This window comes from Phoxinus phoxinus, assembly GCF_949152265.1.
Source record: "Phoxinus phoxinus genome assembly, chromosome: 13".
NCBI classification, from domain to species: domain Eukaryota; kingdom Metazoa; phylum Chordata; class Actinopteri; order Cypriniformes; family Leuciscidae; genus Phoxinus; species Phoxinus phoxinus.
Window position 1 is genome coordinate 23,057,135 of NC_136888.1, and position 123,079 is coordinate 23,180,213.

A 123,079-nucleotide genomic window follows, 5' to 3' on the forward strand; every position below is an offset into this window, starting at 1 on the left:
ACAAAAACATCCCGAAGTTCCTGTGACTGTGAGTGCATCATTATGCCAGGAGGAAACTCAGGACACTGACTATAATGTCAGGCTGCTCACCAACACTAATGTTGTGTACAATGACAGAAGGTGGAAAGACTTCACCACCTACGAGGTTGTTTCCCAAGACAAGGTCAACACCAACAAGGCCACTGTGTACGTATTAATAATTTAACAAGGTCAAACTTCAAGTTAACATTTGCAAGTCGCTTTGGATAAAAGTGTCTGATGATTAAATGTAAATGTAACCACAATGAAGGAGGACATTAACACAAGCCATGCATCTCAATGCCGCATACCAACACATCAGTGCCAGCATAGTCAAGTCAAGTCAAGTCATCTTTATTTATATAGCGCTTTTTACAATACAGATTGTATCAAAGCAGCTTCACAGTGATAACATGAAAATAATACAAAAAATTATTTCATCATCGTCCACCTTTAAGGCAGATCTATAATATTGTTAAATATTAAATGTCCCCAACTAAGCAAGCCAGAAGGCAAGGCAACAGCGGCAAGGAACCAAAACTCCATCAGGTGACAGAATGGAGAAAAAAACCTTGGGAGAACCCAGGCTCAGTCGGGGGCCAGTTCTCCTCTGGCCAATGAGTGAACAGTGTATGAAGTTAAGAATGAATCAGAGTATTTGTCCAGTTCCGGTTGGTTGAAGTCGGAGTGGAGAGGAGGAGAGACTGGTTGACACTTCAGGTCAGCGGCGTCGTCGTCGTGTCCTGGCGCTGGTCCTTCATCAGATCTGGATACGGCCTGGTTCCGGTGGACAGCAGTAAACCTCGGGATAGACAGAGAGACTAATATTAGCGTAGACGCCATCCTTCTTATGATGTACCAAGTACATCAGGATTACGGGAAGTGTTCCCGGTCCCGGCTGTTCTAAACTATGCAGCCTAATTATATAAGTCTATAATGTGTTATGTGTATGCTAGGCCGAAGAGATGTGTTTTTAGTCTAGATTTGAACTGACAGAGTGTGTCTGCATCCCGGACAATGGTAGGAAGACTGTTCCAAAGTTTTGGTGCTAAGTAGGAAAAGGATCTACCGCCAGCAGTCGATTTTGATATTCTAGGTATTATTAACTGACCGGAATTTTGAGATCGCAGTAGACGTGAAGGACTATAATGCGTTAAGAGCTCGCTCAAGTACTGCGGAGCTAAACCATTTAGTGCTTTGTAAGTGATCAGCAATATTTTAAAATTTATACGATGTTTAATAGGCAGCCAATGCAGTGTTGACAGAACAGGGCTAATATGGTCATACTTCCTGGTTCTAGTATAGCATAGGAGTTAGCGGAGATAGGCAGTATACTTCCCTATAAATGATTGAGCTGATCCTGTACCTCTTACAATCGAGACAGGTCTTAAGTCAGACTCAGACAAGGATATAAAACCTAACAGGAGAAAAGGTTGAAAAGATGCCACTTTAGCATCATTTCCCTTAGGCAGAGACTGTACAAAACTTTTTTCTGCTTACAGGGTCCAAGCAATAAAAACAAACACGCCTGTCATGGGTACGCGTGAAAGATTTGTGACCGGAATTTGAGTGAGCACCACTTTTAATCAAGTGTGAGAAAACTTTCATCACAGAACCTAAAGCAGAAGTGAAACAAGAGTTCGACAATCTAAACGGAAAACATTTTGGTGTCCGTCAGCACAAACTCAGACAAAACTGCTACATCCGCCAGCAAAGTGACTTTTTGGACAACGACCCTTTTTTAAAGTCTTCCAACAAGAGTAATTCCTGAAGTTGCTCAAAAGTTAAATTACATACTTAAAATTACATAACTGCACTTTTTTGTAAGGGAAAGTGTAATTTATTTGATAATTTAATTAATAAAGTCTTGTAAAGTGCAGTGATATTGTGCTAAACATACAGCACCGAAATGAGAAACCCTAAGAACATTTTAACATGATGTATTAACTCAAAATGTGCTCTAACAAATTGTTGAAATGCCTGTTAAAGTGTATAAAATAAAAAGTAGAAGCATGCAATCATGCATTGTCCACCTACTGTAATAAGGTCTCTCTCTCTCTCTCTCTCTCTCTCTCTCTCTTTTATAGTGGCCACATGGGGGCACCAAATTATCAAGAATATTGTCTCTTATTAATTTACCGTACTTCTCTATTGATTCCACAAATATAACAAAAACAATCTTAAAAAACAAAACAAAGCCCATTCTGTACAGTCTTATGACCCCATATGGATGAGACTCACCAAACTAGTTTGGAAATCACCAAACTAACTGTGAACATAAAAATAAAATATTACAACAAAAGTAGCCTAACTATACTATACAGCTTCCTAATGTGAATTACATCCATATTTACAATTCAAGTACAACAAGCAACAGCACAGAAATATTAGCATAGAATGTTTAGCTGTGGCAATGCAAAATCAGACAAGAGCAGGCAAGCTACAACAATTCCTTATATGTTCTCTCACAGTGCTCACACCAGCCAGAGACAGTCAAGAACGATCCCATTATGCAGAGGATAGAGTAAGAAAGGAAAATAATAGAACAGCAACAAATATTCTCAAAATTATACCACGATCCTTTCCTGTTAAAAGACAAAGGTCATAAATTTGAAAAGAGAGAGAGAGAGAGAGAGAGAGAGAGAGAGAGAGAGAGAGAGAGAGAGAGAGAGAGAGAGAGAGAGAGAGATTTTACACAAATAAACATAGGCCTACTTGTTTTTACAGTTGACGTAAGTTTCCTCATGCAATGCTACTTTATTTTTTAATAGATATTAACTTTAACAACATGCACACAAAAGTCCTAGCCCCGATGGAGCCACAAGCTAAATCCTAGGATTAAGGTTAATGATAGTCTCCAAACTACTGTTTGTTATGATAGTGCCTGCAACAGAGATGAGAAACATGCTGCTGGAAGCAAACCAACCATCCATCCATCCGTCGGCGTCCGTCCGTCCGTCTATCTGTCCTACAGTCCTGTCTGTATCTGTCAAAAATACAGACTCATTCTGGAACTAAACCACAACTGATGCGTGTTGTTCGGAGACGGATAGGCCTACGTATAAAATGTATTTTGCTGTGACTTCGTTTGGAACTATTTTTGATCGCGGAAGTAACTGGCAAAGTCAGACTAAAATATCAATTCAAGAAAACTCATTTATGTAGCACTCTATAATAGTGTACAGCTGTCACGGTGGGTGGCTGACACACGATTCAGGAGATAGCCTACTCAAAATATATCTTTAATCCAAGAATCAAAACAATAAACAGGAGATAGGCCTATAACTCGGAGGAAACACAACCACATACACATTGATGTTAAACAACCTGGACAACGAACTGACAGGAACTGAGGGCTTAAGGGCAAACAAAGGAGCTAACGAGATCATTAATAAAGGACAGGTGAAATAGATGAACCAAATGAAACACCCTGACAACAGATTAACTCTCATTTATTTATATAGCACTTTATAATACAGATTGTTTTAAAGCAACTTCACATTAATAAACAGGAAAAAACTGTGTAAATGTTGTAAAACTCATCAAGTATGAAACAAATTCAATTTCAGTAAACAAGCTCTACAAAAAAATAATAGCATCATTATTCAGCTCAAATGAGTTCAATGTTGTTTTAAATTCAGTTCAATAACTTTGTCAGCGTAGCGAAGTTCATCAATTATAAAACAAGTACAATTTAGCTTTGCGCAGCTCTACTCTCCACTCAAGTCAGTAACAGTTCAATGTTGATTCAGTAAGTTTATGTACTCAGAACTAGCTTCTTGTTTATTTAACTGTATCGACTCACAATTATGTTATTGGTAATACAATTATTTCCACAGAGAAACCACTAATAAGTGAATATGTTTAAAATGCACTCTGTCTGGGTAACACACCATCAATTTTATTGCAATTTTTAAAACTTCAATCATTTCTTACAGAGGGCAGGTCCTGCAGATGGAATAAGCGATGGAGCAACTTCACCCAGGTGCTCTTTGGGGAATGTTGGCCTGTAGCCCAAAGGAATCATGCGATATTATGGAGATAGACAGAGCCACATTCCAGAAAAAGCTGAAGCACATTCTGGTGAGCACCTTTTACTGCTCACAAACACCCCTTGCGATGACATGACATAACAACACAGTTTGCTTACGTCTCAGGACTGTGCCGTAAACAATAGTGAGAGAGATATGACGGCGAGGCGTCTTAGTTCTGACTAGATATTGTTTGACTGAGAGTTTCAATACGCCTAGAGGCTCCTTTGAGTGTCCAGGTACATTAAGGATGATTCACAGCTCAGCACTTAAGATAAAACAGCTTCTATTTCACTCAATAAAGTTGCAAGTTGACATTTGAATGTGGGAGAGAGTGAAAAATATGCCAGCACTCAAGACCTCTCTCTTGTGTTGTGACACACTGATATGATACCTGGGCATGTCCCATCATGCCATGCTGTTTTAAAGCATGCATTTCACACGTTTGAGGCTGTTCTTTTAATGATTTAACAACTTAACTTACCCATAACTTACATATTTTAGCATAACTTACCCCTAAAATCAGAGAGAAATGATAGTTGAATAAGAATGGTGCATAGGCCCCTAACCCTTGTTAAGCCTAAACTTGTAAACTGTAAACTTGTCCCTCAAATCTGATTGGTTGATTGGAATGGGTTAAGGTTACAATATGTTCCTGGATCAACATTTTGTTGATCCAGGAACATGTTGTACTTGGTGAAATCACCTTCACCCTAGTGGTATTATGTAAGAACACATTTTCCCACATATTTAGCACACTGTTCAGCAAACAGTGCGAACTTGGGATTTTTTCCCACCTAGTCTCTCCTGCTGTGACATGCAGTGGCCTTATTCAAAAATAATTGAAGAGTGAAGGACTTTGTTTTGATTTAACCAATGACAGCTTGTGTAGGAGTGAGAGAGATCTGAAAGCCACTTGTGCTTTATCCCTTGCCATTCAAACTCATAACTACAGGTGTTCAGATATGCAGATAAATAATGGGTAAATATATTTCTATATTATCATGATAGCTGGATATTTTGCTAGTTATTCATTTCAAACTTAATCCAAAACTTTCTTTCCAAAAATTCCAAAAAGTCATCACTGAATGTTATATAACGGATTTTTAATCAGTTAAAAAAATACAAATGTAACTATTATTTGCAACAGGATCTTCATTTTAACGGGTTTAAATAAAATATTTTTATTATAAGAGACAGGTAAAAGTCAACTAATAAGAGACAGGCAAAAGTCAACTAATTTGCGACCGTTAAATGTAACATTTTTGACAAGCCAAATATGTCAGTCTTTGAGAAACAGGTAATTTTTAAAGCCACAAAATAAACTTCAATCTGTAAAATACGTATAATGAAATAAGTATAATGAAAAATATAGCTGCAAGCAGCAATCACCGGGGCCAAGCACAAGAAGAGGATAAGACATTCCAACATGGCTGGGAGTGTCAGACCAACTGCAGCAAGTAGCAAATAAAGACATTTAAAGATGAATTTCGGCAAAATGGCTTTTGAGTACCTTCAGGGCATGGTGCTGATGGCACATACTGAGTTTCATAATGTTACACCAATGCATTCGTTAAGTATAGCAAAATGGCAGTTTTCACAACAATAATGTCTGTCAAAAAATAACATGCACACGGTAGTATTTACGAGAAGCAGAGGTCTAGCGAGTACATGTTTCCGGAAAAACTCAAACTACTAGATGTTTTGAATGCATCAATGCTCTCCGAGAAGAGGGAGAAAATGAGCGGCTTCAACGCATGTCAGAGACGATAACGTGCATTATACTTAACGCACGTGACGCAAGTATACATTTGTTCTTCACATACTGAAATTGAATCGAATGATCAGGGAACTGAGTGTAATACTTCACACTGCATGCTAGACAATAAACGCCAATCTAAATGAAAGACTTGGCCGTGAAGAACATTGTTCAACGCGTTGGTTTTGACGGACATTTTTTATGCAACTATGCATTCTGATTCTGATATTCCTGATTTGAATATTGTCAATAGTTTTCTTTTCATGGCTGATCTTTTATTTTAGAATTTTGGCAATAGCCTTGTTAAATGAGTGATCTTGAGATGAGTCCCTGTGGTCTTTCAATTTGACTCTTATATGCTGATGTCATGTATATTATAAACTTGACAGGTGATTTTTATAAAATGTATAAATATCTTCTCAGTTGTTTAAACTAAATGATTAAGGCAAAAATCGAAGTTTGATCAAAAGTTGTTTCATTTTTCAATAAAAGATGATACATTTTTACATGATTTGTTACATTTAATTTCCAGATTTTGACTCATGTCCTATGCAAAGTAACCCTCTTAACCTAATGTTTGATGTTTGCAACGTGTAGTATGAGACAGTTAAATGTATATAATCCGGTACAGTGTAAATTTGAAATAGGTACAGTTAAATGATACAAAAATACTGTTATATGGCAAATAGATAAATAGGATAATATAATACAGCATAAGATTCCTAAAACAGGCAAGTCAAAAACATATGGTTAAAATTATCCTTGACTATGGCAGGTGTAACTATTGGTTGGTTACACCTCAGCCACTCTGAGGCCAGTAGGCTGTTTATAGCATTTTATTTCTGCCATGTGCTTATTTAGGATCACTGCCACTGGAGAAAGAGTAATTTTAACTGCCATCCATCCCCAACAGAGCATATATGAAGCTTGGACTGTGATAAAGTGAGTATGGTTCATTGATGGCTCTTATCTTATTTTAATACGTGAAAGCAACAAAACTATTCATTATAGTTTTCAGTCCCTACACATGGACCTCAATACATGACCGCAGTGTTTGTCTTACCATGGTGGGCAGATCTGACTTTTTCATACACTTTTCATCTTGTAATAATAAGAAACGTATGCCTGGTTCACTGAGTTCAATGAGTGCTTAAATAGTAAATTGCAGCACAAGAATAAAACTTGGCCCCCGCACTAATACTTGTTGCTGTCAGAAATAAAAATACTTTCCTTTCTTTTTGGACCAAAAACAGGATTGTGTGCATTTGGAGTGGACATAAATGTTTGTCCTAAATTCTCTTTTGAAAATAACAGTCACGCCTTCTCTCTTCTCAACATCAAAAAAGTGGAGCGGGAGAGTTGGTTTTCTAATGAGAAACCACTATGCATTGCTTTGAAATGACTCTAATGAAGAGTAAAAAGAATGCAATCAAAGTTTGGTGAAACAGCATAGTTGCTAAAAATATATGGGTGCTTGCGGGTTGAGGCTGTACACCAGCAATCAAATGCTGGTTCAGATCCCACTTTGGAAACCCTAGCAAAGTCAGCTTTCTACTGGACTTTTTTTTTTTTTTTGCTATTAGTTTTTTTTTTCTTTTTTTTTTTTTTGCTATAGTAATTTGCTATTACTATTTCTGACCACTATTAAGTGTTTAAAGGGTTATGAAATATGTTTAATTTGGCCCTCTAGTTACTGCACTTTTGCCTTTGGGTAACAGATACATTTCTTTGCTTTGCAAGCACAATACACATAAAAAACAAAAATAGTTTGTTTTTACACAAAACCAATAATAATCAAGATATGACTTTGAATAAAACAATAGGCTACAGTCAAGGGTAAAATATATTATTATTATATTTTTTATAGGCTACTACTTGTGGGGGGTAATGTTAATATAGTTTTTTTTCTGGTATGGTGCAAATATTACAATTACAATTTCAAATGTATTAAATATCATTAAAATGTATATGAAATAGCCTTTAGAAACATTTAGAAGCACGAACTATTTGCATGCTACAAGGAATTGCTTAAAAGGATTTTTTTTTTTTTTTTTTGCTGCAACATTGCCTGACAGTGGAATGGACACTGCAGTGCTCACCTTTGCAGTGACGTCACATATTGCTGTTGTCATGTTGTTTTTTATTTACGTTTTTGAATTATCCATTGTAATTTTGTTGTGGTTGAAAACCACATATAAAAAAATTAGTTTAAACACCTGTATTGATCAGTGCTAAAAAAATAAAATCCAGCTTGTGAACTGGGTTTCCGTTATTCCTCAAGCTTCCTCTAGAGCTCTCGACTGATCCACTCTTCGCTCGGGGAAGGCGGAACCGTATTACCCGGGCAGGGCGTTCTTTCTGCGGTCACAGGCGGCGTAGTCGTTCTAGGGGTGGGTCTTTCTTGGCAAAGGAAAACCCACCTTTTTCATTGTTTGGATGTCGAAGGAATGTGATGGTTTGATCTTGCGGCGCAAGGGAGGGGGTGAGTGAAGGAACTAGCGAGGACCCTGCTGAGAGCTGATCTATTCATCCTCAAAAAGTCAAACGCGACTGAGTAGTTTGCCCTTCCAGAGAGCTACCTCCGAAAAATTCTCACTACTCTTCTCCTGGTGCTCAAGGTAAGAGAAATCCGAAGCGGGGCTATTAAGCTAGTTTAGTGGAAGGGGAGCTGAATGGTCGAAGCTTGCCCCCAGACACAACTCCAAACTGCGGCAACTTTGCCACCCTCCTCCCCCTCCTGTTCGCTGCAGCGGAGGAGCTCGATACCCGGACTGCGGTGATTTTAGTCGAGCTAACGTTACTTTGTGGCTAATGTAGGAAACAGCCTCGTAGCGATGCGGTTGTAAACTTAACCGGGACTTTCCAAACGACGGATGTTTAGTAGTTGAGCGACAACTGAAACGTTAATGGAGTATGTTCTGATTTTAGGAGGCTGAAACAGAGATCCCCTCAGTATGATTGTGATGTTCTACGTCAGCAGCATCGCACTTTGTAGCGAAATAAAGTTTACATTTACAACATTTACGCTCTATTTGCACTTAGTTTGTCGCGGGCGAGCATTGAAATGTCAAATCGATTTAAATTCCTCGCCACGCAACGTTACACCCGACGTATTCTAGAATATTGTTTCCAAACAGGAAAAGTCGCTTTCTCAAGGAACAATACCGCAGAGTTTGAGAACTTGGGTCGGTTAGAGTTTAAATAATTTGATTTTATTCCTACAGTTTCCCTGTGGTTAACCTTGAACGCGTCCCCCCGTACATTTGTAGTGCACAGAATGCAAGCAAGTCCGGAGTGGGACTGTGAGCTCATGGTCGCTTGTCAGATATACCGTCTTAAATTTGAATTTCTGTATCGTAGCGTGTAGCTTTTTTGACGCAGTGTGTGTCTCGACCTGCACTAGCCTACTGTCGGCACGTACACGAATATAAAATGTATTTCAAGCTGTTGCTATTAATGTTGACAGCCGTTATTAGAGATGCGAGGTGCGTTCACACACGATGACAGACCCAATTAAACGCTTTTGATGTCATTAAGCAGAAACTTAACCCTACATGGCTCATATGATATTAGAAGTGGAAAGTCCTGTTTTTGCCTTGGCCTAAATATCTGTGTTTATTTTTGACTCGAGTAGAGGCAAAGACTTTATTATATACCTAAAGGGACTTTGGTAGAGGTCAGGAAGATTGAGGCTAGCTCTTGTGTTTTGGCAGTCTGTGCATATTGGTGTGTTGACTGTGTACATGTCTGAGATTATAGACACATACATTATTAATCTCAGTGATTCGAGGCTTTGAATAGGGCCTACACCAAAAAGGTTTGTTCTGATATGTTGAGAGACTCTTTTTGCAGGTTACATCGTTATGCCAGTAGGTGGCGAGAACTGAGCCCCTGTACATTCTGTAGTACGCAAAAAGTATGCCAGATAATAAGCAAAATGGCTGAATACACCGTATTTATGAAACCGCAGCAAAATCATACTTTAATACTTAAATATGTGGCAATTACTTCACTATCCCATCATGCAATGGGAGTCATTAGATTTTAAATGTAAAAAAAAAACGTTCTAGTTAATTTGATTGTTCACGAAACAAACATTTCCCAGGTTTGTCTCTCTTTTCATACTTCTACACTATTCTATGCCATTTTGTAGTAAATAGTGTGAGTGTATACTCTGAAATTGCAACATTGCAAGAAAACGTGCACTTCAAATACCCAGATATTAAAGGGGCTAGGCCTATAGGTAGAATCATAGACTGTAAAAAAAATAAATATGGGCGATACACCTTCACTCCGCCAATGCCCCAATATGGCGCTGATTCGGGACCTGAGTCTGCGCAGTAGTGAACTGTGAAGTGGAGCCGCGGTATCAAGGCCCCGCCCACATGTAGAAATTAAATTTAAAGCTCCAATTTTCTCCCAAAAATCAGTGGTGCCTCAGTGACTACTTTGCTCAGAGAAGCTGTCAATCATGACATCACACTCTCGGTTTTATAGCATCAAATAACTATAGACTATACTGTAGATCTGACTATGTGAGACTACATACATAGTTTGAATGAATACATTTTTCTTTGCACCTACATTTTTGCATGAACACTTCACACTCTTAACTAGACACTAAAGTACATAGTAAATAATTTGGGACACAACTAATAACTCTTGCAGTGATGGGGAATGTCTTTGTTCAATAGATCCAACCAATGATGTTCATTCAACTACTGTACTATGCACTATAGTTCATCTTTAAAGGCAAGAAAGCAGTCGAGAGAGAGACTAAAGTGAATGAAAAAAATGAGTTCGTTTGTGAAAAAGCGTTTAATTAAAAAACACTGATTTGTTTATGACCAAAACACTGCTAACACACAAGTATGCATTTGTCAGGTAAGCTGCAGTGGTGATGGCGGGGAGGGGGGATGACCGAAAAATTAAACACTAAGCACAGAGAGAACTGCAACCCCCATACAAGCTCCATTACATTAGGCAGGTGGGGCCCATAAAGCAGATAGAGGGAAGATGAGTACAGAGAGGACCTGCCATGACCTGTCCCAGACTCAAATGCAGAGCACTGACGGATTTCCAGTAAGGCCTGAGAAGCAGCGCCTGTCATAGTGACTCCAGAACACTTGTCTATTTGTGTTTAGTATGAACATAAACTAGCTCATTCAACTAAATACCGCTACAGTTACCGGCACTTAACATTTACAAGACTTCTTTTAGCTTTAGACTTAGACTATCTTGAATACCCTGGAATTTTATGGAGTCAAGATCAAATATTTGCACTTTCCTGTGAGTTGCTTTGATCTGCAGTTTGAGATGTGTTCAGTAAATGACTAGAGAAGAGAGACAAATTAGGTGTTGGTTTCTGAATGGAAGTCAAAGGGATTGCCAAGGCGAGAGATTCTGTATTGTCTGGAGTTAAATTTTTTAAAAATGCAGTTGAAAGTAGTTTAATGTTGTTTGAATTTAAGATTGTGCTACCTAGTTTCACTTATGTACAGTTTCTTGAGCAGTGGTCCTCAGGGCTGGGGTTTTTATTATACATTTAATATCCACTGCTTCTAATAGTTTTCTAGAAACGGATGCATTTTTTTCTTTGATGAGAAGAAAGTAGAACTAGAACTGCATTTATTTTAAATAGAATATTTTTGTAATGTAAACATCTTAAAGGCACAATATGTAAGTTTTGCTGCTAGAAGTCATTTATTCAAAAACAAAGGCATAGCTTGATGACGCCATGAATGAGCGTGAAATCATTGGAGTTGTTGTCTTCACCTCCACAGCTGATGGAAAGCAATCCAATGGGATTGAGCAGAAATTGTTCATGGGTGAGCTAATGTATTAAAGTTTTATTAACGTTACTGTGGTATGAAGCAGGGCGGGGCAGATAACTCCTGTAATAACTGTTTTTATTATGCCTGAATGCTGCAGTCGGCTGCTGCCACTCCTTTCGTCTTGTTGTTTACTTTACGATTAAAGTTACGGTTAATGTCCGCCCCCTTCTTCCCTGAACTTAAACTTTGTTACAGTTACGTTTGATCACTTATATTCACATTATTTTATTTCATTCTAATGAAATGGCCACAAGTGCCGAATTAATTATACACGTGACTTTATTTGATGAATTAAAATTGTTGGTTAACACAGCGCTTTTTAACTTGGTCAAAGCAATCATACTACAATATATTTCAGTGTTGAAAGCTATGTTAACATTACTCTCTGTGCGTTAGTTCTGTGGCTGGTATGATACACTTGTTGCACACTGCAGTAAGCTAGATCAATATTACAATATATATTAATAAAAGCTGAGATTGTGTTGACTTGTTGACAAAAGATGACTTGTGTTGCTAAATGGCATGCAATTATTTTTAAATATATGGTATATTGGAGAAAATGCTTTATTACTGTTGCTACAAATAAAGCTCTTCTGATTATGCTGTTTTAGCTGCTTGACAAAATAGTGTTGTCTCTGAGGCATGGCACAAACTAGGGCTGCATGATAAATTGTTTTCGTATTGTTATCATGTGCGCATTTGCGAAAAGTCACATGTGCGATGTGAAGGATCCGAGTTGATCTGTGATTCATATGGACCATGCATCACGGTTCGAAATGCACATGATTTTTGGATTAACTGCAAAGTTTAACCATCATAGAGTGAAAGGTTATCATTTGCATGTGTTTTTAGATCCCTTCAGTTTAAACATTCAAGCAATTTAAAGTCATTAGAGCTCAAGAAGATGCAAAAGAGAACGCCTGTTTTCCGATCTCTTCTTCTATTTGTGCTTAAATAGACACATACACGCAAAATAATGTTAAAATACCTGTCTCAGCGAGTGTCTTTGTAAATAGTCACATATGGCTTACGTGAACCTAAACAACTGAGAAAGAAAACAGATGTATCATCATTATATTGGATCCATGCATTTAGCTCTTAAAGTGACAGCAGCTTAATATACCCGCTGCTGTCTGTTTTAATGTTAATCAAAATACAAAGAGAACATCACTTTTGTATCTTTATTCTTTATCTTTAACAAAGATGAATTGCAGTGTTACACTATGCAGTGTTATTTTACATTTGATTGTTCAATTACCGTACATGAATACTGTTAGACTTGACTGAAAAAACATAAAGCACTGTATATTTGATTTGTATCTTTGTTCTATTGTATTTATCTAATGCTAGGAATTTGTTTATTATTTTCTATGCAGATTCACTCCCCTACAAATTCACGTCAATCATTCTAGAATGATTAATTCTTTCCAAATCCGTGCAACCCTAGTACGAACATATTACTTATGGTAAATCATTAAAACAAAAGATTCAATCAATAAGACTAACCGTGTTGAGCTAGTTTATAACAATGATTAGATTTCTGTCAATAAGGGTGTCTAAACTTTGCTCACCAGCCTAATAAAACGCATAATATATTAAAGCGTGTTTGGTTTCCACAGAAGTTAAACCGGCAATCGAAGATAATGCGGATATAAGACGTCATTGACAGGCAACGCAATGACACGGGCAGTTTTACTGGTTAAAATGGCTGATTTCTCTGGATTTAAACATTATTGGAAACATTTAGCAAAATATTTTGCATAAGTCAGCAAAATATACAACATTGTTAATCCAAAAATACATTTAAAGGACACAATTGTGCCTCTAACTGTCACTTTTGATCAATTGCGTCCTTGCTGAATGCAGGTATTAATTATAAAGAAAAAACTGACCTTACTGAATTACTGACCCTAAAGTTTTGAACTGTAGTGTGTGTCAAATATTACATCAGTATTTTAGTGCAGTTTCATCTGTCACTTTGTAGATGCTATGCAATTTATGCAGATTTGACAGGTTGTGTGAGATGCCCTCATCCTTAAAAAACATAAATAAAAACTACATAAGGTCAAAGAAAATATGATACCACTTTTAACATCTGGAAAAAAAAAACAGCTGAGAGCCACTGGAAATCTGGACTGCGTTCTAGAGACGGATGTATTCTCTTTCTGCCAAATGCCGGCCGACACTCTTGTGTTGTTCTTTGTCTGTTTCTATCATAGCTTATCTCTGTCTATCTCTTGTGTTTCATGACCTGCTATGCTATTTCACTTGTCTCTCACCTTAGAAGGGCAAAGGTTGTTTTATGATGAGCTGTTATTCTTGGTTATACAACAGTACATGTGAACTTTGTCAGCTGAAACAGGATGGGTGTGTGTTCATGAGAGTGAAGGCAGGGGCAGTTCTCGCTCAAGAGAAACTTAGAAGACAGTTTGCCCAATGATCAAACGACGAATACCGGTGTGCTGTAATTCCTGCCCTCCCTCTCCACTTTTCTTTATGAGCAGGTCCTGCTTCTGGTTTTGCCAGTCTACTGATTGCTTTTCCACTTGGAGAAAGCATGCAGTGAAACGCTTGTGATGGTTATCGGTGTCCAATAAGAGTAATTACCAGACTTAGCACCAGACCCAGGGATTATGGAGAGGCTAAATGACTAGTTTGAGGTTTAAATTAAATACTGCGGTTCACTCCTCTTGTTCCATCTCTTTTTCTCTCTTTCTTTCTTGCTCAAGTGTACTTATAGATACTGACACCGTTTTGTCTTCTTCATTCGTCTTCATTCTGTTGCAAAATGTCAGTTCTCAATACAGTTTTAGTTTTACAGGGACATTATTGGACAGTTTGGTACTTTACATGACATCATTGTTCTTCTTTCTCTGTGACAATTAGGCTTTGAGTTGACACTTCTCCTCAAATTTAAAGGAAGTGAAATTTGTTGTTCATTTTACCAGATTTACCAAATGGTATGGTCATTAAATGTCGTCAGTGGATTAGCTTTTGACAGCCTGTAAACAAATTCTTATCCCAGCACTGTCACTGACATTAACAACCAGCTGTTTATCTTGAAAATTGACATTTTTATAGTTGAATAATATACACAATCGTGAAAAAAAATACTTGACTCTTAAATTAATTATCTGTGTTCCTGCGAACTGTGACATATAATGAGGTATTTAGGAAGGATGACCAAATCTGGTGCACAGCTGAGTGTCTCTTTAGTTTTGTGCTGTCAGGGAGTGGGAAAGCTTGCTGACAGACATACAGCTTGAGGAAGAGGTGTTAAAGTGTGAACACAAGAAGATTACAGCAGCTCCTCCCACACACACACAAACACACACTGAACCAGTCCAGCTGTCCCAGTTCGCCCTGAGGACTGATCTTCACACGGTACCAAAGGACTCAAATCGAGAGTGCTTCCTCCATGACTGTTTACACCTGGTTTTATGTGTAAAAAGATATTTTGAAAAACAGTTTTTGTCTATACAAAGAAAGTCAATGGTGCCCAAGTTGTTTTGGACCCCACTGACTTTCAATGTATGAAAAAAACACACAAAAAAACAGACATTTTACAAAATATGTACTTTGTGTTTTAACATGATCTAACTTGGGCCATCTGATCACAAGTGTGCTAAAAAAATATTTGTGCCATTTTTATTTACCATTGTTCAGTTAATTTAAGGCAATATCCAGTCATTTTAAATTGGAATGCAAGTGATTATGAATTTTGTGTGATTTCCCCATACAGATTTCACACTGTGTTCAGGTTGTTCACACAAATTCACTGTGGTGGTGACCACCAGATAGCTGCTTGGTTTGAAAGTTTCTTTTGTGTGAGCTGTGCTTCACACATTACTACACTATTGACATTTTTGTCCGTGAAATTTCGTCAAAACTTCACTAATGTGACAGCACATTCATCTTTCTGTCCATTTGAGTGGTTGGTGTAAACAGAAATCGTATCACCCGAGATGGATCTGAATAATACATCTTAAAGTAAGTAGTGCCTGTAGATTTAAGAAAAGAAAAGATGTTTCAACATGTCTAGTTGATGTTGTCACAGATTTGAAGTTATTATCTGTGTGGCCTGCTGTGTCCCAGATGAACATTTGCCATCTTTCTTTAGTGTCAGAAAGAACTTTTTTTATTTTTTGAATACATTTAGTCTTAAATAGATGTTCATTGGCATGATGCAATTTTGCATATATTTGCAGTCATTAAATTCCATTATTATATAGTTCATTGGCCAGCTTTGTTATAGCCCTAGGCATTGGCTTTTAAAAAACCCATGTCAGTTGACCATTATTTGGATGGAAGAGCTTACAGCAGTTAAGCAACAAAGAGGTGCCTACACAGCAAGAGTTGATATCCCAAGTACTGCACTGTGTCTGGGATTGCCGATGTGCTTGGATTTGCTCAGACCTGCTCCTGTGATGTTTTACATCATAGAAAATATTTGTAAGAAGAGCTCATCAGATTCCCCAGCTCTAAGCACTCAAATTCATCTGTAAATTATGTCGAATGTCTTTTCTCCTCAAAAACGCCCCACCCTTTCTCTCTCTTACCTGCGCACAAACACGCCCGTGTTTACATTTGAGCATATGTACAGTGCAGAATACAGACGTTTTAGTGTGTGTTAACCAGCAGGTGTGTATTTTACCCGATTACAAGTGGTCAGCTGAGACCGATCACTGTTCAACACCTGGTAGTAATGTGCATCTCAAATGAATCAATCAGCAAATGATACCTCATTGACCTTTAACCTTGTTTTTTTTTTCTCCACCTCCCCCCTCCTCTGTGACGCTGTTTAGGAGTGTGGGTGCGAGAGTGGGAGTGTGTTTGAAATATCTCAAAGGTCTCCTGAAATAGCTCAGCTGAACCAGAGTGATGCACACACAGCAGCCCACATGCTCTGTGATGGTCTAATGTTCCCTCAGTATCCGGGACGGCACACCGGACACAGCTGCAGCACTCTGCCGCTGCACAGAAGTGATTATATTTAAGTTCATTAGCTTCTGTGCATGTTTGTGTTGGGTGGAGATGGGGAATTCCATCAGGGATTTGACTAATGGATCTCAAGCACTGTCCTTATTTCCTTCTCTCCTGTCTTATAAAGACTAGTGTGCTACAGAGGGCTAATAGTCCATAATTTTTCCCACCTTTAGTCTAAGAATCAATCTCTACAAGTCACTTGATTTGTGTTGGCTATATAAATGGAAGCAACATTGATGCAGTTTTATATGGACGACGGACGTTAAGGTTCCTTAAAGATATTGTTGTGAAAATCAAGTTTTTAATGTTGTTTAGGTCCTATCTATGTCTATGTGGTGTTTTTAATATGCTTTATGACGAACCATGTGCATATTCATAAGTCAACACCATTGCGGAGTATTTTTTCCTTAAAACTGCAGTGAAGACAATTTTAAAAACGAGGTTTGAATTCGCTGGTGTTTCTTTAGTCACAAACTACCTTGGCTTGTAACCAATCGGTAAACGTACAGGCGGGCTTTAGCATATCATATAAATCATATACATTTAGCAATATAGCAGGTGAAGTATGTATATGATGTATTGCAATGTTATGATAAACTAAATGCCTTTATTTCTTTCATGTTCAAAGCGTTTCTAAGATACTGATTTTTAGAAGGCAGCTGTCTGACTCTGAGGTGGTGAACGGAAACATGGTTTGTGTAAAATAAGCAACACATTATTAGCTGTTTGATAATGTAGACTAGCAAAAGGCTAATCATATTAATTACCGTTATGTGTCCAACGTTGAGAGAGCTACACAAAACTGCACACATTGCCATTCTGATATACCAACTTGTATACGATTCTGATACCCCGACTTGTATACGATTCTGATACCCCGACTTGTATACGATTCTGATACCCCGACTTGTATACGATTCTGATACCCCGACTTGTATACGATTCTGATACCCCGACTTGTATACGATTCTGATACCCCGACTTGTATACCATTTTACACCAAACTGTATACAAGCCTGTATAATTCACTCTTCCACTTCTTCTGAATCAGTTTCTGGTCCAAACATATATGGCTGAATTAAACCAGTATTTCCACTTGCCATTGTGCAGCATTTACTACAGTTGACCGAGTGAATCTGAGTGGAGGCAGGGCTAATTTATAATTTGCACATTCACGGATCCGCATACATACTAAATGAGGCAATGGTGAACTTGCATTCAAGCTATTTTAAGGCATGAATAACTTTTTTCACAGGATAAAACATTTAAATATGTGATTGGTAATAAAAAAAATGTTTTAAAGGGCACCTATTATGACATTTAAAATGTTCCTAATGTTGTTGTGGGAGTCCCCAACAACAGTTTTACATGCATGCAATGACAAAAAACACTTTTGTTGTCGTATAATATGCATTTATTTTTACCTGATTTGCTCACCGACTCCCAAATGATTCGTTCAACGACTCGTTTTTCCAAACCCCTCCTCTGCGCGACGCTAATCTGTGATTGGTCAGATGACCCAGCAGTGTTTACAGAGATAATACTTATTTTTAACACGGAGTACAATGATGCTTTTATCAATTAAATTGTGTTATAATAATGATTATAGTCTACTGCTTTATAATTTGTAGTAAAAAAACGAAAAATAAGATAAAGAATTTAATGTTATGTTAGCGAGCATAGCCCAGAGTTCATATTGTAAAAGCACAATCAGTCTTTGTTTGCGTTAGCCCGATGCATAAACATAACGTTTTTACACACAAAAAAATGCAGTTACGTCTACGAGGTATTACTCTATTCTTTAGACAACTCCGAAAACAACGACAAACACTTCACATATCTCAATACAATTGCCATTGAAGACCTAGTAGCTAAATGGTGCTTACACAACAAACAAAATAATTATTAAGCATGCTACATAAAACATAAAAGCAAAAATTATTAATAACACTTACAGGTTGTGATACGGAGGAGGAAGCTGATGCAAATACATTTGGAACTGAACCTTCCTTCAATATCAGCCGGCTCGCGAATCCAAGTTTGATTGCATTTAAGTTGGTAAAGCAATCGTCTTCAAAATGGCGCGAACAAAGCACAAGGCTCGGACTATACTTCTGTGGTATAGTTGTATATATGAATTGTAGCCACTTAGTCTTCAAATGCTCCTCCTTGGGCAGATGAAAAAAGTTCAGAACACAGCGTCTCGTCGCCATGATGTTTCCCTGCTGGCCTTGGAGCGCAATAAGTGGGCGTATCGTATTCAAATAACTTGACAAGTTGACGTCATCTAGTCAGAGAAAAAGCTTCGGTCTTCTAACGATTCATAAAAATTACTCAGAGTCGACTCTTACTTTTGAAAGACAAAAACTTTATATACGGTGCACTTTCATATTTCAAACTTTGCAGGATGTTTTTGTTCACTTAGATCTATGTTACACACTACATGAAAGGTAAATTTCAAAATTCCATAATAGGTGCCCTTTAAGGGATAAAATTATTGACTATAGGGGGACTTTAAGAGCACACTCTTAATGTCTTATGATCTGTCTTCTTGACAGTGATATTTGTATTTATTTAATGAATAAACAGGATAAGTTAATATTACAAACCGTTTCTGCATTTATTTTGGATTTATTGTCAGTACGGCTTGTTCACATTGGTAGGGTACTTTGTACTGTGTGTGTGGATGACTGTGTTCGTCCACTAATACCGAATACTATTTTGACCCAGAATAAACCCTGTTGTGTCTTACCAAAAGTCATATCCAGTGATGCCGGATTTCCTCTTCTTTTACCGTGAGGCTGTTGGTTTTTAATTCTGTGCTGCACTGCCTATTTATACCCTCCACATGGAAACACAAGCAGAGACTTTTGGGTCCAACACTGACCTGATTTCCAGCAGAGAGGTTCAAGCATGGGCAGGGAAAGAGTCCATGCCCTTCCTCCCTCTGCACAGTTTCTCACTGATGCATGAACTCTAGTTTTAGCTGACGTTTTAGCCACGTTGCTGTCTACACAAAGTACTATAAAGAAGCACATAAAGAAGTTAGTATTATTGAATAAACAGTGAATTAACCAATCTGTCAAAGATCTGACAGACAGATGAAATATTTTTTTGAGCCATTGCCTTCATACTACTTGTTTACTGTAATCTTGAGTGTAATGCAGCAAGAAGAATTTACATCAGATTTTCCTTTATCTTGAACATCATAACCTATGTTAATGCTCTATAGAGGACAGCAACACTCAAATATTGTGTACTTGGGCAGTCCCTGTCCTAAATGCCACCCTAAGCCCTTGCAGTCACAAGGGCTTAGGGTGGCATTTAGGACTGCACTTTGATGTAATGCTAGTTAGTAGCATAGGTTAGTAGTGCTCTTTGGCCATTCTGTGAGTTCACATCAAGTTCACAATTTACGATTTTGTTTGAGCTGGTGTATGTAAGATGGAGTATTGTGATTAAACCAAGATCATGTCACGTGAATGGTGCTTTTTTATCTGTCTTTCTGTTATCTGATATTAAAATAGCTGTTTTCTGTTTTGGTGGCCAGTATTTCGGTATACCCCCTAATTTTTTATTGACCAACTCTTGATAACTTTTTCTTGATCACAGTAGCTGCTCTTTCGGTTACACTTTGCTTTTTCCGCTGCATGTGCCTACCTTCTGAAACAGACCTAAGTGTTTACCACCCTACACACATCCTCACAACAGACACAAGCTTATTTTTGTAATCGACTACATGCAAAGCCTTAATCTGTTTAAAAATGAACGGGCCTAATACATTGCCCAGAGGGATGCCTCATATTATGCTAATAGAAACAGCATTTGTTTGTCATTTGAAGTACTATCTTTGCTTACCATTACAGCAGTCAAAGAACTGTATCAGCTGCTTCCATTTCCTGGTCATGAATCAGCATTATACTGTAAAACCATATATGTAGAGCAACCCCTTTTGAGGAATAACTTAACATATCCTTTGTATTTTCTCTCACTAAATGCAAGTCGTCTCTAGTGTGGTTTATTCGGGGACAGTAGAACTGCACTATCTTTTATTAGAGGCAGGATGGCTGTGACCTGTGAACTCTGCAAATATGTAGAGAAAGTTAAACTGAGGCTGACGCACGTTTGGTCTGCTCTGGTTCAAGGCCTATTATCCCTTATCTCTGATAGAAAACACGTTTCTACTGTGACACTCGATTGTAAACATTTTCCTGAGTTCTGTAATGGTTAACATATGGTTGGGAATTTTTGCCGTTCGAAAGGGTAGTTCAAGCCTTAAGCCTGAAAACTCTGCCCTGCATGTCTCTTCCTGTTCAGAGACGTCATGCCTGGTAAAACTTACTCTGCTTCTGCTTTTACACCTGCAAGGCAATGTAAAAATTAAAAAAGGACAGGTATTTTACTAGGACGACCCACTGAGTTTTGTGGACCTTTTTATGTCAAAAAGATACTCTGAATGAAAATATGTAAATAAAATGTTCTACAAAAAGCTAATTTTAGGCTTAACTAAATAGAAATCAACTCTGAGAATGGCACACATTGTGTGCAGATGTTCAGAATATTGTTTTCCCTATTTTGTAAAACATTTTTTAGAGAAATATAACATATTCAGGACATCTTCCAAGAATGTTCTACAAAAGCTCTTTTAAGGCATAACAAAATATAAATTACCTCTAGGAATCGGACACATTGTGGACAGATGTTCAGAATATTGATTTCACTACTTTGAAGAATATTTATTAGAGAAAAGGACAAAATGTTAACATTAGGAATAATGTGTGACTGGATAGAACGAGACTTCCTTATTTCACAGTCAAAATAGATTATTTTTTCCATCTGGATTGGTTTATTTATGATTAATTGAGTACCAAGTTCCACTACGTCTCTTGGATGTTTGCTGTTGAAAAATAAACTGCCTAAAGAAGATTGTCAGACATAAAGTGGACAAGATGGAACCTAAAACATGGGAATTCAAAACATTTTAAAAGGTTCAAGAGCAGGGATCTTTAATCTTGTGTCAAATTACTTTTGTGAGTCCGAATCCTCTGGACCGGCTCATATATTTATGTCTGAGGCCTCAAGGGGTTTATCAGGTTTGTCCAAGTCTGTAAAAGCCGTTCTCTCTCTTTTCTATAGTCATCAAAGCCAAGAGATGTCAGCTCAAACCAGGCAGTGCAATGATTTCTCTCCCCTTCTCTCGTTCTCTCTGTTCTTGAGGTATTTTTGGAACTTAATGAAAAGAGAAATCTGAACTGCTTGGCCTTAAAAGGGATGTTTCGGTCAGCTGAGTGGAAAGTTGTGTTATTAATTCGTTTGACGTCTCTCTCACACTGTGTTTTGTTAAAGGGGCTGGAGAACACAGGAATGCTCTGGGTTGGATGGTTAAGTTGGGCTGGACTTGATCTTTGGGGAGGGAGAGTGGAAAAGGGGCATAGTTAGCATTTTTTAGAAACCATTCCAGCTCACTTCAAGGTCCACTTTTTGCACACTGGGACATGCTATGGATGAGGCTTGTGTAACACTCAGAATTCTGTTCTGTACTGATGACTTGAAAGTAACCTAAAAGAGCATATTTACTAGAGAAAAACAGCATGAGTTTTGCCCATTAAACAAGTCTTTCTGTCTCAGCAGAAACTTTGGGTTTTAACAGTTCATCATGTGGATACTGATCTCTTTCTTGTGTCTTTGCCTTGTATGATCCCATAGATTGTTCTAGAAATTATACTCGCTTCATGAAGAAATGCTGTATTTTGACTGTATGGATGACTGCGTTACAGTCCATTTCCATGCTTATTAAAGAATTGATGAAGAATTTTTTTTTGTTGAGATTGGAGCATATTGGTGGTTTTCCATGATTATTATCTATAATTGTGATGAATTATAGAATGTGAGCTGCAGAAATTAGTCTTTGTTTGAGGTTGACTTTGTGTTGCCTTGTTACAGGTTGATTTGTGAGGGTCTGTTTTGTACTTTAATGACATTTAAGAAAAAAAAGGAAAAAAAAAACACACACCATGACATTTATCATTTTAATTTATGACAAAAATCATAATAAGGTCAAATATTTTTTTTAAGAGATTGACCTCATATATATATATATATATATATTGAAACGCAGCAAAGCAGTTCTATTTCATTCAAATTAAAAACAACAGAGGAGTTTTCAAGACATGCATGTTTAAATGTTTATTAATGTATTTTTGAATAAATAATTAGAAAAAAATACTATCATGTCACTGCCACTAATTTATTGTTGGTAGTTTAGTGAAGGTTTTGCTGTGTAGTTTAGATGCGGTGTTCTCCTAAACTCCATTGCTGCCTCTCAATTCGCATACTAGCTATCTGTCCTAAATAGTATTCGAAATTAGAATTAGTGTGTCCCAAATCGTATTACGTTGAAATGAGTATTCCAAAGATACACGGATGGTCTTCTTTTTCCGGTTAGAATCCGAAGTGCAGTGCACACTCTACCGGCTAATATTGCCGTCAACCAATTGCGCGTTGGACAAGGATTCAATTAGAACTACAAACACAAATTAAATGTGTTAAAAAAACACAAACATGGCGAATGTGCGAGTCCGACGGTTAAGTAGAGAGGTTTATATCAGAGGTGTAAAGTCCAGGGGTCAGAAAGTAAAAGTTTGATCTCCTGGCTGAAAAACTGCTAGCAAATTAGCTAAAAAAAAATAGCTGAAATAAAAATACTGAGGAGGACTTTTAATTTCTGAACCTGGACTTTACACCTCTGGTTTATATATATGGGTTTGAATGATTCATAATCAGGATCTAAACTGACGAAAATATATTTATTCAATGTTATCTACATTATATTTAATCTGCAACAGCATTGTAAACTTCAGTAAAGATACGTTTAGTCATTAACTTTTAAATGCATCATTATGCAAACACACGAGGAGAGTCCTCCGCATGAAAGACCCATGACTGGCAGATCAACGTGTTACTACATTTCTCTCAGAAACGGTCGGAAATTAAATTGAATGTGGAGGATTTTAACTGACAAGATTATTGACAGGGCAGTTGATACGGTGACAGGACGCACATGACTAAGCAAAAGAGCTGTCTGTTAAAGACGCGATTACAACAAAGTAGTGTGTCTCAAAGCTTGCCTACTATTCTGTACACACTCAAAAGTATGTATTTTTCCTTCACAAAAACACACTTTTAGTAGTATTTTAAGTAGGCGAATTGGGCCAGCACATGTGCCACTGTAACAAGACTGTTCTTATCTCACTGAAAGAGAAGCACCTCTGCTGCTGAATGAAACGCTACAAAAACAAAACAATCACTGATGTCATTGTTACCCTGACAACACACACAGGATAAGACCAAGCTTTTGAACCCTTGGTGATGCCTGGTGACCTGCATTTCCATTGGAATGGCTGCCGCGCATATTCTGACCATCCCACTTCTTGTCGATTAGAGACGAGGTAATTGGATTTAGAGCTGTCAGTCTGTCTGAGTACTAAAGGCCTGAATAGATCGATTTTACTTCGTTCTTCTTTTTTTATCTTTACTGACGGTTTTTAGATAATTTTTTTTAAAAACATTTTATTTTATTTATATCCCACACCCTATTTTCCAAACAAGATATTAATATTGTCATATAGAAGGAAAGATAGGGAATTGGGAGTAATTAAAACTAAATGCAATACATTTCAGAATGTATTTAATAATACATAATACAAATAAAGTAAATGATGCATAATACAAAATATGAGTAAAAATGAGTTTATAAACATGAGTTACACTACTGTTCAAAAGTTTGGAGTCAGTAAGATTTTTATGTTTTTGAAAGAAGTCTCTTATTCTCAAGGCTGCATTTATTTGATCAAAAATAGAGTAAAAAAAATGTAAAATTGTGAAATATTATTACAATACAAAATAACTATTTTCTTTTATAATATAGTGTCACATGATCCTTCAGAAATAATTCTAAAGTCTTATTCGTATGGGACTAGTTTCCATGGAGGAATGCAAAATATCATTATCCTAACGCTTCTCCTCATGTGTTTTTTGACTTGCTTGATCTACCATTTGCCCACCAATCTTTCGCATGCTTTGTTTTCATTTCAATATGGATGAAATCAGACAACAACAAAACAATTATACAAAAATAATAAATGGATCCAAAACGTGGAAACTGCAAAGGCTGCCAATTTTAATAGGGTCAGGTAAGATACTTCTAGATTTCTCTACTCACTTTTTAAACAGCCACTTCTAAACTCATGTGAAGTTTATTTAAATGGGATTTTTATGATAAATTAAAGTTCTATCTGTAAATAATTAATTAAAATATGGTATAGGTGATGCACGAAAGCACAGCAGTTGTAACATTCACATCTATAAAACTCACTCCCACCTCCTCTGTAATAAACAGATTTTAGTCCTAACCAAATCGGTACATGAAATCACAGACGTTAGAATTGTAACTCAACTGTTGTTTGGAAAAGTCCCGTCTGAATAGGGCTTTATATGCTGATTTGTGAAAAACTTTCTATACCTTGTCACTTTGTCTATTTATATGAATAGATAGTTATAGTAATTGTAAGTAGCAATGATAATGTTTTTACTGACGCTTGATCAATTTAATGTGTAGAATTCATTTAGTAAAAAAAAAAGAAACGTTTGAACGGTAGTGCATTTCTTGATGTTCAGCTTTACAAAGGTCTGTCTCTCTGCAGCAAAGAAAAATGGGGGACAAAACTATGGATAGATAAAAATCTAATGGGTAGAAAGAGGTTAAAGAGCGTCTGAATGTATGTGAGAGAGGGAGAAAGAGGGGCGGTGCAGGCACCTGTATCAACATCCTGAAGCTGACTTTCATAAATCCTGTGCTATGGTTGGTGGGATTGATTGGGTGGGGGGATATCAGTGCAGACACTGAATCAGGAAGCAGAATGTTAGCTGAACACATGGGGAAATTCAATTCCAGACGCTCTCCTTGCCTCTGAACAAGAAACGGGTTCTAGTAGCCACATTTCTGACCAAGAGACATAATGAGAAAGAAAGAGTGAACATGAATGTAAAGAGGAAAAAGAAAGCAACGGGGGATTAAAAGGGAGAGAATCGGAGCTGAAAGTTGGCTGGCGATTTACTCTGCGGTTGGATTTCAGCGCTGCTGTCAGTCCTTGTTATGTCATCATCCGTCATCAACTCTCAGTCCAAGAGCGGGACAATAACTCCACGTCTGTTTCTCACGTCCGACTTTCCATCTGTCAATGGTTGCTCTTTGATTAAAAACCTCATTAGACGCACAATGTTCAGTCAATTTGTTTTGATTCGCCTGATTGAGTGTCAGCAGGGCTTTTGTGAAGTATTTCAGCATTTGTTTGCATGTACAGAGAAACATGTTCATGCTGATTTAAGAGCTTATTAACTTTTTGATTCATTGTAAGCAGAGCTGGAGGCAACCGTGATTGTGTTTGCCATTAAAGTAAGAGTTTGTTGTGACTCTCACTGTCTCACACTCCATTTTTGCCAACCCAGAAAAAAAAAGGTCCTAGGCTAGAGAAATTGGCTTTGTTCTGGCCCCGTAGACATGCTCAAACCAGAAACGGTGAATGGTGAAAAGTGGAATGGGAGGTGTGCTCTCACCATAGACGAGAAGAACCTTCATCAGTGTAATCCTTCTGAAGTCATGAAACCCTTTCAAATCTTCCAAGTAGAGTTGCCACCATTTAAGTCTATATCTGGGCTTAATTATGGATTTAAACGTGATTTATAAAACCAAATACATTTTATAATAAAAAATGAATGGAATGGTTCCGGTCCGAAACATTCAGAACATAAATCAGATAACATGATCATCGTGTTTTACGTAAAATTGTTGTTTATGCAAGCAAAAGATGGAAATAAAACATTCTGAAATGTATTTATTTTATTTCAGATTTTCTCTTATTGTTAGGAAATGCAGTACTGTCACTGTGCAACAGTCTTCGGCATGTTAGTATTTTCACCCCCAATATTTTTTAAGCCAGTACCTAGGACAAAAGCTGTTTTAAACGCAAAGTTAGAAGTTAATTGATAAATAAAATCTATTTATGACATTATTTTTGAAAGCATCTTCACTTTACAGCAGTTCCTAAAACTTTTCACAGTACTGTAGTTTTGCAGGTAGGTTTCTTCAAGCGTCTTAAAGACGTTGGCACAGTTTTTTCATGTAATCACAGATGGACTCGATGATGATGAGATCAGATCTCTGGTGTGGATCATACCGGCTGTTGTCAGCCTCCTTGTGAATGCAAAAATCTCACTGGATTATTACACTTAATGGCAAAAGGAATGTTTGGAAATGTTAACTGATATTTCCTACTGATACACTACAGCAAAATATTTTGTGTGTGTGTAAATACTACCATGCCTACGACATTTGCACAGTACTGTGCGTTTTCATTTTATAAAGTATAGATATTTTATTTTTATATTTTATTAAATAAAATATAATAACATTTGATAACACACTGATGCGTATGTGTGCTTTAAACTCTCTCTCTCTCTCTCTTTCTCTCTTTCTCTCTCTCTCTCTCTCTCTCTCTCTCTCTCTCTCTCTTTCTCTTTCTCTTTCTCTTTCTCTTTCTCTCTCTCTCTCTCTCTCTCTCTCTCTCTCTCTCTCTCTCTCTCTCTCTCTCCTCTCTCTCTCTCTCTCTCTCTCTCTCTCTCTCTCTCTCTCTCTCTCTCTCTCTCTCTCTCTCTCTCTCTCTCTCTCTCTCTCTCTCTCTCTCTCTCTCTCTCTCGGCCCTTCTGTGCTGGATTGTTTTTCTCTGTGATCAGTGAAAATATACATGTTCTCAGAGAGAGGAATGTACAGGCTAACATGTTGCAGGTCCTCTGTCTCTTCTCTCTCTTACTCTGGTTCTCTCTTAAAGGATAAAGCAGCATGGACTTAGCAGACCTTCCACTCTCTCTCTCCATCTTTTCAGTCCGATAGATTGGTGGTATAGACCCTTGTGACCAGGCGTTTGTATTGTGAATAGTCTGAGGGGCTTTTGGCACTGCTGATGCTCCTAAAAGATTGATGTTGTTGATCTTGGGTTGTGTTAAGTGAGGTTTGCTGTGTCTGACTCATAAACACATCTTCATGGTCTGACCATCTGGATGACAATGCATCTCATTTTCGACATTCCTCTTCCTCTGTTACGCACTCATTCTTTATCATTCTCCTTCTCTCCCCCACACACTCATCATCCTCTTTGTCCTTTTTAAGACTATCTTCTCAATCCATTTAAAGTAGCTAGTTCATTAATTTATTTCATGCCTGACGTCACTGTGGCTAAATCAAAGTCTGTCTTGTCTATCCTATTAAAAGTGTTCTATGTCCTCTTCCCTGTCATTAGTTGCTTCTTGATATTTATAACTGAAAAATGAATACCTGTGTTCAGTTGGTTGAATTCCATACCGCATTATGTCATTTATAACTCTGGAGAACCGCAAGTCAATCTTTCTGAATATCCGCTTGTATTGCGCAAAAGCGTATAATTATCTTGTGCGATACATATCTTTTAAAATTTCACTACATTACTAATGTCTTAGTTAGAGGAGGCAATTAACCTATGTGTTATATAAAGAAAAAGGAAATATGGAAGCTTAAAATCTAAATTTATTGAAATGTAATTTTAACAATTTCCTACGACTTATTAAAGAGAGAGTTCAACCAAAAATGAGAATTGTCATTATTTAATCAGCCTGTTCCAAACATGTATGACTTATCTTTTATGGTGAATGGAGTTTTTGACCATTCTTTTCCAAATAATGGGTTAGAATGAGGAGTAAGGAGGTCTTCTGAAGTCATACATATCTTTGGATGATGAACAGACCAAAATGTAAATTTTTAGTCGGATAAACTTCCCTTCCAGTGAGCTGAACTTAAGAATCAGACTGACTGAGTTTTAAAGTCATTGAGAATTGGTTTTGAATGATTTATGAAGATCTGAAAAACTTTATCAACTGATTCATTGAAAATATCTGATTCAAAAGAATTATTTATTTACCATTCGGACATTGCCACTTCTCTCAAGAAATGGCAAGATTCTCAATAGCCTAAATAGTGTCTTAATAAAGTATTTTAATAGTTTTAATAACGACTTCATGTGTTCATGAAGATGCACGAAAAAAAGCTACTTAAATGTCCTAATTGAACTAAAGCCTAATCCTTGCTTAGTCTAAGCCCTGTCTATGAAACCAGGCCTAAGAATTTTTTTTGTGCAAAATTCTTACAAAATCTTAGACTAATCATATGACAAATAGAGCAGTCATCAGTCTTCCATAAACTGTGCAATCAGTCAGTTAACGATTATTATTTCAGTTTCTACCCGCGGCCCCAAAAGCTGTCAGTCTGTCAGCCGTGCTGCCTGGAACTATGTCAACATGACTCTTGACCTGACTCATTCCCACCCATAATAGGATATAGACACGGCCTCCTGCTGCAGCATCAGTGCCTTTTTGCAGAACAAAGTCTTTGTCCTACAAAGCACACACACATCGTCAAACAGAATTAGGAATTCTTTAGCGGAGTAAGGCTGCCCAATTCCTGATGCATATCAGAATTCCCAGACAGTTTCAAATGTCCAGTAACGTCACAGGATGATGAGGCAATTGTCTTCCCAGGAATTCCGTTCACTTGTGTGTGGGAAGTGTTACCAGTTGTGGTATTGCGAAACGTTCGTTTTTACTGTATTCCACATATTCCTGTTCCTGAATAGAAGCTGTAGTGTATAATGTGCGTTTTTCAGTGTGTAAGTGTGTGTCTACCCAATTATTGAGGGTAGTTTGGAGAGGGCTGCACAAACATACCACACATTCAATTCTTTCTTTTTTCTGCTCGTTTGCTTTCCGTCTGTTTTCCACCCCAAAGTCAAGACCGAAAACGGTGCCAAAGGTCAAGCATATTAAATGCCCACTAACTTTGATATATTCATCCCTTTTTTTCTTTTGTTGTTTTTGCTCTGGAGAATGCAGTGTAAATGATGCCGTTTTATCATTTTGGGCTTCTTGTGTTGTGTTTGTAGGTCATGCCAACCAGATGGATTTAGTGGGAAAAGGCTATTTTTTCGGGCCTTATAAGGACATGATGCAGGCAAATCTCACATTTAACATTTGCACTTGGCATCTCTCTCTCTCGCTCGTTTGATCCATTCCCCCTCTGCAGCCAGGCGCTTTACATGGATTTTATAAGCCTGACACTTGTGCAAAAACTATTTCCGAATTTATTTGGATAAAAAAAGAAAAAATTCAAACATGTGGCAAGTTCTTAGAGATGCGCTCTTGCTATTCAGGTTCCTTGCATATGCTTTTGAAAAACATCTTTCCCTACCCCTTAAATATATGTTCACATCTTAATTGTTAGGCAATATTTTAAAAAGTGTTATGATTTAAAAATAAATGAATAGGGGGTGGTCTCAGCACATGAGATATTTATATCTTGCTTTACCATAAAAAGCTCTAATTATCTGAAACTTATTGATGTCGGTTAGTTAATCAAATTACTTTGATTTGGTGGACAAAGGTTTTTTTAAAAATTATATTTTAAACAAAACCTCTTCACTGGTTATTTTTTTCGAAGAAATAATATATATAAAAAATTCTATAAATAAAAAATTGTAAACATTTGAGGGGCTTCCTTTTGATATCAGGACAGTTGTATTACCCCAACGTTTTTTACTTTATGCCCCATTCGCCAAAAATGAGTGTCATGTCATTGACCCAAGCTTTTGTTTTGTTTTTCTTCACCTTCATCGGTCTTCTGTAATTGCTCATCCAGTTGTGAAAGCGGCCTGTCATTTGAAATCACATTCAGGTAATTCCTTGGGAGGTGGTTGGGAGTGTTTTGCATGCTGCACAGAGTGTGTGTAATAACGCATTAGAGAACATGTTCTTCAGGTCGGACTCAGGCGTTTTATTTAACATTCCTGCCTGTCAGAAAATACGAACATAAATACAAAGCATTCAGCTGCCAGTCTACTGTGCCAGTAGACAAAAAAAAATGGATTCCAAAGATGTTACAAGGTTTTTCTTTTCTTCTCTTTAATCACCCATTAACTCACTCATCCCTCCCCCCTCAATTCTCTTGCACTCTTTCTTTCTCTCTCCTTCGCTCTCTCTCACGCACACACTCTGTCGTTCGTGCCATCTTTTGAACCTTGTACTTCTTTGGGCGTCCCGAATTCCACGTGTTTAATTCGGGCATTCCTTCCCTTTGCTCGCAGACAAAACAACAACAACAAAGAGCGAAAATTCTCTGGACCGTGAGCTCCCCCCTTCTAATCACTCTCAGGAAATGGGCTCCTGTACAGCATGAGAGAAAGAGGGCAAAACAAGCTTTGGATATATCGTGTGGTGCTTCTGAGTTCATGGTTGTTTGTGCTCTGGTAGGTTTCGTGAGCTTTAACTTTGCTTTAAAGTTTCTGTTAATGTGTCTTAGTCTAGTTAGTTTGGGTAGATTTCAAAACTGGATTCAGAATGTGATTAGTAGTAGTTGTTCTTGATAGGTTGTTTTTTGTTCCAATCAGCTCTCTTGTTGTTGGCGCACTAATCTGTGTTTGCTCCTATCTGCACGTCCATAATCTGCATTTAGGCTTCTAGTTCCTATCCAGGTGGACACATTGGTCAACAGTTATGACACTCTTTGGCTAAATTATTTTTGCAATGCTCCCTGGAATACTCTATTCTGATTGGTCAGTTATAGCATTCTTTGTCAAATATTGTTGTGTAGTGATGAGCAAAATTCCATCAAGTCAAATGATGTCACTAAAAGTCACTCAGACAAGTATCAAAAGGTCTTTAAATAATGAGAAATTAAGTTTTTATGTACTGTACGTGATCTTTACTTGATGATGATGGTGTGGATATGAGGATCTGTATTCCTGCTAAGAGTGAGAGAGATATGGAAATGAAATTAAAATATTATGTATCAAGAGGGAGAAAGAACTACAACAAAGCAGCACTGACTGAGTGTCTGTGGTCTGAGTGTGTATATGTGTGTATTCCTCTGGCAGACCTCTGTTTACTTTGGCCAGCATCTTACAAAGAGTTTACTCCTCTATGACTGAGAGCAAAACATGCACATACATGGCTATCTAAATGAGAACTTATACCTTTTTGTCATTTATAAAAAGCTAATGATAAATGCATTCTAAAATATAATACAATATATTACAAAAATATAATATCAATTTTCTAAATTATATATTAAATATATAGATACACACACTACCGGTCAAAAATGTAGGGTTTGTTATATTTTTTGTTTTTATTTAGCAATAACGTGAAGTGGCTGGAATCATAAGTGGCGGAAAAAACAGCTATAATGTGATTTCTATATCAAATAAATGCTGTTATTATTCTTTTTTTTACTTTCTATTCATCAAAGAATCCTGACATTTTTTTATCACGGTTTCTACAAAAACTGATAACAAATATTTCTTATAAGAAATATTTCTTATACTTATCAATGTTCTTATACTTATCAGTGTTATCAGTTTTTGTAGAAACCGTGATAAAAAAAATGTCAGGATTCTTTGATGAATAGAAAGTAAAAATAATAATAATAACAGCATTTATTTGATATAGAAATCACATTATAGCTGTTTTTTATCAAATAAATACAGCCCTTAATGAACATAAGAGACTTCTCTCAAAAACATTACAGACTCCATATTTCAGAATAAGGTTGTGAAATTGTCGCATTTTTGAACTTCTGGAGACAATGTTGTCCCCAATGTATTGATAAGTAAATTCACACTCATGTTTCGTCTAGTTTTGCATACTGAATGTATGACTTGTCTTGTAATTAAAGTCATGGGCATTAAGTCATAGTGAATGTTTGTTCCACAGCAGGTTGTGATGGCTGACGATATAAGTGATTCACAGATTTTTGCATCTGAAATTGAAATGTGTTGTAAGAATAAGAGAAAGTGAGACACACCAAAGCTTGAACTCATTACTTTATAGCTTCATTGCTGAACAGGGAAGGAACAGTGGCGCCGGGTTTAAAGGAAGTCACTCACAAAGGGTTTAGATGGACTCTGAGACCGTATACACACTAACAAACCATTTCCTCCTCAAAACTCACACACATTGTGAATATGTTAACTGATTTTACACTAGCAATGAACTTTTGGTTATCTGGATGTCAAAGAAATAATGAAATACATTCCAGGAATGCTGATGCATCCTTTTCAGAGTGTGTTAGTAAAGAGGAGTCGGTTATTACTTATTAGTGCTGTAGAGCTGTAAACGCGCATAACAAACAAGATAATAAAGAAACACATCACCACCACCATCATCAGCAGTCTCTAGAAATCTCTCTGTGGACAATAACCTTTGATCTTTGACTCAGGAATACTGAACTGTCTAAGGATTGTTTAGTTTTGCATTGTTGGCATAACATGTTCTTGTACCTTATTCAAAATGATCTCGCACTTTCCATGTGCTTGTATGCGTGGCATTAAACTATGCCAAATTTTGTGGCACTTTTGTTTGTCTGTACTTTGTCCAGGTGGTTTGCCATGATATTTGAGGCAGTGTAAACTGTCAGAAGGTATTTTAGTCATACATGTTAGTGGATTATGGCTTACAACGCAGATGAGATCTAGGTCTTTTATAACTGTAAGAGTTAGGTAGTTCTTCTTTAGTATTTCCTGCTGTGCTGTAATCCCAAAGCAGCAAAAGCAGGTCACCTAAACTGAGCAGATGCTTGATTTCTGTGTCATCCAGATTGAGACTGAAGTGCTCGAATTCACGTTGAATATAGACGAGGGTTTCAAAGTTTGAGGATTGTTTTTTACGATTTTGAAAGTTTTATGCTTGCCAAGTCTGCATTTATTTAAAAACAGTAACATTGTGAAATATTATTACAATCGCAATGAGATGTTTTCTATTTTTAATATATTTTAAAATATAATTTATTCCAGAGATAATCTTTTATTTCTTCTTCTTTTTTTAAAATCTTAGACGACAAACTTTTGAACCGCGGTGTACGGTATCTTAAAATTTGTTCGATTTGTTTGTGACTTTTTTTATAAGATTAGCTTGGAGAATTCCTGTCTTAACAGTCCCGCTTCATCACAGCCTCACCTTTAAATCTTACGTCATTGTTACACTTGTTTGCTAAGCACAAAGAAATCCTCACTTTTCTATTTCATTGAATGATTTGATCATCACTGTACCATCACATTTATTCACTCATTCAAGTAGTTTGGAAAAACAGAAAGTGGTATAAAGCGCATGTGAAAAAGGCATTATAATTGTCATATTACAGTTGTTCAATTTCCAGGTGAGTGATTTATGACTGTTTTTCAACAGGTTTTACTTCATGACATAGATTTCATATTTGAGATTTATTGTTTATTGTACAACAGTGAACAAAAATGCCCTTACAATCAATCATTGATATTCCTTTTTTTTTAAAGCAAATATATATATATATATATATATATATATATATATATATATATATATATATATATATATATATATATATATATAATGCATTAATGAATACAAGTTATTAAATTTTTTTTTTTAAATAACCTGTGTGTGTATATATGAAAAAAGGTATATTAATGAGTGATTGTAAGGCCATTTTTGTTCACTGTTGTACAATAAACAATAAATCTCAAATATGAAATCTAGGTCATGAAGTAAAACCTGTCGAAAAACAGTCATAAATCACTCACCTGGAAATTGAACAACTGTAATATGACAATTATAATGCCTTTTTCACACGCGCTTTATACCACTTTCTGTTTTTCCAAACTACTTGAATGAGTGAATAAATGTAATGGTACAGTCATGATCAAATCATTCAATGAAATAGAAATGTGAGGATTTCTTTGTGCTTAGCAAACAAGTGTAACAATGACGTACGATTTAAAAAGAGAAAGATTTGTTTAATTCCAGAAGTTTTGTTCATGTTTGATTGGAAACACAACCTTAACCTAATCTTAACTATGCACAAATATATAGTTAGTTGCGTTTAGTTATTAGCATTTTTCCTCACTGTCCATAGTCCTATCAGAACAGGCCCGTTTTTAGGTCATAACCTATCAGTTGAGAACCAATAGTTAATGATATAACAGACATTGTTTCATTTAGTTCCTTTCCTTTCCTGTCTGCACTGCCAAAACTAATAATGAGAAACAATTAATCTCTCTCTGATGTCATAATGTTTTTCAAACAGACAGACCTTCTCTTACAGCTGTTATATGGCACCGAAACGTGTTATACAGACTCACACAGAGTTTTGTAGCCCTTTGGATGATTGTAAATGTCAATTATGCACAGTTTTCAGTAATGCGTCTGCTGTGTTCAATCTGCTGACCCTGAGGACAAATGCTTTGCAGTTTAGCTTCGCATCTTTAAATATACTGACACAGCATGCAGCGCTTCAGATACCCAGTGAAATTTTGTATCCCTGCTTTATAGGGACCTAAACTGGTATTCTCAGAAATGCACACATAATCAAAACACAATTGCAAACATACACACAGCGAGCGAGCGAGTCTAGACCTCTCTCGAAATCTCCACAGAAACTCAAATAACAGCATACATTCTGTTCAAGTACCTGCGTTTATAACAAACATGTGTGGCGGATCTCTCTCTTGCTCTCTCCATTCTTTCCTGTTTGTTAAGTGCGTATATTGGGCTGAAAACATCTCTGGAGTTGTGATTTGTTTGTGTCTGCTGGGGTCAGTGACCTGCGTGATGGATTTGTCTCTTTACTAAATCAAAACTGACGTGTAAATGTTTGCTTGCTGTAACTCAAGAGGTATAAACCTCAAAATACCAAGGTAAATAACTATGATTTTTTTTGAGTGTTTGTTGTTTAACGTATTTGTCGCTGTTGTCCAGGAGATGGAGAGTGTGTCTGTGATGTTGTTCCTGAATCTTGCAGAGAGAAGAGTTGAGAAAGATGCAAGAAAGACGCAAAAAGATTTGCCTGTTAAAGAGGAGTAGCGCGACTATTTAACATACTATTCCTTTGCGCCATTTAATTTGCAGTAATGTCAAAAAGATTTTTTAACCAGTTTGGAATAACACTTTCATGCATATGTGGTCACAGCTGTGATGTTGCTAAACCACGAGCTGCTTTGTTTTGCAAATCATTTAGCTAATAATTCAATTTGAATTTAATTTGTCTCAAGCCTGGTTTCCATTACAGATTTGCGCAAAACTTTAGCAATTTTTTCTAAATGGTGAAGACTAATTGTGAAGTGACGATTGAAAAACCTCCATTAACCGATGTTATGCGACTGAAATGTAAAATGTAATTTTCGTGATAATCCATTCCAAAAATCATGGCAAAGAATGTTGGTAGGTTTATGTATATTGCAGCCACCGCACTAGTCATTATTTTTCATCGAAGGAGACGTAGGTGAGTTATCCAATTATTAATGGCAAGGAAAGCCCCTTATTCTTAGGACTATCTGGAAACGCAGCTTCATTTAGGCTGGAATTTCCTCATTACAGTTGCTAACAGTAGTTAATATATATATATATGATTTGAACTTTCAAATTTCAGTCTGCATTAGCAGAATTTATGGGAAAAAAAGTAACTAAAGTTACACATTACCAATGTATGTCTTTTTATAACAAAATGTAAAAACCAAGTAGTCTTTGAAAGAAAGAAAGAAAGAAAGAAAGAAAGAAAGAAAGAAAGAAAGAAAGAAAGAAAGAAAGAAAGAAAGAAAGAAAGAAAGAAAGAAAGAAAGAAAGAAAGAAAGAAAGAAAGAAAGAAAGAAAGAGAAATTTTCAAGCAAAACTTAAAGTACGGTAGTAGCTTGTTGGACTTAAAAATATAAAAAAAATCAACAGATATATTGTTTAAGATTTACGTTTTTTATTTTTATTTTATTTTATTTTTTTTACTTTTTGGTTGTCTGATTTCAGTAAAACCTTTTAATATGTTAAGTTAATGTGATGAACCACACTTGGTTATTCTGACATTCAGAGAAAAATGTCTCGAGTTAGATCTGAGAAAAGCTCTAGCATCACTTGTTTAGAGATGCCACTTCGTTAAATATGTTTTTATCTGAAGCAGCATTAAGCTATTTTTCAAGTGTGTCTTAAATGTCCACATACTTTTTGAGCTGACTGTATATTTATATTCACTAAGTTTATATTTTAAAGGGTTTGTTTGCTTATATTGATTTGTGTTTTCCTTCTGCCTGTGGGTGCTTAAAGGAGGCCTGTTTTCTTTTTTTAATCTTTAACTCTTGTGAAAGTCCAAACAAATCTGAATTCAGCATGTCTTTATTTTAAACACTAGGCTGTTCTTTTCTCACCAGAGTCTTTTTGTAGAAATGCTGTCTGCTCGGCCGTTCAGACGTACAGCCCCACTAAAACATCAGACTTCCTGTCCTTACTTTGCCATTTTTCCAAACGCGGTGAAGAGAGCGAGAAGAAAATGACATGACTGCACAGGAAACAACAAACTGAACATTATAGGCTGGTTTTTGCTTTCATGGAAAAATGTAAAAAATTGCTGCTTCAAGCTTCAGGTTGCCACTATTTTGTGGCTTGTCAGTTTTTGCCAGAACTGCACGAGTTCAGAGAAGGCCAAACACACTCTCATCATCTCTTTCTCTCCGTCGCTCTCTCTTTTTAATTCAGTGTGCTTTCTTCGCATTACTTAACCATACAATATTAACAAATCATTCAATCAGTACAGGATCAGGTACGATTTAATGTTCACACATAAGACTGATGTGCAGCAACAAAGCAACCGGGAGTCATTCATATTTTTTATGAATTAGTCATTTCAGGTGTCTGGTGTTAAAAGTTTAATTAGATGAGCGATGATGTTATGCAATGACTGGCATAAAAAGGGAAGACATTGGACCACACGTGATTCGTCTCCTTTTAGATACTTGACATAATGGAAAGATTCATGTGATTATATGTAAATAATTTCACTATTCTATGCATTTTGTTTCTGCACACCTACAGAAACAGACTGCTGCAATTTATATACAATTCATTTTTCATTTTTAGATGCAAAATATTTTATTCCCTGTCAAAATATAAAAATTTTTTTTTACAATGATTGTTATTTCTTATTTTTCTCTTGTATTTGTCTCAGTTAGGATAGTGTGACTTTAAACCTCACATTGCAGTGATCAAATAGTTTTTAATCTGGAAGCCATGTTCGTAAAACGTGATCTCCCTCTGTCTCTCGGGTGGTTGTGATTGGCATATTTTCTGGGGTTGAGGGATTATCAAGGGATGTTTATAAAGAATAAAGAGCTTCAGGCTGGCCAACCAAACTGATGTCAAGTGCAGGGGAAAGTCTTTTTCCCCCTTTCCTCTGGGGGAAGAGAATGTTCGTGAGGCCGACGGATTGCTTAGCGTGGCTTGGACTAATGATATGGTGCATGATTGCATGTGTGGTGCTCTTAAGAAAGAGAGTGTGTGTGAGAGACTAGAAGCTAAGAAGCAAGGGGGAAAAAGTACTTTCTTTGCTTTCAGGTACTTTACCGTGCCATTTGTTTCTGTTATGTTTTTCCTTATGGGTCTGTTTCATTTCTTTCTCACCACTATAGTTGTCTCAAGAGAAATGTGAAGAGTTTTACGTGCCTTTGTTCAGATGAAATTGTACTTGTCATGCAAAATGTCTTCTCATGTATTCTAGCTTGAGCCCCTAAAGACATTGCATGATGAGACAAAATGTTGTGCTTCTAGTTTGACCCTCATTCTTTGGTGCAAGGCAAACTTACCCAGAAACCAAATTCACACTATCAATCAAGCCCAGTTATTGATCCTCTATAAAGTTATTTCCATATGAATTTCCTCAAGATTTTTTGATTTGGTGAAATCCAGTTTGTTTGTTTGGTTGCAAGGGGTATTGAGTGTCTTATTACCCACCTTTAGATTTCCAAATGTGAAAGGACCGTGTCATTTTCTTGACATGTTTTTAAATTCTTCAACAAATGTTTTCTTGTCCCCACACTCAATTTCACCCTCTCATTATTTTATTTTTTTACAAAAGATTCTGTATTTGTAAAAAAAAATCTGTATTTTCAAAATGTGCATCTTGTCTTTTAGATCCTTAGCTTTTAGGGTATCTGTGATAACTGCCTCTGTCACACTTTCATTGTCCCCTATACTGATCTCAGTGTCATTAATTACATAGTTAGAAATGGCCAAAAGTTAAGTCATAAACTTAACCCATACTGTGGATGCACATTAGATTTAACCATCACTGCAATGCATAACTCCCTGTTTAGACGGCTTGATTGATTGATTAATAATGAGAACAATTTTCAAGCATAACCAAACTTTAAGTGATACAAACATGCAGGTTACAGTTGCATATCTACAAATGTGTTTTTAGGTCATGTCAAAAAAAATTATATAATAGGCTATGCTTCTGTATAACATTGCTTAAAGAGACATACGAGATAATATTGCAGAAAATTGCAAATATTGCTAATTATTTGCAGCCTATATGGATTGAACACTTGAGGGGCAGTATGAAATCAGACCATGAGACCTATGTTGTAGATCCATTCTGTGCAAGTTTGTTTGGATGTATCGTTGAATAGTTATCCTTAGAGATAGACTTTATAAATGTGAAATGTTAGTGTATATAATGTTTCTCTTGTGTATATGTGAATCATTGTGTACTTTAACCTGACCTTAGAAACCCCTTCACTGAGGGATCTTGCTAGAGTGATTATGAATGTCATGCGTCATGGAAATCTGCCTTAGATGTGCTGGATCTCCATCCTGCTTGGCTGGTATATTTACTGGATGACTCGTTTCCTTTCTAAAACCTGAAGTAACGCTGCCTGCCTCTCACACCATAAAATTATGGGATTATGAAAGTATTATAACAGAATTCCTGCAATCCACACACAGCAGCTCATTCATTTGGGCCCGGCTCCATGTTGGTGGGCCTGCCAGTCGAACGGTCATGTTGAAATGCACTTTAGATTAAGTTGTATAAAATGCTCTAGTACCTCTGGACCTGCTGTTACTATGTGGGCTTTCATTGTATTTAGTGGAATATTTAATAAGGCTTGGGGTGTCACCCACACAACTGACAGCTATCAAGACATTCTGCATCAAGTCTTAATAAGAGTCATTTGAGTCATCATGAAATTTTGATTGGTAGATTAAAATTATAAGTTGTAAATTAGTGAGAGACAGTGGCTCATAGCGTAATTTTTTTTATTTGAGGAGGCACTGCTTGTAGACTACTTATAGTGTGCGTTGCTCTGGCCAGAACTGTCTTGGCGCGTAAAACATTCTAAATCTTGTTCAGCATCCTGAGGATGTGATTGAGAGTGGCTGTCACTATGAATGTTGCCATAGAGACAGGCACATGGACAGAGGCCAATATCAGTGAGTTGTGCTGCTGTCAGCAAAAGTGCAGCAAGAAATCGATGCTGAAATTATCATAGGTTGTGATGAGGGCAAACAAAACAGTGGATGTTCCTTTGTCCTTTACCATCCTTTTCCCCTTTTTGAGGTCTTCCTTTGATTATTGTCCTAATCTAATCCAATCATTGAATTCATTTGAAATCTGTAAACACAATTTGGGGAATTACATATACTTCTCATTCTTTTTTTGTGATTAAATCTATCTTTAATTATTAGGCACTCACACTTTGTGTTTCTTTCTTTTTGTCTTGCAGGTGATCAAAACTCACTACGATCACTAGGGATAGTGGAGACAAGGCGTAAATAAATAAAAATATCCAAAACTTCCCCCTAAAGGTAAAAGGAAGACAAAGGGACCTGAACTTCGAATCTTCGATTTCTTCTTAAGAGTCCTAGAGCCACTTAGGAAACACCACCATACAAATGTGTACCCCTCTATCAAGCAATCATAAAGACCTCACAGTAGATTAGTATCAGAAAGAAAAAATGACAGACACATCAAATCGCCATCTGAGGCACAAGTTGCAGAGCTTAGGACGACGTCTGGATGAGCTTGAAGAGGCCAGAGGAAAACTGCAGAAAGCTGAAGATGAACTTCTTGACATTCAGGACAAAATCATTCAGGCTGAGGGGAGTAATTCCTCACTGCTCGCCGATGTGGAGACAATGCGGAAGAGATTGCTCAAAATTGAAGGCAAAGATGAAGAGGTCAGAAAAGCGGAGGATCTTTGTCGTGACGTTAGGGAGAAACTAGATCAGGAGGAGAAACTTACCAAGGATCTTAAAGTGGAGATTGAGCGTCTTCAGCGCAGAATGTCTGAACTTGAAAAGCTTGAAGAGGCTTTTGGTAAAAGCAAGTCGGACTGTACCCAGTTGTGCCTTAGTCTCAATGAGGAGAAAAACCTGACCAAAAAGCTTGCAGTAGAGCTTGATGCCTTGAAGACACGTGTAAAGGAAGTGGACACCTCTGAAGCTCGACTAGACAGGGCAGAAAAATCCCTTACAGCAGAGATGGAGAAACTAAAGAGTCTCACTCAGACATTTGTGAATGAACGCAAACGACTTCTGGAAAGGCAGAGAGAGGATGAGAAAATCATACTCAAGCTGACAGAGAAGCTTGAACGTCAGAAAAACAAACTAGGCACAGCAGACCACAGCCAATTTGACTCTAGAGATCTTCGAATTGAGGATGAGTTCTCAACAGGCCTTACATGCAAACTGGCCAGGAAGAAGAGTTTTGAATACTTAAAGCATTCAGATGACCTAGATTTGAGAAATGAGTCAGAGAATGAAAAAAATAGCTTGGAGGGACAGGAAGACAATAAGGTAAAAGACCTCAGTCAGGAAGTGGAAAGATTGAAAAATCGTTTGAAGCAGATGGAGTTAGTGGAGGAGGACTTGAAGAACGTGGAATCCAAGAATGCTGAACTGATAGATAAGTACCAGCAGGAGAGAAACCGTAGTCAAGCTCTCCATGACCAGGTTGAGCAGATGAAACTGCAGCTCAATGGTTGCAGCAATAGTAATGGAAACTCTGCAATTAGCAGCATTACAAAGGCCCTGGAGAATGGCAAGGCGGAAAATGAGGAGATTAATGTACGAGGAGGCTTCAGACAGGACACACCTAAATTCATAAATAGGAGTCCTGCTGCTTCCGAACCAGTCATCTCCAAGTACAAAAGCAGAGAAGCATCTCCTCAGCAGAGGCGAGAAACTAAATTGAGGAACAAAGACCTTTGTCACTCCACAGAATGCTCCCCAAAGACTGTACGAAGGACTCTTAGTCCAGCACATAATGTCAGGAAAGGTTTAAAGACTGGTGCTTCCAGTGCTGTGTCTGACAATGAGACAAAAGATGGCAAGAAAGAAAAAAAATGTGGAAGTGGCTCATCAAGTGCTCTCAGTGAAAGCAAGAAAACGTCAGTCCTTAGTCGCTATCCTCCAGCTGCTAATGACCAAAAGCCTTGGAAGCCATCGGTCAAGCAAAATGACAGTGATAGCAAGAGGAATCAAGCGGGAAAGTTGTCCAGGTACCCTGGAAGTGACAATGAATCCAACACTTCAGATGGGGCAGTCTTAATATCAGCCAGGGCTGCTATCATTGCTTCATCTGAAAAAGGACTAAATGAACCTGAGAGTTTAGATCAGGATGCTTCTGCAATGTTGAGTCTGTCCAAGGCAAACGGTTCCTATACTGCTTACAAGTCTCAAGTATCACCATCTGTTCTGAGTGATCACGGTTCTGATGGTCACTCCTCAGCCTCTGAAACAGAATCCACTGGCTCCAGGCGATCGGCAGGTGAGCAAAGTGACCCCCTGATATCAAGTACAAGTGGAAGTACATCATCAAAGTACACCAGATACTCACGACTGCAAGGATCCTACTCTGGTGGTTCATCAAAGGGCCCCTTTGGTGAGGAGCAACATAGCCCTCTTACAGTAGAAGGGGATACCCAAGAGACTATGCATACTACCTCAGGTATTGCGATCCGCAGGGTATGCAGCCCTCGTGAAGCTCTCCGGTCAAAAGCTGTCATCAAGCAAGCCATTGTTGAGATTGACAGGAAGGAAGTGATGTCAGGGGGAATCACTGAGCCTTTAACTACCAGTGGAAAGCCCAAGATCTCCACTAAGCCAGTATTGACTAGCAAGATGACCAGCAGTATCACCTTCTATCCTAATGACCCAAGCTCCTCTCGAACAAGCAGTCGGAGTAGTAGTTTGTCAAGCGAGCCCCCTTCCAAGGAAAGGCACACTTCCACTAGTAATATTGTCATCGGCCCCAGCAGTGAGCATAGGGGTAGCATCTCTATACCTTATGAAATATCCATACCTAAGAGTGAGATCACTCTGTGTCAAAGTGAGACTGATGCAGACCTCTCTGAACCTCCCAGTTACCTTGAGACAGCTCCCGTGGAGGCAGCCCTCCTATCTCAAAGCAGCTTCAGCCTCCAGTCTTCAGATGCTTCAGACTTTAATAATGACATTGAGTCTGGGTTTGAGAGCAGCAGTAGCAGCACCACTGTGACCAGTTGGAGAAGCCACCGTCAAAACCACCACTCATATGATGACAGTTTGCCAGAAATGAGAAACATCACTGTCAGGAGCACTTGGAGGAGCCGTGGGGCAGCTTCTGTAGATGAATCTGCTCGACCAATAAGGCAAGATGGCTCAGAGGATGAGAGTGAGGCTGCAACCACCTGGAGAGCATATAGGGCAACTACAGTGTTGGACACTCCATCAAACACTAGCACTGTTGCTAACTTTGGAGGTAAACCAAGCCCAGCCGAGGTATACATGCGTAGGATCAACAATGCAGCAGCGTCTATCCCTGAACAAGGACGAAGGAACAAGAAGACTCCTTCACCAGAGAGGGCTATTGCACATGAGCCTGTCAGTGCCCAGCAACTTCAACCAAGAGGCCGTAAACAACCCATGGTGAGTACTGACTTTTTACCTTTTGGCCATAACTAATAATGTAGATTCCAGAAGTGTACTGTAAGTGGTTTGTTCTGTCCACCAATGGTTTTTCACTGTGAGCGCCATGAGATCAGTGAAATCTTAAGATAAAGATAAATGGGAGCATAAAATATGCTTATTAGGGGTGCAACGGATCGAAAAACTCACGGTTCGGATCGTTTCTCGGATCAGAGTCACGGATCGGATCATTTTTCGGATCAGAAAAAAAAAAAAAAAAAGACAAGACAAATAAACAAGTTTTGTTTTTTTGTTTATTAACACTTTTTTGAATTATTAAATTCAAATATATAACGCGGATATATATATATGTTTTAACGCGGCTCAAGCACTTTCAGCATGTGTTTAAAGCCCTCGTTTTGCACAACCGAATATGGCCTCATATCTGCAGCTATAAACACACCGATAGCGTTTGTGATGGCTAAAGCAGCCTCAACAAGGGGCTGCTTTAATGCCGCGGTGATAAGCGGTTGTTGTGCAGCCTTCGTTTTCACTCCCGTCAGTGAAACACCGGGGTGATGTCGCTTCAAATGCGTGGCCATGCTAGATGTGTCTCCACTGTCATATGGCTTTCTTGTGCCACAGTGCCTACACGCCGTCACGGTTTTATCCACTAACCTCTTTCCTTCATCATTGTATTTGACAGGGAAGCCAAAATGCTCCCATACAGGGGATTTAAACGACGCGGGGCGTTCAAGCTCCTCCGTTCCTCCGCTCGCCATGACCACGGTGTGTGTGGACTGAACATGCACACAACTTCTTTTTTTTTCACAAATCAATCCGCGGATCACATGTGTGCCGAACCGAAGATATTGATCCGAACGGATCACGGATCAATGATGATCCGTTGCACCCCTAATGCTTATGCAAAGTATCTGCTCATTCAGATCCAATCTTGTATGTTTGTTCTATTTGTAGTTTGTTTTGTCCTTTAAAGCTACACTGTGTCATTTTTTTAAGTTGTTTCTTAGTAAAAAAAACACTTTGTTCTTTCAAAATTATATGTGCTCATTGGGGGCGGAACGGTACACAGAAATCACGGTTCGGTTCATACCTCGGTTCAGACGAGTTCGGTACAATGGAGGGAAAAGCAAAACAAAAATGCAGAAGGCACATTTTTTTTTATGCATGCCTCAGTCTGTACCACCTAATGTCATACAGTCTCTCCCCTGAGATAGCTGCAACAGCCTGCCCAGAAGTGTGTAAAGTAAGATGTAAACAGTCAACAATAAGTACCCCACATCATCTCCAGATTCCATCTGTAACTTTTAAACAAAATAAGACAATCAGCCATAAAACTGAAAATACAGCATTTCTTATTTACCGGTATGTGCGGACGCACAAGCACGAAGGAGCACGCGGCAAAAATGTCATCATTGCGGTGTGGGCGGTCGTGCGCGTTGGGTGCGCAAGGCCATATTTTGCGTGGCGGTGTGCAGTGCACGGCTTTTTTTGTAACAGTGCTCGCGGCTCCGCATCCGAGATGCACGACTTCGAGCCGAATCTGGCCGAGCATGTACATCTCACAGCTCACACCCAGTTCTTGCGTCTAAATTAGTTGCTTACATTAACAAAATGAGCCTACAATAGCAGACATAAGCCCTTTAAAGGTAGGGTAGGTCAGAATTGTCTAAAAAAAACTTTGATTCAAATTTGTTTAAACTGTCTTTATATACCAATGCATAATTAAAATGTAAGTACTCTGATAAAAAGAGTATAAAAATCGAGTGACTCTAGACCGTTTAATCTTCATTAAACACAGCTCATTAATTCCATTCACTCCCACCTAAAAACGGGAGCGCGACTGCGCGCACGTGGGCAGAGCCAGTAATAACGGCGGTAGTCATGGCGACGTCGAGTGACAGTCGCGCAAGCCAATGCTGTGATTCGTCCCGAATGGAAATAATGAGCTGTTTAATGAAGATTAAACGGTCTAGAGTCACTCGATTTTTATACTCTTTTTATCAGAGTACTTACATTTTAATTATGCATTGATATATATAGAAAGTTTAATCAAATTTGGTAAAAAGTGTTTATATAAATCCTACCTACCCTACCTTTAAATAAAAATAAATGGCCATGTTTTTATAAAAAGGTTCACAAAACTAAATTAAAATGTTTAGTAAATATGTAACGTTAATTTAGTTGTAGGTTATGTTCTCATATCCATTTTTTTTTTCTAATGTCACATGGGATAATCTGGTTTACTGCTTTACACGATTCTTTTTTAGTTTGGTTTTGGTGTACTAAAGTGTTGTACTAAAATAAACATTCACGAATGTACCTTACTTCTTCTCGCCGCTGATTCCTGATGGTTTAGAGGACAATTACACAGTCGCACCCTGTCGTTTCAAAGAATAGTACACCGGCGAGCGCGAAGTAAATGCCTCGTCCATTTGGGGAGGCGCGCGCAGTCATCGGAGGCTCGCGCTGCGGAGGCAGGCGAAAGTATAAACAAACCTAGCTTAAGGCGGGGCTACAGATTAGGTGTCCAAAGAACCCGCGTATCTAACAGTAGTTCTGCATTACATTCATTAATTTGAACGCAAGTTTTATTTATTTTTATACCGTGTATTCTCCGTGTAAATTCATGCACCGAACCGTGACACCCGTACCGTTTCGGTTCAATACGAATACATGTACCGTTCCACCCCTAGTGTTCATTAATGTATAATTACTTCTACCAACTAATCAAGTATTCTCGTAAGCGTAGAATCTGCTATTTATAATACATACGGGTGAGCTACTCGAATGGCGGAAGCCATGTTGCGCCTCCATCTTGAAAATACATTAGCCAAAGAGGGACATACCTGGAAATTCAAGCTTCACCTTTCACGTTTTTACACTCAGTGGCACCGTGACGAATGCGAGGGAGAGATTACTCGCGACTGCCGGCAGATTTGAAATAATACGGCCACTGTAGGAGTTAAAACGGCCTCAGAATGGGATGGGCTAGAAAGTAAAGTACAAACTAATATTCAGTTGGTAGTCATATACAATTTCAACGCTAGATGGGAGTAATTCCTACACAGTGTAGCTTTAAGTTCTGTGTACTTGTTGTCCTGCCACCTGTTAATGATCTTTCTGTGCACATATTTGGTGCCACCAAATATGTGCACAGACTAATATTAATATTTGATTAATATTAATACAAAGATTAATATTTCTTAGCCATGGAATTTAACACATTGGTTTCACTTTATTTTGATAGTCCACCTTAGACATTCTACTAACTATAATAACAGTTAGGTTACTTGACATGTAGTTGAAAAGTTACTTAGAGTATTAGTGGACTGTAGTAGACTGGTAGGTTAGGGTTCGGGTTAGGAGAATAAGTTGACTTGTAGTTGCCATGTTACTTATAGTCAGTAAAATGTATGTTAGGGGACCAACAAAACAAAGTGTTAGCAAATATTAAGCAGACAGTCTAGTAATACTCTAATGAGAGTCAGTTGCCATGTAGTTGCGAAGTTACTTCTAGTTAGTAGAATGTCTAAAGTGGACTATCGAAATAAAGTGTTACCAACACATTTGTTTCTAAAAGTTTTGTTTGATTTGGAAGTCTTCCTTGTAATCCTCTGCACCTGGAAGAAGGTGAAGTGGACAGATATTTTGTAAGGATGAAGTATTTTTAGATCATTCTCCATCTGCTGAAAGAGAAAAATAGGCCCTTGAGGTATCTCTCTCTTCTGTTTTCTTGATATTGAATCCGTACTGGGAAACGGTGCTTTTCAGTTGTTGTGGCCTGAGCAGTTTTTGTGTTTTGTGTCTGTCATCAGTCATTTCAATACATTGTCTTGCATGTACTTAAAAAGCTAAATCGTGAAGAGACAAACTAGATACAGCCGACTCACAAATGAATGACGTAGTAGTACACTACAGGTTTTTTATATTTGTATAAATAAAACAGTTTTTTACTATTAAGAGTGTAGTATTAGATATTGATACAGTACATGTGAGAAGGGTGTTAAAAGCTAATGACAAACAGGTCAGAGATCATGCTTTTGTTTTTAGAAAAGCTGTTAGTCAGGTCAACTGGCAGTTTTTGTCTCAACAGCTAAACCAATTTGAGTCTGGCGTCACCCCAGCAGTCAAAACAAGACAGCGAAAGCCGACCCTTTTCACCAGCTTTCACTCTTTTTCACTTACTGAGAATACAAGTAAGAGAATAGAGCTGCCCCTATCAGAGCACCAATTACCATCATCCTCTCATTAAGCATCTCAAACAGCCCAGCCTTCAAATTTACCCACAAAGATCTAATTAAATCACTGAGATAGCCCTCAAACATGGCCCCCTCCTGGCACACGACTTCAAATACTGCCCCTTCATTCTCCCTCTCTTTCTGGTTTCTCACGTTCTATTTCATGCCATGTTTGTTTTCTTTGTCTATTGTTCTGATGGATGGCAAATGTCTGATAATTTATCTGAGAAAGCTGAATGATTTATGCACAAGTGAATTCTAGCACTTGCATAAGCAGAGGTCAGATCATTTGTCTTACTCCCTTCTCTCTATCACCCAAGGTTAGTTTTCTTTGTACTACAGATGGTTCTTCATGCTGTCATTGCAGCTGTAAGTTAATATACTGCTATTGTGATCACATTCACTCTTATTTTTCTCTGTTGGGGATTCTCCAACATTAATCTTTTATCTTTTTTCATCTTTAAAGCATCTTTCCATCTGTAGAGGGGATGTGATTTGTACCATAAACCTTTAAACCTTCTTTACAAATACATTTAAATTGGAAAAAATAAAAAGTTGGTTCCAGAGAGTAAAGAGATATGTATGGATGTTTCTTCCACTATGAGCATTTTTGGGCTTAAAAAACACTCCTAGTAGTTTAATTTTCTATACACTTTCTTTACAGAAGAATTCTGTAATTTCAGTCCTTTTTCTGAATGACTCAATTTCATGAACATTTTAGGTTAACATTTTTAGAAAAAAAAAATAGTCTAATTTCATAGCTAGAATTGTTATGTAAATATACAACTGAATAATATTTTCAAACGTTTTTGCATAATTTGACATCTTTTTTTTTTTTTTTTGGAAATGACAACTGATTAAGCCGTAATTTGTGTTAAGCGTTGCAGTTTTTTTTAACTTACAAATATTGAAATTATTAATCCTTATTTCACTTGTTTAGGTAATTATTATTTAAAAATGTAATATTTTTTATAATGAATTATCATAGTTTTAGTATATTGAAAGTCTGGGTTTGAGATGAGGCTAAAACAATAAAATCTATACAGTACATAAAATAAACATAAAATAAATGAATGCCCTTTTTGAAGAAGCACCCACATATTCTCAGTCGAACAGGCTTCAACAACTGATTGAAAGCAAACTTCATCCATTCCCACTCAATATGGAGTCCATTAGGAAGGATTTATCTAATCAACCATGGTCAGGCATGCATTCAGCTTTATCTGCAACTCACGTGATTTCTTCCCCCCCCCCCCCCCCCCCCCCCCCCCCCCTGAATTTAGACTAATCTCAATAAATACCTCACTCAGGGTTATCACAATGATTGTGACACAAACACATACAACATGATCAATATTTAAATGAAGAAACCATTTAAACTTAGAATTTGGTCTGCTTTTCAGTTGCTCTTAGATTATTATGAGTTACATTGTAAAACTAGTACCGTAAACGGAACGTATCATATAGCATCATTCCTTTTTATCTCTGCGTTCTCTACAGTGGAATAGCTTGACCATGGGTGTCTTTATTTAAACCTTCAGACAGATTTCCAGACTGTCTTATACAAGATCAATACCACAGTGATTTGAGGAGATTCAATCCGTCCATCAATGATGCGGTGTCGTTGTGCTGACAGAGGCAGAGGTTTTGTCTGCGCCATAATTAATGAAGGCACATGTTCAGGATTGTCCTCGAAGATCAAGGTCATCTGTTTCATGTCTCTGATACAAAGCCTATGTGAGTCAAATATATGTGCTGAAGTCATTAATACTCCTGCTGCGAGGAGAGCTGTATAAAGTAAAGTAATCCCGTTCAGCCAGATGTCATGTTATGTTTAGAGCTGGAATGACTTTTCATCCGTGCTTAGAAAATTACACAAATCTGGAGTGATTTATGGAGGAATTTTGATCACAGGTTGAAGGTTTATTCTGTATTTTATTTTATATAAAAAAATAATGCTTTTGCAGGCAACCATTAGCTTACTAGCTAACTAATGTAGAGTACTGAAAGTGATCTGCCGTACAGATATAATAGCACTTTGCTTAATGGCACCTGTGTTGTGTGATTTAAAATCTTTTAAAAGCTTGTCTGGAAAAAGTCACATTGTAAATTTGAGGGCTGAATTTGTGATCCCTTTTATGTTCTTTCACTTTGAGTGTGCTTTTATCTTGTTAAATGTCTCTTAATGAGAAGACGCTTCCAACCTAGTAAAGGAAAAAAAAGTGCATTAGCACTACAAATAATGTTATTAATTTTTATTAATTTGTAGTGTTCCTAAAAATGCATACACCTTACAAGAGTACAAGTAATGTAATGTGGCAATACTATACATTAAGTATTAGAAAGTAATATCATAGTACTTTAATATACAGTATGCCATGGTATTGAAATGATAATGTGAATCAAGGTATTCTTTTAAACAAGCAAGCAAGCAACTTTGTTTATATAGCACATTCTCAAACAAGAGACATTGCCCAAAGTGCTTTACAAAAATGATGACATTAAAATCATAACATAAAACAAACATAACTTATTAAAAAACGTATTTATTTTCTTTAGCTTTTTAATAAGACTTAAAAGTGTCAATTGATGGAGCTGACCACATGGAATCGGAGACTATTCCAGAGTTTGGGACCTAACAAGGAAAAAGCACAATCTCCTTTTGATTTTAAATGACAGCGATGGACCTTTAAAAGCTGTTGATCTGAGGACTTGAGAACCTGAGGAGAGTAGGGAATAATAAGATCACTGATGTGGGGGGCAAGGCCTGATAGGGCCTTGAAGACAAACAGGGGAACTTTTAAAATTAATCCTGAAATTAACAGGAAGCCAATGTAAGGATTGCTGTACATATGCAGCATTTTGCACTAACTGTAGGCGGACTAGCATAGTCTGGGGGAGACTAATATATATAAAGAATTACAATAGTCAATCTTTGATGAGATAAAAGAGTGAACCACAATTTCCAAATCTTTACTGGATAGAAAATGCTTTACTTTAGCAATTGATCTCAGGTTAAAAAAGCTACCTTTAACAACAGCACCAATCTGTTTATTAAAATTTAGTGAGGAGTCCTTAATTACCCCTAAACTCTTTACACGATCTTAAATCTTTTAGGACAAGGAACATAAATGATCCTTGTATAGGTGGTATAGGTGAGACGGGAGAACCTACTGTCAAAACCTCAGTTCTACTATTTTTAATTGGAGAAAGTTGCTAGAAAGCCATAGTTTAATGTCACTGTAACATTCCTGTACTTTGTCCAGTGAACCGGATTTATCTAAACTCACAGGAAAATAAAACCGGAGATCGTAACAGTGGTACGCAATACTATACTTCCGAAAAATAGTGCTTAGAGGAAGATACAGAGAGAACCGCAACGGTCCCAAAATCGACTCCTGAGAAACACCACAAACTAAAGGGGCCAATGTGGAAGAAAAGTCTCCCAGATTCACATCAACTGTCCTGTCTTTTAAATATGAGGCAAACCACTGAAGGGCTGTACCCTGGACACCAACCCAACACTCAACAAAACGGTTGAGAAGAATCTCATGGTCAATCGTATTGAAGGCAGCGCTTGGATCTAATAAAACTAGAACAACGTGATCCTGAGTCCAACGATAATAAAATATCATTAGTGACCTTGAGCAATGCAGATTCTGTGCTGTTCCCCTTTAAGTATCTTGTAAATCCCATAATTACATTTTTGGTACTTTTTATTGTATTTTTTTATTTAACCAATTAGTGTATTTCTTGATAAACTAACTACTTACTAATCATTTTAGTATCAAAAAATAAAAAATAAAGTTAAGTAAACCGTAGTTTAACTCAACTTACATAACTTCAGACTTACATAAACACATACTTGAATCAAATGAAACACACTGGTAATAAAATAGTGGAATTTATTGAATTAGCTTTTATTAAAAGCTTTCCAGAATGTCTTGTAACCGGCCTCAGTACCAATATGAGGGAGAACAACTCATAAGTAGAACATGAATACATAAAGTCTTGACCTGTGTCAGACACTTTTTTTTTTTTTTTTTTGCCGTTTCAGCACAATCACAACTATTCTCATAATGTCTTTTAAAATTCATGTAACATGGGACTTACATGGAACCCATTCCATAATGACATCTTTCTTTAAGATTGTGCTTTGGTCGTTTCCACCCGTTGCCCCTTCCTGAGTGACACGGGAAGTTGCAAGGTTGCGCCTGCCCATTTGGCAACTGATGCATCGTAACTGGTTTCCTGTACACCCACCTCTCGTATCCCAGCAGGCCTCAAGCCCTATTATGGACAATTAGCATCTGTCTGCAGCGTACGAAATTCCACAGCAGTGTGTGGCATATCCTGCTGCCTCATTTGGGAACTTTTTATAACTGACGTCATAAACCATTTGGTTGGCTGTGTAAAGTCTCCACCTTCATGGTAAAGAAAAGAGACAAAAGCCGTTCTATATTGGGACTTGTTCTGCGGTCTGTGCAATTTCTCTCCTCTGACGTGTCCTATAAGAGTGGTCTGTACAAAAATTATGTATTTTTATAGTTCTGCCAGAATGGACCATAATAATATTTTTTGGAACCCAGCAAATTTACATGAAATACACATTTCCCCACAGACATTGAATACCTTGAAATATAAGAGAATTTTAAAAATCTGATTTTCCTGCCTGGACAATTTGTGGAAATTAATGTTAAAAATTCATGGATAACGTCCTGGCCATTTCTATTGTAAATACTTTATTATTATGAAGCACAAAGTAAGTCATTGGTCATTATTATTATTATGAATATTAGAATATTATGCAAGAATATTTTTTTTCTGCCCTAATATCTTTAAGTAGGTTCAACCTGTAATGGTGGTTTTTATATTTCACATGCTCTTAACACATTAATGCACCATCAAGAGATAATAAAAAATGTTGAGGGTGCTTTCACATCTGTAGTTCGGTTCATTTGGTCCGGACCAAGGGCGAAAAATTATTCTTTGTAGCATTTTTTTTCAGGCGTTTTGGTTCCTTTCACACCACACTGATTGCTTTTAGCTGCCATGCTAAAAGTGAAACTGTCAACAAACATTAGTCCTCATCCGATAATGCACAGCGCAGCTGACTACGGCAGCTGGTTTAGTCCAAAAATGCGCAGTCCTTTGACAATTGGGTCTGTTCGAGGTCGGATCACGTTCTCACCACAAACGAACTGCTCCAGAGTTTGTTTGAAAGCGCACCGAGACACGCTTGTTTGGTCCGCTTTTGGTGCGCACCCGAGTGCGATTTGCTGCATTCACACATGCCCAAATGAACCGCACGAAGGGGGACAATGAACTCAAGTGCGATTCAACTGAATGAAAGTGCATTTCATTTGCTTTAAATTCCTGTCACATTTTCCCATTCAAATAAGGGAATCATATTGCGTATAATAGATCAAATAATCATGGTCAGGCAATTATGTGATTGTAACAGGTCTTCACCATAACAGAATTTGGTGGATATATAGAAGAGCACTATATAAGTGGAAAGTTTAGAGTCTATTGAAATCATTAGTATACTGTATCACATAAGTTGTATGTTTGTTCTCTTCCCAGTCAGCAGATGATGGAGAACCTGTTCCGTCCTCATGGCGAAGGCAGCCCACAGGTGACGTGGACCCGTACGATAGGCCTGGGAGTCGTGGAGCTTGGTCTAGCAGAAACCGCACAGCCGATGGAAGCCGGTCGTGGTCAAACCGACATCTGGAAAATTGATCCCAATTGCCCACATTTCCAACTAGGTATGTGTCTTCTTATAGCCATATTCAGTTAAACTTATCAAAAGCTAGAGACCATAGAGGATTCTGGGTTATACTTAATTAAAGCAAGCTAGAAGCTAATTACTCGAATGTTAATGAGTCCTGACCTAAAGTGTCCTTGTGTGTTTTTATTACCTCAGTTCTTACATCTCAAAGCAGCCCCTGTGTGCAAGGAATGAAGCTCATCCCATCTCTTCAGTTACACCATGTCTTAATAGACCCATCAGCTGATCAGATTTCCAGGTAGACCCTCAAAAGACCCCTGGGAACCTTGTCATACTCATACATCAACCTGTATGAATTCACCATCTACCAACTGTCGCTTTGGGAACGGAAGTCACATGGTCCCACAACGATGAATCCTCTTCTGCTCCTCGTAGTGTATTAAAGTCGTCAGACATGACAAGGGAGAGGTGCAGACATGTGACTGCCTTGATGTTGGGAATATGTGAGTTGGGTAATTGATCAGAATTTTGAAAACCCCACACAGACCTTTCTGATGCCACAGGTCTTGAACTCTGTGTTCACGGCTTCCCAATTAGTTCTACAATCTCACAAGTTTTTTTTTTTTAGTTCATTGGGATTATTGCACACAGCTTAAATACATTGATTATCCAGGCGATCACACGTAGGTGTAAACATATTTTTTGTCCTTTGTCTTAGGAGCCATTAGTGTCAGCCACATTCTTGGAGTACATGCTAAGGCCAACATTCTTCATTATACATTGATGTACATATGCCCAGTTGTCCACATTTATTTGATCTCATTTGTAATTTGCTCCTTGAATCTGATCATGTCAATTTATTCTGTTACTAGTTTGTCAGTTTCCTTCATCTTCTATTTAACTGGATTTGACGATCTCACAACCAGCATTGCGAATGCACAGGGCCACCAACACTAAACGTTTTTAAGAAAAGCTGGGAAATGCATCTGCATGTTGACCTTTCCCCATCTCAGTAGCTCTGAAGGGATGCTGGCTTTGGATTCCAAACCACTGGAGAAGAATCCGATCACTTAGAGCTCATCTCGATGTGACCTTGTCCATCTGGGTAGCTAACCGGGATTAACCCAAATTATGGACATTTATAGAGGATTTTCAGAGCCGACTCTTTACAGCTGCTCTACTCTACTCGCTAACTTTGCACAGAAAGACAATGACTCGAACTCTCTTTGTGTCACAGAAAACCAGCGTTTGGGATTCTGCTGGTCCGAGTCAGTGTAATAAACCCCTAGACGGGTTGTGTTTTCATGTTATTTCAGCCATAGAGCTTGTTGAGCCTTGAGGGTGGCTAGCATGACACCACAGATGATCCAGAATGCTTCAGTTAGGAATGCCTATGCCTGGATAAATGGCCTCACCATCGAAAACATCGGAATGCATATCACTTTGTCCTCGTGTGGTTAGAACTTGTTGAACTATAATTGAATAGAGCTGCTGCAGTTAAAATGTTGTGTACTGTTTCTATTAGGTTTTAAACTCCAGTTCAGTGCCACCAACAATATATTTTCTTATTCCGGCTCCGATTCCTTTTGTCCTTGTACACTACTCTTAAGTGTCTGTGTATTAATATCTCTCTTATCCAATAAGATCCAATCGGACGATGACGACAAAGGGTCAATTATCCATCAGTCACTGGAATGTGGGATGTTTTACTTTTCTGTTTGTTTTAATCTAATGCTGTATGTGTAATTTTGTTCTGGGGGTTGATGTTCAGGCGTCTCACTCGGTTATTACAGATTTAAAAAGATCCACACCTCACCATCACGGTCAGTTTTGCTTTGTTCTGGTTTCCAGTGCTTCTGTGTCCTGAATAGTTATTCATCCCTTTGACTTGGGCTGGATGGAGTCTTTGAAACAAAAGTGGAAATTTCTGTTTGTCTATCAATTTATCTTTTTTATTTAAGTCATTCTAATGAATTTGTAATTGCACTTAAATCATTAAAACAGCCTTACAAAAGGAAGAAAACAGTCTAGATCTTTCTGGAAATAAGTTATTTCGAATGTATAAATAATGTTCTCAGCTTTGGTTGTCTCTGAAATAGAGAGACTACACATGATTGATGTGGCTTAACAGCAAAAAGTATTGCTTGCACCACATTTCACTAAATAATATTGCCAACCAACTTAAAACTCATTTCATTTTCTACACCAAGCTGCCCATACAAAATTTATATGTATATGTTTTAATGTTTTATTAAAGTTTTTCAATAACTCATTTGACTTCGTGCTGAAGTTTGGCTTTGTACTTCTCAAATTTGCCCTACTTAATTCTGCACAGTAAAAACAAACGTTTGTCTTTCCAAATGAATATCCCAGACTTCACCTCTACTTCCTGTTCAGGGGTCTTGGGCTAAAGCGAACACGCTGGCTCCTGTATCTCATGCCCTTGCTTTCTCAGAATACCCTAGTGCCCTGGGCTGCTGTAATCCAAGCTGCCGGTCCCTAAAGCAATTTTATTGGTTGGCTAAAGCAGCGGCGGCAGCAGGCCTGATATACGGTCCCTGGGTTGGTTGCAGGTCGGAGGTCAGCGCTGCATTTGATGGCCTTATAACTTCTAAGGAAGGAAGTGGGACCAGCTGGCAGCAAATACAAAATAAAAAGTGAAAGAGAAAGCAGAGTGGGTGACCGGGATGGGTGTCCATGTGTGGTACCAAGAAGAACCAGGAGGGTCAGCCAGGATTCTGTAGAGATGGAAGGTTTTAGCTGTTTCCCAACTTGCGCAAATAGTTTTAGGCATTATGAATTGTAAATCCCTTTATAATAAATTTGTGCCCACTCAAAGCTTGCAAACATGATCCTAAAACTGCAGCATGACCCAGATTGATGTGATGATATATAGTGAGTCTGTACTGGAAATACCAACAGACTACATCTCCCTTCCCAACCCCCCAGCCAGGCAAAGGTCTCACGGCTGCTCTGTGGCTTCAACGCACAACCACAGCTGTCGGAAAACGTAGATTTTATGCGCTCACAAGACAGTCCAGAGTTTCTGAAAGTTCTTTTCTTTTTTTACTTTTTTTTATAAAGAAGCCGACTGAAACCACAATTCTCAAGGAATTCTTCTTCGTTTCTCAACCCCATTTACTGATGTGTCAATGTGCCGTTCACCCTCAGAAGTCATCTAACACATGTCTCTGATTTACCTTCCTCCACTTCTGTCCTTAGCTCTCTGTGGAAATAATCGGCGCGAGATTTGGTTACACATCTCAGAACGGATCAAAGGTTATATAGTTTCACATATTGTTCGTCTAAAAAAACTAAATCATGAAAATACGTCTTCCTACATCAAGATTTTCCCCTCACTTTTATGGACATTTTAGCAAGCCAAACTTAACCTAGCCATGACACCAGTCAGGAAGCATTACCATGTCTAGCTTCTGACAGTTGGTGATGACTCAGAATGTTTTTTAATCATTTTTAGTGGCAATTTTCTAAGCCTTATTGAGAAAAGTAGTTGTAATTATTGTATAAAATCCATTTCTAAGCAATAAAGTAAAATTGGCTTTGACATGTTGTGCCTGCATTATAAGCTGGCATTGGCCAAAAATGTGTCATGAAATATCAAACTCCAGAATCTGCACTTAACCAGCACTTAAATTACTCATTTACCCCTTTCCTTAACATTATAGACTTCATTTTCTAATATGCCAGTTTTTCCCCTTTTCTTTTTTAAATCACTCCCCAATTAAGTGAATGTACAGCCATCAAAGATGTGTAAATATGTACGTGTGTTTTGTGCACTGGCCAGAATGACAGAATAATTTCACCTGCAGCAGTGAGACAGCTCTTGTATTGTTCTGGGTGGAGAGATAGACTGTCCACATTATTTGTATAGATTGCAAAGTGTTTTAGTTTCATTTGTGTCATTCTTTTTTTTTTCCTGTAAGGCCAAGTGTTATATATTTCAGTTGACACAATGTGCCAAAAATCATTCCAAGGTATTTTTGTAGTTTACATGGAAACAAATGGCTTAAAAGCAATTATGAAATTAAAAGGGTAAATATTTCTTGTTGACGAGCTTTTCCTTCTGTTATCTACCTTTTTTCCAAACTACAATCAGATAGTTTTATTTAAAAGCATCTTGTAATTTTGTAAAGTGGGCCATCTTTAAGATATGTTAAGATTTGTACCCCCTTTCTCATTTTTATTGTGTAGATGTGTACCTTATTGGGCTCCTGGAGAGTGTTTTTTTTTTATTTTGAATTTCAATCATGTTTTATTCATAATTTGTATCAACTATTAAAGTTAGACTCAGTTAAAAGTGTTAATTAACCAGCTTTTCAAACGTTGGCAACTTGTGCTTTTTTCTATCATTCTAAGAGAAGTTTCTGGGTGAAGTGTTTATTAAATGTAAGATGGATATGTTGAGCCAGGGGCTCAGTATGGTTCAGTTCTGTACTGTTCTCATCTTTTATTAACTGCTCAGACTGTGGGTTTCCCTTCTGTTCATTCAGGGTTCATTCATCTCCTGTGCTGTATTAAAAGCGCTGCCAAAGACAGATTTCAGGCCTTAACACATGCCACACACAGCAACTGAATTTAAGTTCACTGATACTTGCTTACACTGCACATTTAAATACAGGCCTGCATAGTTAAATAAGGGAGACATGGTGTTTTTCTGATAAAGCAGTGTTTGTGAATAGCTGTCAAGCAGATGTTGGTAGTGAACCTGCGGTGAGGACACAGGTGAACATGGTCATTGTATTCAACCATAACACACACATGTCAGCAATAACACACACTATGTTTCAGGCTTACACCTTTGTACTGCAATATGTGTGCATGTATTAGCATTGTGCATGGAGCTAGACATCTCTTTAGGCTGAACTGCAGACTGTGTATTCCAGCTAATATAATAAAAAAAGCAACTTGTTTGTAACAGGTTTGGCTTTGTGTGTTAATCTACTGGTTTATTAAATTGTATTTTTCCAGTTCATTTGTTTGCAGTTGATTACTTAAACTGTAAACATGACTGAATAAAGTTATGGTGTAAAATCACTTTACAGAACTGCATGTTCATATCCAAGAAGCTCTGCTATCATTTAATGGATGGATTTGTGATGATAGCGCAGCAGTAATCAAACTCAATAATTCATTGGCATGTCACACCCCTTCGGTTTCAGCTGGCAGGACATATTCTTCAAATAGCTTTAAATAACTTCTGTTAGAATGAACAACTCCAGTCAGTCACAACGGTAAATAATTAGGTTTAGCCTAATAAGGGGTTTGTCAATATAGAACACACATTTTTGGCATTTTGGAGCCTGAGAGCACATAGCTATGCTGATTCACTTTCATTTAGTGGAAAAATTCGTGGGGGGTGATAAAAATAAGTTCTGAAGTCTCCACTGTAAAAAAAAAAAAAAAAAAGCCTACATTTGAAAGTCTCTTCATTTTAATGTGTCACTTGCTGTTTCTTTGTAATTATTTTTTAAATGTTTTAGCAATTTCTGAATGAATTTAGTCCTAAACCTTTTTACACAGATGAAATTCAAAGGTGGCTCTCATCCTAAAATGTTTAAATTCCACTTTCTGATCTTAGGGTAGCCTACGTTTACACGTCAACGATGTACAGCAGGTGACTTTTCAAAGTGATCCCGTTCACATGGATTCACGAAAATTATTAAAAACGCCGTATATGCTGCCAGGCCAGCAGTTGGGGATAGGCCTTTCACTTTGTAAAGAAACACTACGCACAGACAGATTGAACACCTACGTAATACGCATGCACATGACGTCACTGTTTTCATATTTATTTATTTATTTTTTAAGTTTAGGCTACAAGACAATGGCGGCATCGTTTTAAAAAAAAATTTTTTTATTGCACTCTGAACCCGTTTTCAAACGTTTGCGTTTTCAGGCTCCCAAAATGTTTAAATTAACGGTCAAAGCACATAACATGTTTTATGTTTTTTTCTTCTTTGTTTTCGCACGTTAAAAAATAAATAGCCTACGACCTCATGTTGTGTTTCACCACGTTTACGCAATGTTTACCAATGTTACACTTAAGTAGCCTATATTTTATACACTAAAAAGTGGGCCAATGTAGTCCCAAGTATTGAAACAGACTTACAAGTATAGGGCTTACTACTAAAGTAGCCTAAAGTAAATGTAGCCATATGGTCTGGGTTGTATGGCCTGATGGTGTTTGTAATATCGACAGAGAAATTTAAATTCGTTAGAGATAAGTTACCAAGACTATTTAGATGAAAAGACACCATAAATCAAGATATGACAGAATGCTGCACATAACTTTTAAAACCATTGAGTATGCTCAGCATCAGAATTCACGGTTGTTCATCCAAGTCCTTGAAATGGCTCTTAAAGCTTTAATCCTGTTCTGAGACTGAGAATTATCTGCCTTAACTGGACAGTTATTTGAATGACATTCAAATTTCGACAAACTGGATAAGTGAGAAGTCTAGACAGTGAAGTCAATCTTGATCCCACCTTTTCTTCCAGTCTAGAACATTCATCAGCATTACCGAAGAAGAGTAAAAATCATTTTAGTGTAGCGTCAACATGAAACTGACTAGGTGAATAAAAGAAGTAAAAACATTAGACAGCCTTTCTCTGTGTAAAGGTATTGTATGAGTATATATGGGTATTTTATTCCACATTAAGTAGGCTACATTTCTGCACTCCACGGGTGTGTGGGGGGTTTTGTGTTTTTAGAGCACATTCATTTGTGAAGTTGTTGTGTGGGTGATTAAGTGTAACATCTGCCTGTGAACAGGATGAGTCAGGTTTGAGTTCTGACACGCTCGTGTACCTATTACTGCAGGGCCTGTGCATCAGAAATCACTCTCAAAGAGACATACTCCGAGTCCAACAGTGAAATATTGATCAGAGATCCCCGAGGACATCCTGGTGTCTTTGACAACACTGTGAAACGTTAACGATGTTACAATACAAGTTAAATAGTCTAAAATAAGTTTTAATATTATGCAATCAATCATGGAGTCTGTCCTGAGGCGGTGCAGCTCGCGCATCATTTCCTGGTAGCCGCTAACGTTGTGGGTCTAGGAAAGTCAATAAATCTTCAGGAACTCTAGAGGAACTGGTCTTGAATTTGCCTGCAGTTAACAGCTCAAGATAAAAGTATCCACAAAATACCATAATATCTAATACACATGATTTGAGGGCAATTCGGCTCTGTGGTCAACGAACCAAATGTACTCACATTATCAAAACCACTGGTCGACTGCAGTATTATGAATAAGAATATGGTTGTGGCATCTTAGTGCAGGCCGCTCAAGGCTCTAATCACGAACCAAACTGCTGGGGCCAATATCAGCTCAGGTCCCTCAGATTCCCACAATGCAGTGCAGCTGCCAGGGCCCACACCACACAAACTGGGGCTGAAGCCAGAGGCCTGGAGGGATTATAGCAAGAACAGAGAGATGCCAGGAAAGCCTCTGGGCAGCATGACATGTGAAGAGACAGGATAAACTAAGAAGAATAAAAACGGAAAGAAATGGTCACAAAACTGAAAGAGGAGGAAAACACGAGAATGTGACAAGGGGCTAAACAGCTTAAGTGTCTGACTGAAATAAATTAAAAAAATAGTTCACACAGGACACACAATTGCATTTTACAACTGAGACGCAGCGCTAAAAATTGCGGTCATATTAGCTAAATGTGCAAAAAAGGTCCACCAATGAATGAAGCACATCAGCTCACACAGAAGTCTCTTTCAAACCAAGCTCTCTCTGTTGGTCAACTGCTGAATCCATGTGACCAACTTAAACCCACAATACGAATTATGCGACGGGAAATCTATGGACAGCGGAAATTGTGACCACATCTTGCGGAACAGAAGAGACATAAAAAAATTTAAATTAAGTAATGGATGTAATGGAAGTGCCAAAAGATCAGTACAGTAGTTTTCAGGGTATCTGCAAATTTTTTAAAGTCAAATTTAAGGCTTTTTAAGACTTTTTTAAGACCTGAAGAAATAAAAATTAATACCGTACATTAGGGGTTTGCAATATTAACAAAAATATATCTCGATATTTTCAAAGTTTTGTTGATAATAATCAGATGATATTTCACTGATTTTGTACTGGTACCATGGCTGGTTTAGGCCTGTTGTTGACAGCAGGACTCACAAAGATATTCATATTTAACATATTCTATCTATGCAGTGGTCAGTTCACAGTAGTGACTGAAATAAAAAAAATATTAAGGGGCAATATTTGCCACCTTAAATTGATTTCCAGGGGCATTTTCACCTAAATATGGAAATTATTTCTAAACGTATTTAGAGGTATGCATCACCTTTTATGTCAAATTCTAACATTCAAATTAAATTCTATTAGAATAAGACCGTACCACTGTCAAATTAAATAATTAAATTAAAAACCATCCTTGCAGTGCAGAGGTGACACAGAAGCGGCATCCGAACTGGCATTACTATATTTACACTTAATTTGCAATTGCATAAATAAAGCTATTCAATATTTAAATATGAAATATTTTATAATTTTAACATTTTAATTAAAGGGTAGCCTACTTTAAATATGCAACTAAACCCGCCAGTAGGTGGCAGTAAGTCACTGTCTTAATAAGCGAGTTGTTGGAGTCATATTCAACCGATTTGTTCAAACGGCCGATTCATTCATTGAATCAAATGATTCGTTCAAAACGCGGATTTCAGTTTTTTAAAAAGAATCGCTGTCTGTTGGACTACAGTTTCATTATAAAATTCTCGTCGGCGAAATAAAGGGGGAAACAAACAATATTGACAATATAAAAAGTAACACACAATGTTAACTTTATTGTTAATTTAACTGTTGTATAAAATAAATAGCACATTTGCAATTGAGCACAGGAAAACGGCACTCTTGCTCGTGATATTCTAATATAACAACATAATATAATAAGACAAAAACTAATTTGGGGACATACCTATAACTGCACTGACACATCACGCAGTGAAAGCAAGCATGAGAGACAAATACGATGTCAGCTCGAACTTGCGGTGCCTCGTACGTAACGTTATATCATCATAGTTCATAGACAATCCTAAGCACAAAGAATGAACTTACTATTGAACTGACATTTACTCGTTCTCTTATCCTCTCCTCTCGCGTGCAGGAGACAGACGCAGGCTAATACGCTGCCGTAAATGACGCGAATCGTCATGTGAACAAGCAAATCCACAAAGATAGAATAATAAAAAATAATACGTACGCTAATTAGATAGTTTTCATTTGGAAAGCATTTAGATACGTCGCCAAAGTGTAATCTAAAATTTAAGACCTTTCATAGGTAAAAATAAGACTTTTCATAAGTAAAAATAAGACTTTAAGACTTTTTAAGGCCTTAAATTTTAAATATCGAATTTAAGACTTTTTAATACTTTTTAAGGATCCGCGGGGACCCTGGTTTTGTATGGTGATGTACGCCAAATAGAAATGGATTATAGAAAAGAAAAAGAGGGGCAGGGATTAGATGCTTGGAACGGTTGTTGATTGGATAAGGCATATCTGAATGCGCACTTGGTCAAATTTAAGAAAGGGGCAGGTTTAAGCAGACTAATGATTAGAGTAGTCCAGTATAAATCACTAGAAAATGTAGTTCTTCATTAAAGTACAAAATATTTTTTTTAAATGAAACCTGCATAGCTTAATAATTCACAATAAGATCAATAACTTGAATTTAGAATGACCATTTCATGCTAACTTTCATTTGACTTAAGGCAGAACTCATGTGCGAGACCGTAAAGGTGGAACGCAAAATCGCATCGTGTGTGAAACAGACCTAAGAACGCAAACTTGAGAGGTTCATTCACAGAGAGCGAGACGCAGCACTGAAGAATGGAAAAGAACAGAGGTTCTCAAGACATGTTTTTAAAAGTTAAATGGGGGCACCAATGTGCAAAATCCTAAAAAAAATATTTGTTACCTTAAAAAACAACATTTACCTTAAAAAAGTAGTGGAACACAAAAATGCATTCGGTCTAAAATCAGCTCTTTGAGAAGGCAAATTATTTATTGAAATTATTAAATAGAATAAAACCCACAAAGAACTATAAAAAAAAAACAGACAACAGGGAACATGAAGCTGATTTCATATTTATTTTTAATACCAAAAAACAAAATATAAAAAAAGATCACAATGACCACAATTAAACAAATAAAACTTAAGAGAAACTTCAACTGCTCAAAAAAGATACAAAGCTATAACTGATACTCTATTTTAACAGAAACAAATAATATTAGCAAAATTTAATGTGCATTCCAGCTAAGACAATTTTTCCTAACAAATCATTCAAACTACTAAGTGAGGGACATAGCAAAGTCAAAATATCTGCTTTTGTTTTTCTTCTTTTTTATTATTCTGAAAAAATAAGAAGGAATGGGTTGTGTGGGCAGTTGGATTTCAACTAATGCATTAATGTCCATCTCGTATCTGTTTTTTTACAACTGAAATATTAATGCTCTGCCTTGAAACATCTGATACTTTGAGACATTGAGTAACATTAAGTGTAAATGCTTGTCCTTATATGTGCCTTAGAAGGGAGCAAACCATTCCAGGTAAATTCCAACATACCTGGGAATTCGTCAGGAACCATCCACCTGTCCTTTGAGATGACCTAGAAGTTAGCTGGCATGACAGAAGGGAACTGAGTGAAAGGTTCCTTTAAATCCTGGCTCCAGCTCTCAGATTAGTGAATGATTTCCCTAAAGGCATGTTCTTACACGTAGACAAACTCTCCCATAAATACACACACATTCTCAGTCTAAGGAGTCACCCAGTGTCCTGACTTGACCCTCCCACTCTTTATCTACCAGGACATTCTTTTACCGTCAACCCCCAACTCCTCTCTCTGGCTGCATCATGTGCAGGGCTTAGATGTTTATTGGACGCTGGGGGAGGGCTGTGGATTTGGATTGGCTGTGGGTTGGCGTGGCATAGTGTACATGGCTCCCAGGAACTGATCAGCGATCCTTCCTGCCTCCCTCAGCCCACTCAGCAAAGCGCCGTGCACCGTAGCAGGGTAGTTTCTAATCGTGTGTTCACCCGCGAAGAACAGACGTGGAACAGGCTGTGAAATGCACACAATCAGCATGACATCTGCTTCAGGTAACACACATCTCAGAGGAAATGAGCAATAAACTATGACACTCACCTGTGAGGCTCCAGGTATGGCAGGACCAGGTGTGATGGGCTGGGCCATGAGATCATAGTCGTTCCCCGACGAACCAGCTGCGACGTACGAGTAGGACCCACGAGCCCAGGGGTCGGCCCGCCAGCGACTCACCACTGTCTCTTTTGGCTACCATGACGACAGACACATAACACATAGTAAGTTTGCTGTCGTTGGAGCAGAGCCAGACGCTCCATGCCGCGGGAATGACCCACAAAATCACGAGTGTGTACCGAGATTTGAGAGAACTGAACTTTTTAGTGGATTTAGGTCGAAGTTTCCTCTCATAACTGTTACTCACACAAGCTTTTGTTGTACAGTATTCAACTACAAATGAAGCAAGCTACTCCAGCGCATCTGAGCTCACCTGAGGTACTGCACTGCTTCCAAAGATACCCTTGAGGATTGCCAGACAACGGCCAACGATGACATCATCACTAATATTCTCCATAATGCCTGCAGCCTCTCCTGCCATCAGAGCCAGCAGTATGGGTGCTGAGAAGGCAAAAGTAGTCAGATTTAATGTGAGCTTTATAGACCGTTATGCACCAGAGAAACGAGGGCGCAGCCATCTTTAGAATATTGTCTTTGAACTTCCGTTTTTGCGGTCGCTCTGTATATTTCTATGGCATCGCTGTCGAGGAGTAATTAGCTTTTGAAGTGGATTTACTTAATGTAAAGTTAACAAAAGTTATCATGAGGATTGTAAAGTTTAATGCAGATGTCTTAACAAATGTCAGTTGACCAGGAAGATTTTAAAACGAGCCGTTCATTCATAAATACGCAAGATCGCTGTGAAAATACAGACCGGAAGACAAAAGACAACGAGCATAGCGCTGAAAAGGGGTTACATAAGGTCTATATGACATTGTTATGTAATTTATTAAAGTAAAAATTAAATTACATAGTTAAATGTAATCTTTAGCAGATCTCAAGATTTGTTGTTCATAATTTCAATAATGTTGAGATGATTAAATTTACTTCTTGCATTTAAACATAATTTTTTTAATTCCCCACAAAATAGTAAAGATTTGTATTAGTAATTTATTGGTTATCGCCCATAACATCAAAATAATGATCAACTTATTAACCAGAATTTTAATATTGGTGCATCTTTAAACTGAATGATAATCACCTTTGTAGAGATTCCAGAAGAGAAACAGTTCCCCTCGACTGGCCGTGGTACTTCCCACATGTCCAAAGAGGTTAACACTGGGGTCCCAGAATACTCTATCAAAACACAACACCACCTAGGACGAGGACGACACAGATCAAGTCAGAATATATATTTTTAATCACGCCACTGTTAGTAGAGGACAGTAAAGGTATAGTTCACCCAAAAATGACAATTCTGTCCTCATTTACTCCGACTGAAATAGGAATGCAACACGGACCAAAGACATCTAAATGAACCAAAAACAGGATGTGCTGTCACACGATGCAACCCTAAATAGGACAGAATTCTCAAGCATTCCTGTTATTTCTCGCCATAGGAGCTACATTGCCTAATGCAATCCGGTACCGGCATCAGAAACGCTGTCTCCTTACAGCAGGACCTTCGTTTGCGTGTGCAACGGAGGAATTCCTGGTGCTGTTTTGAGTCCTTAACATACTTTATAAAATCTTCACAAGTTCTCAGTTGGTAAAAATACAATCATATGTATGCACATACATCAAGCACATTTGGCACAGCACACTGTAGCATTGACTGTTCTGCAAGTTCCGTTGCAAAATATACGTAATAAAAGCCGCTTCTTGTTTTGTATCAGTCTTAAAAATGACAATGTAAATGCTAAGCATACCAGGACTAAATGCCATTACTGAGAGATTATATTTGTCACTAGAAAGATACATATTGATAAGTAAAAAACACATGTAATCTTAAAAAAGCAGCTGAAGCTTGCTTTCAATAGTCAAAGAAAAAGCATTTCAGTGAACATTTCTGACATCCTGCGGTGTATACAGACAGCTGTTTCTGATATAGCAGCACTGTGAATAAATCTGGTAACACACTGTGCCCCCTTGTGACAAAAAACAAGAAATGGAGCAGGACAATTGCATAATACTGCAGTATTTTTCTGCTGCAGCCGAACAACGAGAGGGAGAGTGGAGTGAAGGAGGATGATGACGCATCCTGGACACTCAATGTGTGTGTGGGTAAATTTGTTCAGGACTCATTAAATACACACACATATCCATCGTATGAAATATGATTTGACCTAACCAGCTTCACTCTGTATTAGCCAAAGTGGATTAGTTGGATATGCATATATAAAATGTCCCATGCTGACACAGGCCAATTTTGTCATTACATCAACGACATCCCGCCTGCAAAGGAATTATTCACACCTTATTGAGGTTCCCAAAGCCCATTCTCTGGATGGCAGCCGTCTTCCATTCCGGCAGGGGAGGCACAAACTGCACGGCTGGCGGCTGCTGCTTCATCACTCCCAAAGGAAGGGTACACAACACGGCATCACACTTATAAATAAACGTCTGGGTAGTGGAGCGGGTATTTACCGCTATCACCTCACAACCTGATGGAGAGGAAATTATGTTTAAACTTACTCAATAAAAAGCACACCAAAATACAGGAACAAACAGCAGGAGCTGGACTGACTGACTCACCAGATGATGTGTATCGGACCTGTCTCACTGCAGTGTTGAGTTTGATATCCAAACCCTCTGCAAGTGCCACTGGTACGCATGAGTATCCATTCCGCACAGTCAAGTGACTTCCCGTGAACTCGAAATCATCGTCCTACTCAAACACAGAAGGAAAGGGGAAAGGTTGCAGAAGCAAGATTTGTTTTCTTACATTTATATGCATTTGAATAGGAATCGAACCCTTGGCCTTGCCATTGTAAGAACCATTTTCTACCAGTTGAGCTACATGAACACTATTAAGACATAAAAGGTGTTTTGCAAGAAAAGGTGGACGTGCAGTACCTGATCCCAGTGTTTGAGCGAGAGCGTGGACAGAGGTGTAGCATTGGCAAACTCCAGGTTTGCAAAGTGCCAGTCAAGAATCTGTCGGTCTCTCGAAGACAGATAAACATCACTGAGGAAGAGATCCAGGATGACATTACTTGGACTCAATAGGGAGGTTAGACAGGTATGTGGCCTCACTGTTTGATTACATGCATGGGTTTAATATGATTACCTGGGTGGGTTGGCCTCCAGCTCTTGTAGTCTCTCCTCTAGCTTAACCTGCATCTCCACCAGTTCGTCATACTCCTGCAGCAGACAGACAGGATTACAGATCAGCACATGTATGCATTTGTATTTTATTCTTATTGTTAAGAGGTTACATTGAGGTTGAATCAATGTGGGTTTATAAATGAGAGGGCAATACCATATCTAGAGAGCAGGGTGGCCAATGCCTGACAGAATACAGGTTTATACTGTATTTTAAATATAGATGGGGGAATTAATGTGCAGGCTTTTTACACAATTTAATTAATCAAATAAGAAGGGATTTAAAAATAATATAAAAAACCCCCCCACAAAATTGGTATTATAAAAAGTTGATTCTTAACTTATATTGAACCCAGAACAGTTAAAAATAAGACCGTCCTCTCTCCCTAGCACCTAAGTGTGAGGTTTTCGGATGTGTACACTCTTCAGTGAACGGCTGAAGGCAGCAGTGGTTTCATCCCAGAGGGCAGAGTCATCCCTCTCTGAGTGGGCCAGCCGTTCACCCAGCTAACCAGCATGGGACTATTTAAAGAAAAGTCTACCCTTAAACCACATCACACAACTTTAAAATATCCTGCTACAGTTTTCTGTGTGTCAGACTGTTATAGTCTGCAAAAACGTCTTTTTAATCACAAGACGACCACAAGCACAATGAATATTACTCTCCACACAAGGTGAAAGCCCATTCAATAGCATGAAAGAGAGAAAATTACAGGTATAGTAATTTTTTGAGTCTTTTGAGTCCCTTTAAAGCCATATGCACTACTGTTCAAAGGTCTGGGATCAGTTTTTTGTTGTTGTTGAAAGAAATTAATTATTTCATTATGCAATTACAATTGATCAAAAGTGGTAGTATAGGCATTTATAATGTTACAAAAGCTTTCCATTTCTAGTTTATTTGCAAACTTTCTATAAAAAAAATAATAAAAAAAACTTTCAAAAATATTAAGCAGCACATCAGTTTTCACCACTGATAATAAGAAATGATTCTTGAGCACCAAATCAGCATATCAGAATGATTTCTGTAGGATCATGTGACACTGAAGACTGGAGTAGTGGCTGTTCAAAATTCAGCTTTGCCATCACAGAGATAAATTACATTTTAAATTATATTAAAATATAAAAGTGATTTTAAATGGAAATAATTTGTGAAGAAAATCTTACCAACCCTAAACTTTTTTTTTAACAAAATTATTTGGCCCCTTTGAATACTAATCAGACTATGTATATTGATTTATTTTGATTATATGAAAAATGAAAATGAATAAAATAGTTGTCATTTTTCCAAACTATAAACCTGAAGGCCAGTGTTTAAGGCTCTCTGTGTCACGCACTAAAAGTATCTCTAAAGTTTAAAACGAAGTTAAACCCCAAGTGAGTGAGTAGGCGTCGAAATTCATGTTTCAACCATAAATGGTTCAAGTGCCTCTAATAGGCTACAATTGAGAGTGATTATGTGAATTAACATGCTAAAATCTCACCAGTGTAGACCGCTTAAGTTAGGAATTTAACTTTCTGCTCTGTGGGTGCTAAAGAGAGTCCGACAATGTTAGACTGCGGTTTGGAAAATGTACTAAAACAACCCAACAGAAACAGCAGGCTGAAACGGTATTATGCTCCATTACCAAGCGCAGAGGTGTTTGGCATGGTTGGAAAACACTGCTGTGCAGTAAAAAGATATTAAGATCGAGCATGATGGATCCAGGTGTCTGGAGTTGCTACCAGATACCTAATTAGGAGATTTCATAAGGGATGCTTGGCTGTCGAATGTGTATTCAGCATCGGTGGATTGCAAGAATTGTTCGCAACAAACTGATTGTCTTTGACATGTGGTTTTCTATCAGCACGTCTAAATGTGTGAGCGTGCACAATGTTTATATGGTCAGTGTGGGGTGATGTCATATGGGTTTGGTCAATGTGGGGATTTTGGTCTAGTACCTTGCAGAGAGCTGTGAGGTCTCTGTGTTTGCTCTTCACCAGGAACTCAGCTGTGATGTCTCTGGGTGGCTTCACCTCACTGGCCTCTTTATACTGCTGATGCAGCTCTTTTACTTTCTCCTTAGTACCCACCATCTGAACAAGAACACGAACAAGCAAATTAACTGTGTGATGAGTAAGCTGTAACTGAGGGACGTGTAACCGTGTGTTAATTACCTTGTTCAAAAGATCTCTGAGCTCCTCTTGAGTCTTCACAATCTTCTTCCAGTGTTCGATCTGTTCATCTTTCACATGTTTTTCCTGCAGCCTGAACAGAGAAAAGCAGCATGTCAGTGCCAGGCTATTTTAAAGGACAAGAATTGCTTTTATTCTGAGGTTTTATTCTTAAAGGTCTTAGACAAGCAAATAAATCCAGTGTTCACTCACTGTATGACGACTTCTAGGGCTTGTCCCAGAGACACGGGTTTGTTGTTAAGAAAGTTGAAGTCCAGCTGGTGGCTGAGATACGATGTCGCCTCTAACAGGCGATTGAACTCTTGCTCTACCATCTCATCCTTCTCTTTAGGGACCTTCAGCAGGGTTACAACCATTAAATTAACATATATGGATGACAATCTAAAAATGTCCTTTTGTCTTTTATAGAAAACAAAAACAAAACATACAATTTGAAGCAACATGAGGCAAGTTAATTTTACAGTGACCTATTCTTTTAAATGTAAAAGCCTGTGCATACCAATAAACTGTAAAAACAATTAAAATAATACCATATTGTTCCAAATATATAATGACATTAAGACTGTCTTTTTGGGTTCTTCTAACATTACACTCTGACACACTGTATTTCTTGGCTGTTTAACGAGAGCTGTTTGATGACTCCGCTGCGTTTATCAGTCCTGGACGGAAAACTCGTTTTACTTGTATATGGCGCTCCCTATTGTTGCGCGGGTGAATTATTTACATGTAAAAGTCTAGACCCTGAATACAAGACCACCGCATTTTTTCAGATGTATTTCCAAGAAAAATGACAGAGTCTTATATTAGGAACAATATGGTATTTTTTTTTAAACAAATTGTAGCATTTCATTAATGTGGATTCATTTTCCCAGAGGGATTATATTGACTTTAACTGATAGACAGAGGTTAATTATTCATAAATTCAGTTGCATCACCAAACAATGCAGACAATAAACATCATGTATTTAAAGGATCAGAACACATTATGAAAGCAGGATGTCTGCCATTTAACAGGTGTTAATTTCCATCATGTTCTTGGGTAGCAAACAGTACTGAACAGGTGTTCATAAGTATGTGAATAAATTAACTAGAACAATTCCTCTAATTATATGTGTTGTATGATATTATAAACAGAAATACTTACACTTGTGCAGCGCTCTCCCTGGATAATCACCATTTTAAGAAATGAAAATGGAGTGAAATCAAGTAGGAGAAAAACAAAAAGAATAGGATGGAACGTAGCAAAGGGAATATGTGCAGGGGTTAAGAGGGGGCAGAGAGTGAGAGAGAAAAATACTGTTAGAATATATATTTTTTCTTTAATTAGAGTCTGACTGCTTGACTTTAAACATTGTTAAGGTGCCAATCAGAAGAGAATGGGAGGAGATTTTTCATATTTGATTTAAACATGTCAACTGGTCTGAGAAACAACTGCACTATCACTGTGAACACACGGAGGGAATGGATGCTGTACACATCTACTAATATCATGATCAAAATTCTGATACACTTTTTACATTATATTCCTATTTTAACATTAATTTTACTTTTGATATATTACTTAATACTTTGATATTCTGATCTTATACATACAGACATACGAGTATATGTTACTGATCTGTGTATGAAACCAGAGTGATGCGTGTCTGTCAGTGTTTCAAGTGCACTCACAGCCTGTCCATTGGCCTCATAGAGTGGACACTTCTGTTTGATCTTGGCCAGCTCCATGTTGACCTGTTTGCTGATTACAGCCATAGGGTTTCCACCTGAAAGAGATGTATACTTAAATTTCAAACTGTTAAAAAAAAGTCTGAATGAACATGACTCTTTTTCCATGGTCAACAGTGCCACTTCCTGGAGAGAAGTGTATTTGATATTTCTTACCCAGTCCAGTCACTACCATGGCACCCAGGTCAGCTACATAGTTCCCTTTCCTGAAAGTGGCCACTCGCCCTCCTACACGATCCTATCAAGAACAATCAAGGTTTGTAAAAGAAAAAACTTGTCTCAGCTGTGTGTAAAATGCTGCATCGTAGCAAAATTTACTTACTCTTGCCTCCAGAACAGTCACATCCATCCCAAAACTCTGCAGTTGTCTTGCTGCTGCCAGCCCTGACACCCCACCTCCAATCACGATCACCTTTCCAGTCTTCTTTGCTACAAGAACATAAGAGAGTATAATACGAACAATACAGAGTTGTCTCTACACCAGAAAAATTTAACATAATTGTGAAAAAATACTGTTGTCTTCCTGTTTGTTTGGACATTAATATCTCTATTTCTGCTCTGTTGTAACATTAAGTCTCAATTACTTGGCAGAGGCTTTACTCTCTTGTAGACGCCAAAGTTGATAAACCCATGTCTCTCCAGGTAGCTGTGTATCCGGTGCACCAGCACAGCATCACCTGCAGAAAGGAACAGCAGACAAATAAAAAATATACACAAGAATATTTAACAAATACAATTAAAAGGTACACGATGTAACTTTTCAAAATGAACTATTTAAATAAGTCAATACATCATCAAAACATGTTTTTGCCCTGAATAAATGAGGTAAGCCTATTATAAGTGTTTATATTTGAGACCTGTCTGGATGGTTTTCGCAGGAAATTGCTCGCATTCGTCACTCACCCTTGCGGCTCTCGGCATATCCGTAATAGAGAAAAGTTTATCCGACTACTTTGCCGTGTGTATGGTGTGGTGGTGGCACAGGTTAGTTGTCACAATGATCGAGAGAGGTTGACATGAAGCACGCAAATCTCGAACATCTCTTCTCAAAAAGTCTACTGTCAAAAAGAATACGTGACAAAAAAAAACCCATCAACACTGTCTTGGCTTTTTGAAAATGGCGAGACCTGAGGGATTTTAAATGTTGTAAAAGTGACGTGAAGATAGTGTTTTTATTTGTAATTTTACATTGCAAAGCATTATCTATTGTGAACGGTCATTTCATTATGGTTGTTGTTGCTGCACTGTGCTGTAATTTGTTTTTCAAGGAAGTACTGCATCTATTAATGTGTATAGCTACTATGATGTCTTTAGCTAGTCAGTTTAAGATCCTTTCCATCTAAACTTAAACCTACTAGTAAAAGTTTTGAGAAGTAGGATAAATATCCCTCTTTTATTAGTTTTGAGAAAGAACCATATTCATCCGCAGCCACATAGAGCTGAAGCACAACCAAAACAACGTTCTTTCACAAAATTCACAAAAAAATTTTTAAACTGCTGGAGGGGTAAAAGTTACATAGTGTACCTTTTAAGTCTACACATTCAATAAAGTGTAATAACATACAATTTTGGATTTTTGGAATCAAAGCAATGTCAGGTGGAAAAGACTTACTGTTATATGGAGCTTCTAGCTGTTGCACAGTGGCCTCAAAGGTCAGTTGAACTTTGGGGTTGTCCAACCATAGCTGAAGCTGAACATTAGAGAGGAGACATTTTCACAACTGACTGGAAAACACATTTAGTTGTTCCTGAAACTTTTCTGTTGAATCACCTTTAAATATCTTCGACACTATTATTCAGTAGTTTGGGTCTGTAAGATTTTTGCTCACCAAGACTGCATTTATTTTATCAAAAATATAGTAAAAACAGTAATATAGTTCATATGATTACAATTTAAAATAACTGTTTCCTATTTTAATACATTTTAAACTGTCATTTATTCCTGTGATGGCAAAGCTAAATTTTAACAGCCATTACAGGATCCTTCAAAATATCCCAATTGGCTGATTTTGTGCTGAAGAAACATTTATTATTAAAAGTGTTGAAAAGATTGGATCAATTTAATGCTTCCTTCCTGAATATTAAGTATTAATTTCTTCTTTAAAACAAATGTATTACTGACCACAAACTATAAAACAGTAGTGTATTATCCAATATGACTTCTAGAAGAGTTTCTGCCATAATAATGATTAGCTTATCCAGCTTAAAACAAAAACAAATCAAATATCACAAATTTGTGTCTCCAGCTGTGAACTCACTGTGCGGTTCCGGATGTATAAGAACACCTTCTGAGTATGCTGTGGTCCACTGATAATGTCAGGAAAGCATGCAGCTTCCTGTGATGTCATACGGTCATGTGGGAGACGGCTCTGGAAGGCAGCCCCCTCTACACCTGAAAAGTTACAATATTTCAAATTCATAGACTCACAACTATTATGCCAAAAATGACAGGAATAATTTTTAAATGTTTGATAAAGTGCTTTTAGAATTCAGTAAAAGGTATAAAATGATAGATTAGGCCAACCTCTTTCCATACCTGATGGTTCCTCAGGTTCGCTGTCATTCTCCTCTTCTATTGGTGGGGCTGGTGGAGGAACCACCTGTTTGCGTTCTTTCTCAGCTTTAGCGTTCCTCTCTTCCTCCGAGTAATACTCATCCTCCGACAGATTGGCGAGACTCTCATCCATCTCTCTGTACTCCACCTGCAGCAGGAGGCACAATAAAAGCTTCATTAAAACCTTGTTCTGCTTCACCTGGGGTGAAATGGGACCATTATTCTCTTACAACTTACTGCAATATCACTTTTTATTGCGATTTTTTGGCATTACAGGGATTATTTAAAACCGATAAATAGAAAAGAACAAAAGAAGGAAGCACATCACAAGTGAAACATACAAGTGAAACACATAAAACCTCTGCCTGAATCCCTTGTTTGTTATCCTTGACTTGGAAGTCTGTTCATATACGTATCAAACTCTGAAGAAAGAAAGGATACATTACAAAATACATAAACAATGGCACTTTTTAAAAAAATTTGTGTGGTAACGTTTTATCCAGTTTCTACTTAACCCCTTAACTGTCACCATCCTACCGGTGGGAAGTTTGCCATTATATTTTTATACCAATAAAATCAGTCACTCTAAACCTTAAGTAATATTGACAAAATATGTGTTTTGAAACATTACAAACTCTAGTTTTCAAATTTGGTACAGTTTTTAATAGAAATGGCAGTACAGTAAATGTATTACAAGAACTGCAACAAGAATATTTTCAGACTCATAAGGCATGTTCAGACCTTTATTTTGAAATAGTGATATACATGAAAATTTATGAAAGATTGGTAGAAAACCTAAATTTCATGCCAAGAGTTATAATAGTTACATATAATATTTTTCTTCTTTTTGTTTTTAAGAAGAAATGGTCTGAACTTTTTTAAATGAAGAAACACATTAGATTCTTATTTTGTGATGCAGCGAGCTATGACACAATAGAGCCTGGATGTCATCTAGAGGAAAAGTTTGGTACTGCGTCCAAACAAAATCTTTTTTTGAGATATCAACCTAAAATTTGGAACATAACTTGTTCAGATTGTTGAATTTCCTGCAGGTTTTGAGAAAAACATGTTAATTTGTTGTTAATAGTTAGATGTGTCATTTTGGGGTTTATAAATATGGCATATACAGACGATGGGGGAGGAAACACATTTTGCTGTGTTTCACAGAACTAAAATATGCTGTCTTTTCTTGAATATACTTGTGTCATCTTAGCTTGTTTGCATTATTATTATAAGCTTGGAATGTCTAAACCTCCTCCACTGCATGTTTCAAGCACCGGCTCCCAAAGTGTGTCAGAAAAGTGAGATAACATACTCCTAATATATATCTATATATCTTTTGTTCCCTTTTTAGTGATTGCTATAACTCCTTGTCATCTTGTCACATTTGTAATATTAGTTACCGGTACTTGGACTATCGTGTTATGTAGGGAGCTGTTGATGAAAACTAGGAATGTGCGAGACAATTCGACTAGTCCATTGAACAATACTTCTGCTGCTAGTTGACTTGTTTTTGTTGACTTGATTGAATGTTTAGCTTATATTTTTACAAAGGCTACGTTTAAATTACTATCATGTTAATGTTACATTTTAAAATGAATATATTATTTTGAAAAGACTATATCTGGAGCAGAAAAACTAAATCTTTTCATTTTACCTCAGATTTTGCATGCAATGGATTTCTCTGTGGCAGCTTCATAGAAATTTCCACTTGGAAGATGAGCAAGGTGACGCATTTTATTTAGCAGTGATGAAAAAAATCTGAAGGTCGTCCGTCATTTTGACAGTTTTGTAACTTGTAACTGTAATTCCCACCCCTGTCCAGTTGGTGGCGAATGTGCTTTAGTGTGGCGGCAGAGCACGAGTTCAGAAGTCAATGCGTTTGATTACACACAGGTGAGCAAGCACCCAGTTTAAGTCCATTTTATAATAATAAAGTTAAAATACTTATACTTACATAATTAAGTTTCTAATCCAGCTCATTTTGTTTTAAATGGTGGCTGTCATAAAATGTTGAATATTTACGATCAGAAATCCTGATGTGTGGGGGGAACCCCGAAAAAAAATGCGCACGCTCTGGAGATTATCACGTGAAACGAAACAATATCCAATCAGAAGAGATGATGGAAGACGGAAGCATAAAAAACGTAGTCATGTCACAGCACAAAGTGAAATTGATGTGGACAGCAGAGATGGAGAATCAGCTTGTTTATTTGTGGCAACAGCACGAATGTTTATACAACGTGTTGTGTAAAACCTACCATAATAGACTGGACAAGGAGAAGAGTTGGTCAGAAATATTTCTCTTTTTAAAAATAAAATAATTTTTTCCCCGTGAATTTTCTGTGAAAATCATTCCAAACAATATCATCGCAATTTCTTCCTGCATATCGTCCACCTTGCTTATTCTGAAGACTCGCGAGATTTCCTGTGTTCACAGTCGAGACTGGTTGAAAATCTGTTAGTGTGTGGTGTGCTGTCTTTGTCAGATCATGACACACCACACACGATAGGAGCAAAACGGTTTAAAAAAATGTTTTGACCTCATGTTTGTGGTCTATCACATTTTGAAAATCCTACAAGATGTAAAAAATCTTTTGGTGTGTACCCAGCATTAGTCGTAAAGTATCTTTCAACATGTTTTCTGATGTTCATTCATGTTTAGGCTATGTAATTCTGTAACGTAGTAGAGAGGAAGTGATGATCTGGGTTTACTCACGGTCTGCGACAACGGTTCAATATGAAAAGTGACGTACAGTCTTTTTTCATCTTTCTTTCATAATATAAATAAATGCATAGCCTATATGCTAGTCCTGTAAGTTTGTGAAATAAAAATGTGATTGAAACCAGAAGATATTAAATGTCTTGTTAGCATTAAAATATGAAAATTTAAATGACGGGTCATAATAGATTATGACGGAATTTTTACGATCCTATCCATCTAACACTCTGTGAGGGAGTATTTTGAGGGACAATACGGAACGTTATGAATGAAACTTACTCCATAAAGATAGGGGTGTGGTCCTTTTGAGTAGGGGCATGTTTGTTTTGGTGATTTCAAATATCAACATTTACCAGAATTCGGTTAAGGATTTGATGTTGGATTTTTTTAAACACTATACCACTTATATAAAAAAATATATATAGTCAGTATTTTGATTAGCAATCAGACCAATTTAAGTATCAGAGCAATAAAAAGTTATGTATTATTTAGTGCCAATTAATTATTTTACTTCACCCAGTTTTTCTGTCTCAGTTCAACTCAGCTAAATAAATAAGCCTGCCTTAATCATTCCTGTTCTCTCTTCAGAGAACAGGAAACATTAATAGAGATGTTTACCTTGGCCCGCTTGCGGCGACTGGTTCTGCGCCCCTCTGCAGAGTCCTGATCAATCCCTCCTGGTCCAGGAGGGTGCAAGAGAGGGGGGCCACCTGGTTCCCCACTTGGGGAGGCTCTCTCTTTCTTTTTCACATCTGCTGAACCCGGGCCAGAGGGACCGGCCGGACCAGCCTGAGGGGCAGGGAGGATTTCAGGAGCACGGTCACCGCCGTTACCCCCTGAGGAAGAGGAGCCTGGGTCTGACTTCTTATTGGACAGCATCACAGGTGACAGAGGATTCTCCTGAAGTGAGGAAAAAAGCTGAATGTAGGTGCACAAACAAAAGATGACCAGCAATCTAAAGAGAGACAATACAACATGTTCTCCATCTATACATATTTCAGTCTCTGCCATAAACTAAATGCTTTCAGATTAATAATGATCATCTTGGATTCCTTCCACACAGTTTGGTCCCATACCTAACATAATGAATGTACTGCTGACTGCCACACATTACATGTGCCATTTTAATGCTTATCCTCAAAACAAAAAGAGGTTTGCAGAAATTTAACGTCGCACTAGTGCACCTGCTCTGAACAAACAGGCATTGTTGGAGACACTCAGGTTGTTTAGGTATGAGAGGAGCTTAGAGATGTTGTGTAAATGCTGCATAATAACTTTGACTGTAACGTAACGTTAACGTTACATCATTACAAAACGCATCTTATTCTGGCCCAATTTCTCTGCTCAAATAGATCGTGAACAAATTATGTAAGTTAGCATTAAAGCAAATGAAAGCTATATTTATATATTAACTTTTAATGAGAGACCAACGCAATAAATGAGCGGCCTGAATATAATTTACAAGTCTAGCTGTTTAAATAGCAATAGCAGGTAAACGCTAACGTTTTACCGCACATAGGCTATTTAAAGCCAGGAACACCAGCCTCAGCTCTAAATGTGGACTAACGCGTTAAAGAATTTATTGTATCAAACGTTCACAAATAATATATTTTGTAATAAAAAAAAGACTATAAATGACGCTCGTGCACGGATTAGCAAACATGCTATTGCTAGCGGCACGAGCTCTTCCCTATCCATACAGAAAACCTTGGGTTTTCATTACTGTTTATTTATTATAATTATCATTTAAAATATATATAAATGTGATGCGTCCGTCTAATTTAACGCGTTGTGCTCTGTTTATAAAAACAAATATTATTTATATTTACCTCCTCGCGGCTGTGGGGAGTCAAGCACAAAGAAACAGACGCTTGTCCCTGCCAGAACACCACAGCCAATCAGGGTAGACGACGAGGGTAAAGAAGGCGGGATCTAAATTGTCCAGTGTTGTAATTGGGTAAAATGCCATCGATCAAATGTTTCGGAAATTCAGGTTTAATTTATGCAAATTCTACTTGCGTCGTTTAACTGTATGCAAAATTCATGAACAATCAACTACGTAAAAGGTCCCATTCCTTAACCCTTATGTTATGTTCGAATTCTGCATACTATCCTGATGCAGTCAGTCAAATTGACACCAGTTGGATTCAATTCCCCCAAAAATCACACTATGAAAAAACAAAACCTTTTTTATAAACTTTTCGCATATTACAAAGAATAAATATAAATATCTTAATCTATTATATAAAATATAGCCTAATAATATTTTAAGACGACCCCTCCCCCACATAAAGGAACATTTGCCTTTACACATTTATAACAATAATATCTTAGTCTAAACCTAAAGTAATCTTGACAACCATTTATCATTTGAAGGGTTTCAGATTTTAGTTTTCAGATTTTTTGTGACTGATTTTCAAAAGAAATGACAGAACAATAGATAGATAGATAGCGAAATATTCTTCATGCCGTGGGTTTTAGAGGTTGAATACAAATCAAATATTACCATTAGGCTACTGCCCAAACCACTTCTGAATAGGATGTCTACATTATAAATATTATGAAATTGGTACAAATCGCTCAAAATTATGTCATAAAAGTTTGACTACAGACCTGTCGCTCTCACGTCATGAAGACATGGTGTTGGCTGACCTGAAGGACCTCACTGGACCCCTTGCTGGACCCCCTGCTGTTTGCTTATTGAGCAAACATCAATTGCATCTTGACAAACCAGGGACTTTAACAAGGATCCTATTTGTGGATTTCAGCTCAGCCTTCAACACCATCATCCCAGGCAGCACCACTCCAGACTAAGTTAACCCAGCTCTTTGTTAGTTCTATTTGTCAGTGGATCGCCAGCTTTCTGACAGATACAGCTTGTGAGAATGGCGAAATTCACCTCTAACACCAGCACAATCAGCACTGGGTCTGGCGCCCCGATTCTCTCTCCCCAATACTCTTCTAACTGCCAAAGACCCTTCTGTCAAACTTCTGAAGTTGCATCATTCATCATTGGCCTTATACACAATGGTGATGACTGAGTCTGCATACAGGCAGGAGGTTAAACAGCTTTCTGTCTGGTGAAGTCATAACCTGGAGCTGAACAAGCTCAAAACGGTGGATGTGATCGTGGAATTTAGAAGAAGCACCCCAGCATTACCCCCGACTCACCATCATGAACACCATGAAGAGTCATTCGGGTTCCTGGGCACCACCATCTCTCAGGACCTGAAGTGAGACAATAATATTTGCTCTGCTAAAAAGGCTCAGCAGAGGTTATACTTCCTTCGCTGAAGAAGTTCAACAGGAGCTGTCTGGTTTGGCTCAGCTACAGAATCAGACATCAGAAGACTACAGAGGACGGTTCAGAGTGCTGAGAGGATTATTGGTGCCCCCCTGCCTATACTCCAAGGACCATACACCCAGAGTGAGGAAAAGGGCTCAGAAAATCACCCTGGATCACTCACAAGTCACGATCTCTTTGAAATGTTGCTGTCCAGCCGGCGCTACAGAGCACTGATCACCAAAAAACAGCCAGGCACAAGATTGCCTCAGGCAGTCTACCTCATGAACATTTTTGTTCACTGTGCAATATTATGTGCAATATATTTATTTGACGACTTTTTATTCCATTCACAGCTAATTATATTCTACTCTGCTGTATATAGCTCACTTGTACAACGTTGTCTAATTTTGTTTATTTAGATTACATTTGTATCTTTTTCATATATCTTTATACTTTGTATTTTACTATCTGTGTAGCCTATTGTTGACACTGTGTTGGAACCTGCTTCTGTCACCAAAACAAACTCCAAACATGGCAATAAAGCTCATTCTGATTCTGATCCTGATCATAACAATCCACCACCACCAGTGACCAGACTGAAGTTGGAAAGGGATAATGTATGCGACGTAAAAAAAAGAAAGAAATCGACGTATGCGCTTTGTGGGGAGGACGAGCCATGTGTGTGACGTATATTATGGGAGGAGCATACGCAAAGCGGAAAAGCTGATCCAGGTGCGGCCGTGCGGCGAGCGGGACAGGTCAAACAGGTAGTGCTACTGGACTGTGTGAAGGTGTGTCTTCTGTTTGTCGATGTAAAGTTCTGCGCGATTTTTTTTAAAGCGGACAACTAAAATAGGCCAAACTGACTGCGCGGATCTGTTCCTAAAGGTTAGTTTTAACCTGTTTATTAAGTTTTCTGCTCTCAGATTGAGTGATTACTGATGAGATTCATGAAGCAAGGTTTCGTTTTACTGCGACGTCACCCATTGTTGTTGTAGTGCTGGTGAGGTGATTCTCACTAACATTTCTTTGACTTCATGTTATACAACATTTTGATCAGTTTTCTATGATTAAGTTTGCCATTAACTTATAGTAAATATATTTATAAGGATCCAATAATAATAATGACATTAAAGCCAAATTTATTAGTGATATTGACCAAAACAATATGTGACTTGCACATTCAACCAACCAACTAACAATTGGTTGTTTCTTACTATGGCCACTGTGGACTTAAATGTGATGGTTGCTCTTTTATTAAATCGTTTAATTATTGTGTGTGTGTTCATCACACATCACATGCGTAATTGTATCTATATGCTCTTAATTATTGTTTGGTGGGGTGGAAATGATGCCACAACTGAGAGGTATTTTTTAAATAAATGTATATGAATCATTTCTACACAATACATATTGAATTAGTTTATAATAGTAGATGGTTTATATTAATTGGTGGATTTTCATATTTTTAAGACTCAAGATTTTAAAATGAAAAATTAAAATCTATTGGCTACTTAAGTATTTTGTAACGTCCTTAATGATGAATGTTTCAAATGCAGTTTTAAATGTAACTTTTATAAAACAAAAAGATTAAAGTTAAAATCTAACTATAAAATAAATTCCCAACGCCCGGTATATAAAAGTTCCCAAAGATGAAGAAACAACCCTTTTCTGATGTATTATTTGTTGCATTGAACTCCGATATGTTTTCCATTGATAAAACAATAACACTCTTTTTAAAGCCCAATGTCATTTAGATACACACAGTAAGCTTGTCCTTCCTTTTCTTAAAACATCAGGATGAAGAACGAGGGAGAGACGACTGAACGGCCTGACAACACCGCATTCACACAGCAACGGCTCCCGGCATGGCAGCCCATACTCTCCGCTGGCATTATCATTCCTGGCTTTCTACTCATTGGCTTGGCCTTCATAGGCATCGGAGTTGGCCTCTTTCTTACTTCACAGACCATACAAGTGCTAGAGGTACGCGTTTACTGCAGGACAACAACAGGAGCCAGTTCACTGGGTGGATGACATGGCATTTTACTGTAGAGTTTGTTTAGCCTCTTAAGTAGTTTAACATTTGTACTGAGGTCAGTATTCGCTTGTTTGTTAAAGGATAGACAACACTATGTAAACAATCAAGTCTGTTTTAGAGTTATCAAACCCTTGGCTCCTACATTACACTGCCTAGTTGTTTAGTTAGTTTGGAGGTGTTATATCACACCAGGGTGTTTTGTGCAAGGTGAGAGATGTTAATTAAAGATTAATGCTCTGTTTTCTCACCATGTCACAGAGGGATTACACGGGCATTGCTAAGGATTCACCCTGTTTCAGCTGTACGATCCCAAACACCCCAAACTGCACTTGTGAAATCACATTTGCCCTCAGTGAATTGTTTAAGGTAAAGTCTTTGAGCTTGACTCTCTTTTAAAGCCTGATGTTTCTCTCTCAATGCTGACTGACTGATAATGTCTGTGGTTCTTACAGGGCCCCATCTTCTTTTACTATGGCCTGTCTAATTACTACCAGAACTTCAGGAAATATGGTGTGTCAAAAGACTACAATCAGCTTACTGGCGATACACAATACTTCAAGGTTTGTGTCTGGCCAGAGCGATCTTTTAATATATATATATATATATATATAATTTTAATATTTCTTTCCATGTAATGGATCATACGTTCCTTGTTTTTATTTTCATCTGACTTTCCAGAGTCCAGACAATTTCTGCTTTCCATTTGACTATGACTCCAAAAAGAACCCCATTGTCCCATGCGGCGCTATTGCAAATAGCATGTTCAATGGTATAATTTCTGTTTGGTAGATTCATTTTATGTATACTTGGTTCTGGGATGGATTACTAAAATATTTTTTTGTTTGTTTGTTTCTGCAAAGACACATTTGAGCTCTACCAAATAATCAATGGTACGAAGAAGCAGGTGCCATTAGATGGTAAAGGAATCTCCTGGTGGACCGATTACAACCTCAAGTACAGGAACCCTGTGCTTGTGGATGGCTCTTTTGCAAAGGCTTTCAATGGTAATTAGCCTTAAATTTAGCATTATAATGCTAAAGTCACTATCCCCAGATTTGATTTGAGACTTGGAATATAACCTAAATGCTTTATCTTTATTAATGCTGATTAACAGGTACAGTGAAGCCCATAAACTGGCCCAAGCCAGCATATGAGCTGGACCTCACAGACCAGAACAACAATGGCTTCCTGAACCAGGACTTCCTTGTGTGGATGAGGAGATCAGCACTTCCTGATTTCAGGAAGCTGTACCGGCGAATCACAGAGGGGGACTATAGCGGGGGGCTCCCTGCTGGGAACTACTCACTGACAGTCCATTACAGTATCCTTCATCTTCAAGTCAAAATCATTTAAGACATTTATTGGGAATTAATAGTAGGATTATCATATTTTATTCATTCATTCCATGTTCTTAATTTTGTAGGATTTCATCTAAGCCACTTCTTGGCTACCGTCAGAAAGTCTTCAGATATTTGTAGGCTCAAGACCGCATGGCTTATGGCTTCAGACCTGTACGCAGATGTCTTTTGACAGTGTTTGCCTGTGATCCAGGCAAACAGGTTTTACAGGTTGGGTGTGGCTTTTAGTTGATCTAGAGCAGAATGTAGAAGAAACAGGGGTTTTTCTTTTGAATATGCATGACGTGCCTACGCAAATCAATGAAAAGGCATGACAGTCAAAAGAGCAGCTGCGATTTGTCTTAAAGGTGCATTTTTGCAAATTCCCTCCTTTACATTTTCTGTAAAGCAGCATAACAAGCATAACAAGCATAAAAAAATCTGCAAGGGAATGAGACCGGAAGCCTCACACATTCAAGTTACAAATGGCCGTTCCCACTCTTACGTTACAAATAATGTGGGTATACAATTTTGACACATAAGGAAATTAATTTAACTATTAAAAAATATGTTTATGTACACTACCGGTCAAATATTTGGGGTCGGTAAGATAAAAAAAACTGTTCTCTTATGCTCACCAAGGCATTTATTTGATCAAAAATACAGTAAGGAATATTTTGAAATATTAGTGCAATTTGAAGTAAATGTTTACTATTTTAAAATGTAGGCTAATCTATTCTTGTGATGGGAAAGCTGAATTTCCAGCAGCCATTACGCCAGTCTTCAGTGCCACACGGTCCTTCAGAATGTTGATTTGGTGCTCAAGAAACATTTAATATTACAATGTTGAAGACAGTTGTTCTGCATAATATTTTTAGGGATGCCATGATACTTTTTTTTTTTTTTTTTAAGATTCCTTTATTAGTAGAAAGTTCAAAAGAACAGCATTTATTTGAAACAGAAATCTTTTGCAACGTTCTAAATGTCATCATCGTTACTTTTGATAAATTTAATGTGTTCTTGCTGAATTTTACTGACCTTAAACTTAGTGTACGGTAGTGTACATTCACATGAGATTAAGACTCGCTCTAATAAAAGTACATATACATGGAGCTGGTCTTCTAATTTTTGGTCACGTGACCAGCTGATAGAGTATAGAAATATAGTCTATAGAAATAGAGTATTTCTACAATGGTATCAGTGATTAAAAACATCCTTTTACTTGAGGTGTCAGTATGCGTCCAAAAATGACTGGCTGCGTAGCATGATTACAACATTACTTATTGCACCTTTAAGGCAAAGTTTTTAGAAACGCTTGTTATCTGAGTAAGCTTTACTGTCTTTTTAACTGCCATAGAAGTGCTCATGTGCAGCATGAATGAACTGTTTGTTCCTTAACCACATCATTTCCAGACTACCCAGTAATGAGTTTTGATGGAAAAAAGAAGGTGGTCTTCAGCAATGTGTCTTGGATGGGAGGGAAGAACGACTTCTTGGGCATTGCTTATTTAGTGGTTGGCTCCTTGTGTGTGGTTATGTCAGTGGTTATGCTTATTGTTTATGCCAAATTCAAATTCTCAGATGATGATGTGTAGGGATGCATTCCAAAAAACAAACAAACACACGAAAGGAAAGAAATAAGTGGCTCATTAAGATGGAACCAAATTTTGAAAAACATGAAAAATCAAGTTCTATGTAATAATTTTGCATTCACTTGCTAAAATGTTTTAACTTCAGGTCATTTATGTATTTCTTTTTAATCCGGAATAGTTTATTTATTAAATAAACTTTGATAACAGGATATGCTTTTAGACTTTAGGACAAACTCAATTATGCTACTGGTCAAAGAGCAAAAATCTTCAATCAATGTGACGTACACTAGAATCTGAAGATCAAATTGGTTATCCGGTGTCATTATTCAGGGACTGTTACAGGTTTTTAGTCTACTTAGACTGTCTCAGGTATAAAAGATGAATTAGCTATTTAAATCTCTTGATAACACAAGAAATGTTTAACCTTTATATATTATAGACAGAGATGGGTGCCATGTCTACCTTTCAAATGCAGGTTTAGTTTAATATATTGGAAATTAAAATTGATTGTGACTTGTATATTTTCTGTAATAAACTTTATATGCTGTTTTATAACATTAAAGTTTACAAAAGTATTTTATTGCTGTCTTCTAAAATTTAGCCATACCATCAGCACAGGTTTCGCTAGTGAGCTATGACCGTAAAATATTTTATTTCCAACCAAGGGAAGCCTTCTGCTTTTACATTGCCATTTGTACTGGACAAGTTAAATGAAAGTGAAGGGTGAATCTTGACTGACTCACAGTGTCTTTGTTTGCATGCATCGGTGATCTTGATCCCTGTTAGTGAAAGAGATTTCATTTGGGAGCAGTATTCTGTGCAGAGTTTATCTCTAATTCTGTACAATGGTTCAGTGTTTTGTGAAGTTAAAAGCGTTTGAGAAGTGAGGATAAAGCTTCAGTTTGATCTCACTCATAATGAAATCCTTTTATCAAACTGTTATATTTCAAACTTTTCACTATTGTCTTGATCTGATTTTTAAATGGTCTCTATACTCTATAGGCCTATATGTAGAATTCAGAAACCTGTGTTATTAGCGACACTGGTGGGCGTTAAGTAAACTGCAGACAGGAATGTATCAGCTCAAGTACGTACATACGGAAGCACTGAACCGCAAAGTAAAAAAACAAATCTTTTTCTAGAATTTTTTTTCTAGCATTTCCAGATTAAAGTCGAAATATTTCGTGAATAAAGTTATTTTATATTTTGATTATAAATTTGTTTGAGACTATATAGACGAAGTATATTGACTGTGAGACTAGTTTGAATGAATCCGTTTTCTCTGCATGGCACAGCATTAATAATTTCAACGTAGACTCTCGGGAGCGCGCAAAAACGTCTTAAACCGGTCGTACACTCCTAGTTTCGTTGCTTAGCAGCAGTTAGATTCCAGAGCATTGTGGAGCATTTTCCTGTTCTAATCGGCGGACCATCGCAAATAGGGCCCGGGATTACTTTTAACAAGTAAATTTTAACATTACCGTACTTTTGGTTGTATTTTGTGAATATTACCAGATAATTGAGAAGGAGCAAGGATCTTTGATATTACTGTACTGAAATCGTAGCCAGCTAACGTTAGCTAGGCTATGTTTACTGCACCACTCGGCATGGAGAGGTGGGGTAAAGTAATAATTACAAGAGCTTCTCGGTTATCAGATACAAGCATTCAACAGCCCTGCAGTATTGTGATATCAGGAAGCAATGTAATAACGTTAACGTTAAGTTACCTGTGTAATACACACATGACGGCGTCGGCGATGCGCAAATCGAGTGTGTGTGTGTGTGTGTGAGAGAGAGAGAGAGAGAGAGAGAGTGTGTGTGTGTGTGTGTGTGTGTGTGTCACAAATCATTATTGTTTCTTCAACTTATTAAAATATCTTACTTTACTGCAACTCTGTTTCTGCTTCTTTATCATATTTATAGTGGGTGATTCATAAAATACCGGTACCGTATATCCTACATCACATATTATGATTTTGGACGTCTGGTCACTTTATATCTTATATCAGAATATTATATTACTGTTAAGCCTACTATGAATATTAAAATATGCCGAACCATGTGTCCTGTATCATAGCTACATGAATGACATTTTCAGAAAAAAACCCCGCGTGAAAATCAGTTGGTTCTTCAGTGAGTTATGATTAATTAAATGCGCTGACAGCTCATTGCACCTGCCATACAGATTACACTGAGTGGAGCGGGTGACCGGTTTAAGATGGCGGCCCCACGGCTCGACCGCGCTAATAGGCAGTAGCGGTCGATAGGGCGTCTATCTATATGATATCTATGGTCTTTACGGTTATATCTAGCAGAAGCAGAGATGACGCGGAGCTGTTGTGCTGTAAACTAACCTAAATGCATAGGGTATGTCATGTTTTTATGATTCGCAAACTTAGTTGGACAATTTCATACTAGTCAACTAACTAACTTTTTACATAATGTTATATTAATATGCAAATGAAACACAAGCAAACAGATTCAACTCTGAAATTGCAGTTTATTATTGAGTCAACAAGAATTTACAAACAATGCGAAATCTACGTTAATTACAATGTTCTTTTACAGAACTCGGCATAACATATAGCGGTCTTGCCTCTTGGATGCGCGCGCATCCGGTATTGTTTGACAAGAAACCTGTGTATGGGTGGATGCTGCACATTGGTTGTGGTTGAGGAGGAGATTCCACCCTTCTATGTAAAGCGCTTTGAGTGTCCAGAAAAGCGCTATATAAATGTAATGAATTATTATTATTATTATTATTATTTTAAAAACTCTTTTTGCCGGGAAAATAGGGCATCTAGTCTCTATATAATATCTATGGTAAAGACTGTTGCTTTCTGCCTCTTAGATGCGCGCGCATCTACGTGATGACGTTGCACAGAAACCCGTGTATATAGACAGTAGCCTATGCATCCACCTGGATGATGCGACGGCAGCCATATTGCGCCAGAACGCCCACCACACACCAGCTTACTGGTGGAGAGGAGACAGTGATGAAGCCAATTAGTATATATATATGAGGATGATTAGGAGGCCATGATGGACAGAGCCCACTGGGCAAATTTGGCCAGGATGCCGGGGTTACACCCCTACTCTTTCGAAAGACATCCTGGGATTTTTAATGACCACAGAGAGTCAGGACCTCGGTTTAACGTCTCATCCGAAGGACGGTAAGTATAGTGTCCCCGTCACTATACTGGGGCATTAGGACCCACACAGACCACAGGGTGAGCGCCCCCTGCTGGCCACACTAACACCTCTTCCAGCAGCAACCTGGTTTTCTCAGGAGGTCTCCCATCCAAGTACTAACCAGGCTTAGCCCCACTTAGCTTCGGTGGGAAACCAGTCTTGGGCTACAGGGTGATATGGCTGCTAATAAAATAAATAAATAAAATAAAAATCAGTCTAGGCTTTCGACAACCTAAGTCGGGGAAGCTATACGCTCTTAAAGAAAGCGATTAATAGCTACATGATAATATAGTTCAAAATATATGACATAGGCCTACAGGCCCTTTAATTTAATTTGAATCCTATGAAACCTTATTTTTAAACATGCTGCCTGCTGTCCGCACGTTTGGTAAGTAAAGATGACAGTTATATGATTTGTTTGTTTTTTTAAATGTAAAAAAAATAATTTATCCTCACCAAGGCTGTAGCCGATTTGTTTGATCAAAAATACAGTAAAAACAGCAATATTGTGACATAGGCTACTATTACTTTTAACACTAGGCTATAGCCATACTATTAATGTAGTAGGCCTACTATTAGGTTACTTTTATGTCATTAATTTAAAATGACTGTTTTCTATTTTAAAGTGTAATTTATTCTGTGCTGACAGAATTTCAGCATCATTACTCCAGTCTTCAGTGCCACATGATCCTTCAGAAATCATTTTAATATGCTGGTTTGGTGCTCAAGAAACATTTATTATTATCATTGTTGAAAACTATCTAGGCAAGTTGCTGCTTAATGTTTTTGTGGAAACTGGTACACCTTTTCAGAATTATTTGATGAATATAAAGTTCAAAATAACAGCATTTATTTTTAATAGAAATATTTTGTAACATTAGCCTAATGTCTTTTACTGTCACTTTTGATTCATTAAATGTATTCTTATTGAATTTTTTATTTATTTACAAAATTCTTTTGAACGGTATTGTTATACAAGTATAAAAGATTTTGATTTAAACAACATCTGCCAATGATAAAGAAGCACGTGGGGTGATGAACATCAGGAATGATATTCGTAACACTGCTGTATGTGCACTAGGTGGCGTGGTTGGGTCAATGTTTGCATTAGTACTCCTGCAGCAACTCTCTTTCTCTTTTTGTAAACTTGTAGCTGTTGTAGGCCTATAAATATCTACTGTGTAATTAACCATTTTACGTTCCAAGATGGCTCTATTATTATATAGTAAAGCTCTGCTCAAATCCCTTTGTTTCAGTTTTTAGTCTCATTAGAAGGATAAAAGCCTCACCTTCGCTCGGTTGTTATATATTTGAGGTGCACCGGGATGTTTTGAGCGTGAGAGCATGTACTGGCGGCTCTCTCGCCGATGACTCTGTGCCGTCTTGGCCTGGCTGCTATCACTGTTTTGTATTATTAGCCTGTGATATGGGTGCCTTCATTTCCTGTTCTTTCAGATGGCGAAGCAGGCCTGATATTGGAAAAGCTGAGAGAAGCGAGTGAAAAAAAAACAACAACAACAAGGCCAGAGGTGCATCTCTTTCTCTCACTTTCATTTTCTCTCTCTCTCTTCCTAATATAGGCATTGCATTATAAGTGCAAGTGATGATGGTTTTTGTGTGGGTGATTTTTCTCTGAAGAGCGAGTTTATGAACAGAATAGGTAGTTATTATTATCCTACTGGTTCCGCCCTTCTGGAAAGCTTAACATAGGCTATATATTGTCAAGTAATTTCATTTTTCAGACCCCGACCAATAATGCAAAGGATTTTGTTATTATTGATATCATAAGTGTTGCTATAACAACAAATCCTCTACATAATGACCAGTTTCATGATCATAACAAGCACGAAAGGTTTTTATTTCGGAGCGGTGTGATCCTAAAGAGCCATTAGAACTGGACAACCTAAATGAAAGTGAAGGGTCAAATCTTTACTGACTCGCCAAGACTTCATTAGCACACTACGGCGGTATTGATGTCAGTGGAGGAAATTTTAGACTAGTCCTCACAGTGATTCAGTCCTGCACTGTTTGAAAAGTGTTGATAAACATCAATTCAAACGAATTCAAGCTTTCGAATGCTCTCGCACATCCTGCTGTGACAATACCCTTATTTAAATGAGTGCACTTCACTCAAGCTTTAATAATAGATTGATTCCACATTATCTAGCAATTAGGAGCCGTGTTATGGTTTCTGAAGTGATGGGAAGCCTTCGCTAGTTTTTAGAGAGGGTTTTTAGTGCGGATTCAGCATCACAGAATGCCAAACAGTTACACAGCCTACGTGACTGCAGGCATTTATTCAAAAAAGACATGAGCAGATGAATCCAGTAACGGTCTGGGTGTCTGTCTGGAACCCATGAGGTCGCATCCATCAGTTTCTCACAGATAACAGCTTGCTCGTTGACAAATAGGAGACAAACAATACTGAAGATGTGTGTATTAAAGGATAGGACTATGTCAGAAACTGCAAAAACAATAAAAAAAAGTATTTGTTTACCAATACAGATATCCATACATCCATAAAACTAGACATGTTTGCCTGAGAAGCAAAACTGACCAATACACCTTTGCAGTTTTTTTTGTTTGTTTTAAGCATAAATATCTCTAGCCTACATTTTTTATTAAATGTAACCTATCCTTCAAATATTTCCAGTAAGATTTATTTTTGTTTTAAAGAAATTAATACTTTTATTCAGGAAGGACACATTAACTAGTTCAAAAGTGACGTTAAATACTTTTGTTGTGTGTTTTTACATCATAATTTCCATAACAATATTAAGCAGCACATCCGTTTTTTTATTTATTTTTATAATTGGTAATAATAAGGAATGTTTCTTGAGCACCAAAACAGCATATTAAAAGGATTTCCGAAGCACAAATAGCCGGTTATAAATTGTAATAATATTTCACAATATTGTTGTTTGTTTATTTTTGGTCAAATAAATGCAGCCTTGGTGAGCATAAGAAACTTCTTTAAAAAAAAATCACTGATCCCAAACTTTTGAACTGTATGAATGCTTAAAACAAGAAAAGGTCATATACATTGCCTTTCCGTTTGAACTAAGGTTTGAGTTTGATAAAAGATTTGCATAGCATGCATATATAATGTAATTATAAAGCAAAAATGTGGAGTAAATAAATAAGAGCTCAATTTATTCATGAATTGGATTAGATATTGTGTGCATTCCAGTTACCATTGATTAATTTGCATATTCAATGCTGATAGCTTTAAAATGACAAACAGCATTACAGTGAAATTACAGAAATGATAAATATCCTGAAATACACGTAATACCCTGACGTATTTAAAGATTCCCTTTAAATGGCTTTCCATTAACACGAAATGAAACTTCTGATAACTGTAACCCTGCAGCTGAGTTTTGCAAGTGATCAATCTCTTGATATTAATTAGAAAAAGATTCCCACAAAAGTGAATGCTGGTCCACACTCCCTCTGGCCACCTTCATTTGGGAAAGAATTCAGTGTTGGGCTGCACAGCCTTCACTTTGGGAGAACCATTATCATAAAACTGTAAGACGTTATGAATGCCAAAGAAATATTACAAACTGCGAACAGAAGATTCTTAATTTTAACGCATCATCTCTATAACAAAGTGGCCAAATTTATAATGTACACGTGTGAACTTGATCTGGGGAAGAGGTGTGACAGAAGGAATGAAAGACATGGATAATGGGAGAGTGATAAGACATTTCAGGCAGTAGGAAAGAGAGTCTTGACCTTAGGCGATCACATTTAGCAGGTCTAGATACAGTCTTAAATTTGCATTAACATTCACAGTTTGTATCATCTCTCTACATTGTCTCTCTCATTAAACCCTGATTTGCCTCTAATTGGAAGTAAATGGCTGGCAGTTCACTGCTAATCACTGTAATTGTGGTCTCATTTTGTGTGCTTGATAACTAGCCTGCTCTGACTTCATCAGCCACCCAAGAGCAGAGTTTGAGGTATATTTAGCCAGTCGACCGTGTGTTTTTTTAAATTAATATTGATTTAAAGTAGGGCACCATTCTTATGTTTTACAACACTCAGCTCAGATAGTTTCAGAATGCCCCTACATTCAATTATTTGAATTGGTTTGTATGTTGAGTTGCTTGATTTGCATTTGTTATTTTTTCCCAGCAAGTGAATCTGTAAACCTACACAATAGATTTGAGGAAGTGCCTGGCTGTTCTGCTCTGTGTGACAGTAATGAGAATTGGCATCTTTATTTTGGATCTTGTGAGAACCCAACGGTTACCCCTCATTGCATGACTGAGGGACACAAAAGTTCTAAAATAAGGGACTGATCGTTGTGTTTGACTGTCTCTTTGCTTTCCGTTTCTTTCATGTCAGATGTAGCCACAGAGATGGGCTGAATCTATGCAAAACAGGGTGTTAGTTTTGAGTCTGCATGGATAAATTTAGCTTATTGTGTCACCTCACTGTCTCCGATATAGACATAAATTTGCTGGCTGAGTTTGGGATTCAGGCCATTGTGGTTTCTAGGTTGCCTTGTGACTTTGTCTGTTTTTATGGCAGTCCTCCAGAGATTTTGTGCTGTTTTTATGCACTTATCAAATCTGTAAGAAAAATAGATTTAGTATGAACCCATTACATTTGGTGGTTTCATGATGCACTCTGCTTTAGATTCACTTGTGTACTGATGATTGTGTGCATCATGTAAGTGTCAATTGACCCTTCGCAGGGAGCTTGATTGACAGGTGATCTGACCAATCATACTTCGCCATCCGCCATTTTGTCCGACAAAGCAGTCAGGAGAGTTACTAGATTAACATGGGAGGATTTGAACTTGAAAACCGGAGTGTACTGATGCTTTTCCGCGGTTAAAACAACATTCCTTCTTATGTTCATTCATGTTTATTTGATGCAAAATTAAAGGAGAACTCCGGCGCAAAATGAACCTTTGGTCTAATTACACATTGTTACCTAGTCAACTGTTATCTGAGATTTGTTTTCATGATTATCGAATGTAAATAGTTTTATCTCTAAAAACAGTTTAGCCTATAACGCTAGTATAACGCTAGTATATAGAACTTTGTCATTGTCCAGACAGTTTAATAAGAAGATATTTTATACATACAGTCAACTTCGCGAATACAGGCAGAAGCCCTCTTTGAAAAACAGTCACTACCAGTCGATCTACGAACGCCGATCCAAGTGTGCTGAACTGTGTAGAATCTAATATTGGCCGTTGTTTCCGGAAGGATATGTACACGTATGTACACGTAGCCTACTGTTCGCGCTCACCTTATCACGACTTATAGCTCGTTCACATCTCACCAGCGCACTTGGATCGGCGTTCGTAGATCGACTGGTAGAGACTGTTTTTCTAGAACAGTCTAGAAGGAAGAGATGATCGATTCACGAGAAGCTTTAACTGAGGCTCTACAGCGACCTTTCAGACACATTAAAGAGCCACAAAACGGTATTTATTGTTTAAATTTCTTTTTAAAAAAATGACCAAATTTGAAAGGTGAGACTTTGTTTAATATGTTTAATATCAAAAGTAGCCTAACGAAAAGTAACCTGGTCTGTCCTGTCTGTCGGCGTGTTGTCAGTGTCCTCTCTGCTCCGTGATGTGTTTTTCACTGCGTGAGAACATGGTATGCAGCGTAGCTTGTCGGACATAGCGACATATTAAAATATATGAGAATATGAGAGCAGCGTAGCTTGTCGGACATAGCGACAGTAACTAAGGGGGGCGGATCTTTTCGAACAGTCAATTAGGCCACCAAATAATTGCCACCAAGAGCTGTAATGTGCTTTTGCATTCTCACAATCCTTTGTAATTAAGTTATTTAAAAATATGAAAATAAAATCTAAAAATGTAAATGAAAAGTACTAATATTTATATACTTAATTCAACATGAATCAGAAGTTGTGATAGTCTTTTCTTCCCTATTGTGATGGATACCTAAGTGAAAGGCTTCTCAGACAAGAAAAAATGTAGGGCGGGACTTGATTGGATGCTTGTGGTTTGCTATTGCTGTGATCTCATGTGAGTGACAGGTCATATCGCGCCAGTAAACACGTCATCAGAGAAGAGATGTCGCTGCAAAAGGGGTGTGAATTTAAAAAAGAAAAATGATGAGCACAGATAAAACATATAATTGTCATAGGTGGGTTGCAGAAACAAAGATCAATTTATCTAAATGCAGAATTTTTATTAACAGAACTCAAAAAGACAAAGACTAGCACAGCGTAACAATAACGGACAACTGAACTGAACAAAACACAGAGCTCAAATGAATCAATTAACGAAATTATCTTCAAGAGTGACAGATAATAAAGCAAAAAAACATGGAAAACTAAACATACCAAACCCACCCATAAATAAAACCAGAATACCCATAGCAATAATAATTGCCGGAATATTCCATTAAAAAAACAGATTTGACCATTGTGGATTCATGGTGACTTTAATATATCAATATAAGTGAATATAATTAAATATTGAATAATATACATTTAATTAAATGAATTATTATGTATATTTCACAGTAATTAAATTTGTTTTTATTATTATTAAGAACATATTTCAATTAAGTGATATGAGCCTTGATAATAAGCTATGAATTCAGAAGTTTAAACAGATATTTTTTTGGTCAGAGGCGTTTGAAGTAAATGCAGCATAGGAAATATAACGTTTAGTTGTTACAAAGTGGTTCGTTTTATGATTTTTTGTTTTTTTTGTTTTACTTTTTCAGACCCGGAAATTACTGCAGTTCAGAGCAGTGATCATTCTGGACAGATGGCTTTGCTTCTGGAGTTTAAAATTGTTTCATATTTGTCAACTTTGGCCATTCCTCCCAAGGTTTCTTTCTAAGACTTTTTCTCGCAATGTCCTTGTGCTTGGTCACCGGGGAGTTGACATCCTAAGCCGCTTTGTGGAAATCTCCATTGTTGAAAGCCAATTTACAAGTTGAAATCTTTAATTAGAACTTAGAAATGGCATTTCTGTGCCAATACAATGTCTATATATGTGCGTTTATCTCTCTTTCACACTGCTTTTAATCTACTACGTGACTGATATTTATCTCCCGCTCTGACGCTGCCTTTCTTTTTCTATAGCGTCCCTCAATAAGTGCGTTTTGATAACATCGGTAATGACTTTGGGGTCTACAAGTCTTTTTCTGAACACCTACAGGGAGGACTGTGTAGAAATTGGCCAAAGGTTTTCATTGTCTGAATATTTTATATTTATTTTACAGAGGTTACTTTTGCAAAAGCTCAGGTGTTTTGAAGGCGGTCTCCGGATTTTCTTCTAGGTTTTTAGGATGATGCTTTTCAAACAGAGCACACATGCATAGACTTATAATATGTCAGAGCTTTATCAAAATGGGAAGATTTTCTGTGAATATTGATGGTGCAATCCTCACAAAGCTACTATATTGCTTCAGAATATTAATGATTTCATGGTGTTCATGGTCTTTTTTTGTCCTTTGGTTCATGACAACCGTGGGCACAATTAATTGCATTTGTATAAAAATAACAGCATATGGGTTTGGAATTACATGCCAGTGAGTCAAATGGTGACAAACTTAAAGGTGAACTATTCCAAGATTTTTCTTTCTTATGTGATGCAACAACTTTGAATAGATCTTCCAACATTTTGCAACTTTCAGCCTATAAGTGTAGTTTTATATTTATGTGTCGGTGTTTGATGGTGTGCAACATGGAAAAAGGTGAACTATTCCAAGTCTCTCTTATTCTGCCCTCCTTTCTAGGAGAATATTAGCAGGTCTCATTTGAGATTTTTCTTTCTTATGTGATGCAACAACTTTGAATAGATCTTCCCACATTTTGCAACTTTCAGCCTAATAAGTGTAGTTTTATATTTATGTGTCGGTGTTTGATGGTGTGCAACATGGAAAAGCTTAACGGGGAAAGTACTGTGCCACACTGCCACATCCATTCAGTGCTGAGCAGATGACACTGCCCTTCACACACTCTGTCTTCCTCTGCCCATCAACCCTGAGGCTGTTTCAATCTCAAACAATCCCTTTGGACTGACAGAGCAGTTGGCATGTTGTTGCATTGTGGAGACTGACTGGAGAGCTATAGGGAGTGACAGCAAAGAGAGAAATGCTGTGACATCACACAAAAAGTGTGATACTGTGACACCACATCAATTGGATTTCAAGGGAATGTTGTGTTGAAGGGATTAGTGCGCCCGAAAATTAAGCCTGTCATCATTTATTCACCTACATGACTTTCTTTCAAGGAAATTGAGTAAAGTGATGGGTTCTATGAAATTGCAATGAATGGGGACTGGAGTTTTCAAGCTTCAAAAAGGAGCAAAAATATACTGGTGTGCGGCCATACACTGATTACATTTCTTGCCCTGTCGTTTGGTTTTTATTTCTATAAAACAGCCAATTCATTTGGACAACAGACCCTACATAAACATATGACTATTTGGAATATTTGTTGACAATAACACATTGACATGATTGGTTAGTTTGTGATGTCAGAAACAGTGATTTTAAGACTTTGGTTCACTGCAGTTTTAAGGAGAAAATAGCCTACTCAGCAATGGAATTTATGAATTTGCACATGGTTTGTCTTAAAGCATATTAAAAATACCATGCTGCATAAACATAAACAACATTTAAAAGCTTGATTCTCACCACAGGCGGACGCCTCTTATGCTCACCAAGACTGCATTTATTTGATCGGAAATAAAAAAAAGCTGAATTTTCAGCCGCCATTACTCTTCAGAGATCATTCTAATATGCTGATTTTCTGCTCAAGGAAACACTTCTTCTTATCAGTTGTGCTGCATAATAAGTTTGTAGAAACCATGATATATTTTTTAGGATTCTTTGATGAATAGAAAGTTCAAAAGAGTAGAATTTACAAAACGGAAATCTTTTGTAAAAGTATAAGTGTCTTTGCTGTCACTTTTGATCAATGTAATGAATCCTTGGTGAATAAATGTATTAATCATTAAACTGTAGAGTACATTTGAGTTTATGTCCTAAGCAGCTATACAGTGACAACAGAGTTTTGTCAGTTCATTAGCTTCTATTTCAGTGATGTCAAGCTGAGTAGCCCGCTGTAAAATCTCATTCATCCAAAATCCTGCTAACTGTACATTAAACATCCAATACATTCTGTTTGGCTGTTACTACGTTTACATTTGCTTCAATTCAGTTCAATTAAAGTCTGCTAAGCCAATAGTCTTTAAATGCCACACAAGTGCTTTAGTCTGACTGAAATCATGTTAGTCCAACATTTTATGTTGTGCACAAGGTGTATTTCATTTATCAAATATTCAATTATGCATTGCGTTGTGTATTTAGGCAGAGAGCTGAAACTTGACAATGCCACAATCTTCTGCAGCTTGATCATAGCTGTGCTTGTAAATGAACTTTAGGTCATGCAGGAGTTTCGCAGTTATTGTGCTCAGACAAATTGCTTGTCACTAGAAGCCTATCACACCTGGTTAGGACAAAGAGTAACATTCATATTCTTGTACCCAAGATCCTCTGTGGCACGTCCCTGCTGACCAGTAGACATAGTTAAGGAGGCCACAGCTACCTTGGGTAAGGCATGAAAGAATGCTAAGCGGTGTGTGTTACATTTCCACAGCCCCTGAGGCTTCGACCTGAGTCTATTAATACTGTTTTCACACACATGTAGAGCATGATAAACTCTCAGCAGTCTGTGTAACCCCTGACTGTGGTGCGAAAGCTGTGAGCGGACTGCTGGACAGCTGTATTTCCTCCATGCTGACAGCAGTGTCACAGAGGTCAGGCTTTCCCTCATTCTGATTAAGGGCTTGGGTCTGCCAGGAGCTCATCATGTCTTTTATCAGCGTTATGACAGCTCCTCTACTTTACTGGGTAAGAACTGTCAGGCATCAATCCCTTGGCCTCCCAAATAGGTATGTGTGCGTGTGTGTCTTTACTCTACTAGGACATCTTTATTCACCTTTCACAGTGAAGACCTGAAAGAGAGAAAAAACACAGTTGTAGAATTGTATTGTGCTCAGTTTGAGCTTAGAAGAGAAAATATTATAGCTTTTTCCTGAGAAACAGGAAAAAGCACACAGTTGCGCAGGCCTGTTATCACAGCAGGGATAAGTAACTCTATATGCAAATAATAAAATACAATTACATAACCATGTGTAGAAAAGCTAAAATAAATAGGCGTATTTTACCACAACATTGGAATAATTTATTCTGATTGGTCAGTCGCTGTGTTTGCAAAGTGTTTTGTATGGCCGCCGAAAACATTACATTTAGAATTCACTTGACATTTACCAATCAAACACTCTAGCAATAAAGAATGTCAATTACACTTTTGCTGGTGTTTAAACATATATGAAATTGCCCCTTTTTTAACTGCCAGTGATTTTCCGGAATCTGTGAGTGCGTTCACACACATCCTGTAAAGATCCTGTAAAGACACGTGACGTGTAATGTACGCTTAAAAAAAAATGTTGCGGTACAACAGCGGAAGTGTTTGCATTGCTTTGAACAGCATGGCAGCTGATCAGGCACTTAAGCATCGCGTACCGTTCCACAAAGCTGTAGAACGATCTCAGCTTCACCGTGGATAGTAAGGAGCTCCCTGGTCTCTGCTTCATTTCAGTTTGTAGATATTTTTTCGTTCTTTCATTGTTGATGACGGACACAAACTTTCTTCTAAGAGCAACAGAGTCGCACGATAACTACGTCATCGCGATGGCACGTGCGTCATCACTACGACACACCCATTACGGCATTGGTCCTGGCTTTTGTTCACACAGGGCGCGTTCCAGGACTGATCCCGGCAATGTTACTAGGTCCCCATCCCGGCATCGATCCCGGCATCAATTCCGGGACGTGTTTTCGTTCACACAGAAGGCACTCTAGCAATTTTACGGCAATTTCCCGGGATCAACGCGCTGTGTGAAAGGGGCTATAGTAATTTTTCACACATGGGCTGATAGGCAGTAGCACATCTCCATAGTCTGTACGTCTGCCACCAGGACCCTAAAGTTAGGCACGTCGTGACCTTCCAGGTCGCAGATTTGGGTTGCTGGGCGCCAGCCTGTCCCCAACAACAAGTCAGTCAATCTCCAATAATGCCAGTTGTTCCTTAACCTGTAACCAAGAAGACTAACACACACACCGACACATAGCTTCTTCAAGGTTGGATTCGGTTGGGCTCTAACGATAAGCAGGAGAGACTTCCCAAAACATCTAGATAACATGTTCGTTCTCTCAATGAGAGGACACTAAGAAATTGTCACTTAAACTATTGGTTCCAATGACCCTTATATGTTTTAACACGTTGAAGACCTTTCTCAAACAAAACGAGTGCATATTTAATTTCTGAAAGCCGGGCTAGGAATTTCTAAATTAATTTCTAAATTCATGCTAGGAATTTAGCAAGCACTGTTGCTGTATTCCTAGCATGGGCTACACTGACAGTTATTTAATTAATACATACATTAGAGAATATCAGTTCAGTTTCAGTAATCACACTGGTAACTTCTATAACAGAGTAAAATCTCATAAGAGTCATTAAACTTGTGATATTTAGAAGGAAAAATATTGATTAATACCTTGATTATAATCACTCATTTAGATATACATTGAAGCAGCAGTGGATTCCCGAATCCACCCCTTCAAGTGTATATTAAAACATTTCAATGTTTGATTATGGTTATGATTATGGTATTAAATTTGGATTTAATACAGGTGGCAATTCTTTGCCCTCAAATATGGGACCATTTCATATTATACGGGATGGTTGTCAGGCTTATGTGTGCGTGTTGGTGGTCTTCTATATCTCCAGGTTGTTTTGATCATAGTTGGAGTGGAAATAGTAGAAGGGATTTCTCTCCGTTTCGTCTCCACTGTGAAGTTCTCTACTCTTTGTGTCCAGATAAACTTCACACACTATAGAGTGCTGAACACCAACCCTCTCCTTCCTCTGATCTGTGTAATGGCCCATCTCCTTATCCCACTGTCATTTGAGTTTCCATTTACACTTTCTCGGTCTCTCCCCTTCATCTCCGCTTTCAGTCTGTCCTGCTGTCGCATTGTCCATCTCTCCTTTTCTCTTTCCTGTTTTTTCAATCCCTTTCTCCAATTCTCCATTCCTTTCTGTCTCTCTTCTGTCATTTTGAGTTCCATCACATGTTCATTGGCTCTTGGCCGATAGAGCTCTCGGGCTCTGAGATTAAGTGGCTGTCTGGCCTAATCTGAGTTGTGCAGCAAGCTATGAAGTTCAGGTTGAAGCAATGGCCAGCCTTTTGAAGGAGATAAGAGGCAGACAGAAGATTGGAAGTGTGGAGTGTGGTATTTGACCTATAAACAGAAATGATAACCAGCCAGGAGTCCAGGACACAAAAATATCTGGAGTCCCTTCCAGGGTATCTGCAAATTTTTTAAAGTCAAATTTAAGGCTTTTTAAGACTTTTTTAAGACCTGAAGAAATAAAAATTAATACCGTACATTAGGGGTTTGCAATATTAACAAAAATATATCTCGATATTTTCAAAGTTTTGTTGATAATAATCAGATGATATTTCACTGATTTTGTACTGGTACCATGGCTGGTTTAGGCCTGTTGTTGACAGCAGGACTCACAAAGATATTCATATTTAACATATTCTATCTATGCAGTGGTCAGTTCACAGTAGTGACTGAAATAAAAAAAATATTAAGGGGCAATATTTGCCACCTTAAATTGATTTCCAGGGGCATTTTCACCTAAATATGGAAATTATTTCTAAACGTATTTAGAGGTATGCATCACCTTTTATGTCAAATTCTAACATTCAAATTAAATTCTATTAGAATAAGACCGTACCACTGTCAAATTAAATAATTAAATTAAAAACCATCCTTGCAGTGCAGAGGTGACACAGAAGCGGCATCCGAACTGGCATTACTATATTTACACTTAATTTGCAATTGCATAAATAAAGCTATTCAATATTTAAATATGAAATATTTTATAATTTTAACATTTTAATTAAAGGGTAGCCTACTTTAAATATGCAACTAAACCCGCCAGTAGGTGGCAGTAAGTCACTGTCTTAATAAGCGAGTTGTTGGAGTCATATTCAACCGATTTGTTCAAACGGCCGATTCATTCATTGAATCAAATGATTCGTTCAAAACGCGGATTTCAGTTTTTTAAAAAGAATCGCTGTCTGTTGGACTACAGTTTCATTATAAAATTCTCGTCGGCGAAATAAAGGGGGAAACAAACAATATTGACAATATAAAAAGTAACACACAATGTTAACTTTATTGTTAATTTAACTGTTGTATAAAATAAATAGCACATTTGCAATTGAGCACAGGAAAACGGCACTCTTGCTCGTGATATTCTAATATAACAACATAATATAATAAGACAAAAACTAATTTGGGGACATACCTATAACTGCACTGACACATCACGCAGTGAAAGCAAGCATGAGAGACAAATACGATGTCAGCTCGAACTTGCGGTGCCTCGTACGTAACGTTATATCATCATAGTTCATAGACAATCCTAAGCACAAAGAATGAACTTACTATTGAACTGACATTTACTCGTTCTCTTATCCTCTCCTCTCGCGTGCAGGAGACAGACGCAGGCTAATACGCTGCCGTAAATGACGCGAATCGTCATGTGAACAAGCAAATCCACAAAGATAGAATAATAAAAAATAATACGTACGCTAATTAGATAGTTTTCATTTGGAAAGCATTTAGATACGTCGCCAAAGTGTAATCTAAAATTTAAGACCTTTCATAGGTAAAAATAAGACTTTTCATAAGTAAAAATAAGACTTTAAGACTTTTTAAGGCCTTAAATTTTAAATATCGAATTTAAGACTTTTTAATACTTTTTAAGGATCCGCGGGGACCCTGCCTTCATGGGCGTGATTCAGTATGAATGCTGCAACATTTTGAGTATACACACTACCTCTATTTCAAATCCTATACTGGCAAGTAACTGGATAAAGGTAGCAATGCCATTAACTTTGCTTAGCTGGTTTAACCTGGGGCCTATACCATGAAGCCGGTTTAGGTGGCTAGCCAGCTATGTTTCAGTTTAGTTTGCGCTAACCATGGGTTTCAGGCACCATGAAAGTGGTTTGGCTTTTAGCAGTGTTCATCGCCATAGTAACTTATGCTCCACGGCTAACCTGTGGACAGTTTAAAGGAATAGATATATAAAGGTAGTATAAAATATGCCATAGAATCAACAGATTAAGCTATAAAATGACTACATTTGAGCTTAAAAGTTAAATTCTCTCAATACCTTTATAAACTATCTTCACAATTTTTACTTGCACTGATATAGCAATTTTTCTTTTAGTTGTCCTCTTTCATAGACAGCTATTTTCTTAATGCTGTGTAATTTTTTTTAATTCTTAATATTTTTAAATCTCGTAATATTCTGCAGAAGAAAGAAGTGAATCGCGCTGGTTCTCTTGCGAGAAATGAATGGCAGTTTTCAATCTTTATCAGCATGTGATTGGCTGTTCGCTACTGATGTCACACCTAAACTCAAGATCAAAGCCTGAGTTGACAGAGGAAGTGGATGATCAGCATCATGGCACCAACAAAGCCGGGTTGGATTGGTTTGGTTTTGTCAACTCAAAGCTAATCCTGTAACCCAGAGTTTGTTCAACTACCATCATGGTACTGGTCCCTGGTCTCTTGGACTGACCATCTAAAAAGTGCCAGCCAACAGACCAGGTTGTAAGAACTAGGAGATCATAGGTTCCAAACAATATTTTTTTCCAGCAGGGTATTTACAAAATATTTTAATGTGTAGTTAAATTCTACTGATCAAATGCTGTTTAATGCTTTCACCTTAATAAGCTGGCTACTTTTTAGTACCTTTTAGTGTAGCTTGAATGGTGCTTTGACAATTCAGAGCCACCGAATCACGAATACGAAAAAACGCATACGAAAATTTCGGACTCAGTGTGCAATGGCCCCTTAAGTCTTACAGTTCTTTTCAACAGAGTCAGGCATTAGCTCTTTTCTAAGCTAACAACTGACTCGGTACTTGATCATAGTCATACTGCCCCAAACAAACAACATTTCAATCATTATAAAGTTGTCTTGCACAAGTTTATTCAAGTGTGCTATTATTTTGATAGTGCTTTTTGTTATTGATTGATTAGCCTATTACATTAACCCCCCAATAGTCTTATACACTTACATTGATATACATATATATATATATATATAGGATATGTTCCTAATTCTGAGTATCTGATTGTTCGTTAAGGCTAGTCCACTGGTAATGAATTTCAATTTACTTCAAATCTGCTTTACTCTTTTCCCCGCCATTGACTGAATTTTCCGGCTATTCATGTTTTCACTGTCATACGTTAGGGGGTGCTATCTTCTGAAACCGTACAGAATCTCTGGATCAAAACACAGGTAAAGAAGTAGCAGAAACAAGTGATAGTAGATCAGAATAATTAATTAGTATACTTAAAGTTCAAAAATTATATATAAATAGTAAACTATACAATATCTTCACTTAAAAAATACAAGTAGTTGCAGTATAAAACAACTTAACGTAGCACATTTTTGGTTTATAAAAAAGTACTAAAGTATTTGACTTGTACACTATCAGTATACTTATAGTATATAGTATACTACAGTTCACTTGTAGTATAGTTGCAGTACTGTTACACAAAGTATATTTAAAAGTATACTTTCATACTTTACAAAAAATAAAGAGCACAAATATTTTTAGTAAGGATGTTTTATACTGCAGATTTTCAGTACTGAATATCGACTTGTGTTGATGCCTATGAGATGCTGCTTTATATGGATGCTTACTGTTTATAACAGCCTTCAGGTGGCGGTTGTGAACAGAGCCTCTTTCTCTCCTGCAGGGTGCTTTGACAGACGCATCCTTAACACTTTTCCCTAAATGTGAAGCGAATGAGAGGTAGATGAATATTTAGCCTGCATGAAGGTTGTTTACCAACTCTGAGGCTTGTAACCAATTAATGATGAATTGTTGCACTCAGACGCCATTAGGGAGGCTTGAGGAAAAGAAAAGTTGAGAATACTTTAAGCAGAAATAGGAGAAACAACTTCTGCTAGTCCTGAAAACTAAAGCTTGACTCTACGTAGACTTTCTCAAGCTCTGCAATCATTATTCAGGAGAATCCCCAAAGTGTTTTGTACATGAAACACTGGCCTTTATGCTAGGATTCTACAGATTTGGCTGTGGTTGAACATGAGCTTAGTGCATAAATCCTTTCTGTCTCTCTCTGGACCTTCAGGTTGAATCCTGCTGGAGTGATGAAGTGTTGTTGTTTTACAGACTGCCAGACTGCACTGATTTTGAGAGGGGTGAACAGCAGTAAATGAGCAGGAAAAGGAAAGTGTAGCAGTAACAAACAAGTCTCTTCTTCGCTCTAATTAATCCCATCATGCTTTATAGCAGAATTCAGAATTCCATGGCAATTATGCTGATGGAATCAGGAAGAGTGTGTTTTTTTTCATGGTGAGGATGAGTCAAGTGTGTGCGTTTCCCCTTCTCCACACGCTCATCTCTGACGCCATAATGGCGTTTGTATCTTCAGCACGCCTCATTTCCTGTTTGTGCAGGTGAGCGATAACACACACATGTAGAAAAGTAGGGTAAAGCTTCTGTAATTTCCTCTTATGCCAGCAGGTCTCCACTGGGGAGATGTGTTTAACATGTTCACTCTCTCTTTCTTTCAGCAGCTCCTGTCACCACATATTTAACATGCTCACTCTAGTTTGGAAAAATTGCACTCTCTTTGCCCTTAACAAACAAGATGTGAATGATTCAGCAACCCCACTCTTCACGATGCATCACCGCAATACATGTTAGTTCTGTTAAAGTCCCCCTGTAGTGAAAATCAAGTTTTTAATGTTGTTTTGTCTATGTGGTGTTTTTAATGTGCTAACAAACCAAGTGTAAATTCACAAGTCAACACCATCGCTGAGTATTTTCTCCTGGAAAATGCAGTAAAAAAAAGAGAAAAAAAAGCAGTTTGTAATCGCTGGTGTTTCTGAGTCACAAACTACCTTGTAACCAATCAAGTCAACGTGTGGACGAGCTTTGGCATATAATTAACTGCGAACTAGCAGGGGAATCTCTATAGATGCCAGGTTATCCCGGTATATTTTTCTGTTGATATGAAAAATCGGGTAGATTTAGCAATATAGCGGGTGTATGATGTATATTTCGATGTTATGATGACTATATGCCTTTGTCCACTGATGTTCTGAGTTGTTTGTGACAGTGTTTCTGATGATTGTTAGAAGGCAGACTGAGATGGGCGAACGGGGACATAGTTTGTGTAACATAAGCAACACATTATTTGACAGTCACGCAAAAGGCTAATCATACTAATTAGCATATTCTTGGATCCGCGTATACTAAATTAAGCAAGGGTGTAGAGATTTTTTTTTCCATTGAAAAAAACTTTTAAATATGTAATTTTGGTGATCAAAGATGAGTTTTAAGGGATAAAATGATTGACTACACGGGGACTTTAAGTGCAGATTTGCTCTGTTCCCATAACTGCCTGGTTCCGTAAGTGGCATTTTGAAGTATCATAGGCACTCTCCTCCTGACAATGAAGGCTGATCCAAAAGTACTTTTAGATCATGCCGACATCCTGCTGAACAAAAATGTTACATCAAATCTCCATCCGCAGAATATACCATTCTCTACCTGAAGCATCTCATGCTAGATAAATCTACTACCAATAGAATTAAAAAAAAAAATTAAAACTAACCTTTTCCACTTTAAACTGTGTGTGCTATGTTGAAATATTACATTGTTCCTCTCTCCTGTATTGAATTCAGCTATGAGTTGAGTCTCTCCTTCACTTCCTGTGAGTGTTTTTTGTTTTGCGCACTGAGTTCATGATTATGTAGAGCGTTTCAAATCAATAACTAATGGGTTCCATTTCAGTAAAGATTGTTTCATAGAAGACAGCTGCCTATGTAGGCAGTGAAGCAGCTCAATAGGTTTTGAAACAGAGCTAATGTTTCAGTAAATTCATCAGTGAGATTTATTTTTATAGTTATGAACTCAATGTACCCAAAAATAATCCATATGTATAAAAAAGAAAACGACTTTACATTGAGGTTTAGTTCAAGATTATTCAGAAACTCGTTCAGAGTCTGCAATGCAGTGTTTGTTCAATAGCTTTTTAGTGAGTACTGACAAATAAAAGAAAAATATGAATTTATTCATGTTTACGCAGTCACAGGGTCGACGCTTAAAATCACAGGCCCTGGGGCTCACAGCAAACATGTTTTAGTGAAATGTGAGAAAAAAATGCATTTGTGCTCTTTTTCAGTTAGTAGTATTACATTTGGGTAGCCTGCTTATCAATTTAGTTGTCTCAGGTAAGCGATAAAAATGAATAAAAACATGCACAAAGACATGAATGTGAGCTATAGATACAGAAATCAAATACTTAAGAAAAAATATTTCTGCTTTCTATGTTTCAATAGCAGCCTAATGGTTATTATTATAATATGCAGTTCAGTAGGTGAGTTATGTTGATTCTGTAGCTGCTATGATGGATTTGGTGAGTTTATTTATTGGAGGATTCGTGATGAACTGGTAAATCCTTAGTTTGTGAGTCTTTTGAACGATGTCTTGTGAGTCTTTTTTTGGCCTATATGCAGGTTGCTCTGTTTAGTTTAGTTTTTTGTGTGTTCAGCTCATGAGTGGCTCTGGTGCTGGAAATATGTAGTAATTGTCACCTAAAATCTGTTAAGAAATTAAGCATAGCGTCAGTTCTGGCAGGTCACTTTAGTCAAGCTCGCATCAGCTGACTCTCAGCTGATCCACGTCTACCTATAGGAATACGACACCTATCACTGTATACATATATAAGCTCCTTCAGTATTATCAGCAGCTATCGCGTTTCTCAGGAGCTAATACCCTCCTTCATCCCCAGCTCCTCCTCTCGTCAGTCAGGATTTGGCATTCTGAGTGCTCTTTGAATCAGAAAAAATTCTCGAATTATGTTGTACTTTAAAATCTCGTATTAATGATATCTGCAATACATTAATGTTGGTTCTGTTTACCCTAAGGGGGTTATTGCTGTTCTCCCTGCTCTGGTCCAGGCTGGATGGATGCGCAGAACAGAACAGAACCATACCACCAATCCAAACTGTATGCTAATTGTCAACCGTATTTGATGATAGTGTCCTGAAAGAACTTCTTCATATTTCTGACATGAACCTGGACTCGCCACCATTCCATATACAATTCCCAGTTGCCCCCCATGGTGAATGAGTCATGTCATTATGTGTACAACTTGTCACAGTTTGGCATTTCGACAAAGATTTATCATGATATGAAAGAACATTGAGTTCAAGTGCAGCTTCAGAGAGAATTTAGCTTTTGTCAGTAATATGGACACAAAGGAGCACAGATATCTCCAATCAGCCCAACATCGAGCTAAGTTTGACAACAGATGGCTGCAATTTGTTCATTATAGAGACTGGGTTTTGACAAAGGTCTTGCCAGACATTGCCTTATCCCTCTACTTGTTTTATATAATAAAGAGCAGACCTCATCTCAGATGGATGTTAGGCCAATACAAACGCATTCATTTGTAATACTGATGCTCCATAGACTATCATCCATTTCCAAACTGAGTTCAGATGAATTAACCTAAGCCCTGGACCATTTGTTTCACATCAAGGTCTATTATACAGTTATCACTTTGTGTATTCTCTCTCTCTCTCTCTCTCTCTCTCTCTCTCTCTCTCTCTCTCTCTCTCTCTCTCTCTCTCTCTCTCTCTCTCTCTCTCTCTCTCTCTCTCTCTCTCTCTCTCTCTCTCTCTCTCTCTGTCTATCTTGCTCTTCAATTCTCCGCCTCCATTCAGTTGCTGAATAATTTATTTTTTCTTCATTATAACTATGTTCCTGCAGGGTTAAGCATCAAATCAGTTTTGCAAGCGGAAGAGAGATTGTGAACAATACGTGTGGTCTCAGTCCAATTGCTAATCAAACCTGGACCAATCACGTCCCAGTAAAAAACGTGTTTGGAGGGAAGAAGTAGCAACAGTGTAAAAGTAGCCCAATCCCACAAGAAAACGTGGACTTGGCAAAACTGGAGACTGCACATGCATTTCCTTTTTCTGTTGCTTTTTATACTGTATATATCCGACAGACAGACGGACAGATAGATAGAGAAACAGACACAAGCGTTGACCATCTGTTTAATCAAATTCAGACCCTTGGCTTGACCATCACTGATTGGTCAGTGTTAGCAACTCTGTGTGGCTTGTGCAAAGCTCTTTGGCTGGAGGACTTGGAATGGAAAAGACTAAGAGAACTTGGACTATGGAATCAATAGCATAAAGCCTGTAATTACAAATGTGAGCTCAGTAATGCCTGCGGTCTCCCACACTGTTTCTCTCCTAATTCTCTTTCGTCTACGCCTCACGTCTTTCCGCACAGCAGATAAGAGCAGAAAGACTCTCCATACTCTCCTTGCATACCAATGTTTAAACCTACCCACAGGCAGAGAGTCACACACACACACACACACACACACACACACACACACACACACACACACACACAGAATCACTGACAGGCCAGTGAGAGAAAACTGGGAATTTTACAGCCTGACAGCCACCTAATGATGTAACCTCTTTCTAAGTGATTAATGAGTTTCATGTGCAGAGATGTACTGTATAACAGCCGATACAATAACCCTGCCTAATATTTCTATGCTGAAGGACAGTATTTATGCATGAAAGAAGTGTTTTGATTTTATTTTTATTAGGATGAAGTGGGAAAAACTCAAAATTGATGATCCCGTTGTTTTGCAGTGTGTGCGTTTGTTAATTGTTAAGTGTGTATTTTTCCACTGTGTGTGGCGGGAAGATTCATTGGTATTTTTATAATTTTTTTTACACTCTGGTATGACTGAAGAAGAGCAATTATTCTAATAACCTCATTTAGAATAATAATAATTTGTGTCAAAACATAATTAACCATGAATTCTTGTGGCTTTAGATCCTGGTTTCTAGACCCCAACAAGGACAGCGTAATTTAATAATAATTTTTTTTTTTTTGTAAATCCTAATTTGTAATCACCTTACAATAAATTTAAGGCTTTCTACTTTTCCTTTTGACTTTAATTAACTCTGACTTTTACTGATTACACTAGGTTTGACTCTAATGGTGCCACTGAAATACCATCTAGGCTCCAACAAATTTTTTAAAAAATTGTATACTATACATTTACATTTATGACTTTGGCATATCAGTTCATGCATTTATAAGAATTGAACTCATGCATGACCTTATCATATATGTAATAACATATATAATAGTGCTTGGGGAATTGTGCAAATACGTGCCTGTGTGCAGTCTGTGCAAGCATGTGAAAAACAGTATTAATATACCAATAAAAAAACATTAATGTACAACAAGACAATTCAAATACAATTTGCAGTTGAGTGTGCATGACTGTTTATTGGTATATCTCCGCAAGACTCTCTCACACCACATACAGAGAGCTGTTGTTTTGCATTACACATTAATTAAAATTGTATAATTGTATGTGCTCACTGCTTTTTCTCCATGGCAACGACTCTAATATTGGATGTCAAAGTAATGGATTCAGCTTACCTCTTAAAAAATGTCTGGTAATTTTTCTTCCATCTGTTCTGAACAGTGAAAATGCCATTTTTGTGGTATTTTTTGGTTGAACATTTTCAGTGGAAGAAATTTGCATTTAAGTGATCAAATTAAATGACTAAACCTGAGCTTTATAGTCCTTCAAAATCTTATTCATCAACATTAACTTTAATTTACTTCAAAATATGTTTTGTTACAGGCAATAAGTATCTTTTCAAACTGTAGATACATTCTATATATATAGAGAGAGGAAATACAGCACTGATGTTATAATGTGCTCAACAAAAGCTTTTCTATTGCTTAAAAAACATTGCACTTTTAGCTCCTCCTGCTTTCATGAGCTTAAATCAATACGGCACACTATTTTTCCATTTCACTCGCTGTTGCGGTTTAATATAAGCTACCTCAAACGCAATGGAATTCACACACCATCAAAACCAGCGCAGCAGGAGTCCTCGAGCATGCATTCAACCCGTTTGTGTTTCAAATCAGCATTTTAGGCAGTGCGGTGTGCCCTGGGATGTATACTAAAACATGACCATGATATGGGATTGTTGTGCCTGAGTCTCTTGAACACAAATGCAAGTGTGACTGGATTGAAAATGTTGCACATACTGTAAAAACCACAGTGCATAAAAATCCAGGATGATTAATTCATGAGCGGCTGAATCTAAAGTGATTTGGTACAGGTGTGTCTGTAATGAAAATGACACATTCTGTAAAGGTCTAAGCACATCATGGTTTATTTATGAACAGTTGGATCTGAAGCAATTTGGATTCTAGTTTTTAGGAAACTTTACATCATGCAGGAGACCATTTTAATTTTTTTTACAGAGAAGACAGTTATTCTGAATGTTTAAATGGCACTTTAACATAATTGAATATAGTTATTGGGGGGTCTTGCAAAGGTTTCTGCAAAGTTGTCACCCATCTTCGCCACGAGAGAGACAAAGACTTTAAGTGTTCAGTTCAGGAGAGGCTCTGCTAAATGGAAAGGTGTTGAGTCCAGGTGAGACAGGGGTCAGGGTTCAGGAGAGAAATGTGTGCCGCTGTGGGTTTTTGAGCACCTTTAATGGCTGTTGTGATCTTCTCCTGCAAACTGAAAGCATCAGAATGATAGAATGTCTTCACGATCAATTTTAATACGTCCATTGCCTGTACATTTGTTATATATCCCAGAGAGAGTGTGTGGGAGAGTGAATGTATGCGTATCATATTTTCAACAAGAATATTTCCCTCTGTTCTTTCCCTGTCAGGATTATCACACACATTCTGCGATTTATGCATAACAGTGAGATTTCAGCTGAGTGTCAAGTGTCAAGTTAATTCAAGTTGTTGTTAAGCCCTGTTCAAAGTGACTGTGATGTCAAGTGATGCTGGACATTTACTGTGGTATTCAAATGTGGCAAATTACTTTCTGTGCCTCCATTGGTGGACATCAACATTTAAAGTCTTGTGGCATTTAGTCAATATCAGTTTGACAAAAAAAAAGAGATACTAATAAAATAAATAAATAAAACTTTTATCATAATACACTACCATTCAAAAGGTTTGAGACAGTTAGAAATTCATGAAACTCCAGGGTGCAGGCTGATAGGTCCTTTACATGCAATCTGCAAGCAATCACATAATTCTTGCATGGGACAAGCTGATTGGCCTCTGCTGATCCTGCAGCCAATTACATTGCTTGGTTAACATTGAAATTGAAATAATCTGGTTCATTGTTTCTCCATCTCCACCTGCCTAGATCTGCTATGGGATTTATGTATGTCTATTTTGCAGCAGCAGCCGCATATCTTACATGCTCACAGCAGTAAATCTATTATTTTGTATATCCATTAGCAGTAGCAAGTACTTGATCTGCAGCAGCGTCACAGATCTAGTCCACCAAGACCAAATACATTAACATTGCCCTTCTCAATAACATGCTAAAACATCAATAAAACTTAAAAAGGCTCAAAAACATCTTAAAAAACGTATTTGAAAAAAAATTGATTAGAGACTTAATCTTGCATGCAGGGTCATACAAATTCCTCTGTCGACTGAGAATGTCTTTTCACCAGCTGACTTGCATTAGCAATTAATGTGATGTAAACTAATGATTAGAAGCTATTAAATAAATAAATGTTCCACACAAAAACTTGCTGTTTCAAGGTAATAATGTCATCAAAGGAAAATGTTGGGGTATACAGTTAGTTGCAGTAGTTGTTTTGGTTGTACATTCATGTTGTACATTTTCAGCTACATCCTAAAGATGTAAAAAAGAAAGAAAGAAAACTGATGAAATACACCGAATTTATGGTCATATTTGCATTATTCTGCTGTAATAGCCATTAGTGGATATAAAGGCATTCACATGGTCAGCATTCCAGCAGGCAGTGGTTTATACTGCTCAATAGCTATTAAGGAGCCTAACATATGCCAAAAAATGATTTCCTATCATTCATTACACCACTGCCAGACTGAGCTACTGATACGTGCAGACTTCATGCTTTATGTCAAGCAGTATTAGGACCAGTTTGGTTGGGTTTCTAACCTCTGTAGCCTTAGGTGGTCTTCTTCTGCAGTAGCTCACACATTAAGGTTTGATGTATTCAGAGATGTTCAGCTATGTTGTAACATGCAGTTAACTGAGGCGTCTTCTGGTTAGCTTGAACCAGTTTGCCATGTTCTTTTTGTATGTATGTATTCTTCTGTATAATGACCACCAGCAATGTGTTCAGCTCCCAGCCCGTTTGGGTCAAGCCCCCTTGATCCTGCCCAGTGGCAGTGACGCCAGTGTGCATTACTATCACACCAGCAGCCTCTGAAAATGTCAGAATTTCCACACTTTACCTGCTAATCCAGCACCCATAGCCTTCTCTCACAGGGTGCTTTTGATGTAAAGGGTATGTTTCTCCACAGAATTACATTATTTTAGAATGTGCAGTGAAATTCATTGCAGGTTACTTTATTACTCACCAATGCTACTTTTCTTTTTATTAAGGACAGAGCACAGCTAGCCTGATCAGATCAGATCAGCTAAGCCTGTTGAAACACATCAACCTCCCAAAGGACCATAATGAAACACCAATTCAGATAAAAATGAGTCTAAAAATAAAGTCTTTGTTGAGTTTTCTTGGAGTACATGACCACTCTGATGTGGCAATGCCCAGTGATTATTTTTCCATGTGGATTATCTGTTCTGCCAACATTTAACATTCACGTGACTTACTTAAAACTTCACTTCACTTACTAAATAAAATAGGTGTCGTGTAGAATATTTCAGCTGAAGTAAATGTTGGATGTCATTGAGTATGCATATAGGAAGTAGGCTATTTTGATTTACAGCAAGCGCTTGCTGTGACAAATGGTGGTTTCACTTTATTTTAATGGTCCATTTAACTCATTCTTTTGACTATGAGTAACGTTGCACCTACATGTCTACTAACTCTCATTAGAGTGTTAGTAGAGTATTTGTAGACTAGGGTTAGGGTTAGAATAAGTTAAAGTTGCAAAGTTTCTTATAGTCAGTGGAATGTCTGTTGGAGGACCATCACAATAAAGAGTTAGCAGATATTAGGCAGAAAGTGTACTAATGCTCTAATGAAAGTTAGTTAACATTGAGTTGTAAAGTTAATTATAGTCAACAGAATGTTCGAAAGGGACCATCAAAATAAAGGGTTACCCAAATGGCTTGTTTTATATTGTACTGGCAAACTTACTTAAGGTTTCGAGTAGAGCTGGGTAACGATTTAGATGTCCCAATTCGATTCCGATTCACAAGATTTCGATTTGATTCGATTCTCGATATATGATTCGATTCAATTAATTAATTAACTGATTACATTTTCACTGGTCCCACCACAAAAAAATATAATAAATGAATTTGATGAAATTAAAAATGTTTTCGTTGTTTTTGACCCATGTATCCTTGTATTGTAATAAATTATGACACCCAGAATTTTAGATACCAACAAAATTGGAATTGACAATTGTTAAATTCCAATACCACAGCTAAAACTACTAACTAATATAAACGTCAAAGATTATTAAAGACAAGTAAATAGTCATCAATAAAAAAATAACAAATAATTAAACTACAAGCAATAGCACACATAAATAAATACAAAAGAACAAAGATACAAATGAAATAATCAGTGCCTTTAAGGTTTTTCAGGTAGGTCTAACATTAGTTTTCAGGTATGAAACTGAATAAAGTAATCAAATGTAAAATAACTGCATTTAATCTTCACTGTACAAATTAAATAAAGGTTAATCCTTATTAGAGTTACAAAAACGTTATTCAGATTGTCTTTTGTAGTTTTATTAACATTAAAATACAGACAGCAGTAGGAATATTAGGCTGCTGTCACTTTAATATTAATGCACAGACCCAATAAAATGATGCGTTCTTTCTCTACGGTTCACTTAAGCCATAACCGACTATGTTTACTTGGATACTCGCCGAGGCGGGCATTTTGAGATAAATCCGTGTGAGTTTGTCTGTTTAAGCGCAAGGAGATGTGAAAGAGAATTAATTGTATTATTTGCACGTGGGCGCTTCGGGTGTGTGCACACACAAAACTTCTCTCACAGCGCGCGTGTTCTCTTTCTGTTCAGCACTGAATGAATGACAGGATCCCCGCTATTGCGCTCGCTCAAGGCAAATAAGACGATGACATCTAGTGGAAAAGACTAGTGATAAGTTTAACGTCAATCAGATATTATTGAATGTAAATGAAAAAAATCGATTTGTGGCTATTTGAGAATCGATATCGAATCGACCACATTTAAAAAATGCCCAGCCCTAGTTTTGAGTACTGAGTTGATACAGTTCTGCAGTTGTTTCAGTAAAAAAAATGACTGTATGGAGCTTTAAGATGGCAAATAAAAAATGTGTGAGAGGTTTGCCATCTGCTATAAGCTTGCTTGATGCAGATGTTCATGAGCTCTGCAACTGCAGGGCTGAATTTTCAGTTAATGATGTGATTGTGTGCAACCGCAATAGAATAGTAATCACTAAAACACTGGGCCCAGATATCAATGAAGAAATCAATGAAGAACATCTGGGGATTTAAAAGTGCAAGAAGAGGGCATGTGAAGTTTGCATTGAATAAATCAAGACATTGACGTTATCTCAATGTCCAACATCTTACTCTATAGCCAAATAATCCCAGTGATCCACTCAAACACATCGTGTGCAAAATAATGATATTATTCAATGGTCAACTGGTATTGTGAGAAGGCAAAAAAAAAGAGTGAAAGTAGTTTTCGTACAACAGCACATATTCAACTTCCGAACATCTGATGCAATTCCTTGAATTTGGTAACTACAAATATTCATTTGACTCCTAAATGTTTCCTTTGGAGTCACTAACTCTCATTTTATCATTTTAGTTTTATTGGTTTATTCGTACACTGCATCCCAATATGCATATTTCTAATACCTGCTAAAAATATGTACTTTGCTGGAAAGTTCATGTTGTTTGTGTGTGTGTGCACTCTTAAAAATAAAGGTTCTTTATTGGCATTAATAGTTCCATGAAGAAACTTTAACATTCGTGCAATCTTTCTATAGCACAAAAGGTTCTTTATAGTGGAAAAACAGAAAGTAATTTGCCACATTTGAATACCACAGCAAATGTCCAGCGTCACTTGATCACAGTCACTTGAACAGGGCTTAACGACATGTAGCGCAGTTGTGCTTCGGGCGTCCCGAGTTCCCCCCTTCACCCCCCCCCCCCCCCTCTCTCTCCAACTTTGCTTCTAACTAAGTGTCCTGTCATTATAAAGGCAAAAAAACAGCAAAAAAAAAACGTATGCAACTAAGTGTGATTTAATTAATCAGCATATCATATGCTTAATTCAATTAAAAGTTTGACAGCCCATATTTATATGTTGTTATATAAAGGGTTTATGTAAAGTCAATCTAAGGAGTCTCAATACTCATTTTCAGTGATTCATTCACATGGATGCCGGTCTGACAGTCAGTGTCAATATATCAATGTTTGATTGACCCATTGAGGCAGGTCATGGCAGAAAGGAAAATCCTGTTATCTCAGAATGACTGTATGGATTACAGGTCTAATGTTATAAAAGAGGTCAGCAAAAGTTTACAGCAAAGATCATTTAACTCAAATAAAATATCACTTATGCCTTAGAGAGAGCATAGATCTGGGTGAATGGTGGGCTGGCTTCCCACACGGCATGTTCCTATATAGAAAGTGTTGTCATGGCAACCCAGAGGACATCTCATTTCCATCAGTTTACAAACTCGCATCACTCATCACTTCATAACATTGTTTTTGCCGTTTTAACACGCTGTACATGCCCCAGACAACATTCCCTTGTACTGGGCATCTTGTCCTACACAAGTAAATTAAGTGAAGCAGTTATGTAATTAATCTCCACATTCAGAATCAGGAGGAAAGTTATGGAAGCTTATGAGTAGCAATATTCAATTTGATATGTAATATGCAAAATGACAATTCAATATGTAAAATGGCAATGCATTTCTGTAATTACATTTACATTTTCCCATCATTTGTGCAACGTTTGGTGCAAAATGAAAATGAAAATGCAATTATATAATTTACATTTGCCATTTCATACACTAGGTTTAATATGTAAATTGAATACATATTTTAACGCTTTATAAGTTGCAAAATGAAAATGAAAATGTATTACAGAAATGATTAGATATGTGTAACATGTTCAAGCAACAACTGTTGCAAAATGATCATTCAAATGTTATTTTTCTCAATTGCATTTACACTCACAGTCAAGACACTTACGATTGCATTTTCATTCAATGTCCCGCAATGTATGTAGCAAAATTCAATGTGCACATTGAAAATGCATTCCGAGCAGATCACGTCTGTCTCCGCCCCCTCCCGCCATGTCAATCACTGCGTGAAGGCGGGGCACGGGCACGGCAACAGGTAAACATAACGTGCTTTTTGAGATGTTGGAAACATGGCGGCGGCAGAGATAATACGGGCGTTAAATACACTAGCAGATGAAGTGGAGCGTGAACAGAGAAACGGTAGTATTTCCGAAGATTGTTACGCGTATGTAGGTGATAGAACAAATACGTTGTTGGAACGTCTGGGAGAATTGTCTGCCTTATCTGTTCACGCTCCACTTCATCTGCTAGTGTATTTAACGCCCGTATTATCTCTGCCGCCGCCATGTTTCCAACATCTCAAAAAGCACGTTTATGTTTACCTGTTGCCGTGCCCGTGCCCCGCCTTCACGCAGTGATTGACATGGCGGGAGGGGGCGGAGACAGACGTGATCTGCTCGGAATGCATTTTCAATGTGCACATTGAATTTTGCTACATACATTGCGGGACATTGAATGAAAATGCAATCGTAAGTGTCTTGACTGTAAGTGTAAATGCAATTGAGAAAAATAACATTTGAATGATCATTTTGCAACAGTTGTTGCTTGAACATGTTACACATATCTAATCATTTCTGTAATACATTTTCATTTTCATTTTGCAACTTATAAAGCGTTAAAATATGTATTCAATTTACATATTAAACCTAGTGTATGGAATGGCAAATGTAAATTATATAATTGCATTTTCATTTTCATTTTGCACCAAACGTTGCACAAATGATGGGAAAATGTAAATGTAATTACAGAAATGCATTGCCATTTTACATATTGAATTGTCATTTTGCATATTACATATCAAATTGAATATTGCTACTCATAAGCTTCCATAGAAAGTTGCTTGTTGTACTTCTATGAAAAGGAACATCAAACACTGTTTGAACCTTGAATTCTTTAAACTATGTTTTATTTGTGTGTTCTATTTTTGAGTGAACTATCCTTTTAAGAGTTGTAAGGTCGCCCAAAAATGTGCCCACCCTCATTTTGTTTGAAACCTGTCTGACTTTGTTTTCTGTTAAACAGTCACAGACTTTCAGTCTTAAAAAGGACCATAAAAGTCATTAATGGTGCAGAACGCTATTGGTTCTCATGTGTCACATGACCAATCGTGAAACCGGTAATTCGAATATGTGGAAATGCAAAAGTGAATATGTATTTCAGTGAATAATGGCTTAAATTTAAGCCTTTTTTCATCACACAAAGTATTCTTCAGAAGTCATATGGGTCAATTTTATGGTGCCTTTTGAGCTTGACAACCCATAGCTTTTATTGCATGGAAAAGAGCAGCTGCAGTCCCCCCGTTTCATGGGAAAAAAGTCATACAGGTTTGAAATGCCATGGATGAATTATTCCTTAAAAGAATGTCAATTCTCACAATGGATGTTCTTTAAAGGAATAGTAAAAGCAAAGCAAATGAAGAACATTGCACTCCTCTCGAAGATAAGCACCAGCTGAAGCCATTAGCATGGATCATGTCAAACTTTTTTCCCCCTCATGGTAATGACTAATAACCCCCTCTTCCCAAGAGTGAAAAACCCTTTTCATGATGCAACAATGTGATAGTGAGTGACAGAAGCTCTTTTTAATGTCAGATCCCTTTGTTCTATAATTATCATTATCTCTGAATCGGTGGCTACTGATCTTCATCAGGTTTTCCCACTCAATTCTGTGTTCTGGTGCAATATTTCTGCTCTCTTTCGAAACTCCCCTTTCATCTGTTGCAGATTTGCTTTCTAGTCAAGCCATTTGTCAAGACAACACCACCAGGCTCATGTGGTGTCCCTTGATTGTTTGTAATAACTGGGAATGAGAGGGAGTCTTATTAGAAGCAGCCACAACTGAGCACATCCCGTCTGTTAGCCAACCTTCCTCAGCCAGATCAGTCTGTGCTGATGGATCTCAGACAATCCCATCAACACTGATCATCACTGCTGTCATGCTTCATAATGTTGTTTTGTAGAGATGCTTCATGGAAAATGCTTCTCTTGTCACTCCAAATCTTTTCCCACTTTGAGTCACATGTTACGTTAATAAAAGAACGATGAAACTTAATGAATTTTAAATCAAAAGTCCTGAAACCTCAAACTCTGTTTTAACATCTCTAAAATGTACTTAATGAGGTTGCAACTTCATGATTTTTTCTAATTAAAACTAATTATTAACTAAATGTAAAATATAGAAAATAAATGTAAAAATATTATTTAAATATTATGAACACATTTAAAAAACATTAAATTAAATGTGTTTTATCACATAATTTCACATTCATATATATTCTATATGATAGTGAAAACATTTTCAAATGGAAACAGTGGAAATAGTAATCATAAACAAGTATTCAAAACAGTTTTAATATAGAAGGTCATTACCAGACATGAAAAAAAAAATCACTTTTGTTTTATTTTTTATTCCTGCTGAATTTTTAGCATCATTACTCCAGTCTCCAGTGTCACATGATCCTCAGAAATCATGATGATTTTGGCTCAAATCATCAGGTTTTCAAAACAATGTTGAAAACTAATATTTTTGTGTAACTGTGATACTGTAACAGTGTGGTGGTAGTTAAAGGCACAAGACGAAGATCCGGGTTAAACACAAACTTACTTGATGAGTTTAGGCAGGACATACACAACCACATCTAACATAAATGAGAACCAACAAGGGACTGACCAGAACAGGGAGTATAAATACTTATAAATACACAGGATGAAATGAGGGAACTAACTAGACACAGGTGGAGGAAGATAACTGATCAGGGACTAGCAATAACAGCTGCAGACAGGATATAACATAATTGTGACAGATACACCACCAATCAAATGTTTGAGATAATTAACAAATTATCAAAAAAAACAAAAAAAAAACAATGACATTAATCTTTTATTTAGCAAGGATGCGTTAAGTTGACCAAAAGTGACAGTAAAGACATTTATAATGTGATTTCTATTTTAATCAAATGCTGTTCTTTTCAACTTTCTATTCATCAAAGATTGTTTTAAATAAAATGTATCACGGTTTCAACAAGGAGCAGAAACTGTTTTTAATATTGATAATAATAAGAACTATTATTAATAATAAAAATTAGCAGCATATTAGAATGATTTCTGAAGGATGACACTGAAGACTGAATTAATGATGCTGAAAATTCAGCTTTGCATCACAGAAATAAATAACAGTTTAAAATATATTAAAAGAGGACATTTTTATTTTAAAGTGTAATACTATTTCACAATATGAATGTTTTTACGGTATAAAATCAATTCATATTTATCAAAAACATTAATATTTTATTGAATTTTTAAAATGCGTTTTTGCCAGGATAAACCTGACTCCAAACAGAAGCAAAGACAGTCTGTTAAATGGGCAACTTTTTAAAAATAATTAGAAGGGTAAATAAAAGGATTATTGTTTTGGAAGTCGTTGGGGTATTGGACCCCAAACAAAAACAATAAAGTCAGTCTGAACAGGTAACAAGGGTTCTCTTCTTGATTCATGTTCACGTGGTTCTTCAGCTTTAGTGCTTGTGACTCTCCCCAGCAGCAGTTCTTTAGGCAGTAGTTATGTCTCTCAGAGGGAGACGTCTCATCGATGTGCACTCAAAGGGCAAACTCAGATTGTTTTCTTGGCTGTCCTTTTCCCTCCTGTCTGTTTTTTGCTGCTCTCTATGGATGCGAGTGTTTGTTAATGTTCAGGGTTGTCCTCATTTAAACCATGCATCTCTCCTCTGTGGGAGTGAGCGTTTTGTTTGTCCCTCGTCTCCTTCTTTCTCCATATCTCTGTTTCACCTAAGTGCGAACAGACAGACACCACCCAGCAAGGTTAAATGCATGCTGACCCTCTCCATCCTGTTTCACTGCAAACTTAACGTTATCTGAAGCTCCTTGCTTATTTTCCTGTAAAGTGAGGTCTCAGGCCATCTCTTCTCCCGAACCCCCACCTCAATTGTAATGCCTGTTTGCAATTTACATTTCAATTTGTTTTAAATTGATTCAGCGATGCTGTCGATTTAAACACTTCCTGAGGCTGAAATCAGGAGATATCTAGCTAATTGCGTCTCTGTGTCACCTGTGATTACCTTTCCCTCATTGAGTGCTCTCTCACGACACCCTGCTTCAGCTGAAAGAGAAAAGAGAGACCTGTTGAAAGCGTGAAATGAATAAAAACAGGAGCCTTACACATGTTTTTTTATCTGTTCACACTACTAAATATCTTTTTGCAAATCAGTAAACTAATTTTGTTGCTGCGTTTAATAGGCTTTGTTTACTTAAACTGTTTTAAAACGCATGTGTCTTAATTTATGAGACTTAATTAATAAGCAAATTTGTTTTGTGAGCAACGAACTGAATATGAATAATGCATCGAGTGAAACTGCAAACATGAGAACATTAGGGAGCAAGAACGGATGAATATTTGTGAGGAAATACCATAGTTAGAAAGCTGGGGGGTTCATCCGATCATGGTTGCATCTCTCTATTAGTAGTGTTACTCGATCTTAGTGCTGCATTTGATACCATTGACCACAACATTATTTTAAATAGACTTGAAATTAAATTTAGACTTTAAGTAGACTTTAAAATTATGTTGGCATTAGTGGAATTGCATTAGCATGGTTTAAATCATACTTATCTGACCGTTATCAGTTTGTAGCAGTAAATGAAGAAACGTCTTATCGATCAAAAGTTCAATATGGCGTACCACAAGGCTCAGTACTAGGACCGTTGCTGTTCACTCTACATGCTACCCAGGAGATATCATTAGGAAGCATGGCATTAGTTTTCACTGTTATGCTGATGATACTCAGCTCTATATTTCTTCACGCCCTGAAGAAACTTACCAATTCACAAAATTAACGGAATGCATAGCTGATATAAAAAACTGGATGACTAGTTATTTCCTACTACTTAATTCTGAAAAAACAGAGACTATAATTATTGGACAAAAAACTTCCTCACGTACTATACTGTCTAACACTTGATGGCTGCTCTGTCAAGTCCTCGTTGTCGGTTAGGAACCTGGGTGTGCTCTTTGATACTTTGATAATTCCGGTTTACGTGGCTACGCGGAAGCGATAAAAAATTCTGTATTGTACATTTTTCAAGGCTTGTACCTCGGAGCCTATTTCATGGTTTGCGTTTTTGAGCCACCAGGCACTGTTTTGTGCAAATGAGCGGCTGGATCACATTAAGGGTTTTCTGTTAGAACTGTGTCATGTTAGCGGCCCCTAAGTTAATAACTAATGATCGTTGCGACGGAAGTGAATCAATCAAAACTAACTTTTGCTGGACAATAACTTTATTCTAGAGCTGCTGTAAAGCCAAAACAATCTCTATTACTTTAATTTCCTATTATCACTGTAAAGCTGCTTTGAAACTATCTCTAATGTTAAAAGTGCTAAATGAAGGTGACTCCTGCAGATCATTTGCTTTGAAACTGCCTCTGGTGTCTCCTAAAAAACCATGTTTTTAAAATTTGAAACCTAGTCAAGTATTAAACAAAACAATATTGAGAACTTTATTGAAGGGATAGTTCACACAAAATGTTTAATTCTGTCATAATTTACACACTCATGTTGCTCTAAACCTGCGTGAACTTCTTTCTTATTCAAAACACGAAAGAAGATATTTTGTGAAAAATAATGTCTCTGTTCACACAATAAAAAATGTCACACCCCATATAATAGATCTTTAGGCTCATTATCATTCACAACCACCAGTAAATCCAAACAGGAATATTCGTTCACCAGTATTCTGCCGTGAGTTTTGTACATGAAGGCTGGTGTGATGTGTGTGATGTATATCAGCATTTTCATTTTGGGTGAAGTATCCTTTTAAGAGGTTGTGTAGGTTTAGGGAATAGAAAATGTCATAAATACAATAGATGTCAATGGAAAGTCCCCGTTGTGTTCAGGTTTTACCTCCTCTATCACATGAATGTATCTATTTGATCTTCTAATCTAGTCCATCTCAGATGGCCACACACTGATATACATCACACCAGCCTTCATGTACAAAACTCACGGCAGAACACTGGCGAACAAATATTCCTGTTTGGATTTACTGGTGGTTGT

At 37.4% G+C, this 123,079-nt stretch overlaps 3 protein-coding genes across 11 annotated transcripts; 2 read left to right on the plus strand and 1 right to left on the minus strand.

The window, feature by feature from the left end:
* The first annotated feature begins 3,217 nt into the window (after nt 1-3,217).
* On the plus strand, nt 3,218-58,397 carry luzp1 (leucine zipper protein 1). Of its 2 annotated transcripts, XM_079632244.1 has the most exons (5): nt 3,218-3,769; nt 3,957-4,101; nt 40,283-43,466; nt 53,294-53,478; nt 53,637-58,397. In XM_079632244.1, the coding sequence occupies exons 3-4, from the start codon at nt 40,515-40,517 to the stop codon at nt 53,450-53,452; spliced, it is 3,111 nt and encodes a 1,036-aa protein (XP_079488370.1). In that variant the 5' UTR covers nt 3,218-3,769; nt 3,957-4,101; nt 40,283-40,514; the 3' UTR covers nt 53,453-53,478; nt 53,637-58,397. The 2 variants fall into 2 exon arrangements, with proteins under 2 accessions (XP_079488370.1, XP_079488369.1); XM_079632243.1 differs by lacking the exons at nt 3,218-3,769; nt 3,957-4,101 and adding an exon at nt 8,123-8,426.
* A 5,170-nt stretch (nt 58,398-63,567) lies between these two features.
* On the minus strand, nt 63,568-78,954 carry kdm1a (lysine (K)-specific demethylase 1a). 4 transcript variants are annotated; one of them, XM_079632047.1, is made up of 21 exons: nt 78,857-78,954; nt 77,646-77,927; nt 74,288-74,453; nt 74,010-74,143; nt 73,364-73,442; nt 72,336-72,428; nt 72,074-72,180; nt 71,908-71,989; nt 71,695-71,789; nt 71,168-71,185; nt 70,216-70,358; nt 70,006-70,096; nt 69,790-69,924; nt 67,817-67,890; nt 67,603-67,714; nt 67,282-67,414; nt 67,003-67,190; nt 65,789-65,903; nt 65,021-65,148; nt 64,636-64,782; nt 63,568-64,551 (listed from the first exon to the last, which is right to left on the minus strand). In XM_079632047.1, the coding sequence occupies exons 2-21, from the start codon at nt 77,904-77,906 to the stop codon at nt 64,363-64,365; spliced, it is 2,490 nt and encodes an 829-aa protein (XP_079488173.1). In that variant the 5' UTR covers nt 77,907-77,927; nt 78,857-78,954; the 3' UTR covers nt 63,568-64,362. The 4 variants fall into 4 exon arrangements, with proteins under 4 accessions (XP_079488173.1, XP_079488171.1, XP_079488172.1 ...); XM_079632045.1 differs by having other exon boundaries at nt 74,276-74,453; XM_079632046.1 differs by having other exon boundaries at nt 74,288-74,456.
* Nucleotides 78,955-80,906: 1,952 nt separating this feature from the next.
* tmem30b (transmembrane protein 30B) lies at nt 80,907-85,858 on the plus strand. 5 transcript variants are annotated; one of them, XM_079632052.1, is made up of 9 exons: nt 80,990-81,104; nt 81,240-81,316; nt 82,113-82,299; nt 82,613-82,720; nt 82,807-82,914; nt 83,033-83,123; nt 83,215-83,358; nt 83,469-83,675; nt 85,105-85,858. In XM_079632052.1, exons 3-9 carry the CDS (start codon nt 82,114-82,116, stop codon nt 85,284-85,286), a joined length of 1,026 nt encoding a protein of 341 aa, XP_079488178.1. In that variant the 5' UTR covers nt 80,990-81,104; nt 81,240-81,316; nt 82,113; the 3' UTR covers nt 85,287-85,858. The 5 variants fall into 5 exon arrangements, with proteins under 5 accessions (XP_079488174.1, XP_079488176.1, XP_079488178.1 ...); XM_079632048.1 differs by lacking the exon at nt 81,240-81,316 and having other exon boundaries at nt 80,907-81,080; XM_079632050.1 differs by lacking the exon at nt 81,240-81,316 and having other exon boundaries at nt 80,969-81,104.
* The last annotated feature ends 37,221 nt before the right edge of the window (nt 85,859-123,079 follow it).

What these genes read in the sequence shown, in the direction of transcription:
- kdm1a (XM_079632044.1), bottom strand. Translation starts at nt 77,906, where the DNA reads ATGCTGTCCAATAAGAAGTCAGACCCAGGCTCCTCTTCCTCAGGGGGT. An exon ending in GTCGCCGCAAGCGGGCCAAG is followed by an intron (nt 74,457 to 77,645) that starts GTAAACATCTCT and finishes TGCCTCCTGCTG; the next exon opens with CAGGTGGAGTACAGAGAGAT. An exon ending in TGACTGTTCTGGAGGCAAGA is followed by an intron (nt 71,990 to 72,073) that starts GTAAGTAAATTT and finishes TGTTCTTGATAG; the next exon opens with GATCGTGTAGGAGGGCGAGT.
- tmem30b (XM_079632048.1), top strand. Translation starts at nt 80,965, where the DNA reads ATGCGCTTTGTGGGGAGGACGAGCCATGTGTGTGACGTATATTATGGG. An exon ending in AGACCATACAAGTGCTAGAG is followed by an intron (nt 82,300 to 82,612) that starts GTACGCGTTTAC and finishes ACCATGTCACAG; the next exon opens with AGGGATTACACGGGCATTGC. An exon ending in GCGATACACAATACTTCAAG is followed by an intron (nt 82,915 to 83,032) that starts GTTTGTGTCTGG and finishes CTGACTTTCCAG; the next exon opens with AGTCCAGACAATTTCTGCTT.
- luzp1 (XM_079632244.1), top strand. Translation starts at nt 40,515, where the DNA reads ATGACAGACACATCAAATCGCCATCTGAGGCACAAGTTGCAGAGCTTA. An exon ending in GAGGCCGTAAACAACCCATG is followed by an intron (nt 43,467 to 53,293) that starts GTGAGTACTGAC and finishes TTCTCTTCCCAG; the next exon opens with TCAGCAGATGATGGAGAACC.